The sequence below is a fragment of the Ylistrum balloti genome, unplaced genomic scaffold, assembly GCF_031769215.1.
Source record: "Ylistrum balloti isolate Yb309-2 unplaced genomic scaffold, AGI_CSIRO_Ybal_v1 Utg370050, whole genome shotgun sequence".
Lineage (NCBI taxonomy): Eukaryota > Metazoa > Mollusca > Bivalvia > Pectinida > Pectinidae > Ylistrum > Ylistrum balloti.
Window position 1 is genome coordinate 458357 of NW_026782103.1, and position 144179 is coordinate 602535.

Consider the following 144179-nt stretch of genomic DNA (forward strand, 5'->3'; position numbering starts at 1 on the left):
TCATGATCTGACAGATTTATCAATGTCTGACAGATTTATCATGATCTGACAGATTTATCATGATCTGACAGATTTATCATGATCTGACAGATTTACAGATTTATGACAGATTTATCAGATTTATCATGATCTGACAGATTTATCAATGTCTGACAGATTTATCATGATCTGACAGATTTATCATGATCTGACAGATTTATCATGATCTGACAGATTTATCAATGTCTGACAGATTTATCATGATCTGACAGATTTATCAATGTCTGACAGATTATCATGATCTGACAGATTTATCATGATCTGACAGATTTATCATGATCTGACAGATATTATCATCAATGTCTGACAGATTTATCATGATCTGACAGATTTATCAATGTCTGACAGATTTATCAATGTCTGACAGATTTATCATGATCTGACAGATTTATCAATGTCTGACAGATTTATCAATGTCTGACATATTTATCATGATCTGACAGATTTATCAATGTCTGACATGTCAATGTCTGACAGATTTATCATGATCTGACAGATTTATCAATGTCTGACAGATTTATCAATGTCTGACATATTTATCATGATCTGACAGATTTATCAATGTCTGACATATTTATCATAATCTGACAGATTTATCAATGTCGGACAGATTTATCATGATCTGACAGATTTATCATGAAATATAAGTCAAGGTCATTTCTTTTCCAAAGTTTTGTTGGGATTCCTCCTAGGAACATACCAGCCAAAAATCAAAACATTTGGTCCATTAGTTACTGAGAAGTTATTTAAAGTTGATGCCGGACAACTGAAAGGCCATTTGAGCTAGAAATTTAAAGACTTTACTTAATGATTTTAGTTTTTAAAAGATCATGACATAAAATTTAATCAATGTAGAATGCATGGTGATGTTGCAAACTGTAAGAAAATACAATAAAAAAAAGAGAGAGAAAATGATCACTAGATTCGCCATTTTCTCAAATTGATTGGTTGAAATTTTATTCAGTATGTGAAAAAAACTTCTGTCAAAAAGGAGAATTTGTCATATTTTATCATCAATGACCATATGTAGTAGTTTTAACTTACCGACATTTTCTGATACAGTTAGCAGGTCAATAAAAGGTAACAGGGAGATGTGTTTGAAATTCTGGTTGTAAGCATTGATTCATTGGCATGGGTAAGCCAAACTCATACAATACAGATCATTGTCCTGTAATAAGCCCATCCCCCTGACTTTGAGTCAGAGATAATGTTTCAGCCCCCTGGGATTGTTATCTTGTAATAAGCCCATCCCCCTGACTTTGAGTCAGAGATAATGTTTCGACCCCCTGGGATTGTTGTCTTGTAATAAGCCCACCCCCCTGACTTCGAGCCAGAGATAATATTTCTGCCCCCTGGGATTGTTGTCTTGTAATAAGCCCATCCCCATGACTTTGAGTCAGAGATAATGTTTCCGCCCCCTGGGATTGTTGTCTTGTAATAAGCCCATCCCCCTGACTTTGAGTCAGAGATAATGTTTCGGCCCCCTGGGATTGTTGTCTTGTAAAAAGCCCTCCCCCTGATTCTTGGTCACAGTCAATGTGTTGCCTCCTTTAGGCTTATTGCAGGAAATAAGAGATGAAGCAATTGTTACACAAAAAAATTTTGGACAATCAATGAAATACTCCTCAATAACATCTGTAACCTATCAACCAACATATATCAGGCACAATAACAGTCTCTTTTTAAAGTAATATGCCTGTACAATGTACATCTTCTTGTCAAGTATTTCATTTATAAAGTATTAAAAAATAAATTGGAAATTCAATCCTTACAAGGTGTTTCTTATCTGTAATATACAATTTATATCATGATACTGCTGACACAGCTCTGGTCTTATCCTGACACTTTCCTGTCCCTAACAAATGTAGTGAAGCATTTGGTCATATCCTGACACTTTTCTGTCCCTAACAAATGTAGTGAAGCATTTGGCCATATCCTGACACTTTCCTGTCCCTAACAAATGTAGTGAAGCATTTTGGCCATATCCTGACACTTTCCTGTCCCTAACAAATGTTGTGAAGCATTTGGCCATATCCTGACACTTTTCTGTCCCTAACAAATGTAGTGCAGCATTTGGCCATATCCTGACACTTTCCTGTCCCTAACAAATGTAATGAAGCATTTTGGCCATATCCTGACACTTTCCTGTCCCTAACAAATGTTGTGAAGCATTTGGCCATATCCTGACACTTTTCTGTCCCTAACAAATGTAGTGAAGCATTTGGCCATATCCTGACACTTTTCTGTCCCTAACAAATGTAGAAAAGCATTTGGCCATATCCTGACACTTTCCTGTCCCTAACAAATGTAGTGAAGCATTTGGCCATATCCTGACACTTTCCTGTCCCTAACAAATGTTGTGAAGCATTTGGCCATATCCTGACACTTTTCTGTCCCTAACAAATGTAGTGAAGCATTTGGCCATATCCTGACACTTTTCTGTCCCTAACAAATTTTGTGAAGCATTTTGGCCATATCCTGACACTTTTCTGTCCCTAACAAATGTTGTGAAGCATTTGGCCATATCCTGACACTTTTCTGTCCCTAACAAATGTTGTGAAGCATTTGGCCATATCCTGACACTTCCTTCACCTATGTAAAATATTTTATCACATTTTCAAAAAATTAAATGTATCCAGTTTATTTAAGAATTCTGCAAGTTGCATTTATCTATAGTCAGTTAATGAGTATCAGACTGCGATGGCTGGATGTGTGTTCGATGTTCCTTGAGTCAAGCATCAATCCAATTCATTTTTTGTTGTCTTTAATAGGTTCCATTGCAACTAATTAGGTGAAATCAGTTAGTTATGTCTTCCAACACATCAATAAAAACACTTTATTTCATCGGATGTATTTCTATTGGTAATGTTATATGTTAGAAATCCATTTATTTCTACATCTACTTCTGTACAAACCATGACTCTGACAACAGTATAATGGATGATAACATATAAAGCAGGCAGCATTTAGTTTGAAGAAAGCTTTATCTCATCAAATGTAATGTCACCATATCTCATCTCGTCCTCTTATCTTAAAATAATTCCATCTCCTGCCCCTTTAATATGTCACTTCACATCATCTCATGTCTCTTTAATATGTCACTTCACATCATCTCACATCCCTTTATATCTTTCTTCACATCATCTCATGTCTCTTTATATCTTTCTTCACATCATCTCATGTCCCTTTAATATGTCACGTCACATCATCTCATGTCCCTTTATATCTTTCTTCACATCATCTCACGTCCCTTTAATATCTTTCTTTAAATCATCTCATGTCCCTTTATATCTTTCTTCACATCATCTCATGTCCCTTTAATATGTCACTTCACATCATCTCATGTCCCTTTAATATCTTACTTCACATCATCTCACATCCCTTTAATATGTCACTTCACATCATCTCATGTCTCTTTAATATGTCACTTCACATCATCTCACGTCCCTTTATATCTTTCTTCACATCATCTCATGTCCCTTTAATATGTCGCTTCACATCATCTCACGTCTCTTTATATCTTTCTTCACATCATCTCATGTCCCTTTAATATGTCACTTCACATCATCTCACGTCCCTTTATATCTTTCTTCACATCATCTCATGTCCCTTTAATATGTCGCTTCACATCATCTCACGTCTCTTTATATCTTTCTTCACATCATCTCATGTTCCTTTAATATGTCGCTTCACATCATCTCATGTCCCTTTAATATGTCGCTTCACATCATCTCACGTCCCTTTATATCTTACTTCACATCTTCTCATGTCCCTTTAATATGTCACTTCACATCATCTCATGTCCCTTTAATATGTCGCTTCACATCATCTGTCACTTCACATCATCTCATGTCCCTTTAATATGTCACTTCACATCATGTCACTTCTCATCTCATGTCCTTTCTTTATATCATCTGTCCCTTTAATATGTCACTTCACATCATCTCATGTCTTTAATATGTCACTTCACATCATCTCCTTTAATATGTCACTTCACATCATCTCATGTCCCTTTCTATCTTTCTTCACATCATCTCATGTCCATTTATTATGTCTCTTCACATCATCTCATGTCCCTTTAATATGTCACTTCACATCTTCACATCATCTCATGTCTCTTTATATCTTTCTTCACATCATCTCACTTCCATCTGTATATCTTTCTTCACATCATCTCATGTCCCTTTCACATCATCTCATGTCTTTAATCTTCACATCATCTCATGTCCCTTTAATATGTCACTTCACATCATCTCATGTCCCTTTAATATGTCACTTCACATCATCTGATGTCTCTTTTATATGTCACTTCACATCATCTCAAGTCCCTTTATATTTCTTCACATCATCTCATGTCCCTTTAATATGTCACTTCACATCATCTCATGTCTTTATATCTTTCTTCACATCATCTCATGTCCCTTTAATATGTCACTTCACATCATCTCATGTCCCTTTATATCTTCACATCATCTCATGTCCCTCACTTCACATCATCTATGTATCTTTCTTCACATCATCTCATGTCCCTTTCACAATATGTCCCTTTATATCACTTCACACATCATCTTCACATCATCTCATGTCCTTTAATATGTCACTTCACATCATCTCATGTCTTTATATCTTTCTTCACATCATCTCATGTCCCTTTATATGTCACTTCACATCATCTCATGTCCCTTTATATCTTTCTTCACATCATCTCATGTCCCCTCTTCACATCATCTCATGTCATCTCATGTCTCTTTAATATGTCACTTCACATCATCTCATGTCCCTTTATATCATTATATCTTTCTTCACATCATCATCACATCATGTCCCTTTATATCTTTCTTCACATCATCTCATGTCCCTTTAATATGTCACTTCACATCATCTCACGTCACTGTATATCTTTCTTCACATCATCTCATGTCCCTTTATATCTTTCGTCACATCATCTGATGTCTCTGTAATATGTCACTTCACATCATCTCACTTCACATCATGTCCCTTTATATGTCTTTCTTCACATCATCTCATGTCCCTTTAATATGTCACTTCACATCATCTCATGTCACATCTTTATATGTCACGTCTTCACATCATCTCATGTCCCTTTATATATGTCTCTTCACATCATCTCATGTGTCTTTAATATGTCACTTCACATCATCTCATGTCCCTTTAATATGTCACTTCACATCATCTCATGTCCCTTTAATATGTCACTTCACATCATCTCATGTCTCTTTAATATGTCACTTCACATCATCTCATGTCCCTTTAATATGTCACTTCACATCATCTCATGTCTCTTTAATATGTCACTTCACATCATCTCATGTCCCTTTATATCTTTCTTCACATCATCTCATGTCCCTTTATATCTTTCTTCACATCATCTCTCATGTCACCATTTATATCTTTCTTCACATCATCTTTCTTCACATCATCTCATGTCCCTTTAATATGTCACTTCACATCATCTCATGTCTCTTTAATATGTCACTTCACATCATCTCATGTCCCTTTATATCTTTCTTCACATCATCTCATGTCCCTTTATATCTTTCTTCACATCATCTCATGTCCCTTTATATCTTTCTTCACATCATCTCATGTCTCTTCACATCATCTCATGTCCCTTTAATATGTCACTTCACATCATCTCATGTCCCTTTATATCTTTCTTCACATCATCTCATGTCCCTTTAATATGTCACTTCACATCATCTCATGTCCCTTTAATATGTCACTTCACATCATCTCATGTCCCTTTAATATGTCACTTCACATCATCTCATGTCCCTTTAATATGTCACTTCACATCATCTCATGTCCCTTTATATCTCTCTTCACATCATCTCATGTCCCTTTATATCTTTCTTCACATCATCTCATGTCCCTTTATATCTTTCTTCACATCATCTCATGTCTCTTCACATCATCTCATGTCCCTTTAATATGTCACTTCACATCATCTCATGTCCCTTTATATCTTTCTTCACATCATCTCATGTCCCTTTAATATGTCACTTCACATCATCTCATGTCCCTTTAATATGTCACTTCACATCATCTCATGTCCCTTTAATATGTCACTTCACATCATCTCATGTCTCTTTAATATATCACTTCACATCATCTCATGTCCCTTTATATCTTTCTTCACATCATCTCATGTCCCTTTAATATGTCACTTCACATCATCTCATGTCTCTTTAATATGTCACTTCACATCATCTCATGTCCCTTTATATCTCATGTCATCTCATGTCCCTTTATATCTTTCTTCACATCATCTCATGTCCCTTTATATCTTTCTTCACATCATCTCATGTCTCTTCACATCATCTCATGTCCCTTTAATATGTCACTTCACATCATCTCATGTCTCTTTAATATGTCACTTCACATTATCTCACGTCCATGTATATCTTTCTTCACATTATCTCATGTCCCTTTATATCTTTCTTCACATCATCTCATGTCCCTTTATATCTTTCTTCACATCATCTCATGTCCCTTTAATATGTCACTTCACATCATATGATGTCTCTTTAATGTGTCACTTCACATCATCTCACATCCCTGTATATCTTTCTTCACATCATCTCATGTCCCTTTATATCTTTCTTCACATCATCTCATGTCTCTTTAATATGTCACTTCACATCATCTCATGTCTCTTTCATATGTCACTTCACATCATCTCATGTCTCTTTAATATGTCACTTCACATCATCTCACGTCCCTTTAATATGTCACTTCACATCATCTCATGTCCCTTTATATCTTTCTTCACATCGTCTCACGTCCCTTTATATCTTTCTTCACATCATCTCATGTCCCTTTAATATGTCACTTCACATCATCTCATGTCCCTTTATATCTTACTTCACATCTTCTCATGTCCCTTTAGTATGTCACTTCACATCTTCTCACGTCCCTTTAATATGTCACTTCACATCATCTCATGTCCCTTGATATCTTTCTTCACATCATCTCATGTCCCTTTAATATGTCACTTCACATCATCTCACGTTCCTTTATATCTTTCTTCACATCATCTCATGTCCCTTAATATCTTTCTTCACATCATCTCACGTCCCTTTATATCTTTCTTCACATCATCTCATGTCCCTTTAATATGTCACTTCACATCATCTCACGTCCCTGTATATCTTTCTTCACATCATCTCATGTCCCTTTATATCTTTCTTCACATCATCTGATGTCTCTTTAATATGTCACTTCACATCATCTCACGTCCCTGTATATCTTTCTTCACATCATCTCATGTCCCTTTATATCTTTCTTCACATCATCTGATGTCTCTTTAATATGTCACTTCACATCATCTCACGTCCCTTTATATCTTTCTTCACATCATCTCATGTCCCTTTAATATGTCACTTCACATCATCTCACGTCCCTGTATATCTTTCTTCACATCATCTCATGTCCCTTTATATCTCTCTTCACATCATCTGATGTCTCTTTAATATGTCACTTCACATCATCTCATGTCCCTTTAATATGTCACTTCACATCATCTCACGTCCCTTTAATATTTCACTTCACATCATCTGATGTCTCTTTAATATGTCACTTCACATCATCTCATGTCTCTTTAATATGTCATTTCACATCATCTCATGTCTCTTTATATCTTCCTTCACATCATCTCATGTCCCTTTATATCTTTCTTCACATCATCTCTTGTCCCTTTAATATGTCACTTCACATCATATGATGTCTCTTTAATGTGTCACTTCACATTATCTCACGTCCATGTATATCTTTCTTCACATTATCTCATGTCCCTTTATATCTTTCTTCACATCATCTCATGTCCCTTTATATCTTTCTTCACATCATCTCATGTCCCTTTAATATGTCACTTCACATCATATGATGTCTCTTTAATGTGTCACTTCACATCATCTCACGTCCCTGTATATCTTTCTTCACATCATCTCATGTCCCTTTATATCTTTCTTCACATCATCTCATGTCTCTTTAATATGTCACTTCACATCATCTCATGTCTCTTTCATATGTCACTTCACATCATCTCATGTCTCTTTAATATGTCACTTCACATCATCTCACGTCCCTTTAATATGTCACTTCACATCATCTCATGTCCCTTTATATCTTTCTTCACATCGTCTCACGTCCCTTTATATCTTTCTTCACATCGTCTCATGTCCCTTTAATATCTTACTTGATGTCGTCTCATGTCCCTTTAATATCTTACTTGATGTCGTCTCATGTCCCTTTAATATCTTACTTGATGTCGTCTCATGTCCCTTTAATATCATACTTGATGTCGTCTCATGTCCCTTTAATATCTTACTTGATGTCGTCTCATGTCCCTTTAATATCATACTTAATGTCGTCTCATGTCCCTTTAATATCTTACTTGATCTCATCTCATGTCCCTTTAATATCTTACTTGATCTCATCTCATCTTATAGTCATCTCAACTCATATCTTAACTTATTTCACCTTACATTACTCTAACAGTATGATGAGGTTAAGTAATACTGTTTCTGCTGCTGTGATCTCCTAACAGCTCATATCATTGCTGAATAGTTTTTCCATACTTGTCCAGAAGTGACCTGTAAGAAAACATTATTTCATTAGAAAAATACAAGATTTTGTGGGTACCAAGCTACAAAAATTATTTATTTATTTACAGACAACATCAGCAAAAATTTGAATTTGTGAGCGATGCTGCTTTCTAATCAATGCGAAATATAATCCCTCATAAAAAGTAAGTGATTAAAAGTATATGTCATCATCACAGCTGAAACCAAGAATATGACAGACTAGTTTCTCAAGAGAAGCACTACTGTATTTTCCTAACTGTAATTTATAGCAAATTGTTGTGTTTTTTGTTTCTTTTTACAATGACCGAAGGGACATGAAACCACAGCAGGTCAATATTGTCATTGTGATTGTGGACATCTTTAAATGTAAACACATTTCCTATACAAAGCTAAAGATGGATGCTAAAGTAACTATCGTATTTATTCTAATAGACACCACGGGGGCGTGAAATTTTTCAAGGAGGGGGCGTTTAATAGGACACAAAGTTTCAGACTGAGTAGGTAGTCACATTTCATGGCTACCAATTTGAAACATTGTTTAACAAACTAACAAATTACTTGGTGTACTGTTTGAAATTGCAGTAACATGAACATTGTTTTAGCTTACATGTTGATAATTGGATTAGCTTGAACATTATTGTCATTTGCACTCACGATAACCTGTACTCTTGTATGAAATGACACGAGGTCGATTGTGCGAGTTTCTGTCAAGAAACGTACGTGACCCGTTTCTTATCGCTTGTATTTTATATCACAAAATAAAAAACAGCATTAGCCAATCTGATTCCTAACAAATCATCACATACCTGATAACCAGTATGTCAGGAAAAAAGCTAAGGGTAATTGGTTACGCAGAAGAGAACGGGAAACATGCTGTAACGAAAGTGTTTCATGTTGACAGAAAACGAGTGCGGGACTGGTGTCAAAACAAAGATAAAACTTTTACAAAAACATCTAAACGTTGTAAATGAGGATATTGATAAAAACCTGATGAAATGGCTGACTGACAGACGAGAAGCCAGTATCCGGGTGACTGGAAAAGCTTTGTGGTTTGAGGACCTACGCTAACATGGATGAAACCCCTGTGTGGTTTGACATGCCGCGTAAATCAACACTAGCATTAAAGGGAGAGAAGGAGGTCCGAGTCTATAGTACAGGGCATGAAAAACAATAAAATTACAGTGACACTAGCAGCCTACATTGTATGCTGACAGCACTAAAATCGCCCCACTTGTACACCTGCCTGGAGTTTGTCCCCCTACCCAAAGGTGATATCCCGAGTGGTATTGTAGTATACATGTGCTGGGCTGGACAGAAGTCGTGGTCTAACCAAGAAAACATTAAATTTTGGTTGAAGAAAATTTGGGGTGTTAATAATACTGTGAGGCGATTGCTAGTGTGGGACTCATTCCGAGGCCATTTAACAGAGGATATGAAAATCTAGTCAGAAATATAACACTGACATCTGTGTTATTCCCGGAGGTTACACATGTAAGCTACAGCCAGCTGATGTTTCCTGGAACAAACCCTTCAAATTAAAACTTGGAGAGTTGTATGATGAATGGTGTTTCAATGGCCCCATTGAGAAAACCAAAGCAGGAAAGCCCCATCTAAGGCTGTGATGTTGTCATGGTTTAAGGCAGCATGGGACAGTATTAGTCCAAGCTCTATCAGAAGATCTTTAAAAAAATGTGGCATTACAAATTCACTGGACGGTAGCGAGGATGACATTTTCCAACAAGATTCAGGTGATGAGGAATTACAATGATTTAGCAAAAAGGATGTCCAAGCTGCTGATGATGTTTTGCAAAATTTGAAGGGTGATGTGCATGTGTCTCGTCTTCCACCAATAGAAGTAAGAGAAAGTGATAATGGTGAAAGTGAAAGAGAAGATGGTAGCTCATACGGCAGTCCCGGATGTTAATGGAATGTAAACTGACATGTGTTCTTGATTTTTGGATCTTGTTCTATTTTGGATTTAACTGTTTTCTTGTTCAGAAATTCATATGAACATACATGGATATTTTGCATTTATAAAAGGTAAGTTTTGTTACCTGAGTTGTGGAAAATTACTCAGAAAATGGGATGGGATGGGTGGTGGGGGGGGCATCTATTAGAAACGGGGCGTCTATTAGAATAAATACAGTATATCAATTGTGCGATGATGCCCTGACGCCTAAAAAGTAATGGATAATTGAATTATACAGCAAAATATCAGCTGAATACGAATTTGACCATGGGTAAATTGTGAATAAGATATGATACCAGATTTAATATTTCACAGAAAAAAACAGTTAAAGGTATGGAAGATCACTGTGTGGGGAAAAATTATAAATTTTGGTCTTAAAACAATTTTTGTAAGAAAGAAGTCAGTTTAGTGCATCAGGAAGTTAACATCTGGGTTTGGACATTTGAAAAAATGTTTTAACTGTTAATGTCATGTTCCTCTTATCATCACATTTCCCCCTGACAAATGGATCATGATATTAAGCAGTTTGTACTGTACAATCTTTTATTTCAAATGTAAATATATTATTAGAGAAAGTTATTTGAAGTCAAAGACATCAAATTACATACAATACGCTTTAGACTGAAGTAAAACTGTTTCATATGATTGCTTTTGCAAAACAGTTCTACTTGACTTCGAAGTAACTTCATTATCAAGATATCTTATGGGTATACTCTGTTCAAATCAATTATGTGATCAAAGGGAAATAACTCATTCAAAACAATAACAGGTTGCAAGTACTTATCACAGAAGAAATTCTCAAGATTTACACTTACAAACACTGTTTGTGAATGGAAGAGAAAAATGATAACACTTACAAACACTGTTTGTGAATGGAAGAGAAAAATGATTACACTTACAAACACTGTTTGTGAATGGAAGAGAAAAATGATTACACTTACAAACACTGTTTGTGAATGGAAGAGAAAAATGATTACACTTACAAACACTGTTTGTGAATGGAAGAGAAGTCGGGTCGATCTTTATCATTCCATTCCCAACATTTCATCATCAGTTCAAAAACATCATCCGGGCAATTTTTTGTCTTTTCTTTCTTGAGGCGGAATCCTTTTCTCATATGTTCAAGTCCAATATCTATGAGATCCTTGATATTGCTGCCTCCAACCTCACAGATGTTTGGAGTTTCTCCCAATGTGAAGATTTCCCATGCTACAATACCATAGCTCCACACGTCACTCTTGTGAGTGAGCCGTTGATAATAAAGGACTTCAGGAGCACACCTGTGTTCAAATTATGTCATACTTCTTTACTTATTGACATATAAACTTTAAAATCTATTTATTTTACACTGATTATAAACATGTTATTTCAGCTGATATTAATCACTTTTGTTGAGGGGTGTGTGTGTGTGTGTGTGTGTGTGTAAATCCACCTGGCTGAACAGGTGAACCCATTATCTTTTAAAGTCCATTAAGGGAACAGAACCCCTGACACCTAGGTGAAATCTGAGTGCATTAACCACTGTGCCACCTGACCACTAACACATGTTTAAGTATTATCACCGAGTGATGTACCAGTCAATCCATTAAAAATCCAAATGGACACACAACTGATTTCCCCAAAAAATGAGGAAAGTAAAACTTCACACTAAATTTTGACATAATTCCTACATCCAAGTACAAAAAGGATGATTTTAAACTTTTATCTCTATTTCCCATATTGACTCTGCAAACATGTTTTTTTTTTTGACTGAGTCCCCTTCATACCAGGATATTTGAAGCAAAATTTGGTCAGAATACTGCCATTGTAAGAAAAGAAGATGAACTTCAAAGAATACATTTATCTGCCAAATTTAGTCATGTTCCTCAGAGGGTGAAACCCAAGGTTTACATAAAATTAAGTGTTCTTCATCTAAGGATGCTTTAGATCAAATTTGAACAAAACACTGTCATTCCTACAGAAGAAGGATTTTAGGGAAATTATTCTATTTCCTCTATTTGACCTCAAGATGGTCAGAATCACCATTCATACAAGATGGAGTCTAACTGACCCAAATATGCACCAGGCCAAACTGAACAAATCCAAAGTGTGGAAATGAAGCTGGATTTATAGTGCTAGCACACTGACCCTAACCCTATACAGATGAAAACCCCAAGCAGGGGACCTTAACAAGTCACATTTTATTGAAAATGGAAAAACATTTATATTATCACAATTATGGCAGGTAGTAGTTGAAGTGAGGAATAGTGTACACACCACCAACACGGCATCCTCTTGTTATTACTACGGCGATAGTAATCCTTTTCTAAAGCCTTGGACAGACCAAAATCAGAGATTTTCGCCATCATGTTGTTCATGAGAAGGATGTTCCGGGCGGCCAAATCACAGTGTATTATACTCTGCTCAACTAGATACTTCATTCCCTGTAACAAACAAGACAATCTGTCAACGACAACAAAGATAGATATAGTCTGAATGTAGTATAGTACATGTCTAATTCATCCTCTATCATACAAGTCTGAATGTAGTATACTACATGTCAAATTCATCCTCTATCATACAAGTCTGAATGTAGTATACAATATGTCAAATTCATCCTCTATCAGTTTCATTCATTGATTGATTGCCTGTATTTCAGTAGTAATTGACAAGATACTAATTATAAATGTTTATCTAAATTAGGATTAAGATTCCTTTGTACATAACCTCTTAGCATTCATGCACAGCTTTACTTTATATATGGTGCATGACTCACCATCTTGTCCTCCTTAATATATCTCATTTCATTTTCCATCCTCCCTTCATTTCATCAAATTTTATTGACATGATGTTAAGTCAAATGGATTGAATAACAGGTAATGTCTATACAAATTCTCTCCATACATGGCCGAATAATGAATCATAGATTGACAAGAAAAGGAAAATAAATAAACACAGAAAAGAGAAACAAATTAATACCATTAAAGGGGGGTAACTCTTACAAAAATCTCGCACACGCCATACACACCTACACACAGATAAACATGTACATGTACAAATTAGAATCAATTTAGCGTACGTATACAGTTTCTATAATCAGAAATTGGCAGACTCAGACCAAAAGTCCATGTGCAGTATATTGCACAGGTCCCTGCTGCCAACAACTGGTAAAGAGTGAAGAATAACAAATTATTTATAAAGTATTTAAAGAGTACATTTTATTTATACAGGTAATAGTTGGACTTGCCCAACTGGATTCCACAAAGAGTAATATCAATTCATTAATTTAATTGAACATCTTGGCTGTTTAAGTCATATAAAGATTAAAACGATGGTTTTTCCAATAAAAATATGTACATTATTACGTATTTGTCTATTTGTAGGCCCATCACAATCAGGACAGCCATGAAGAAGAATGTTTACATCAGTATGATTCTGGTTGCTATATCTATTAAATGAAGTGAAAAGAATGTTTCTTTGGTAGTTAAAATCCCTCCCTTGTGTAAAATCATAATTTTGTTGTTAAAATATCTTTCAAAATTTGATTTCGAGTCCAGAGTTACATGTAAATATTATATCAATGTTATAAACAAATATTATATACAAATGTTATATAAATATTGTATAAATACAGACATACCGAGGCAATGTCATACATAATCCCAAGACTCTGACGAAGGGAGATGGTCTTTCTGCCGGAACTACACAGAGTCAGATAATTGGATAGGGATCCCATTGGAACAAACTCCATTACAAGCATGTAGGCTTCAGAAGAAAATAAACACAGGTCAATCAAACATAAGTCCGATTAACTAGAAACAAAACATTAATTTTGGGGCTAATATGGAGGAACTCAACCTAAGAGATCAGTTTTTTTTTCAACTTAAAAATCTTTCCCTGCAGATTGAGATTCTTTATCTACTTGTCAAGAGAGTGCCTGCTTCTTTATCTCTTATTCTGAGACACTACTTACCCTGATATGCAGAACAATTGGTAACTAAGGAATGAAATTATCCAAAGGTTCAAAGGGAAAAGGAAATATGAAAAAGAAAAAGTGTATATACAAAGAAAATATTACACAGGTAAAAGTGTGGATACAGGGTTAGACAAAGGAAATATTACACCAGTAAAAGTGTGGATACAGGGTTAGACAAAGGAAATATTACACAGGTGAAAGCGTGGATACAGGGTTAGACAAAGGAAATATTACACCAGTAAAAGTGTGGATACAGGGTTAGACAAAGGAAATATTACACAGGTGAAAGTGTGGATACAGGGTTAGACAAAGGAAATATTACACAGGTGAAAGTGTGGATACAGGGTTAGACAAAGGAAATATTACACAGGTGAAAGTGTGGATACAGGGTTAGACAAAGGAAATATTACACCAGTAAAAGTGTGGATACAGGGTTAGACAAAGGAAATATTACACCAGTAAAAGTGTGGATACAGGGTTAGACAAAGGAAATATTACACAGGTAAAAGTGTGGATATAGGGTTAGACAAAGGAAATATTACACCAGTAAAAGTGCGGATACAGGGTTAGACAAAGGAAATATTACACCAGTAAAAGTGTGGATACAGGGTTAGACAAAGGAAATATTACACAGGTGAAAGTGAGGATACAGGGTTAGAGAAAGGAAATATTACACCAGTAAAAGTGTGGATACAGGGTTAGACAAAGGAAATATTACACCAGTAAAAGTGTGGATACAGGGTTAGACAAAGGAAATATTACACCAGTAAAAGTGTGGATACAGGGTTAGACAAAGGAAATATTACACAGGTGAAAGTGAGGAAATATTACACCAGTAAAAGTGTGGTACAGAGAAAGGAAATATTACACCAGTAAAAGTGTGGATACAGGGTTAGACAAAGGAAATATTTCACCAGTAAAAGTGTGGATACAGGGTAGGACAAAGTAAATATTACACCAGTAAAAGTGTGGATACAGGGTTAGACAAAGGAAATATTACACAGGTGAAAGTGAGGATACAGGGTTAGACAAAGGAAATATTTCACCAGTAAAAGTGTGGATACAGGGTTAGACAAAGGAAATATTTCTTTCCATAGGCTCATAAGGTGACCTCGTCAGGGAATCTAGCACCAAGGCTAAATTCCACTGCGGGGCCAGCTGCCGAACTCTGGGTCTATCCAAAGCGAAGCCTCTGATTAGGGCAGAAAGAGATGAGGAAGAACCTATCTCCTTCCTGCCGTAAAAGGCCAAGACACTGGCAATTGCTGTCCTATAGCCAGCAATAGTGCCAGGTGCCAGATTGCGGTCCCTAAACTGAGAGAGTAGGAAATCCGCAATCAGCTGAACAGAGGCTTCGAATGGATCAACCTCCCTGCCGACACACCAATCACAGAAGATCTTCCATCTGGACTGGTAGACGGCAGAAGAGGAAGCCCTGATAGATCACGTGATGCGATCTGACACCTCTCGAGAAAAGCCTGCCTTTGCGAGGCTTCCAGAGATAGCCTCCACGCGTGAAGGTGGAGGATCTCTGGTCGAGAGTGTGTCGTCCTGGACCGATGCTGACGCAGGAGATTCGGTCTGGTGGGGAGAGCCAGGGGCTCCTCCACCAGAAACGACAAGAGCTGCGGAAACCAAGGCTGCCTCGGCCACAGGGGGGCTATCAGAAGTAAGGAGCAGTGATGCTCCCTGAACTTCTGAAGCACCCTGCCCACCAGGTTGAAGGGAAGGAATGCATAGGAATGCGTCCCAGTCCAGAGAAAGGATGTCCACAGCCCAAGCCTTCGGATCTGGGACCGGAGAGACGAAGGTTGGCAGCTGATTGTTCAGAGAAGTGGCAAACAGATCTATCAAAGGCCTGTCCCACACCTGACAAATTCCCCGGAAGACTGAGGGACACAGCTGCCATTCCGTCAACACCGGTTGGCGGTGCCTGGAGAGGGTATCCGCCAACACATTCAACCTGCCCGGAAGATGCTGGACCGCAATGGACAATTGCATCTCCTGACAGAGGAGAAGGATGCGGATGGAGAGGGCACACAGGACGTGAGACCTGGTGCCCCCTTGTCTCTCCAGATACGTGACAACTGTAGAGTTGTCTGTAGCCACAGGACTGCAGGAACCCCCGAAAGGATTGCAGTGCCAAAAGAACTGCCCTCATCTCGAGCACGTTGATGTGCTCCGAGAGCTGATCCCCAGACCACTCCCCTGAGCGTCAATGGCCGTCGAGGTAAGCTCCCCATCCTGTCATGGAAGCATCCGTGAACAGGGTCATAGAGGGGACAGGCTTGGTCAGAGGAACCCTGCAGAGAACATTCTCCCGAATGGTCCACCAGCGAGCGAACTCCCTGACCGACTGAGTGAGAGTTATCCAGGCCTCCCACTTCCTGGATGACGGAACCCAGTTGGACAGGAGGAACATCTGGAGAGGTCTGATGTGAAGTCTCCCTAGGGGGACCACATCTGCCAGGGCATTGAGATACCCCAGAAAACTGATGAAGGACAGAGCTAGAGCCCTGGCCTTCTCGAACTTCTCCACCGGTGGTAGGGCTATGCCCAGAACCGTATCGAAACGATTCCCCAGGAAGACGAAGTCCTGAGATGGGGAAACCTCTGACTTCTCTCTGGAAGGAATGAAGCCGACTCTGAGCAAGACTTTCATGACCAGCCGTGTGGACATCTATTCCGCAAGAGTGAAGGAATCCCACGACTACCTGCAGCAGCTTGGTGAACACCAAAGGAGCTGTTGTCAGCCTGAAGGGCATGGCCCGGAATTGGAAGACCTTGCCGTTGCACATGAAACGGAGGAACTTCCGTGCCGACTTCTTGATGGGAATATGGAAATAGTCATCCTTCAGATCTACCGAAGTTGCCCACATCCCATCCCTCACGGAGGCCATGATGCCCCGTGGGATCTCCATCTTGAAGTGAGGAGAATCTACGTGCCTGTTGAAGGCACTGAGATCTATGATCGGACGCCACTCTCCGGACTTCTTCTGAACAATACATTCGGGAGTAGAAACCGGGAGTGATTTCCGACATAGGAATCTCCTCTACCGCGCCCTTTGCAAGCAAGGTCCTTACTTCCTCCTGGATCGCCCAAGCCTTCTCCAAATCCCCCGGAGGAGGAAAGAAGATCGGCTGGGCGGTAAGAGATGGATCCCGAAGAAGGGGAATACCTAGACCCTCCTTGACCACCGACAATGTCCTCCGTAATTTCCTGCCACTGGGACAGGAAAGCGGAGAGACGCCCGCCCACAAGAAGTTCCGGATGTGGCAGATCGAGTCCCTGACAAACCAGCGATTCGTCCGCCCATCCGGAGCCTGAGCCTGCGGGAGAAGGACAAGCGACCTGAACGGGAGGACCGCCGTCCACTCCGCCGTCCACCCCGCCAGACCCCTGTTCTGTCTCGGGCAAGGAGAAGAAAGAGTCAGGAGCCCTTCTTTTTGCCCCCAGGTTTCTTACCTTTCTTACCTTTCCCCTTATTGCCCTTGAAGTGTGGCTGCGATTTGGGTTGGGCAGACGCCTTGGGAGGTGCTGACCACTGCGAGGCGCTGGCCTTCTCGGAACGAAACCTCTTCCCCAAGAGTGCTGAGGTGACCGAGTCCTCCTTCATATCCTTCTGGACAGAAGGTAGAGCTCCCCCGAACAGGGTAGAGCCAGAGAAGGGGGCAGTCAATAGATGGGAAAGATAAGGTTCCTCGACTGGGCGATTTTTTAAGATTGAAAATCGCCTAGCCAACACGACATTGGCGAGCAGGGAGACCTGTAAGGCCGCTGATGCCCTCAACGCTGCGTTCAGGGCAGCTGTAAGCCTGTCCTGAATTTCGGCCTGTTCTGTCTCTGGTACCCGACCCTCAGGCAAGTCAGATACCTTGTATAGACTCACAGTCAGGAAGTCTATGTAAGACAGAACTTGGATGGAAAGGCACAACATCCTCTCCATCCTGTGGTGCTCTCTAGCCTCGAGCACCAAGTGGTCAACCGATTTGCCGGGCCTGGCAGCCAACTCCCTCGACTCCAGCTGTGCTGGTTGAGGGGCCAGTTGCCCGTCATGTGTAGCGTAGTCAGCGGTAGAAGCCTCTGACAAATCACCAACACCGAGCTGCAGACCTGCAAACCCTGGGGTGCGGGTAGATGAAGAATTCTTCTCCAAAACCCGTGCCCGGGCGGTGGCCAGAGCCGAAGACACAATGGTGCCTTCTGGCAGAGTCCGATCAGTTCGAACGGAAGCCTGAGGAGCCACCAAAGAACCTAGAAGGGTGGTGGATTCGGGCACCGACGATGCAGAAGGCGGTGGGCATACCTCCTACCCGAGAATCCGAGAAATGTCGGCCCGTAGGGCCTGCATCCCCGAAAGAACATGCTGAGCCTCGGTTTCAGCAATCTCGGAGCCCCCTACCTCCTGGGAACCCTCCTGGTCGGATGGGTCATCTGCAGATGACTCGGATGGATCAATCGCCGAGCACCCAGGAGACAGATGGATAACATCGTCATCCTCTGCCAAGCCCACGCCCTCAGCGTCCATCTCCTCCTCGCTATTGACCGAAGTCGCCAGAGGAGACCTCTCCGGAGAGGGGGACTCCTCTATACGGCGTTTAGACGTAGAACGTCTAACAGTCGAAGCTGTAGGCTTAGAAGCCAACCCCTGAGGACAGGAGACCGACGGGTCCGCGCGGGAGGCGGAAGTCCTAAAGGTACGGCGAACCTTTTTAGGACTGGCCGAAACGGCCCCCGAAGTAGCAGAGCATTGGGGGGATTCAGCACTGCTAAAACGTCTCCTAGAGGGAGAGACCATACCCCAAGGGTTCCATGAAGGAAGACCCATGGGGTTGAACCCAAACGCCTGAGGGAATGAGAACAGTCCCGCGGGCTGGGAGTGACCCCAGAACTGGCGAAATTGGCCTGCCTGAGCCTGGGGCTGGACACCCTGTCCAAAGGACCAGGATGAACCTCCACTCCCACCGGGTGGAAACCCACCCATGTACGGGCCGAGCCCGTAACCGCTGGGTAACTGTTGGTACCCATGACCATCCGCAGGTTGGCCTGGGCGGCCCGGGATTAAGTGCCCACAGGCACCCCTACACCCCGAGCCAGGGGGAAAAGGCGACCGGAAACCGGAAGCCTGACCTGGGGCCCCAAATCCCTGGGGGAAACCCCCTGGGAAACCCTGCACCGGAAAATTTGGACTAGAGCGAAAAAGCCCCAGATCCAGAGACCTGTGAGGGTAGGAACCCAGGCCCCGCACTGACACTAGGATTAGTGAACTCAGTGACACTAATCCCCGTAGCCACTGACAACCCTGACAAAAAGTCAGTGACCCCTGACCCCATACCCGAGGGTACCGGTCCGGCGTCAGGGCGGCCCCCAACAACGACGCCACCTGGCGAAGATGAGGACGAATCCCTCTCCCGGCGAGAAGTTGCCGACTGGGCAGAGGAACCTTTACAGCGGACCCGGCGTGCAAACAAAGTTCGCACGGTGAGGCCTCGCTGCAAGGCCGGCATAAGGGACAGGCATCATGAGGGTCCTGCTCTCCCGAACCATGACGCAGCCCTGAACTATCCATAATTGTTACGAAATAAATAAGCAAATAACAACAGTTATTAATACAAATAAATGTAACAAAAATAAACGGAGTGAAAAAACACAACTCCAACAAACAAATACGAATGAAAGCAAAAGCTAACGAAACGTAAAAAAGCTAAGCAAAATATACGGTCGAATAAATAATACCGATAAAAAGCGAAAAAACTTCACGAAAAACCGAACAGCGCAAAACACGTGGATACGCGCTCAGTGCGTGGAGTATAGCAATGGCCGAACAAAGCCGGCCGAATAAAGGCCTAAAAGCAGGATATATTAACAAAATAAACGTCTGCAAAAAACTGTTAAAGTTAACGATGGGTTAAAGCAATAAGCCGATATATAAATACTTGGCTATAAGCTAGACTTAAGCGAAAAAGAAAAGGAAGGCACTCAGCTGAATATAGCACGTCCGCCCTCTCCGGTAGCCATAAAGATAAGAGGAAGGGAAATAACTCTATGTTCATGACGTGAAGGCTCATGGTCGTAGGGAGGGCGGGATTTTTGAATCTTTTGTTTTTGGGATACAAAGATGGGTGTAGGTACCATATTTGCATACTAAAGTTATGGTAATTATTACTGAAATGAAAAGTGTGGATACAGAGTTAGACAAAGGAAATATTACAGAGGTTAAAGTGTGGATACAGGGTTAGACAAAGGAAATATTTCACCAGTAAAAGTGTGGATACAGGGTTGGACAAAGTAAATATTACACCAGTAAAAGTGTGGATACAGGGTTAGACAAAGGAAATATTACACCAGTAAAAGTGTGGATACAGGGTTAGACAAAGGAAATATTACACCAGTAAAAGTGTGGATACAGGGTTAGACAAAGGAAATATTACACCAGTAAAAGTGTGGATACAGGGTTAGACAAAGGAAATATTACACCAGTAAAAGTGCGGATATAGGGTAAGACAAAGGAAATATTACTAGTAAAAGTGTAGATACAGAGTTAGACAAAGGAAATATTTCACCAGTAAAAGTGTGGATACAGGGTTGGACAAAGTAAATATTACACCAGTACAAGTGTGGATACAGGGTAGGACAAAGTAAATATTACACCAGTAAAAGTGTGGATACAGGGTTAGACAAAGGAAATATTACACAGGTGAAAGTGTGGATACAGGGTTAGACAAAGGAAATATTACACCAGTAAAAGTGTGGATACAGGGTTAGACAAAGGAAATATTACACCAGTAAAAGTGTGGATACAGGGTTAGACAAAGGAAATATTACACAGGTGAAAGTGAGGATACAGGGTTAGACAAAGGAAATATTACACCAGTAAAAGTGTGGATACAGGGTTAGACAAAGGAAATATTACACCAGTAAAAGTGTGGATACAGGGTTAGACAAAGGAAATATTACACCAGTAAAAGTGCGGATATAGGGTTAGACAAAGGAAATATTACACAGGTGAAAGCGTGGATACAGGGTTAGACAAAGGAAATATTACACAGGTGAAAATGAGGATACAGGGTTAGACAAAGGAAATATTACACCAGTAAAAGTGTGGATATAGTGTTAGACAAAGGAAATATTACACCAGTAAATGTGAGGATACAGGGTTAGACAAAGGAAATATTACACCAGTAAAAGTGTGGATACAGGGTTAGAGAAAGGAAATATTACACCAGTAAAAGTGTGGATATAGTGTTAGACAAAGGAAATATTACACCAGTAAATGTGTGGATACAGGGTTAGACAAAGGAAATATTACACCAGTGAAAGTGTGGATATAGGGTTAGAAAAGGAAATATTATGCCAGGACTATACACTGCTGACAAATAGGACATTGCAGCTGTTGGAAGTGACTGAAAATTATGCAAATTATCTTCAAACTGAATAAAATGTTGAGTGTTAAACAAAAAATATGAATCCTGTTTGATAAATAGAATCTATGAGTCCTGTGTGATAAACAGAAACAATGACTCCAGTGTGATAAACAGAAACAATGACTCCTGTGTGATAAATAGAAACAATGACTCCTGTGTGATAAACAGAAACTATGACTTCTGTGTGATAAACAGAAACTATGACTCCTGTGTGATAAACAGAAACAATGACTCCTGTGTGATAAACAGAAACTATGACTTCTGTGTGATAAACAGAAACTATGACTCCTGTGTGATAAACAGAAACAATGACTCCTGTGTGATAAACAGAAACTATGACTTCTGTGTGATAAACAGAAACAATGACTCCTGTGTGATAAACAGAAACAATGACTCCTGTGTGATAAACAGAAACTATGACTCCTGAGTGATAAACAGAAACTATGACTTCTGTGTGATAAACAGAAACTATGACTCCTGTGTGATAAACAGAAACAATCAGGTAAAACTTTACCATCTCTAACAAATCCATGAAATGTGACAATGTTTGGATGACAGGCTCTTCCAAAAACATCAATCTCCTCCCAAAACTGCTCTTCGTTGTAATTGAGGTGGCTTTCTTCTATGACCTTGATAGCGACCTCTTTCTGTTTATATGATCCCTTGTACACAAAGCCGAACTCACCCTGTGGGTATAAAATTATTTCAGTGTTAATGCACAATTTCTTGCCATGGGATTGGAAAGATTTACAAAGCAAACATAGTTAAAATCAATAAATCTTAAACTCGCCAGCTGTTTTAATTTCCATTGTACAGATACCAAACAATTCAAAAATCTAAAATAACAGGGTTAGAACAGCTGCTATTTCTGTTGATTTTTTAAATGTGAGAACAGCTGCTATTTCTGTTGATTTTTTAAATGTGAGAACAGCTGCTATTTCTGTTGATTTTTTAAATGTGAGAACAGCTGCTATTTCTGTTGATTTTTTAAATGTGAGAACAGCTGCTATTTCTGCTGATTTTTTAAATGTGAGAACAGCTGCTATTTCTGTTGATATTTTAAATGCGAGAACAGCTGCTATTTCTGTTGATTTTTTAAATGTGAGAACAGCTGCTATTTCTGTTGATTTTTTAAATGTGAGAACAGCTGCTATTTCTGTTGATTTTTTAAATGCGACAACAGCTGCTATTTCTGTTGATTTTTTAAATGCGAGAACAGCTGCTATTTCTGTTGATTTTTTAAATGCGAGAACGCTATTTCTATTGATTTTTTAAATGCGAGAACAGCTGCTATTTCTGTTGATTTTTTAAATGTGAGAACAGCTGCTATTTCTGTTGATTTTTTAAATGCGAGAACAGCTGCTATTTCTGTTGATTTTTTAAATGTGAGAACAGCTGCTATTTCTGTTGATTTTTTAAATGTGAGAACAGCTGCTATTTCTGTTGATTTTTTAAATGCGAGAACAGCTGCTATTTCTGTTGATTTTTTAAATGCGAGAACAGCTGCTATTTCTGTTGATTTTTTAAATGCGAGAACAGCTGCTATTTCTGTTGATTTTTTAAATGCGAGAACAGCTGCTATTTCTGTTGATTTTTTAAATGCGAGAACAGCTGCTATTTCTGTTGATTTTTTAAATGCGAGAACAGCTGCTATTTCTGTTGATTTTTTAAATGCGACAACAGCTGCTATTTCTGTTGATTTTTTAAATGCGAGAACAGCTGCTATTTCTGTTGATTTTTTAAATGCGAGAACAGCTGCTATTTCTGTTGATTTTTTAAATGTGAGAACAGCTGCTATTTCTGTTGATTTTTTAAATGTGAGAACAGCTGCTATTTCTGTTGATTTTTTAAATGCGAGAACAGCTGCTATTTCTGTTGATTTTTTAAATGTGAGAACAGCTGCTATTTCTGTTGATTTTTTAAATGCGAGAACAGCTGCTATTTCTGTTGATTTTTTAAATATGAGAACGCTATTTCTATTGATTTTTTAAATGCGAGAACAGCTGCTATTTCTGTTGATTTTTTAAATGCGAGAACAGCTGCTATTTCTGTTGATTTTTTAAATGTGAGAACGCTATTTCTATTGATTTTTTAAATGTGAGAACGCTATTTCTATTGATTTTTTAAATGCGAGAACAGCTGCTATTTCTGTTGATTTTTTAAATGTGAGAACAGCTGCTATTTCTGTTGATTTTTTAAATGCGAGAACAGCTGCTATTTCTGTTGATTTTTTAAATGTGAGAACAGCTGCTATTTCTGTTGATTTTTTAAATGTGAGAACAGCTGCTATTTCTGTTGATTTTTTAAATGCGACAACAGCTGCTATTTCTGTTGATTTTTTAAATGCGAGAACAGCTGCTATTTCTGTTGATTTTTTAAATGCGAGAACAGCTGCTATTTCTGTTGATTTTTTAAATGCGAGAACAGCTGCTATTTCTGTTGATTTTTTAAATGTGAGAACAGCTGCTATTTCTGTTGATTTTTTAAATGTGAGAACAGCTGCTATTTCTGTTGATTTTTTAAATGCGACAACAGCTGCTATTTCTGTTGATTTTTTAAATGCGAGAACAGCTGCTATTTCTGTTGATTTTTTAAATGCGAGAACAGCTGCTATTTCTGTTGATTTTTTAAATGCGAGAACAGCTGCTATTTCTGTTGATTTTTTAAATGTGAGAACAGCTGCTATTTCTGTTGATTTTTTAAATGCGAGAACAGCTGCTATTTCTGTTGATTTTTTAAATGTGAGAACAGCTGCTATTTCTGTTGATTTTTTAAATGCGAGAACAGCTGCTATTTCTGTTGATTTTTTAAATATGAGAACGCTATTTCTATTGATTTTTTAAATGCGAGAACAGCTGCTATTTCTGTTGATTTTTTAAATGCGAGAACAGCTGCTATTTCTGTTGATTTTTTAAATGCGAGAACGCTATTTCTATTGATTTTTTAAATGCGAGAACAGCTGCTATTTCTGTTGATTTTTTAAATGTGAGAACAGCTGCTATTTCTGTTGATTTTTTAAATGTGAGAACAGCTGCTATTTCTGTTGATTTTTTAAATGCGAGAACAGCTGCTATTTCTGTTGATTTTTTAAATGTGAGAACGCTATTTCTATTGATTTTTTAAATGCGACAACAGCTGCTATTTCTGTTGATTTTTTAAAATGCGAGAACAGCTGCTATTTCTGTTGATTTTTTTAATAAGCTTGATGAGTTATTGAGAATTGATGCCCAAAATCGGGGCTAAAAGGTTTTGTCTTTATCTTAGATAAATAAATAAAGGTTGACAAAAATGCTTACATCACAGTCCAGATTAATACCGTATGAAGTTCATTATTTAATATCTCAGATGCTTAATCATATTTGGTCAGTTTATCATGAACGGGAACAGTACATTGTTGCTATATGCTCAAAAAGAAATCAAACTTGATGTGGTGTGTTACTGTGAAGCATGGCAAAATAGCCCAGAATAAGAATACCATTATCATTGTGATTCTCTCTCATGGTGAAATACACCTCCCTGATGGACTTTACCTTAAACTATATTAATGTATGTAATAAAACACAGCTCTACCAACTGAGCTAAAGATGAGACTAGGCGAGCCACTGATTCTTGATGTGAGTTTTTGTATCTATAATCGTTTGTCTGATGAAGGTGACCTTAAAGTCATCAAAACGTCACACTCTAATCATCTACCGGTTGTGTTATAAGATGAAGGTGACCGTGTAGTCATCAAAACGTCACACTCTAATCTTCTACTGATTGTGTTATGAGAACTTTAATACTATATGTAGCACACTGTCCCTTTCAATTAACAAACTTTTATATATTTTACAGTAAAAGAAGCTATAATAGGAGGGGACCTCAGTATTTGGTAAAATCCTGTTGGGCTGGTGACTCCTATCTTGTCTCATCCAATCAGGGAATCAAATCCTGGACACCTAAGTGTATTAATACTGTGCCATCCAACGACCCATAAATACAATATTACAACTCACTCGTCCCAGCATCTCCTCTTTGTTGAACACTAGGTCCTTCTTGGAGATTAAAAAGTTTAAATCATCTCTGGGTTTCCTCGGTGTGTCACTGGCAGACTTTGGTGAAGTTATTAGTTTGACAGCACTGGCACAGATAGCAGTAGTTTTGTTTTCTTCGGTATTTTTTGATGACAAACTTGTTTGGATCTCATTGACGACAGGATCTGTTGTGACTGCTGGTATTGTGACTACAGGGGTAGTTCCGTTTACAGGAGTTGGTGGTGAGAATGAGGATTTCAAAATCCCAGTTTCTTCTGGAAACCCGGTGTCTGGTTTTGTCACACTAGCTTTAACTTGTGGTCTTAAATCGTACAAAATTTCACTGAAAATATACCAGAAATAGAATATAATCTCAAGTTAGAAATATAGCAGAGACAGAATGTAACATCAAGTTAGAAATATAGCAGAGACAGAATGTAACATCAAGTTACAAATATAGCAGAGACAGAACAGAACATCAAGTTAGAAATATAGCAGAGATAGAACAGAACATCAAGTTAGAAATATAGCAGAGACAGAATGTAACATCAAGTTAGAAATACAGCTGAGACAGAATGTAACATCAAGTTAGAAATATAGCAGAGACAGAACAGAACATCAAGTTAGAAATATAGCAGAGACAGAACAGAACATCAAGTTAGAAATATAGCAGAGACAGAATGTAACATCAAATTAGAAATATAGCAGAGACAGAACAGAACATCAAGTTAGAAATATAGCAGAGACAGAATGTAACATCAAGTTAGAAATATAGCTGAGACAGAATGTAACATCAAGTTAGAAATATAGCAGAGACAGAACAGAACATCAAGTTACAAATATAGCAGAGATAGAACAGAACATCAAGTTAGAAATATAGCAGAGACAGAATGTAACATCAAGTTAGAAATATAGCAGAGACAGAATGTAACATCAAATTAGAAATATAGCAGAGACAAAATGTAACATCAAGTTAGAAATATAGCTGAGACAGAATGTAACATCAAATTAGAAATATAGCTGAGACAGAATGTAACATCAAGTTAGAAATATAGCAGAGACAGAATGTAATATCAAGTTAGAAATATAGCAGAGACAGAATGTAACATCAAGTTAGAAATAGAGCAGAGACAGAATGTAACACCAAGTTAGAAATATAGCAGAGACAGAATAGAACATCAAGTTAGAAATATAGCAGAGACAGAATGTAACACCAAGTTAGAAATACAGCAGAGACAGAATAGAACATTGAGTTAGAAATATGGCAGAGACAGAATAGAACATTGAATTAGAAATATAGCAGAGACAGAATAGAACATCAAGTTAGAAATATAGCAGAGACAGAATGTAACATCAAGTTAGAAATATAGCAGAGACAGAATGTAACACCAAGTTAGAAATATAGCAAAGACAAAATGTAACATCAAGTTAGAAATATAGCTGAGACAGAATGTAACATCAAGTTAGAAATATAGCAGAGACAGAATAGAACATTGAGTTAGAAATATAGCTGAGACAGAATAGAACATTGAGTTAGAAATATGGCAGAGACAGAATAGAACATTGAATTAGAAATATAGCAGAGGCAGAATAGAACATCAAGTTAGAAATATAGCAGAGACAGAATGTAACACCAAGTTAGAAATATAGCAGAGACAGAATAGAACATCAAGTTAGAAATATAGCAGAGACAGAATGTAACACCAAGTTAGAAATACAGCAGAGACAGAATAGAACATTGAGTTAGAAATATGGCAGAGACAGAATAGAACATTGAATTAGAAATATAGCAGAGACAGAATAGAACATCAATTTAGAAATATAGCAGAGACAGAATGTAACATCAAGTTAGAAATATAGCAGAGACAGAATGTAACACCAAGTTAGAAATATAGCAGAGACAAAATGTAACATCAAGTTAGAAATATAGCTGAGACAGAATGTAACATCAAGTTAGAAATATAGCAGAGACAGAATAGAACATTGAGTTAGAAATATAGCTGAGACAGAATAGAACATTGAGTTAGAAATATGGCAGAGACAGAATAGAACATTGAATTAGAAATATAGCAGAGGCAGAATAGAACATCAAGTTAGAAATATAGCAGAGACAGAATAGAACATTGAGGTAGAAATATAGCAGAGACAGAATAGAACATTGAGTTAGAAATACAGCAGAGACAGAATAGAACATCAAGTTAGAAATATAGCAGAGACAGAATAGAACATTGAGGTAGAAATATAGCAGAGACAGAATAGAACATTGAGTTAGAAATATGGCAGAGACAGAATAGAACATTGAGGTAGAAATATAGCAGAGACAGAATAGAACATTGAGTTAGAAATATGGCAGAGACAGAATAGAACATTGAGGTAGAAATATAGCAGAGACAGAATATTACATCAATTTTGAAATTGTTAAGGAACAGTTTGATGATCCCTAATTTTTGTTTGAAATTGGAGGATAAAAAGATTTTTCATGAGAACTAATCATTTTCAAATATCTTTGTATTCCTATGACCTGTAATTAAGAGAGAATTACAGTGTAGTTCATTTTTGTACGATGGGAGGTTTATAAGTGAAGTACCCAGTAAATGGATAGAGAGAACAAGAGGCCCATGGGCCTTAACGGTCATCTGACATTAGATACAAGATATTTGACCCCTGTGACCTTTAAAGTGGGTCAAGGTCATTCATTTGAACAAACTTGGTAGAGCTCCATGCCAGTATGCTCTGTTCCAAGTACTAGCCCCCTAGACCTTCTAGTATTTGAGAAGAAGTTGTTTGAATGAAAAGTTTACGCACGGCGGACGGCGCACGGCGGACGACGACAGACGAAGCACGATGGCTATAGGTCATCTTGACCCTTTGGGTCAGATGACCTAAAAAGAGATAAAATGGTTGTTGTTCTAATTATTGTAAAAGTCAGTAAGTTGTCAATTTTATTTTGAATTTACATGGATACTCTCTGATTAGAAAGAGAAAAAGAGATAAAATGTTTGATATTTTTTATTATTATCATTATTTAAAGTTAGTAAGTTCTCGATTTTTGTAACATTGTATACATGAACATGAAGATTGTATACATGAACATGAATATTGTATACATGAACATTATATACATGAACATTGTATATATGAACAATGTATATATGAACATGAACATTGTATATGTGAACATTGTATATATGAACATTGTATACATGAACATTGTATAAATGAACAATGTATATATGAACATGAACATTGTATATGTGAACATTGTATATATGAACATGAACATTGCATACATGAACATTGTATTCATGAATATTGTTTACATGAACAATGTATATATGAACAATGTATACATGAACATTGTATACATGAACATGAACATCGTGTACATGAACATTAATTACCTAAAAGCCTCATTTTTGTTTGTTTTCAAAGTCAGTATATTACACAATATCTTAAAGTAAACATTGAAACTTGTTTAACTTGAACACTAGGATAACTCAAAATTGTTCATGACCCGTCAAACTTCATTAACTCAAAATTGTTCACGACCCGTCAAACTTCATTAACTCAGAATTGTTCACGACCCGTCAAACTTCATTAACTCAAAATTGTTCACGACCCGTCAAACTTCATTGACTCAAATTTGTCAGGTCGTGAACAAATTTGAGTAAATGAAGTTTGACTATACAGGATTATATCCAAGACAACAAAAAACCTTCCATCAAAAGACTTAGTGAAAATTTTTTTCAAAAGAAGAATTGATAAGATGGAAGAGAAAAGTCTTTTGAGACAACAACATATTAAAACATCTCCCTTATTTTCAATGTGTAACCATTACATACATGTTTTTAAACATGTCTGATCTGTACCTTACTAATTGATAATCAGTGTTTTATCACTTTCCTATAGGTCTATATTATGGTAGCTCACCTGCATTCATCCACAATCTCCTTAAATGATGGACGCTCAGCTGGGGTGTGCTTCCAGCACCACTTCATAAGATCCCAGACTCTATCTGAACATCTCTCTCCACAGTTCGGTCTCTCAAGTCGCTCACCATCGTTAAGTCGCTGACCAAGAGTTGTCAAGTCTTCTCCGTACTGTGGTTGCTTTCCATGTGTAAACGCTTCCCACAAAACAACACCATAACTCCATACATCACCAAGTGTCGTGAATTTTAAAGTTGTCAGACCCTCTGGGGAACACCTGTAATGATGAATACCAAGATTGATCTCCAAGGAACTCTGTACTCTATACTGTATATGAAGTGTGGACAGAAAACAAAAGTCAAACCTTAGATCAAGTACTAGTTACTATACTGCACCTAAAGGAAATATTACCATGGTAACAAAGTCTTAAAGCAACATCATGGTAAAACAATATATATTTATATCAAGTGAATCTCCTTATAAAGAATTTCAGTTGGGTCTTGCTGAAGTATACTGAAAGGATAAAGAAACGCAGGGTAATATTTTTCCGATATTTTGAAAACGCGTCTCCAAATAAAGTGAAACTTTGTGGATTGAGTAATTAGGTCATATTACACCTTGTCATGTATCGAAAATTTAGTCACAGTACAGTGCGCAGCTCTGGTAAATGGATGAAGGAAAAAACAAGAATCTCATGCACCGTGTTGTTCTGGTCTCATGCAGCGTTGGTCAAGTCACTCTTCGTTAGTCTTTATACAGACCAATTGCTTCCCTAAAATTAATTGAAAATTTGATTCGTTTCAAGAATGGCACGACTCACAGAAGTTCAGAGGGGTCAGGCCATTCAGATGCTGATGCAAGGACAGCTGCAAAATCGGGTTGCTAGGCACTTTGGTGTTAATGTTTCAACCATAGAACGTCTTGTAAGACGTCTTCGGGAAACTGGGCGATTGGCCGATCGACCTAGGTCAGGACGTCTGCGCGTAACGTCATGACGTCAGGATCGCTATATCGTCGTCTCTCATGTGCATAATCAGCGCCTTACTGCCGTTGAGAGTGCACTAAATGTTCGTGGAAATCATGGGCGTCCTTTAAGTTCAAAAACTGTAAGGAATCGATTACGAGAAGTTGGTGTAAGAGTACGTCGCCCCTACGTAGATCCACACCTTACCCCTGCTCGACGACAAGTTTTCTTCACGGACGAGTCTCGATTCTGTCTTTAATGATCTGACGGCAGTCAACGTGTCTACCGATGTTGTGGCGAATGAGAGGGATAGGTTTGGGGGCGGTTCAGTAATGGTTTGGGGAGGAATCTCACACGGGTTAAAATCACAATTGGTTGTTATTGATGCCAATTTAGCAGCAGCTAAATATAGAGATGAGATCTTCCGACCCCATGTTATCCCTTTCTTACAGCAGCATAATCTAACCCTCCAGCAGGATTATGCTAGGCTCCACATAGCAAGGATTTGCCAAGTCTTTCTGGCCAACAACAACATTCAACCACTAGATTGGCCGCCATATAGCCCTGATTTGTCCCCGATCGAGCATCTTTGGGACCATTTGGATAGACAGGTTCGAAAGCGCCAGCCACCCCCTGCTACTTGAGAGCAGTTGACCAGAGCTCTCATTGAAGAGTGGGACAACATCCCCATAAGACGGATTAACGCTCTCATGAACTCTATAACCAGAAGAATAAGGGCCGTGACCAAAGCAAACGGCGGACACACAAGATATTGATGACTCAGTTCAATTTCAATTTCAAAATCCTATGGGTCTTTTCAATTTAATCGGTAGTACCTCTAAACCAATTGTCAGATGCAAAATGCAGACTTTGGAAATTTTTAAGCTTTAATTTATCTGTAAGTATACAAAATTTTGTTTTAAATGAAGCCCGATATCATACTTAATTTCTGGTTTAAAGTTCACCCTGCGTTTCTTTATCCTTTCAGTATATATACATAAAAGATTTTAATTGATAATAAAAAAAAAGATATATTTCACACTGTTGATCAACAGTCTGGACATGTCAATTTTGTTGCCACACACATGATAATGAATGTGGAGAAAACAAATCCACTGTAAATATTGGGACTGTAAGTGTAGTAAACATGTACCATCAATAACACTGGAAATCCACTGTAAATATTGGGACTGTAAGTGTTGTAAACATGTACCATCAATAACATTGGAAATCCATTGTAAATATTGGGACTGTAAGTGTAGTAAACATGTACCATCAATAACACTGGAAATCCACTGTAAATATTGGGACTGTAAGTGTTGTAAACATGTACCATCAATAACATTGGAAATCCATTGTAAATATTGGGACTGTAAGTGTAGTAAACATGTACCATCAATAACACTGGAAATCCACTGTAAATATTGGGACTGTAAGTGTAGTAAACATGTACCATCAATAACACTGGAAATCCACTGTAAATATTGGGACTGTAAGTGTTGTAAACATGTACCATCAATAACATTGGAAATCCATTGTAAATATTGGGACTGTAAGTGTAGTAAACATGTACCATCAATAACATTGGAAATCCACTGTAAATATCGGGATAGACTGTAAGTGTACATGTACTATCAATAACATTTTTTTTCACTATGATGTCACTTAAGTTCGCAAATGAAACTAGACCAATGTCGAGGAAGGGCCCCGCATAATACCTACCCCTTATGATTGAGTTTCTTAATATTAAGAAATATATGGACAGGTGTCAAGTATTGAAAGCAACTTTCATCAAAATCCAATGAAAATGGACAGATGGACAGATATATGGATCGACGGACAGGGAAACGGACGGACAGACAGACGGACAGGGTGAACATTGAACTCGAATGAGGGGCTTATGTACCAAGTATCACAAAGCAAGTTTTAAAGAAATCCCAAATCATTCCTTCAGAAGATATTCTCTGTAAAACATTCAGCCAATCAGATTGCAGCAGCCTCATTAAATATGCGCGGAATTCGGCAAACATCGAACTTGAGCGAGGGACTTATGTACCAAGTATCATAAGCAAGTTTCATCGAAATCCCATCATTCCTTCTCAAGATATCGCGTGGAAAGCGAAACCGACAGACATGTAAAACATTCAGCCAATCAGATTGCAGCAGCCTCATTAAATATGCGCGGAATTTGGCGAACATCGAACTTGAGCAAGGGATTTATGTACCAAGAATCATAAGCATGTTTCATCGAAATCCCATCATTCCTTCTCAAGATATCGCGCGGAAAGCGAAACCGACAGACATGTAAAACATTCAGCCAATCAGATTGCAGCAGCCTCATTAAATATGCGCGGAATTTGGCGAACATCGAACTTGAGCGAGGGACTTATGTACCAAGTATCATAAGCAAGTTTCATCGAAATCTCATCATTCCTTCTCAAGATATCATACGGAAAGCGAAACGGACAGACAGACAGACAGACGGACAGACAGACGGACAGACGGACAAGGTGATTACTATAGGGCACCCGCATCGCGATGCGGGGCCCTAATGAGATCAAAATTTGAACAAAACAAAGATTGACATGACCACATGATGATGTACAGAGAGAATAAGACCAGGTGTTCCTAATGGATAAATATCTTTAGTTTTCCAATCAACTGTTGTCATGTAAATCTTGATCAATCCAAGCAAACAATGTCACTTTATCAAATAAAAGCAAGGTTAACGACAAACCAATCACCGAGCACATTAACGGGCACCAAACCAATCACCGAGCACATTAACAGGGATCAAACAAATCACCGAGCTCATTAACGAGCATCAAACAAATCGCCGAGCACATTAACGAGCATCAAACCAATCACCGAGCACATTAACGAGCATAAAACAAATCACCGAGCACATTAACGAGCATCAAACAAATCACCGGGCACATTAACGAGCGTCTAACAAATCATCGAGCACATTAACAAGCATCAAACAAATCTCTGAGCACATTAACGAGCATCAAACAAATCACCGAGCACAGTAATGAGCATCAAACAAATAACCGAGCACATTAACGAGCATCAAACAAATCACCGAGCACATTAATGAACATCAAACAAATCTCTGAGCACATTAACGAGCATCAAACAAATCATCGAGCACATTAACGAGGATCAAACAAATCACCGAGCACATTAACGAGGATCAAACAAATCTCTGAGCACATTAACAAGCATCAAACAAATCAACGAGCACATTAACGAGCATCAAACAAATCACCAAGCACAATAACCAGCATCAAACAAATATCTGAGCACATTAAGGAGCATCAAACAAATCACCGAGCACATTAACGAGCATCAAACAAATCTCTGAGCACATTAATGAACATCAAACAAATCTCTGAGCACATTAAGGAGCATCAAACAAATCACCGAGCACATTAACGAGCATCAAACAAATCACCGAGCACATTAATGAGCATCAAACAAATCTCTGAGCATATTAACGAGCATCAAACAAATCCAAAGCGTTATTGCATTAAAGTCCTCAGAAGGAAAACAAGTAGGGTTATAGTTATACTGACAAAAATTCCCCGTATCTTATGGGACACAAGTACAGTTATAGTTATACTGACAAAAATCCCCAGTTATACTGACAAAAATCCCCGTATCTTATGGGACACAAGTACAGTTATAGTTATACTGACAAAAATCCCTAGTTATACTGACAAAAATCCCCCGTATCTTAAGGGAAACAAGTGGTTATAGTAATACTGACAAAAATCCCCCGTATCTTATGGGACACAAGTACAGTTATAGTTATACTGACAAAAATCCCCAGTTATACTGACAAAAATCCCCGTATCTTATGGGACACAAGTACAGTTATAGTTATACTGACAAAAATCCCCAGTTATACTGACAAAAATCCCCCGTATCTTAAGGGAAACAAGTGGTTATAGTAATACTGACAAAAATTCCCCGTATCTGAAGGGACACAAGAACAGTTATAGTTATACTGACAAAAATCCCCAGTTATACTGACAAAAATCCCCCGTATCTTCAGGGAAACAAGTACAGTTATATTTATACTGAAACAAATTCCCTGTATCTTAAGGGAAACAAGTGGTTATAGTTATACTGACAAAAATCCCCCGTATCTTAAGGGACAAAAGTACAGTTATAGCTATACTGACAAAAATAACCCTGATCTTAAGGGAAACAAATGGTTATAGTTATACTGACAAAAATCCACAGTTATACTGACAAAAATCCCCCGTATCTTAAAGGAAATAAGTAGGGTTATAGTTATACTGACAAAAATCCTCCGTATCTTAAGGGACACTAGTAGGGTTATAGTTATACTGACAAAAATTCCCAGTATCTTAAGGGATACAAGTACAGTTATAGTTATACTGACAAAAATTCCCCGTATCTTAAGGGAACCAAGTAGTTACAGTCAAACTGACAAAAATTCCCCCCATCTTAAGGGAAACAAGTAGGGTTATAGTTATACTGACAAAAATCCCCCGTATCTTAAGGGACACTAGTAGGGTTATAGGTATACTGACAAAAATAACCCTGATCTTAAGGGAAACAAATGGTTATAGTTATACTGACAAAAATCCCCAGTATCTTAAGGGAAACAAGTGGTTATAGTTATACTGACAAAAATCCCCAGTATCTGACAAAAAAGGGAAACAAGTAGGGTTATAGTTATATACTAGGGTTAAGGGAAACAAGTAGTTATATAATGACAAAAATCCCCAGTATCTTAAGGGACAACAAGTAGGGTTATAGTTATACTGACAAAAATCCCCAGTATCTTTAGGGAAACTAGTAGGGTTATAGTTATAATGACAAAAATCCCCAGTATCTTAAGGGAAACAAGTGGTTATAGTTATACTGACAAAAATGACAAAAATCCCAGTATCTTAAGGGAAACAAGTAGGGTTATAGTTATACTGACAAAAATCCACAGTATCTTAAGGACAACAAGTAGGGTTATAGTTATACTGACAAAAATCCCCAGTATCTTAAGGGAAACTAGTGGTTATAGTTATACTGACAAAAATCCCCTGTATCTTAAGGTTATGACAAAAATCCACAGTATCTTAAGGGAAAAAAGTGGTTATAGTTATACTGACAAAAATCCCCGTATCTTAAGGAAAACAAGTAGGGTTATAGTCATACTGACAAAAATCCACAGTATCTTAAGGACAACAAGTAGGGTTATAGTTATACTGACAAAAATCCCCAGTGTCTTTAGGGAAACTAGTAGGGTTATAGTTATACTGACAAAAATCCCCCGTATCTTAAGGGAAACAAGTAGGGTTATAGTTATAATGACAAAAATCCCCCGTATCTTAAGGGACACTAGTAGGATTATAGGTATACTGACAAAAATCCACAGCATCTTAAGGGAAACAAGTAGGGTTATAGTTATACTGACAAAAATCCCCAGTATCTTAAGGACAACAAGTAGGGTTACAGTTATACTGACAAAAATCCCCGTATCTTAAGGGAAACAAGTGGTTATAGTTATACTGACAAAAATCCCCAGCATCTTAAGGGAAACAAGTACAGGGTTATAGTATACTGACAAAAATCCACAGCATCTTAAGGGAAACAAGTAGGGTTATAGTCATACTGACAAAAATTCCCCGTATCTTAAGGAAAACAAGTAGGGTTATAGTTATACTGACAAAAATCTCCCGTATCTTAAGGGACACAAGTAGGGTATATAGTTATACTGACAAAAATCCCCCGTATCTTAAGGGAAAAAAGTGGTTATAGTTATACTGACAAAAATCCCCAGTTATACTGACAAAAATCCACAGCATCTTAAGGGAAACAAGTAGGGTTATAGTCATACTGACTGACAAAGTTATACTGACAAAAATCCCCATATCTTAAGGAAAACAAGTAGGGTTATAGTCATACTGACAAAAATCCACAGTATCTTAAGGGAAAAAAGTGGTTATAGTTATACTGACAAAAATCCCCGTATCTTAAGGGAAACAAGTAGGGTTATAGTCATACTGACAAAAATCCCCAGTATCTTATGGGAAACAAGTAGTGTTATAGTTATACGGATAAAAATCCCCCGTATCTTAAGGGACACAAGTACAGTTATAGGTTACAAAAATAGTGACAAAAATAGGGTTATAGTCATACAAAAATCCCCAGTATCTTATGGGAAACAAGTAGTGTTATAGTTATACGGATAAAAATCCCCTGTATCTTAAGGGAAACAAGTAGGGTTAAAGTTATACTGATAAAAATCCCCAGTATCTTAAGTGAAACAAGTAGGGTTATAGTTATACTGACAAAAATTCCCCGTATCTTTAGGGAAACTAGTAGGGTTATAGTTATACTGACAAAAATCCCCCGTATCTTAAGGGAAACAAGTAGGGTTATAGTTATACTGACAAAAATCCCCAGTGTCTTAAGGGAAACAAGTAGGGTTATAGTTATAATGACAAAAATCCCCCGTATCTTAAGGGACACTAGTAGGGTTATAGGTATACTGACAAAAATCCACAGCATCTTAAGGGAAACAAGTAGGGTTATAGTTATACTGACAAAAATCCCCAGTATCTTTAGGGAAACTAGTAGGGTTATAGTTATACTGACAAAAATTCCCAGTATCTTAAGGGAAACAAGTAAGGTTATAGTTATACTGACAAAAATTCCCAGTATCTTAAGGGAAACAAGTGGTTATAGTTATACTGACAAAAATCCCCCGTATCTTAAGGGACACAAGTACAGTTATAGTTATACTTACAAAAATCCCCAGGTATACTGACAAAAATCCACAGCATCTTAAGGGAAACAAGTAGGGTTATAGTTATACTGACAAAAATCCCCAGTATCTTTAGGGAAACTAGTACGGTTATAGTTATACTGACAAAAATTCCCCGTATCTTAAGGAAAACAAGTAGGGTTATAGTTATACTGACAAAAATCTCCCGTATCTTAAGGGACACAAGTAGGGTATATAGTTATACTGACAAAAATCCCCCGTATCTTATGGGAAACAAGTAGTGTTATAGTTATACGGATAAAAATCCCCTGTATCTTAAGGGAAACAAGTAGGGTTAAAGTTATACTGATAAAAATCCCCAGTATCTTAAGTGAAACAAGTAGGGTTATAGTTATACTGACAAAAATTCCCCGTATCTTAAGGGAAACAAATAGGGTTATAGGTATACTGACAAAAATCCTCCGTATCTTAAGGAAAACAAGTAGGGTTATAGTTATACTGACAAAAATCCCCAGTATCTTAAGGGAAACAAGTAGGGTTACAGTTATACTGACAAAAATCCTCCGTATCTTAAGGAAAACAAGTAGGGTTATAGTTATACTGACAAAAATCCCCAGTATCTTAAGGGAAACAAGTGGTTATAGTTTTACTGACAAAAATCCCCAGTATCTTAAGGGAAACTAGACCATTGTCGAGGAAGGGCCCCGCATAATACCTACCCCTTATGATTGAGTTTCTTAATATTAAGAAATATATGGACAGTTGTCAAGTATTGAAAGCAACTTTCATCAAAATCCAATGAAAATGGACAGATGGACAGATATATGGATCGACGGACAGGGAAACGGACGGACAGACAGGGTGAACATTGAACTCGAATGAGGGGCTTATGTACCAAGTATCACAAAGCAAGTTTTAAAGAAATCCCAAATCATTCCTTCAGAAGATATTCTCTGTAAAACATTCAGCCAATCAGATTGCAGCAGCCTCATTAAATATGCGCGGAATTCGGCAAACATCGAACTTGAGCGAGGGACTTATGTACCAAGTATCATAAGCAAGTTTCATCGAAATCCCATCATTCCTTCTCAAGATATCGCGTGGAAAGCGAAACCGACAGACATGTAAAACATTCAGCCAATCAGATTGCAGCAGCCTCATTAAATATGCGCGGAATTTGGCGAACATCGAACATGAGCAAGGGACTTATGTACCAAGTATCATAAGCATGTTTCATCGAAATCCCATCATTCCTTCTCAAGATATCGCGCGGAAAGCGAAACCGACAGACATGTAAAACATTCAGCCAATCAGATTGCAGCAGCCTCATTAAATATGCGCGGAATTTGGCGAACATCGAACTTGAGCGAGGGACTTATGTACCAAGTATCATAAGCAAGTTTCATCGAAATCTCATCATTCCTTCTCAAGATATCGTGCGGAAAGCAAAACGGACAGACAGACGGACAGACAGACGGACAGACAGACAGACGGACAAGGTGATTACTATAGGGCACCCGCATCGCGATGCGGGGCCCTAACAAGTAGGGTTATAGTTATACTGACAAAAATCCCCCGTATCTTAAGGGAAACAAGTATGGTTATAGTTATTCTGACAAAAATCCCCAGTGTCTTAAGGGAAACAAGTAGGGTTATAGTTATACGGACAAAAATTCCTCATATCTTAAGGGAAACAAGTGGTTATAGTTATACTGACAAAAATCCCCTGTATCTTAAGGGAAACAAGTAGGGTTACATTTATACTGACAAAAATCCCCGGTATCTTAAGGGAAACAAGTGGTTATAGTTATACTGACAAAAATCCCCTGTATCTTAAGGGAAACAAGTAGGGTTACAGTTATACTGACAAAAATCCCCGGTATCTTAAGGGAAACAAGTGGTTATAGTTATACTGACGAAAATCCCCAGTTATACTGACAAAAATCCCCGGTATCTTAAGGCAAACAAGTGGTTACAGTCATACTGACAAAAATTCATCATATCTTAAGGGAAACAAGTGGTTTTAGTTATACTGACAAAAATCCCAAGTATCTTAAGGGAAACAAGTACGGTTATAGTTATAATGACAAAAATCCCCAGTATCTTAAGGGAAATAAGTAGGGTTATAGTTATACTGACAAAAATCCCCCGTATCTTAAGGGAAACAAGTATGGTTATAGTTATACTGACAAAAATCCCCAGTGTCTTAAGGGAAACAAGTAGGGTTATAGTTATACGGACAAAAATTCCTCATATCTTAAGGGAAACAAGTGGTTATAGTTATACTGACAAAAATCCCCGTATCTTTAGGGAAACTAGTAGGGTTATAGTTATACTGACAAAAACTCCCAGTATCTTAAGGGAAACAAGTAGGGTTACAGTTATACTGACAAAAATCCCTAGTATCTTAAGGGAAACAAGTAGGGTTATAGTTATACTGACAAAAATTCCTCATATCTTAAGGGAAACAAGTGGTTATAGTTTTACTGACAAAAATCCCCAGTATCTTAAGGGAAACTAGACCATTGTCGAGGAAGGGCCCCGCATAATACCTACCCCTTATGATTGAGTTTCTTAATATTAAGAAATTTATGGACAGTTGTCAAGTATTGAAAGCAACTTTCATCAAAATCCAATGAAAATGGACAGATGGACAGATATATGGATCGACGGACAGGGAAACGGACGGACAGACAGGGTGAACATTGAACTCGAATGAGGGGCTTATGTACCAAGTATCACGAAGCAAGTTTTAAAGAAATCCCAAATCATTCCTTCAGAAGATATTCTCTGTAAAACATTCAGCCAATCAGATTGCAGCAGCCTCATTAAATATGCGCGGAATTCGGCAAACATCGAACTTGAGCGAGGGACTTATGTACCAAGTATCATAAGCAAGTTTCATCGAAATCCCATCATTCCTTCTCAAGATATCGCGTGGAAAGCGAAACCGACAGACATGTAAAACATTCAGCCAATCAGATTGCAGCAGCCTCATTAAATATGCGCGGAATTTGGCGAACATCGAACATGAGCAAGGGACTTATGTACCAAGTATCATAAGCATGTTTCATCGAAATCCCATCATTCCTTCTCAAGATATCGTGCGGAAAGCAAAACGGACAGACAGACGGACAGACAGACGGACAGACAGACAGACGGACAAGGTGATTACTATAGATTGCAGCACCCGCATGGCGAACATCGAATGCGGGGCCCATAACAAGTAGGGTTATAGTTATACTGACAAAAATCCCCCGCATATCTTAAGGGAAACAAGTATGGTTATAGTTATTCTGACAAAAATCCCCAGTGTCTTAAGGGAAACAAGTAGGGTTATAGTTATACGGACAAAAATTCCTCATATCTTAAGGGAAACAAGTGGTTATAGTTATACTGACAAAAATCCCCTGTATCTTAAGGGAAACAAGTAGGGTTACAGTTATACTGACAAAAATCCCCGGTATCTTAAGGGAAACAAGTGGTTATAGTTATACTGACAAAAATCCCCTGTATCTTAAGGGAAACAAGTAGGGTTACAGTTATACTGACAAAAATCCCCGGTATCTTAAGGGAAACAAGTGGTTATAGTTATACTGACGAAAATCCCCAGTTATACTGACAAAAATCCCCGGTATCTTAAGGCAAACAAGTGGTTACAGTCATACTGACAAAAATTCATCATATCTTAAGGGAAACAAGTGGTTTTAGTTATACTGACAAAAATCCCAAGTATCTTAAGGGAAACAAGTACGGTTATAGTTATAATGACAAAAATCCCCAGTATCTTAAGGGAAATAAGTAGGGTTATAGTTATACTGACAAAAATCCCCCGTATCTTAAGGGAAACAAGTATGGTTATAGTTATACTGACAAAAATCCCCAGTGTCTTAAGGGAAACAAGTAGGGTTATAGTTATACGGACAAAAATTCCTCATATCTTAAGGGAAACAAGTGGTTATAGTTATACTGACAAAAATTCCCCGTATCTTTAGGGAAACTAGTAGGGTTATAGTTATACTGACAAAAACTCCCAGTATGTTAAGGGAAACAAGTAGGGTTATAGTTATACTGGCAAAAATTCCCAGTATCTTAAGGGAAACAAGTAGGGTTATAGTTATACTGGCAAAAATTCCCAGTATCTTAAGGAACACAAGTACAGTTATAGTTATACTGACAAAAATCCCCCGTATCTGAAGGGAAACAAGTAGGGTTACAGTTATACTGACAAAAATTCCCAGTATCTTAAGGGCAAAAAGTGGTTATAGTTATATTGACAAAAATCCCCTGTATCTTAAGGGAAACAAGTGCTTATAGTTATATTGACAAAAATCCCCTGTATCTTAAGGGAAACAAGTAGGGTTACAGTTATATTGACAAAAATCCCCGGTATCTTAAGGGAAACAAGTGGTTATAGTTATACTGACAAAAATCCCCAGTTATACTGACAAAAATCCCCCGTATCTTAAGGGAAATAAGTAGGGTTATATTTATAATAATAAAATCCCCCGTATCTTAAGGGAAACAAGTGGTTACAGTCATACTGACAAAAATTCCTCATATCTTAAAGGAAACAAGTGGTTTTAGTTATACTGACAAAAATTCCCCGTATCTTAAGGGAAACAAGTGGTTACAGTCATACTGACAAAAATTCCTCATATCTTAAAGGAAACAAGTGGTTTTAGTTATACTGACAAAAAATCACAGTATCTTAAGGGAAACAAGTAGGGTTATAGTTATACTGACAACAATCCCCAGTGTCTTAAGGGAAACAAGTAGGGTTATATACTGACAAAAATCCCCGGTATCTTAAGGGAAACAAGTGCTTATAGTTATATTGGCAAAAATCTCCAGTATCTTAAGGGAAACAAGTGGTTATAGTTATACTGACAAAAATCCCCCGTATCTTAAGGGACACAAGTACAGTTATAGTTATACTGACAAAAATCCCCAGTGTCTTAAGGAAACAAGTGATTATAGTTATACTGACAAAAATCTCCAGTTATACTGACAAAAATCCCCCGTATCTTAAGGGAAACAAGTAGGGTTATAGTGATACTGACAAAAATCCCCTGTATCTTAAGGGAAACAAGTAGGGTTACAGTTATATTGACAAAAATCCCCGGTATCTTAAGGGAAACAAGTGGTTATAGTTATACTGACAAAAATCCCCTGTATCTTAAGGGAAACAAGTAAGGTTATAGTTATACTGACAAAAATCCCCCGTATCTTAAAGGAAACAAGTAGGGTTATAGTTATACTGACAAAAAATCCCCCATATCTTAAGGGAAACAAGTGGTTATAGTTATACTGACAAAAATCCCCTGTATCTTAAGGGAAACAAGTGGTTATAGTTACACTGACAAAAATCCCCAGGTATACGGACAAAATCCCCCGTATCTTAAGGGAAAGAAGTGGTTATAGTTATACTGACAAAAATCCCCCGTATCTTAAAGGAAACAAGTAGGGTTATAGTTATACTGACAAAAAATCCCCCATATCTTAAGGGAAACAAGTGGTTATAGTTATAATGACATAAATCCCCAGTTATACTGATAAAAATCCCCCGTATCTTAAAGGAAACAAGTAGGGTTATAGTTATACTGACAAAAATCCCCCATATCTTAAGGGAAACAAGTGGTTATAGTTATACTGACAAAAATCCCCAGTATCTTAAGGGAAACAAGTACGGTTATAGTTATAATGACAAAAATCCCCAGTATCTTATGGGAAATAAGTAGGGTTATAGTTATAATGACAAAATTCCCCGTATCTTAAGGGAAACAAGTAGGGTTATAGTTATACTGACAAAAATCCCCAGTGTCTTAAGGGAAACAAGTAGGGTTATAGTTATACTGACAAAAATCCCCAGTATCTTAAGGGACACAAGTACAGTTATAGTTATAATGACAAAAATCCCCAGTATCTTAAGGGAAATAAGTAGGGTTATAGTTATAATAACAAAATCCCCCGTATCTTAAGGGAAACAAGTACAGTTATAGTTATACTGACAAAAATTCCCCGTATCTTAAGGGAAACAAGTGGTTAGAGTCATACTGACAAAAATTCCTGATATCTTAAGGGAAACAAGTGGTTTTAGTTATACTGACAAAAATCCCCAGTATCTTAAGGGAAACAAGTAGTGTTATAGTTATAATGACAAAAATCCCCCGTATCTTAAGGAAAACAAGTAGGGTTATAGTTATACTGACAAAAATCCCCAGTGTCTTAAGGGAAACAAGTAGGGTTATAGTTATACTGATAAAAATCCCCGGTATCTTAAGGGAAACAAGTGGTTATAGTTATATTGGCAAAAATCCCAAGTGTCCTAAAGGAAGCAAGTAGGGTTAGGGTTATACTGACAAAAATCCCCGGTATCTTAAGGGAAACAAGTGGTTATAGTTATACTGACAAAAATCCCCGGTATCTTAAGGGAAACAAGTGGTTATAGTTATATTGACAAAAATCCCCTGTATCTTAAGGGAAACAAGTAGGTTTACAGTTATATTGACAAAAATCCCCAGTATCTTAAGTGAAACAAGTAGGGTTATAGTTATACTGACAAAAATTCTCAGTATCTTAAGTGAAACAAGTAGGGTTATAGTTATACTGACAAAAATCCCCAGTATATTATACATATATTAAGTTTAATCACACTGTGTATTATAATTTGATTGAATAGTTTTTTTTCTGAAAATGTTATAAAAGCTCTATCTTCATTACAGATACCAGTCTAGGTACTGACAGAAAATATTATCAAGAGATGTTAACATCAGTGACAGCCATTTTGTTTACTGTTGTCAACACTATGGATATCATGTTATCATCCACTGTGAGATGGTATTCATGAATTAATGAATGTTCATGAATCATTCATGAACTTTTAAGAATACAGACAGTTTTTGATTCATGAAAAAATGTTCATGAATATTCATCAAATACCCCTCATGAACTCTTCATGAACTTTTATGAATTATTTACAAATTGATCAACATTCATGATTGTTCATCTATAAATGTCCATGAACTTTCATGCATAGCTTAAATTCATTAGCATTCATGATTTTCATTATAATATGTGATGATGAACTATTCATGAATTTTTATGCATTGCTGATATTCATCAAAATTCTTCAAAATGATCACAAATTATTTTAAAATTCCACAATGTCAGAGCCAATTTAATTTACTAAGTACATGTAAATATTATTCTTTTTTAAAAAAAAATCTTGTCATTCTGTTTTAATTTTACTTTAAATTTTGTGTTCCCTGCCTGATCTGTCAATCTGGGTCTTCGCTGCGATTGCTACAACGCTCTAAACCATAAGCGCATGCGCGAAGACGGTGTACGGTAAAAAAAACGGCCCCGTGCAAAACAGACTTGGTCAAAACGGCCCGCTTTGATTAATAGTTTAATTCAGCATGATATCTATGTAATTATAAGTAATACAGTTGCATGGCAATGGATAAAATATATAGTTCAAGAAATATTCTATGGGTTAAAATAAAAACTGCTTGTAAATTAATTACCCATTATGTTGATTGCACTTGAATTATTAGATGTTGTCTGCTGGTTTAAAATATGTTTTAGCGGAAACATTCTAATAAAAATTAAACAATTAATGGTTTTTATGATTCAATTTATTATTGGTATCAAATCAAATGATGTGTTCATATTATTCAATGACATTGAGTTCATAACATTACATTTCCTACTGGGGGCGTTTTGACTAGGGGCGTTTTGACTAGGGCCGTTTTAAATTCCGCAAAGACACAGGTAAATTCTTTCCCGCCATTGTCTGCAGATAAAATTTTGTTGACCGCCTTATATTTGAAAGACGTCAAATTATGCCACGCTTTGGTTTACTTCATTGGGAGGACAACTTTCTCAGTGTGCAGATTTAGTCAACATTGTGCAACCAAGGAAAGACGTAGCAGCATATGAAAAAGGGGACTATGTAAAACTGAAATACAGAAAGGGGGCAACACTCTATGACGCTGTGATATGTGAAATAAACGGTAGGCCTAGTCAATCCATTTATGATTTCTTGCATATCAGAATTGCATTTTGAAAAAAAACCCACATTCATAACGCCTTGAGGTGTTAATAACTGCAGACCTTGCTGTAGAATATTAAAATCTATGAATTAATTGATAATTTTTCACTGCCTCCATCTGGGAAAACATTTTCCATAGATCTACCTTCTAGCCAAGTGATGTATGATGTCTCTGCTAGATCTACCTAGTAGGGAAATCTTTCTTTTAAAATGGTGATTGAAATTATAGAGGTTTTTATTTCTCACTTCTGTAGTCATTTTTTTGGCTCGCTTGAAATCCAAATTTAAAATAAAAGTCTACAGATGAAGATTTTGTTAATATCTGACTCTGTATTTTCGCATTGTAATTACAAACATGGATGCTTTACCAATTATAATCCCCCACAACTGCTACAGTTGCAGGATATACATGAACATGACTTAAAGAGCTTCATTTGAAGGGATAGATAATGTTATTTCAATTCTAAAATTTTATAATGTGTGTACACAAACCAGGAAAGAGTTGAAGTTAGTATACATTTATTGTATTGTTGTTGTTGCTTTGAAAGTTAGTTGTTAAAAGTTTTGTATGATTCTTTCAGCGACAGTGAAAGAATAAGCTGACTCGAGGAAGAAATGGAAAGCCTCACAGCTCAAATAGGAGCCATGAAGAAAATTTTGAAAGGCCTAAAAAAAGACAATACGACATCCATTGTAGATGCAGAAATGCTAGAACTTGAAGCCTTTGTCAACCAGACGGCCAGCCCTTCAACTGCCACAGGACTGCTTGCCCGTAAACTCTATAGTACTGACGAACTCATAAGAAATTCGATAACAGGAATGAGAACTTCAAAATGTTCGGAAGCAGGTCCAAGACCAGCTCTCGACCAACTCAAATTATACAGAATTGAAGGATTGGTGAGAAAGAAATGGCAGAGCTTTAAACGAAAGGAAATGGTTGAAAAAAATTCAAAATATTCAAAAAGTGCTGAGAAGCAGGCCAGTCAGAAATTGAGCATTTGATAATATGTCAGTCATTGATATGTAACAAGCACTGTTTTTTGGCAACAGTAAAAAGAGACAAAAATTAGAAATATCTCACTCATTTTTTCGTTTCCTACCAACAAAGATGCCCCCTGATCTATTCATAATATAATGTTAAACATGTGTGGTACTAGCAGAGTGTACTCGTGTTTAAAAATCAAGTGATTAGGTTGACAGATTGAAAGTTTCAATTTTGTAAATTATCTGGTTCAGTTCATGAAATTTCATGAATATCTATGAACTGAATGAATCTTTTTTTTGGGGGGGGGGGGGGGGGGGGGGGGGTATGGGAATTTATGAATGTTCATGGAATATTTTATTCATGAATATTCATCATGGTTTTAAGTTCATGAATATTCTTAATAACATTCATGAACTATCATGAATGGGGAAATTCATGAACATTCATGAACAAAGATGATTTCATGAATGAAAACTTCTTTAACCTAATTCATGAATGTTCATGAACATAATTTGAAGAAATAGTTCATGAAGTTTTAAGTTAATGAATTTCATGATAATGTTCATGAAGAAATTAAGGATATTCATAAATTTTGTTCATGAATAATTCATGAAATATTCATAATCGTTTCGAAGGGGACATTATTCACACATTGAGGAATTGTGTTGTATTTTTATAACACTCTTGTTTTCTTCCAATGCTTGAGGTCTTAGTAAAATTATGACAGCACAAACTAGAAATGTCTGTAAGACATGCCTGCTGCACCTCCTTTGTCAAAAAGTGTCATGGTTTGACAAATCTGAAGTAACAGTGACCTTGATTTGTAACTCTGAAACACAAACTCATCCAAGATATTCTTGATTTTTGCATTAAGCTTGCCAAATCTAGCAAAGAAATGAAGTTACTAGAGTCAGACCAATGATTTATGGGCAAGCAGACATGGATAATAATATAGCACACCACTTGCATTGGTTTAGAGAGTTTTGGATTATAAAGAGACCAGTTTTGAGAGGATTTAAAGAAATATGAATGAGGAGAAATCTCCTTTAAGAAGCTATCATCTTTGTTTTCTCACCATGATGCTGGCAGTTCCTTTTCCTTAGATCGACGATAGTAATCCTTGTCACTTCTTAAGTTTCTAGCAAGACCAAAGTCAGAAATCTTTGCATGTAGGTCTTCTGTCATTAAAATGTTTCTCCCAGCAAGATCTGAGTGAATGATTCTTTTGTCGGACATGTATCGCATTCCCTGCAAAGAGACATTTTTGTTCCCTCTTTGTGTACGATGACATAATTTATTTCAATAATATCTAAAATCTAATACATTTTAAAAACATTTTCAGTTTATTCCTATCATGAAATATTATCAAAAGTTTTAAACAAATTTATCTATGACAAAGAAGGAGCCATCTATTTAAAATGTTTTAGAGTGTAGTTACATACCCGGTACTTAAAAAAAATACAGTATAATTATATAACTAGCATAGAAATAATGGGTTTTATAATGGAGGATCTCAGACTAAAAATCCTGTAAAATGCTTGCATTATTAACAAGTACTAATTGCAATTGATGTACATGTCCAATCAAGATTGATACGAAACGTGATAAAATTGGAGCAATATTTCAATTTACCATATTAGTTATCTTCCAAGGACAATGATGTTGTCTACTTAGAAAATAAACACCAGTGTTGTGTTTGTCGTATTAGAAAACACCTATGCACAGATTTTCATAAGAATCAGACAATATGGAAATTTCCATGCAAATCAGACGATATCCAAATTTCAATCAATCAGAGGCCACTAAGTGGCAGCCATCTTTTTCAATCCAAAAATGAATGCCACCATTGTATTTCTATGTGAAACCACACCTAAACACCAATTTCCATGGAAATCAGACGATATCTAAATTTCAACCAATCAAAAACCGCTATGTGTTGGCCATCTTGTCCAATCAAATAACGAATATCATTATAGTTTTTCTGGTGTGACATTAGATTTACATTCTAGATACCAGTTTTCATGTAAATCAGATCATATGTAGTTATTGTTGAAGGGTGAGTGTTATTGTTGAACACTGAGTGTTATTGTTGAAGAGTTGGGTGTTTTTGTTGAGGGGTTGAGTGTTATTGTTGAAGGGTTGAGTGTTATTGTTGAAGGGTTGGGTGTTATTGTTGAGGGGTTGAGTGTTATTGTTGAGGGGTGAAGTGTTATTGTTGAAGGGTTGGGTGTTATTGTTGAAGAGTTTAGTGTTATTGTTGAAGGGTTGAGTGTTATTGTTGAGGAGTTGAGTGTTATTGTTGAGGGGCTGAGTGTTATTGTTGAAGAGTTGAGTGTTATTGTTGAAGGGTTGAGTGTTATTGTTGAAGGGTTGAGTGTTATTGTTCAAGAGTTGAGTGTTATTGTTGAGGGGTTGGTGTTATTGTTGAAGGTGTGTTATTGTTGAAGAGTTGAGTGTTATTGTTGAGGGGTTGGGTGTTATTGCTGAGGGTTGGAGTGTTATTGTTGAAGGGTTGAGTGTTATTGTTGAAGAGTTGAGTGTTATTGTTGAGGGGTTGAGTGTTATTGTTGAAGGGTTGGGTGTTATTGTTGAAGGGTTGGGTGTTATTGTTGAAGGGTTGAGTGTTATTGTTGAAGGGTTGGGTGTTATTGTTGAAGAGTTGGGTGTTTTTGTTGAGGGGTTGAGTGTTATTGTTGAAGGGTTGAGTGTTATTGTTGAAGGGTTGAGTGTTATTGTTGAAGGGTTGGGTGTTATTGTTGAGGGGTTGAGTGTTATTGTTGAAGAGTTGAGTGTTATTGTTGAGGGGTTGAGTGTTATTGTTGAAGAGTTGAGTGTTATTGTTGAAGGGTTGAGTGTTGAGGGGTTGAGTGTTATTGTTGAAGGGTTGAGTGTTATTGTTGAAGGGTTGGGTGTTATTGTTGAAGGGTTGAGTGTTATTGTTGAGGGGTTGAGTGTTATTGTTGAAGGGTTGGGTGTTATTGTTGAGGGGTTGAGTGTTATTGTTGAAGAGTTGGGTGTTTTTGTTGAGGGGTTGAGTGTTATTGTTGAAGGGTTGAGTGTTATTGTTGAAGAGTTGAGTGTTATTGTTGAGGGGTTGAGTGTTATTGTTGAAGGGTTGAGTGTTATTGTTGAAGGGTTGAGTGTTATTGTTGAAGGGTTGAGTGTTATTGTTCAAGGGTTGAGTGTTATTGTTGAAGGGTTGGGTGTTATTGTTGTTGAGTGTTATTGTTGAAGGGTTGAGTGTTATTGTTGAGGGGTTGAGTGTTATTGTTGAAGGGTTGAGTGTTATTGTTGAAGGGTTGAGTGTTATTGTTGAGGGGTGGAGTGTTATTGTTGAGGGGTTGAGTGTTATTGTTGAAGAGTTGAGTGTTATTGTTGAGGGGTTGAGTGTTATTGTTAAAGGGTTGAGTGTTATTGTTGAAGGGTTGTTGAGGGTTGAGTGTTATTGTTGAAGGGTTGAGTGTTATTGTTCAAGGGGGTGTTATTGTTGAAGGGTTGAGTGTTATTGTTGAGGGTTGAGTGTTATTGTTGAAGGGTTGAGTGTTATTGTTGAAGGGGTTGAGGTGTTATTGTTGAAGGGTGAGTGTTATTGTTGAAGGGTTGAGTGTTATTGTTGAAGGGTTGGGTGTTATTGTTGAAGGGTTGAGTGTTATTGTTGAAGAGTTGGGTGTTTTTGTTGAGGGGTTGAGTGTTATTGTTGAAGGGTTGAGTGTTATTGTTGAAGGGTTGGGTGTTATTGTTGAGGGGTTAGGTGTTATTGTTGAAGAGTTGGGTGTTTTTGTTGAGGGGTTGAGTGTTATTGTTGAAGGGTTGAGTGTTATTGTTGAAGGGTTGGGTGTTATTGTTGAAGGGTTGAGTGTTATTGTTGAAGGGTTGAGTGTTATTGTTGAAGGGTTGGGTGTTATTGTTGAGGGGTTGAGTGTTATTGTTGAAGGGTTGAGTGTTATTGTTGAAGAGTTGAGTGTTATTGTTGAGGGGTGGAGTGTTATTGTTGAAGGGTTGGGTGTTATTGTTGAAGAGTGGAGTGTTATTGTTGAGGGGTTGAGTGTTATTGTTGAAGGGTTGAGTGTTATTGTTGAAGGGTTGAGTGTTATTGTTGAGGGGTGGAGTGTTATTGTTGAGGGGTTGGGTGTTATTGTTGAAGGGTTGAGTGTTATTGTTGAAGGGTTGAGTGTTATTGTTGAGGGGTTGAGTGTTATTGTTGAAGGGTTGAGTGTTATTGTTGAAGAGTTGAGTGTTATTGTTGAGGGGTTGAGTGTTATTGTTGAAGGGTTGAGTGTTATTGTTGAAGAGTTGAGTGTTATTGTTGAGGGGTTAGGTGTTATTGTTGAAGGGTTGGGTGTTATTGTTGAGGGGTTGAGTGTTATTGTTGAAGGGTTGAGTGTTATTGTTGAAGGGTTGAGTGTTATTGTTGAGGGGTTGAGTGTTATTGTTGAGGGGTTGAGTGTTATTGTTGAAGGGTTGGGTGTTATTGTTGAGGGGTTGAGTGTTATTGTTGAAGGGTTGAGTGTTATTGTTGAAGGGTTGAGTGTTATTGTTGAAGGGTTGAGTGTTATTGTTGAAGGGTTGGGTGTTATTGTTGAAGAGTTGGGTGTTTTTGTTGAGGGGTTGAGTGTTATTGTTGAAGGGTTGAGTGTTATTGTTGAAGGGTTGGGTGTTATTGTTGAAGAGTTGGGTGTTTTTGTTGAGGGGTTGAGTGTTATTGTTGAAGGGTTGAGTGTTATTGTTGAAGAGTTGAGTGTTATTGTTGAGGGGTTGAGTGTTATTGTTGAAGGGTTGAGTGCATTGTTGAGGGGTTGAGTGTTATTGTTGAAGAGTTGGGTGTTATTGTTGAGGGGTTGAGTGTTATTGTTGAATAGTTGAGTGTTATTGTTGAGGGGTTAGGTGTTATTGTTGAGGGGTTGAGTGTTATTGTTGAAGGGTTGAGTGTTATTGTTGAGGGGTTGAGTGTTATTGTTGAAGGGTTGAGTGTTATTGTTGAGGGGTTAGGTGTTATTGTTGAGGGGTTGAGTGTTATTGTTGAGAGGTGAAATGTTATTGCTGAAGGGTTGAGTGTTATTGTTGAGGGGTTGGGTGTTATTGTTGAAGAGTTGAGTGTTATTGTTGAAGGGTTGAGTGTTATTGTTGAAGGGTTGAGTGTTATTGTTGAAGGGTTGAGTGTTATTGTTGAGGGGTTGGGTGTTATTGTTGAGGGGTGGAGTGTTATTGTTGAAGGGTTGAGTGTTATTGCTGAAAAGGTGAGTGTTATTGTTGAGGGGTTGAGTGTTATTGTTGAAGGGTTGAGTGTTATTGTTGAGGGGTTGAGTGTTATTGTTGAAGGGTTGAGTGTTATTGTTGAAGGGTTGAGTGTTATTGTTGAAGGGTTGAGTGTTATTGTTGAAGGGTTGAGTGTTAATGTTGAAGAGTTGAGTGTTATTGTTGAGGGGTTGAGTGTTATTGTTGAAGAGTTGGGAGTTATTGTTGAGGGGTTGAGTGTTATTGTTGAAGAGTTGAGTGTTATTGTTGAGGGGTTAGGTGTTATTGCTGAAGTGTTATTGTTGAAGAGTTGAGTGTTATTGTTGAAGGGTTGAGTGTTATTGTTGAGGGGTTGAGTGTTATTGTTGAAGGGTTGAGTGTTATTGTTGAAGGGTTGGGTGTTATTGTTGAGGGGTTAGGTGTTATTGTTGAGGGGTTGAGTGTTATTGTTGAAGGGTTGAGTGTTATTGTTGAAGGGTTGAGTGTTATTGTTGAAGAGTTGAGTGTTATTGTTGAGGGGTTGAGTGTTATTGTTGAAGGGTTGAGTGTTATTGTTGAAGGGTTGGTTGTTATTGTTGAAGGGTTGAGTGTTATTGTTGAAGAGTTGAGTGTTATTGTTGAAGGGTTGAGTGTTATTGTTGAAGGGTTGGGTGTTATTGTTGAGGGGTTAGGTGTTATTGTTGAAGAGTGTTATTGTTGAAGGGTTGAGTGTTATTGTTGAAGGGTTGAGTGTTATTGTTGAAGGGTTGAGTGTTATTGTTGAGGGGTTGGAGTGTTATTGTTGAAGGGTTGAGTGTTATTGTTGAGGTTTTGGGTGTTATTGCTAAGGGTGGAGTGTTATTGTTGAAGGGTTGAGTGTTATTGTGGGGTTGAGTGTTATTGGAAGGGTTGAGTGTTGTTGTTGTTGAGTGTTATTGTTGAAGGGTTGAGTGTTATTGTTGAAGGGTTGAGTGTTATTGTTGAAGGGTTGGGTGTTATTGTTGGGTGTTATTGTTGAGGGGTTGAGTGTTATTGTTGAAGGGTTGAGTGTTATTGTTGAAGGGTTGGGTGTTATTGTTGAAGAGTTTAGTGTTATTGTTGAAGGGTTGAGTGTTATTGTTGAGGGGTTGAGTGTTATTGTTGAAGGGTTGGGTGTTATTGTTGAGGGGTGGAGTGTTATTGTTGAAGGGTTGAGTGTTATTGTTGAGGGGTTGAGTGTTATTGTTGAAGGGTTGAGTGTTATTGTTGAAGGGTTTGGTGTTATTGTTGAGGGGTTGAGTGTTATTGTTGAGGGGTGAAATGTTATTGTTGAAGGGTTGAGTGTTATTGTTGAGGGGTTGAGTGTTATTGTTGAAGAGTTGAGTGTTATTGTTGAAGGGTTGAGTGTTATTGTTGAAGGGTTGAGTGTTATTGTTGAAGGGTTGAGTGTTATTGTTGAAGGGTTGAGTGTTATTGTTGAAGAGTTGAGTGTTATTGTTGAAGGGTTGAGTGTTATTGTTGTTGGGTGTTATTGTTGAAGGGTTGAGTGTTATTGTTGATGGGTTGAGTGTTATTGTTGAAGGGTTGAGTGTTATTGTTGAAGAGTTGAGTGTTATTGTTGAAGGGTTGAGTGTTATTGTTGAAGGGTTGGGTGTTATTGTTGAGGGGTTGAGTGTTATTGTTGAAGGGTTGGGTGTTATTGTTGAGGGGTTGAGTGTTATTGTTGAGGGGTTGAGTGTTATTGTTGAAGAGTTGAGTGTTATTGTTGAGGAGTTGAGTGTTATTGTTCAAGGGTTGGGTGTTATTGTTGAGGGGTTGAGTGTTATTGTTGAAGAGTTGGGTGTTTTTGTTGAGGGGTTGAGTGTTATTGTTGAAGGGTTGAGTGTTATTGTTGAAGGGTTGGGTGTTATTGTTGAGGGGTTGAGTGTTATTGTTGAAGAGTTGAGTGTTATTGTTGAAGGGTTGAGTGTTATTGTTGAAGGGTTGAGTGTTATTGTTGAAAAGGTGAGTGTTATTGTTGAGGGGTTGAGTGTTATTGTTGAAGGGTTGAGTGTTATTGTTGAAGGGTTGAGTGTTATTGTTGAGGGGTTGAGTGTTATTGTTGAAGGGTTGAGTGTTATTGTTGAAGGGTTGAGTGTTATTGTTGAAGAGTTGAGTGTTATTGTTGAGGGGTTGAGTGTTATTGTTGAAGAGTTGAGTGTTATTGTTGAGGGGTTGAGTGTTATTGTTGAAGGGTGGAGTGTTATTGTTGAAGGGTTGAGTGTTATTGTTGAAGGGTTGGGTGTTATTGTTGAGAGGTTGGGTGTTATTGTTGAGGGGTTGGGTGTTATTGTTGAAGGTTTGAGTGTTATTGCTAAGGGTGGAGTGTTATTGTTGAAGGGTTGAGTGTTATTGTTGAAGAGTTGAGTGTTATTGTTGAGGGGTTGAGTGTTATTGTTGATGGGTTGGGTGTTATTGTTGAGGGGTTGAGTGTTATTGTTGAAGGGTTGAGTGTTATTGTTGAGGGGTTGAGTGTTATTGTTGAAGGGTTGAGTGTTATTGTTGAGGGGTTGAGTGTTATTGTTGAGGGGTTGGGTGTTATTGTTGAAGTGTGTTATTGTTGAAGGGTTGAGTGTTATTGTTGAGTGTTATTGTTCGAAGTTGAGTGTTATTGAGTGTTATTGTTGAAGAGTAAAGTGTTATTGTTCAGGGGTTGAGTGTTATTGTTGAAGGGTTGGGTGTTATTGTTGAAGGGTTGGGTGTTATTATTCAGGGGTCGGGCGTTATTGTTGATGAGTTGGGTGTTATTGTTGAAGGGTTGAGTGTTATTGTTGAAGAGTTGAGTGTTATTGTTGAGGGGTTAGGTGTTATTGCTGAGGGTTGGAGTGTTATTGTTGAAGGGTTGAGTGTTATTGTTGAGGTTTTGGGTGTTATTGCTAAGGGTGGAGTGTTATTGTTGAAGGGTTGAGTGTTATTGTTGAGGGGTTAGGTGTTATTGTTGAGGGGTTGAGTGTTATTGTTGAGTGTTGAAGAGTTGAGTGTTATTGTTGAAGGGTTGAGTGTTATTGTTGAGGAGTTGAGTGTTATTGTTGAGGGGTTGAGTGTTATTGTTGAAGAGTTGAGTGTTATTGTTGAGGGGTTGAGTGTTATTGTTGAAGAGTTGAGTGTTATTGTTGAGGGGTTGAGTGTTATTGTTGAAGGGTTGAGTGTTATTGTTGAAGAGTTGAGTGTTATTGTTGAGGGGTTGAGTGTTATTGTTGAAGAGTTGAGTGTTATTGTTGAGAGGTGTTATTGTTGTTGTTATTGTTGAAGGGTTGAGTGTTATTGTTGAAGGGTTGAGTGTTATGTTGAGTGTTATTGTTGAAGGGTTGGGTGTTATTGTTGAAGAGTTGAGTGTTATTGTTGAGGGGTGGAGTGTTATTGTTGAAGGGTTGGGTGTTATTGTTGAAGAGTTTAGTGTTATTGTTGAAGGGTTGAGTGTTATTGTTGAGTGTTATTGTTGAGGGGTTGAGTGTTATTGTTGAAGGGTTGAGTGTTATTGTTGAAGGGTTTGGTGTTATTGTTGAGGGGTTGAGTGTTATTGTTGAGGGGTGGAGTGTTATTGTTGAAGGGTTGAGTGTTATTGTTGAAGAGTTGAGTGTTATTGTTGAAGGGTTGAGTGTTATTGTTGAGGGGTTGAGTGTTATTGTTGAAGAGTTGAGTGTTATTGTTGAGGGGTTGAGTGTTATTGTTGAAGGGTTGAGTGTTATTGTTGAAGGGTTGAGTGTTATTGTTGAGGGTTGAGTGTTATTGTTGAGGGTGTTATTGGTTGAGTGTTATTGTTGAAGGGTTGAGTGTTATTGTTGAGGGTTGAGGTTATTGTTGAGTGTTATTGTTGAGGGTTGAGTGTTATTGTTGAGTGTTTTAGTGTTATTGTTGAGGGGTTGAGTGTTATTGTTGAAGGGTTGAGTGTTATTGTTGAAGGGTTGAGTGTTATTGTTGATGGGTTGAGTGTTATTGTTGATGGGTTGAGTGTGTTATTGTTGAAGGGTTGAGTGTTATTGTTAGGGTTGAGTGTTATTGTTGAAGGGTTGAGTGTTATTGTTGAAGGGTTGAGTGTTATTGTTGAAGGGTTGAGTGTTATTGTTGAGGGTGAGTGAGTGTTATTGTTGAAGGGTTGGGTGTTATTATTCAGGGGTCGGGCGTTATTGTTGATGAGTTGGGTGTTATTGTTGAAGGGTTGAGTGTTATTGTTGAAGAGTTGAGTGTTATTGTTGAGGGGTTGAGTGTTATTGTTGAAGGGTTGAGTGTTATTGTTGAAGGTGTTAGTGTTATTGTTGAAGGTTGAGTGTTATTGTTGAGAGTGTTATTGTTGAAGAGTTGAGTGTTATTGTTGAGGGGTTAGGTGTTATTGCTGAAGTGTTATTGTTGAAGAGTTGAGTGTTATTGTTGAGGGGTTGAGTGTTATTGTTGAAGAGTTGAGTGTTATTGTTGAGGGGTTGAGTGTTATTGTTGAAGAGTTGAGTGTTATTGTTGAGGGGTTAGGTGTTATTGTTGAGGTTTTGGGTGTTATTGCTAAGGGTGGAGTGTTATTGTTGAAGGGTTGAGTGTTATTGTTGAAGAGTTGAGTGTTATTGTTGAGGGGTTGAGTGTTATTGTTGAGGGGTTGAGTGTTATTGTTGAGGGGTTGAGTGTTATTGTTGAAGAGTTGAGTGTTATTGTTGAAGGGTTGAGTGTTATTGTTGAAGGGTTGAGTGTTATTGTTGAGGGGTTGAGTGTTATTGTTGAAGGGTTGAGTGTTATTGTTGAAGTGTTGGGTGTTATTGTTGAGAGGGTTGAGTGTTATTGTTGAAGGGTTGAGTGTTATTGTTGATGGGTTGTGTGTTATTGTTGAGGGTTGAGTGTTATTGTTGAAGGGTTGAGTGTTATTGTTGAGGGGTTGAGTGTTATTGTTGAAGGGTTGAGTGTTATTGTTGAGGAGTTGAGTGTTATTGTTGAGGGGCTGAGTGTTATTGATGAAGAGTTGGGTGTTTTTGTTGAGGAGTTGAGTGTTATTGTTCAAGGGTTGGGTGTTATTGTTGAAGGGTTGGGTGTTATTGTTGAAGAGTTGGGTGTTTTTGTTGAGGGGTTGAGTGTTGTTGCTGAAGGGTTGAGTGTTATTGTTGAAGGGTTGGGTGTTTTTGTTGAGGGGTTGAGTGTTATTGTTGAGGGGTTGAGTGTTATTGTTGAAGGGTTGAGTGTTATTGTTGAAGAGTTGAGTGTTATTGTTGAAGAGTTGAGTGTTATTGTTCAGGGGTTGAGTGTTATTTTTGAAGGGTGGAGTGTTATTGTTGAAGGGTTGAGTGCATTGTTGAGGGGTTGAGTGTTATTGTTGAAGAGTTGGGTGTTATTGTTGAAGGGTTGAGTGTTATTGTTGAAGGGTTGAGTGTTATTGTTGAGGGGTTGAGTGTTATTGTTGAGGGGTGGAGTGTTATTGTTGAAGGGTTGAGTGTTATTGTTGAGGGGTTGAGTGTTATTGTTGAAGGGTTGAGTGTTATTGTTGAGGGGTTGAGTGTTATTGTTGAAGAGTTGAGTGTTATTGTTGAAGGGTTGAGTGTTATTGTTGAGGAGTTGAGTGTTATTGTTGAGGGGCTGAGTGTTATTGTTGAAGAGTTGAGTGTTATTGTTGAGGGGTTAGGTGTTATTGTTGAGGGGTTGAGTGTTATTGTTGAAGGGTTGAAAGTTTTTGTTGGAGAGTTGAGTGTTATTGTTGAGGGGTTGAGTGTTATTGTTGAAGAGTTGAGTGTTATTGTTGAAGGGTTGAGTGTTATTGTTGAAGGGTTGAGTGTTATTGTTGAAGAGTTGAGTGTTATTATTTAGGGGTTGAAGGTAATTGTTGAAGAGTTGAGTGTTATTGTTGAGGGGTTGAGTGTTATTGTTGAAGAGTTGAGTGTTATTGTTGAGTGGTTGAGTGTTATTGTTGAGGGGTGAAATGTTATTGTTGAAGGGTTGAGTGTTATTGTTGAGGGGTTGAGTGTTATTGTTGAGGGGTTGAGTGTTATTGTTGAGGAGTTGAGTGTTATTGTTGAGGGGCTGAGTGTTATTGTTGAAGAGTTGAGTGTTATTGTTGAGGAGTTGAGTGTTATTGTTCAAGGTTGGGTGTTATTGTTGAGGGGTTGAGTGTTATTGTTGAAGGGCTTAGTGTTATTGTTGAGAGGTTGGGAGTTATTGTTGAGGGGATGAGTGTTATTGTTGAAGAGTAAAGTGTTATTGTTCAGGGGTTGAGTGTTATTGTTGAAGGGTTGGGTGTTATTGTTGAGGGGTCGGGCGTTATTGTTGAAGGGTTGAGTGTTATTGTTGAAGGGTTGAGTGTTATTGTTGAAGGAAGGGTTGAGTGTTAATATTGAAGGGTCACAGTGTTCTTAATGAAGTGTTGAGTGTTATTGTTGATGGGTTGAGTGTTATTGTTGAAGGGTTGAGTGTTATTGTTGAGGGGTTGAGTGTTATTGTTGAAGGGTTGAGTGTTATTGTTGAAGTGTTGAGTGTTATTGTTGACGTGTTGTGTGTTTTTGTTGAGGGGTTGAGTGTTATTGTTGAAGGGTTGTGTGTTATTGTTGATGGGTTGAGTGTTATTGTTGAGGGGTTGTGTGTTATTGTTGAGGGTTGTGTGTTATTGTTGAAGGGTTGAGTGTTATTGTTGAAGAGTTGAGTGTTATTGTTGAGGGGTTGAGTGTTATTGTTGAAGGGTTGAGTGTTATTGTTGAAGGGTTGGGTGTTATTGTTGAGGGGTTGAGTGTTATTGTTGAAGGGTTGAGTGTTATTGTTGAAGGGTTGAGTGTTATTGTTGAAGGGTTGAGTGTTATTGTTCAAGGGTTGAGTGTTATTGTTGAAGGGTTGGGTGTTATTGTTGAAGGGTTGGGTGTTATTGTTGAGAGGTTGGGTGTTATTGTTGAGGGGTTGAGTGTTATTGTTGAAGAGTAAAGTGTTATTGTTCAGGGGTTGAGTGTTATTGTTGAAGGGTTGGGTGTTATTGTTGAAGGGTTGGGTGTTATTGTTGAGGGGTTGGGTGTTATTGTTGAGGGGTTGGGTGTTATTGTTGAAGGTTTGAGTGTTATTGTTGAGGGGTTGGGTGTTATTGTTGAGAGGTTGGGTGTTATTGTTGAGGGGTTGGGTGTTATTGTTGAAGGTTTGAGTGTTATTGTTGAGGGGTTGGGTGTTATTGTTGAGGGGTTGAAGTTTACTACAATCACAGATTTTCACAGGATCTCACAAAGTACACAATTCATATACAATGTAAAAAGCATGATTTCACTTCTTGGAGATACAACCACAATGTCTGACTATAGGCTTGCCATATTTTTTAACTTTCAAAAGCAGAAACTTAAGCTAGGTAATGTAACTCTGTTCTCTAATCACTGCTGATTGTATACCTTTCTTTACTTTTTAGTACCTGTAAAAAGATATCACTTTTTGTAAATTTTTGTAACTTTTTAGTAGGAGATTGGAACCCTGGTCTTAACTGGTTTCTATCTAGCATTAGTAGTTATAACTTTTTGTAACTATTTAGTACTAGCCTGGAACCCTGGTCTTAACTGGTTTCTACCTAGCATTAATAGTTATAACTTTTTGTAACTATTTAGTACTAGCCTGGAACCCTGGTCTTAACTGGTTTCTATCTAGCATTAATAGTTATAACTTTTTGTAACTATTTAGTACTAGCCTGGAACCCTGGTCTTAACTGGTTTCTATCTAGCATTAATAGTTATAACTTTTTGTAACTTTTCAGTACTAGATTGGAACCCTGGTCTTAACTGGTTTCTATGTAATATTTAAAGTTATAACTTTTTGCAACTTTTCAGAACTAGATTGGTTCTTATGGTCTAAACTGGTTCTTATGAAATGTAAAAGTGATTTTATAGATACATCACAAAGAAGCATAATTGTTACAAAGATGTAGGTCACAAAACTTTGAGAAAAGTTAGAAACCTCTATGATGGAAATGACAAGTGCTTTCATTTTAGATACTGAAGAACCTATGATCAGTGGACTCTTTAATTTGCTTGATTCCAAGCAATTTTACTTCCTACTGTCATTCTGAAATGATCATCAGTGAAAAGATATCAAATTTGACATTGACCTCTGATCTTTAGAGCCTAGGTCATTGACCTCTGATCTTGTTTTTCACCTAAATATTAATTTTTATAAATATGATATATTCACCAAATTTTATGCAAATCAGTAAATAAATGTTAAATGTCTTCAGAAAGTGAATTTCTGGACAGAAGGAAGGACAAATGGATGGATGAGGTAATTACTGTAGGGCACCTGTCAGAGTATACCTACTATCATTGGAAATACCATAGAAGCGCACAATGTTAGGATGCTGAAGTTCTTTCATCATCTCAGCTTCACGTCTGAATTCTGGACTCTGTAGAACAGATGTGTATTCTTTGCTCTTCAAACACTTGGCTGCTATGACAATTTTTTCACCAAACCACGTCAAAGTGCCTTTTTTAACCTTTCCATAGTGTCCCTGTCATCAGAGATACATAATACTGAGAACAAAGTGATGTCAACTGGAAATCATCTGCTGAATAATGATATGCAGTGTTCCAGTGTTACTGTGTAATAATTCTACTGCTCAATAATTCTACTGCTCAATAATTCTACAGATCAATAATTCTACCGATCAATAATTCTACCGATCTAAAATTCTACTGTGTAATAATTCTACTGATCAATAATTCTACTGATCAATCATTTTACTGAATAATAATTCTACTGAATAATAATTCTACTGATCTAAAATTCTACTGATCTAAAATTCTACCGATCTAAAATTCTACTGTGTAATAATTCTACTGTGTAATAATTCTACTGATCAATAATTCTACCGATCAATAATTCTACTGATGTAAAATTCTACTGTGTAATAATTCTACTGATCAATCATTTTACTGAATAATAATTCTACTGATCAATCATTTTACTGAATAATAATTCTACTGAATAATAATTCTACTGATCAATAATTCTACTGATCAAAATTTACTGATCAATAATTCTACTGATCAATAATTCTACTGATCAATAATTCTACTGATCAATAATTCTACTGATCTAAAATTCTACTGATCAATAATTCTACTGATCAATAATTCTACTGATCTAAAATTCTACTGATCAATAATTCTACTGATCTAAAATTCTACTGATCAATAATTGTACTGATCAATAATTCTACTGATCAAAATTCTACTGATCAATAATTCTACTGATCAATAATTCTACTGATCTAAAATTCTACTGATCAATAATTCTACTGATCTAAAATTCTACTGATCTAAAATTCTACTGATCAATAATTCTACTGATCTAAAATTCTACTGATCAATAATTCTACTGATCAATAATTCTACTGATCTAAAATTCTACTGATCAATAATTCTACTGATCTAAAATTCTACTGATCAATAATTCTACTGATCAATAATTCTACTGATCTAAAATTCTACTGATCTAAAATTCTACTGATCAATAATTCTACTGATCAAAATTCTACTGATCTAAAATTCTACTGATCAATAATTCTACTGATCTAAAATTCTACTGATCAATAATTCTACTGATCAATAATTCTACTGATCTGAAATTCTACTGATCAATAATTCTACTGATCTAAAATTCTACTGATCAATAATTCTACTGATCTGAAATTCTACTGATCAATAATTCTACTGATCAATAATTCTACTGATCTGAAATTCTACCGATCAATAATTCTACTGATCAATAATTCTACTGATCAATAATTCTACTGATCAATAATTCTACTGATCTTAAATTCTACTGATCAATAATTCTACTGATCAATAATTCTACTGATCTGAAATTCTACTGATCAATAATTCTACTGATCAATAATTCTACTGATCTGAAATTCTACTGATCAATAATTCTACTGATCTAAAATTCTACCGATCAATAATTCTACCGATCTGAAATTCTACTGATCAATAATTCTACTGATCAATAATTCTACTGATCAATAATTCTACTGATCAATAATTCTACCGATCTAAAATTCTACTGTGTAATAATTCTACTGATCTAAAATTCTACCGATCAATAATTCTACCGATCTAAAATTCTACTGTGTAATAATTCTACTGATCTAAAATTCTACCGATCAATAATTCTACCGATCTAAAATTCTACTGATCAATAATTCTACTGATCTAAAATTCTACTGATCAATAATTCTACTGATCTAAAATTCTACTGATCAATAATTCTACCGATCTAAAATTCTATTGTGTAATAATTCTACTGATCTGAAATTCTACTGATCAATAATTCTACCGATCTGAAATTCTACTGTGTAATAATTCTACTGATCTAAAATTCTACCGATCAATAATTCTACCGATCTAAAATTCTACTGTGTAATAATTCTACTGATCTGAAATTCTACTGATCAATAATTCTACCGATCTGAAATTCTACCGATCAATAATTCTACTGATCAATAATTCTACTGATCTAAAATTCTACTGATCTAAAATTCTACTGATCTAAAATTCTACTGATCAATAATTCTACCGATCTGAAATTCTACCGATCAATAATTCTACTGATCAATAATTCTACTGATCTGAAATTCTACTGATCAATAATTCTACCGATCTGAAATTCTACCGATCAATAATTCTACTGATCAATAATTCTACTGATCTAAAATTCTACTGATCAATAATTCTACTGATCAATAATTCTACTGATCAATAATTCTACTGATCTAAAATTCTACTGATCAATAATTCTACTGATCTGAAATTCTACTGATCAATAATTCTACTAATCTGAAATTCTACTGATCAATAATTCTACCGATCTGAAATTCTACTGATCAATAATCTAATAATTCTACTGATCAATAATTCTACTGATCTAAAATTCTACTGATCAATAATTCTACTGATCAATAATTCTACTGATCAATAATTCTACTGATCTAAAATTCTACTGATCTGAAATTCTTTGCTTTAACCAAGAGATTTCCAGTTAAGAGATAATTATACTGGAGAAATACACCTACCTCTCCAATACTTTCAGGGTAGATTTGTAATTGATGGCTTCGGATCATGGATTGACATTCAGGTTGTGGTAGAGGTCTTTTTGGAGGAGGGCCAAGCTGACGACCTGCTCTGTTTGGTAGGGGGCCATGCTGATGACTTGCTCTGTTTGGTAGGGGGCCATGCTGATGACCTGCCTCAGGAGAAGCAACTGATGGCTGTGGCAAGTCTGGCAGGGGAATCACAGATCTCTCTAAAAATGTTCAACAGTTTCCTCATCACATATTATTTCTTCTCAAAAAACGAATTTCTTCAATTAAAGCTACTAAGTAAAAGAAGATTTAAAGATTTTATTATGAATCTTATTTAAGATTCCTTTTTATTAAACTTTTCCCCTTCAATTCTTTTGTTCAACTCCTTTAACCTTCGTTAGCTCTTGCTCAACCTTCCTTTAATTCTTGTTCAATTCTTCTTCCAATCTTCTTTAACCTTCCTTAGCTTTAGCCCAACCTTCCTTCAACTCTATTTCAACTCGTTTCCCAATCTCCTTTAACCTTTCTTCATATCTTATTCAACTCTTGTTCACACCCCCTTCTATAAAATTGAAGCAGAGTTGAACAAGTAACTCTTTGAAATTATCAATGTGTGTCAGATTTTAAAAAATGCCTGGAATGTATTCATTCTTTTTTCTTATTGATGTATCATTCAGTCCAAAATAAACAAATCATGGTTTATATAATTTTCCACTTGAGAATGACAAATATTTTTTGTTCATATTTAGTATATGGTGGTTAAACCTTGCTAAATCATTTACCATTTAAGGATTCAAACTGTTGACCAGGGGTGCTGGATGCGACTTCATCCAATTCGGGTATAGGGAAACTTGTCAAAATATCCGGAACATCTTCATCGTTATCAGCATGGTGTGACATCTGAGAACTTTCTGCTTCGGACCATATTGGGTAATCATCCAGAATTTTATCATAGTCGTGGTATTGACTAGCTGTTAAAAATAACAGAGAAAAGTGCTAAAATTTGTTATACCCTCTCATCAAATTGAGAATACATAGTAAAATTACCTATTTATTAGCTATGGTTCCAAATTTTGCAGGTCAAACAAATGTTCTTTCCAAAGGTTATGGAATAGAACAAAATGTATTTCATTTTAAGGCTACCTCCATGGTCACCAACTCACATGATTTTGTCAGGTCAACCTGACATTGCCCATATCATGACCTATTCAAATCATCAAATTACACTGGATTCATCTGAAATTCTATAGATAGTAATTTGAAGTTTTGGATCTAATACAGTCAAAACAAGAAAATTTGGTGAATAATGTCCCCAATCAACACATCCACTCACCAAGGTGAACCCATATCCTAAGCATTGAGTTCAGTTTTGTAAAAGATGAGGTGCAATATAGGTCAAAGGTTAAAATGTAGGCCATAGTGACCTACTTTTGATATACAAGACACCTTCACATCAAGGTCAACCTACATCCCAAGTTTTAAGTTCCAGTAGTGTAGAGGGACCAGAAAGCAGAAGAAGTGATAAGTATATAATATTTATATGATAGAATTGATTCTAAGATCATTTTACCTGATGACCCTTTAAAACACTCTGTCACCCTTGATTCTGAAGGCCATGACCAGGTATTATTTTACAAGAGATTGGCAACACGTTACAGTAAGAATTGTTTTGTTTCTCCTTTTTTTTTCTTTTAATGATAAAATCTTATGAAAATAGTAAAAAAATACAAGCTTAAAAAATTGGATTCTGAAAAATATATATGCACAATGTTTTAAATACAAAATAAACAAGTAGGAACATTTTTCTTAATTCAGAAAAAAAGTTGTCATGAGATGTTGAAAATTAGTTCTGGATTTTTTCTGTTATAAATCCAGGGAACGTACACATAAACTTCAACTCTAAGAAGGAGGTGGGCTTTTTACAGGACAATGATATAACAGATGTTGGTATTTCCATTACAACTGACATGAATGGGGTTACTACCACGCAAGGGCTCATTACTAGATAGATGTTGTGTACAGTGTACAGACTGAATCTGATGTGTGATCAATCAAAGTATTGTGTTTTGACATTAGTGGTGAAATAATATCACAATATTGTCACCAACTGAGTTTTACAGGTGACAGAAAAAAAATTAAATTAACACAAGCAAAAATGTTTATTTTATTACCACAGACTAGGCACAGATTTGTTACTGACATAATGAATATTAACAATCCATATCCTGCTAGATATCTTAATGAGAAATTTGCAGATAGCATTGCTGATGATATTGTCACCACTTATTTTTCACTGACCAATCAAATGTTGTTTAAGTTTTCAAATTATTTTCATTGACCAATCAAATGTTGTTTTAGTTTCCAAATTATTTTCATTGACCAATCAAATGTTGTTTTAGTTTCCAAATTATTTTCATTGACCAATCAAATGTTGTTATATGTTTCATATGGCTTAAAATATATGAAATTAGGAATTGTCAAAATTCTAAATAAAATTTTGTCAGCTAGATCATCAAGGTGTTATTAGTGTTCAAAGTTGTACACCTGTGTAATTTATCACGACACTAATTAGCCTATTGCTGGAGGACCTGATGTCACCCTTATCTAGGTAAGTTACACAACTCGTGTGAGTGATAAAACAAAGATCAAAGACATACCTGTAATATCATTGTGAACATTGATCTCAAATTATTGTTGATCACTTTAATCAGCATTTAATTAGGTTATTAGTGTAAGGATAGTAATGTCTGATTTATCTTCTTGCTGACCTTTAATCGCAATGTTGATAATGAGAAGTTCTTGAATGGTGATGTCACATTTAGGAGAGAAATTCTTAGTCGATTTCAACAAGAAGAGGCGTTGTATGACCAAGCATTACAATATTTGTTTTCATTCACTTTTAGATCAAATTCATGAAGTTCTGGGCCTGATACATGAAGCATAATCCATCATTCTACCAGATGTGGATTTAGCATTTTGTAAATACGTGAATAGTGAAACAACAGTGATATGATTATTTTATAGATAAATGCATTTAGACAATGATTATTTTTTCCAAGTTTTGAAATATTTGAGTATATGTTTGTGTCTTTACATATTACCTTTTCCCTTGACATATTCATATGCTATTTTCACATTTTTACCGAATTCACGGGCCTAGAAATTTATCTCCTACAGCTAACATTTTCAGTGTAACTATTTATGTGTTATGTTGATCATATTGAGAACATCCAGTCACTGTAAGTACCCTCCTGTCCTGTATTGTTAAAATGTAACAGCAGGCCTAGCATGTAATGACTGCCCATGCACAGTGAACGCATCATATCATATGGAGTTGACATGAAAACAAATATTTGAATATTTAATCACAAATATTCAAAAAGTAATTTCTATTGAATTGACATCCCTATTAAAAATCAAGGATGACTTACCATAGGAGGAAGTCAAAGTGTTGAGATCACGTACAAGTTCCTTAGCAGTGGGGCGGTCTTCAGAGGAGAAAACTCGACATCTCTCTATCATATCAAGCATGGCAGACTTGCATTTTGAAATATGCGGGAAGTCTGTGCCCAGTACCCTCAGCCCCTCAGTAACAGGTAACTCCTTCGAAGCCTCTGATTGGTAAAAGTCCTTTTGCTAAAATACAAGGAACAGTCTGGTCTTACATATACAAAACGTTACTCCTTGGGAGGGTCTGATTGGTAAAAGTCCTTTTACTAAAATACAAGGAACAGTGTGGTGTTACATATACAAAAGGTAGTTGTTAGTAGATATAATAATATGTAGTATTGTTCGTGGTAAGTTTGGAAGAGTTTTAAATCAGATACTTTACAAGGAAACTAATGGAATGGATCTGATATAAAGAACATTTCATGTTGATGTCGTGTATACCAGTTCATGAACTCATTCTAATGCAAATTGTGGAAACAATATTTCTGTTTCAAAAAAAAATAGATGACAGAAATAACAAATAAAATTATCACATGATTGACAAAAAAAACCCCAACAATTTGATGACTCAAGTTTTAACTTAACACATTTCATAAGAAAGCAATTGAGATGAAAATCAATTTGAAAATAGAATATTTGATACTATGTTCTGTACTATGGTCCTAAAAGTGTATCTCTATTTTTCTACTTTGGGAAGAATGATGAGTATTCTATAGTGAAAATACTGCATTACAATTAACAAAGTATTTTAACTCCTAACACAAAGAAATGTGGCTGTAATTTACATAGCTTTTTCTAATTTAAAATGCTTTTCATTCTATCAAAGTTAGGTTTTTTCCTTAAACTTTAAAAACAAATTATATGTATCTTTAGTTACAGTGATTTTTCAAAGGACTTTTATGAAAAATATAGTCATGAATTTCTTTCCTATTTATTTCATTAGCAGCTTTAACTATAACAAAATATGAAACAGCTAAATCGACAAAAGAATTTCTTAACCTGATACTCCAGAACCAAACATTGGTTCCTATTGACAATATGGTCAATACAGGTGTTTTTAGGCCTTATTCTCTGAAATCATGTAAAAAAATACTTACCCGTTCAAAGGACATTGATGATGATGGTGGCTTATCAACCGGGTTCTCTCCAAGAGCAAACATTTCCCAAATTGTTGTTCCAAAGGCGAAAATGTCTGATTTCATGTTAGCACGGTTTTGTTTTCTGTTGAATAGTTCAGGTGCAATCCATGGAAGCCTGGATAATTGAAAGTAATAGACCAATTTAGAATTCATTCAACAAGTGATCCTAAGAGCATGTACTGATTAAGTTAGAATCTAACAAGATCCTGAGGCTCTGTATTGGTTTTATTGGTGTCACTTAGTGTGGGAAATCCTAATATTCCCAAGTGGTTAAATATTCTATTTGTCCCACTTAGTGTGGGAAATCCTACTATCAACAAAATAGGAAAGATTCTATTGGTCTCACTTAGTGTGGGAAATCCTAATATCAACAAGATAGGAAATATTCTATTTGTCTCACTTAGTGTGAGAAATCCTACTATCCCCAAGTGGTGAAATATTCTTTTCATTTCAGTAATAATTACCATAACTTTAGTATGCAAATACAGTACCTACATCCATCTTTGTATCCCAACAACAAAAGATTCAAAAGAAAAACAATCCCGCCCTCCCTACGATCCATGAGCCATCATGGCAGGAACACAGAGTGATCTCCCTTCCTCTTACCTTTATGGCTGCCGACGAGTGCGGAGGTGTCTGAGCTAAGTGCTTTTCTTACTCCTTCTCTTCGTACTGCCATTGTCGTTTGAGTATATTGTTACTCTATTAGTAGTCTATAAACCCATCTCCCAACTTATATTGTGAAATTAAGTATTGTCATTTGTTTATTTTGACCGTATTTGCGGCCGTTTTTTCCTCCACATATTTGAGTGCTTGACTACTTGTCTCGTTGCTCGGATTTGCGTGAAGTTGGAATTTGTTTTCTTGCTGCTTTGTCGGCCGTGTTGTACGACCGTTTTATTTATGCAGTGCAATCTTGCTGCGTACGGTAGGCTTTGTGCTCTCGTTCGTAGTTTTTTGATTGTTCGAGAACTTCGTTTCCGGCCGTGTTTTCCTCCGCATGTTCGAGTGTGTGACTACTTGTCTCGTCACTCGGATTTTCGTGAAGTTGAAATTGTTTTCTTGCTGCTTTGTCGGCCGTTTTGTACGACCGTTTTCTTTTTTTTGCAGTACAATCTTGCTGCGTACGGTAGGCTTTATGCAGCCCGACCCTGACTCGGCGCAGTCAAGGGTCGAATTGGCCGGTAGCTCTCGATAGCCGCCGGTGTTACCGTCGGAAAGGGACTTCCGGTCGAGGTCTCTGATTCCTTCAGGGACCTCGGCGTGCCAGGTTGCGTCGTTGGTGGGGGCCGCTTTGACTCCGGAACTGTGCCTTCGGGTATAGGGTCAGGGGCCACAGACTTTTTGTCAGGATTGTCTGCGGCTACGGGGATTAGTGACACTTGAGTTCACTAATCCTGTTGTCAGCGTGGGGTCTGTTTTCCCACCCTCACAGACTTCTGGCTCTGGGACTTTCCGTCCCAGTCCAGATTTCCCAGTGCAGGGTTTCCCAGGGGGTTTTCCCCCAAGGGTTTGGGGCTTCAGGCCAGGAGTCTGGTTTCCGGTCTCCCTTTCCCCTAGGCTCAGGGAGCAGGGGTGCCTGCGGGCTGTTCCTCCCAAGGGGACTTCGGTCTCTATTGAGGAAGAGATGGACATCGAGGGTGCAGGCTCAGCAGAGGAAGACGATGTCATTCATCTTTCTCATGGGCCAAGAGGGTTCACAAGGGGAAGATGGCCCTGAGACTGCTGAAGCCGAGGCTCAGCATGTGCTTTCGGGGATGCGGGTCCTCCGGGCCAACATCTCCCGGATTCTCAGGGCGGAGGTTTGCCCACCGCCTCAGCATCGTCGGCGCCTGAATCCACCATCCTTCTGGGTTCCCTGGTGGCTCCTCGGGATTCCGTTCGCTCAGATCGGTCTCTGCCAGGACATGCAGTTGACCATAGCGGTCAAGCATCTTTCTGGCAGGGTGAGTGTGTTAGTGGACACTCTCCAGGCGCCACCAGACGGTGTTGACGGAATGGCAGCTGTGTCCCTTGATTTTCAAGGGGAATTGTCAGGCGTGGGACAGACCTATTATAGACCTGTTTGCCACTTCCCTGAACAACCAGCTGCTAACCTTCGTCTCCCCGGTCCCAGACCGTAAGGCATGGGCTGTGGACGCCCTTTCTCTGGAATAGAAAGGGACGTATGCATATGCATTCCCTCCCTTCAACCTGGTGGGCAGGGTGCTACAGAAGTTCTGGGAGCATCACTGCTCCTTACTTCTGAGAGCCCCTCTGTGGCCGAGGCAAGCTTGGTTTCAGGAGCTTTTGTCGTTTCTGGTGGAGGAGCCCTTGGCTCTCCCCACCAGACCGAATCTCCTTCGCCAGCCTTGGCCCAGAACGACACACTCTTAACCAGAGATCCTCCACCTTCACGCGTTGAGGCTATCTCTGGAAGCCACGCCAAGGCAGGCTTTTCTCAAGAGGTGTCAGATTGCATTGAGCAATCAATCAGGGCTTCCTCTTCTGCCGTCTACCAGTCACGTTGGATGACCTTCTGTGATCTCCCTCCCTACTACTTTGGTTGTGCTGAAGGGGCTGCCTGGCTTCTAGTCACCACTACGGTAAGACGAATTCGCATACTAAAGTTATGGTAATTATTACTGAAATGAAATTGAGGTTTTTTAATGTAAAATCAATTTTCATGATGTAATACTTACCATAACTTTATGGAGTCCCACCCGATCCTCCCCTCTTCCTTATCTGCCTGGCTGCCCCTCTGTAGGGTACGCCATATAGGTTATTTGAGGAAGGGAGATCACTCTGCGTTTCTGTCGTGATGGCTCATGGATCGTAGGGAGGGCGGGATTGTTTTTCTTTTGAATCTTTTGTTGTTGGGATACAAAGATGGGTGTAGGTACTGTATTTGCATACTAAAGTTATGGTAAGTATTACATCATGAAAATAAGTTTTACATTAAAATTTGTCCATCTTAGTGTAGGAAATTCTACTATCAACAAGTGGTGAAATATTCTATTTGTCTCACTTAGTGTGGGAAATCCTAATATCAACAAGATAGGAAAGATTCTATTAGTCTCACTTAGTGTGGGAAATCCTAATATCCCCAAGTGGTGAAAGATTCTATTTGTCCCACTTAGTGTGGGAAATCCTAATATCCCCAAGTGGTGAAAGATTCTATTTGTCCCACTTAGTGTGGGAAATCCTACTATCCCCAAGTGGTGAAATATTCTATTTGTCCCACTTAGTGTGGGAAATCCTTCTATCCCCAAGTGGTGAAAGATTCTATTGGTCTCACTTAATGTGGGAAATCCTACTATCCCCAAGTGGGGAAAGATTCCATTAATCTCAATTAGTGTGGGAAATCCTAATATCCCCAAGTGGTGAAAGATTCTATTTGTTCAACTTTATGTGGGAAATCCTAATATCCCCAAGTGGTGAAAGATTCTATTTGTCTCAGTGTGGGAAATCCTACTATCAACAAGTGGTGAAAGATTCTTTTTGTCCCACTAAGTGTGGGAAATCCTACTATCAACAAGTGGTGAAATATTCTATTTGTCCCACTTAGTGTGGGAAATCCTTCTATCCCCAAGTGGTGAAAGATTCTATTGGTCTCACTTAATGTGGGAAATCCTACTATCCCCAAGTGGGGAAAGATTCCATTAATCTCAATTAGTGTGGGAAATCCTAATATCCCCAAGTGGTGAAAGATTCTATTTGTTCAACTTTATGTGGGAAATCCTAATATCCCCAAGTGGTGAAAGATTCTATTTGTCTCAGTGTGGGAAATCCTACTATCAACAAGTGGTGAAAGATTCTTTTTGTCCCACTAAGTGTGGGAAATCCTACTATCAACAAGTGAGGAAAGATTTTATTTGTTCAACTTCGTAAGGGAAATCCTAATATCTCGAGTGGTGAAGAATTTTATTTGTCCCACTTAGAGATCAGAAAGTGTTTTAGTTCTGTGAACCCACCTTCTTTTGTTGACCTTTTCGTTGTTCACCATTGAGGGATCTTCATACACCTGTATCATACCAGGATCTCCAATCTTCACAACGATTTCACTCATGTCGTAACGGAACACCAGGATGTTCTGGCAGTTTATGTTACCATGGTGAAGACCTATTTCCTCCTGAAAATTGTTCATTAAACTGTTTTTAGCAGTTATACACATTCCCTCTTTAGTTGGCAATAAGACCATACCAGGTAACAAGATTGGGATCCTGGCGCCCACCGTTTGAGGATCTGTTTTCAGTTCTTGAAGATTAGTTTTTTTTTTGTTTTTTTGTTACAGGTGTTGTAAATGTTCATGAACTGGTCTTCATTGAATGTACTCAATGATGGCACAAGATATTTTTATTTAGCACCTATTAGTAAACATCATTTGAAAAAGATCCCAAAGTATTAGTAGATAGCAGTCAGTTACAGGTGGATAATGGACATGGTCTTGAATCAATATGATAGAATATTGAAGAAAATATGCTTGTGCTGTATTACTGTCGACATCCAAGATGGCTGCCTGTGGGCCACCTTGATTTCAAATCAGTCGAAAAAAAGTACAATGCACAACTAGGGACCAAGGGAAACCAATACCTATGAAATATCAGAAGGATCCATCCAGTACTTCCTCAGAAATAGCGGTTACAAGATTTTACTCTCAAAATCCAAGATGGCTGCCTGTCAGCCATCATGATTTCGGATCAGTCCATAAAAGGTACAATGCACAACTAGGGACCAAGAGGAAACTGCATATGAAATTTGAGAAAGATCCATCCAGTACTTTCCAAGAAATAGCGGTAACAAACTTTTACTTCCAAAATCCAAGATGGCCGTCTGTCAGCCATCTTGAATTCGAATCAGTCCAAAAATGGTACAATGCACAACTCGGGACCAAGGGGAACCTGCATATGAAATTTGAGAAAGATCCATCCCGTACTTTTCCAGAAATAGCGGTAACAAGAATTGTTTACGGACGGACGTACCACAGACGCAGGACGATTTGAATAACCCACCATCATCAGATGGTGGGCTAAAAAGCCCATCTAACCATTTTATTTTCAGGTTTTCACCTTTTTTCTGTCATACACCTATATCCTACTTTAAGTCAGAAATCATGTGTTGGTTCTCTGGCATGGTTTCAAGATATGTAGACTTAAATATATTGAAGTAACAATGAGAGATACAATTTTTCAGTGTACTTTTTTCCTAATTTCCTAATTCTGACTTTGTCATTTTTCACTTTGTCTGTACCTAATTCTGAATTTGTCAATTTTTATTGTCCTTTTTTGTACCTAATTCTGACATTGTCATTTTTCATCATACTTGGTTTGTACCTAAGTCTGACATCGTCATTTTTCATCGTACTATGTTTCTCAATTACCATGAAGAAAGATTGTAAATAAGAACATACTATTAACTGGAAGTCATAGTAAAATATACCACTAGGTGGCGCTACTCACCAGGTGAAAGAGTCCTTGCGCAACTTGCGTGGCAGCATAAACCAAATGGCGGAGATAGATTGGTTGATCTGTGCGGCGACATGAAAAGAAATGGGACAAGGATCCCTCCCTGGCGTAGTCCATGACAATTTTAATGGGCATAGACATACAGACTCCTAAAATTCCAGCAAAATATCCAGGCTCCTGTACTTCACGAAATTTCATGTGCTGTCGCAAGGCATAGAGGAATGGCTGAAAAAAAAAATTTTGCTTGGTTGTATTCATGAAGTTAAAAATAACATTGATAATTTAAGAACAAACAAGAGGCACAGAGGTCCTGTATCGCTCACCTGGATCTTTATGACCAACATTACTATATCTGTGCATATGTTCCATGTTTAACACATTTGACCCCTGTGACCTTGACTATGGGTCAAGGTCATTGCTTTTACTTTTTTGGACTTCATAAAAGGAACATACTGGCCAAACATAATGATTCTAGGCTTTTCGATCTTTCAGAAGAAATTGTTTAAACGTTTTAACATATTTGACTCCTGTGACTTGAAGATTGATCAAGGTCATTTCTTTTAGCAAACTTTGTAGGACACCATAAAAGGAACATAGTAGCCTAATATCATGATTCTAGGCCTTCTGGTATTTTGAAAGAAGTCGCTTAAAATTTTTAACACATTTGCCCTCTGTGACCTTGAATATGGGCCAAGGTTATTTCTCTATGCAAACTTTGTTGGGCTTCATAAAAGTCACTATCCAACAAAATAAAATGATTCTAGACCTTTCGGTATTTTGGAAAAAGTTGTTGAAATGGTTTTAACACATTTGACCTCAGTGACCTTGCATATGGGTCAAGGTCATTTCTTTTTGCACACTTTGTTGGGCTATATCAAAGGAACTTCCAGCCATATATAATGATTCTAGGCCTCCCAGTATTTTGGAAGAAGTCGTTTAAATGTTTTAACACATTGGACCTCAGTGACCTTGAATATGGGTCAAGGTTATTTTCTTTTTGCAAACTTTGTTGGGCTTCATCAAAGGAACCTTCCAGCCATATATAATAATTCTAGGCCTTCTGGTATTTTGAAGTCGTTTAAAGGTTTTAACACATTTGAACTATGTGACCTTGAATATGGGTCAAGGTCATTTCTTTTTGCAAACTTTATTTGGCTTATCAAAGGAAGCTTCCAGCCAAATACACCTTTCAGTATTTCAGAAGAAGATGTTTAAATGAAAAGTTGACGGACGCCGGATGGACGGACGATGGACGACAGATGACAGACAACGGACTATGGACGGATGGATGGAAAATGGACGATGGACGCTGGACGACAGATAACGGACGAACAATTGGAAGACGGATGACAGACTGATGGACAAATGGACGATGGATGCCGCGCTATGGCATAAACTCACTTGGCCCTTTGGGTAAGGTGAGTTAATAATTTTTCAATTTTTAACTTCCTAGAAATTCTGAAACTAAATGTTTTCATTTGAAGTTGTATTTAATAATATGTTCAATCTAAAAATATGTATTCTGTAATGAGGTTTTATAAAATCTATAAGTAAAGAAAGAATGTAAAACAGTCTCAACAATAGACAGTTATATACAGTCCTAATGTTACCTTATTGTCAGAACTTATACTGTATTTCCAGACAATTATCACTACATAATACATTGTAGTTACAGCCTCCTACAGTACCTTCCACAAATAACATAGCAGCAACACCGAGATATTGTCAGAACTGATACTGTACCTCCAGGCAGGAATACAACTGGTTAGGTGACACAGAGATATTGTCAGAACTGATACTGTACCTCCAGGCAGGAATACAACTGGTTAGGTGACACCGAGATATTGTCAGAACTGATACTGTACCTCCAGGCAGGAATACAACTGCTTAGGTGACACAGAGATATTGTCAGAACTGATACTGTACCTCCAGGCAGGAATACAACTGGTTAGGTGACACAGAGATATTGTCAGAACTGATACTGTACCTCCAGGCAGGAATACAACTGGTTAGGTGACACCGAGATATTGTCAGAACTGATACTGTACCTCCAGGCAGGAATACAACTGGTTAGGTGACACCGAGATATTGTCAGAACTGATACTGTACCTCCAGGCAGGAATACAACTGGTTAGGTGACACCGAGATATTGTCAGAACTGATACTGTACCTCCAGGCAGGAATACAACTGGTTAGGTGACACAGAGATATTGTCAGAACTGATACTGTACCTCCAGGCAGGAATACAACTGGTTAGGTGACACAGAGATATTGTCAGAACTGATACTGTACCTCCAGGCAGGAATACAACTGGTTAGGTGACACAGAGATATTGTCAGAACTGATACTGTACCTCCAGGCAGGAATACAACTGGTTAGGTGACACAGAGTTTTTGTCCTCCAGGCAGGAATTGACTGGCTAGGTGACACAGAGATATTGTCAGAACTGATACTGTACCTCCAGGCAGGAATACAACTGGTTAGGTGACACAGAGATATTGTCAGAACTGATACTGTACCTCCAGGCAGGAATACAACTGGTTAGGTGAAGTTTTTGTCCTGAGAAACTTGATTGCTACAGTCTGGTTGTCTTTGTAAGTACCTTCATACACCTGTGTGAATTTACTGATGCCTGCAAAATACAAAAAAAGTGAGATTAAGAATGATTGAGATTGCCAGTGTAAAGCTTTTATAAGAAAGAATTTCTGTATGTGCTAGCCTCACTAGAAAGACGTTCTGAAGATGAGGTTCCCTATGGGCTGGCCTCACTAGAAAGACGTTCTGAAGATGAGGTTCCCTATGGGCTAGCCTCACTAGAATGACGTTCTGACAAAGAGGTTTCCTCTATGTGCTAGCCTCACTAGAAAGACGTTCTGAAGATGAGGTTCCCTATGGGCTAGCCTCACTAGAATGACGTTCTGACAAAGAGGTTTCCTCTATGTGCCGGCCTCACTAGAAAGACTTTCTGAAGATGAGGTTCCCTATGGGCTGGCCTCACTAGAAAGACTTTCTGACAATGAGGTTCCCTATGGGCTGGCCTCACTAGAAAGACTTTCTGAAGATGATGTTCCCTATGGGCTGGCCTCACTAGAAAGACTTTCGGAAGACGATGTTCCCTATGGGCTGGCCTCACTAGAAAGACTTTCTGAAGATGATGTTCCCTATGGGCTGGCCTCACTAGAAAGACTTTCTGAAGATGAGGTTCCCTCTATAGGCTGGCCTTACTAGAAAGACTTTCTGACAATGAGGTTCCCTTTTCCGGTGGCCAGAGTGGACAGTCAGACAATGGTAACATACAAGAATATAATGTAAAGTTTTCTGATTTCGCTATAGTCTATCTGGTGCTGTTAATACTTTATTCCAACTCCTGGACTGACCTCTCCGCAATATGCATTCATACAATGACGAGAATTCTTCATCATTCCATAAAACTATGTGAAGCGGTCATCCTTTCCCAGTGAGTAGTTGCCATGTTTCGTTAACCTGTATACATGTACGCTTTGATCAATCACTTCATATAAACATTCAATATTTGTCTGCATGTAAACTGTGACTGTTAAAATGGATCCTGCCATTCAAGAAAGTATAAATACTATTAGCTCTATAAAAGACCCCAGTGTAATTAGCGAAGTGGTTACTCAGCTTTTAAACAACAACCTTCTCAAGGACATTTTCATGTCAAAACTAGGTATTGACGACCTCAGGAATAAAATTATTTTGTTGAAGAATAGACTAGATGACTGTGAGCAATACTCAAGATGTAACTGTCTGAAATTTAGCGGAATTCCCGAAAAAATTGGTGAAAACACTGATTCCAAGATTATTGAAGCGGTCGATACACAACTTGGCGGTATCATAACTAGAGAATCTGACATTAGCTGTTCTCATAGGGTTGGGCCCAAGTCTGATAAGTACCATAGATTCCTATCTTACAGGGTACGCGCTTCTAATTATGAAGCCAGATTTTCACTATTCTTGCAATCTGAAGACACTAGTGGCAGTACTAGTAAGAACCCTAGCCAAACCACCCAAGATCGTCGGCCCTATAAGCTGTTTTTTAATGAGGCACTCACCAAACAACAAGCTGAAGTATATGCTAAGGCATGTTTTCTTAAAAAAGCTGGTCATATATCAGGGACATGGACCAATGACGGTGGGATTGTCATACATAATAATAATGGTAGTAAGGCCCAAGTGACCAGGCCGAGTGAAACATCATCCTTCCCTGATCCTCCTCCGCTGAGCAAACAGACCAAGATTCGTACTCTAGCCGACACCCCATACCGAGGACAACATACCAGCACCACTAAATCTCAAAATAGCTTCGCTTCTCTCTCCATCGAAGGCTAATAGGACGCACAAAAATAGGTCCATACATGTATAAGATTGACTAATTTGTGAACCCCAAGTATATATATATAGTACAATGTGTACGTCTGTGTATTACCAATTTGAAAAGTCATATCATTATATGAACTTGGTTATATGTGTACAACTGTGTATTTCCAATTTAAAAAAAGGTCATATTATCAGTTGAAGTTGGTATTTCCAATTTCAAAAAGTCATATTATTATATGAAATTAGTCTTTCGATTTAAAAAGTTGAATTATTATATGAACTTGGTACAAACCATGTGTCTCCAATTCAATAAGTCACATTATATGAACTTTTTATACATTGTATGTGTACATCTGTGTATTTATGAACCTAGTAATGTGTAACAAGAAAAGCTGTCAAAATATGAACATCACACAGAGTCAAATGCAAAACTGCTACATAGGTCCCCATCATTTTTTTTTTTAAATTGTGGTTACTGCCCCAAGCCCCCTTCTTTATTTTTCTTCCCCAGACTAACCAGAATAACTGTAAAATCCTTAATATGTATTAAGCATTCTGAACTTAATAGAACTGATCCTATCTTAAATAGCATAAAAAAGTAATCAATGGAATGCCGGGAATCTACGTAGCAGATTCCACCACCTTGCTTCTATTACGTTACTGCGGACATGACTCTTCGATACATTATCCTTATCATATCTTCCAAAAATCACAGAATTCTCATCACATAAATCTCAGTTTTTTTTCCTACACTTGAACGTCTGCTGAGAAAACGTGCTGTTTCTTTTTATCACAGGGACGTTCAAAATTATTAAATCATTGTTGATTTTGATAAATTTTAGAACCAAAACATTGAACAAAGAAAGAGATAAGAAGGCTACAGATTCTTCATATAAGTTTAATTATTACATTATTCCATAATGATAACAATAATAATTGTCCAATTCCTGACATTATTTCCTTTTATTTATATACATATACCTTTTAACTTATTGTTTCTCATGCCCCTGTGCTTAGTATCTAGGTCAATTCAAGCATCTAATGCACCCTGATGACCAGCAAGTCAGGGTCAATTTCCATTTGTAAACAATGTGTGTTTTCGAATGTAGTGTATGTCGACAGCAACTGGTATCTATACATGTATGTCGAGAGTAAACAGCAACTGGTATCTATACATGTATGTCGAGAGTAAACAGCAACTGGTATCTATACATGTATGTCGAGAGTAAACAGCAACTGGTAGCTATACATGTATGTCGAGAGTAAACAGCAACTGGTAGCTATACATGTATGTCGAGAGTAAACAGCAACTGGTATCTATACATGTATGTCGAGAGTAAACAGCAACTGGTATCTATACATGTATGTCGAGAGTAAACAGCAACTGGTATCTATACATGTATGTCGAGTGTAAACAGCAACTGGTATGTATACATGTATGTCGAGAGTAAACAGCAACTGGTATGTATACATGTATGTCGAGAGTAAACAGCAACTGGTATCTATACATGAGTAAACAGCAACTGGTATCTATACATGTATGCCGAGAGTAAACAGCAACTGGTATCTATACATGTATGTCGAGAGTAAACAGCAACTGGTATCTATACATGTATGTCGAGAGTAAACAGCAACTGGTAGCTATACATGTATGTCGAGAGTAAACAGCAACTGGTATCTATACATGTATGTCGAGAGTAAACAGCAACTAGTATCTAAACATGTATATCGAGAGTAAACAGCAACTGGTATCTATACATGTATGTCGAGAGTAAACAGCAACTGGTAGCTATACATGTATGTCGAGAGTAAACAGCAACTGGTATCTATACATGTATGTCGAGAGTAAACAGCAACTGGTAGCTATACATGTATGTCGAGAGTAAACAGCAACTGGTAGCTATACATGTATGTCGAGAGTAAACAGCAACTGGTATCTATACATGTATGTCGAGAGTAAACAGCAACTGGAAGTCGTCAAGAGTCTTTACAACCTAGGATCTTCATTTTACCAGTGGGTAAGACCTGTGTTTTTACTCAACAGTTTCGTATGGGCTGGCCTCACTAGAAAGACATTCTGAAGATGAGGTTCCCTATAGGCTGGCCTCACTAAAAGGAATTTCTGACAATGAGGTTCCCTATGGGCTGGTCTTACTAGAAAGACTTTCTGAAGATGATGTTCCCTATGGGCTGGCCTCACTAGAAAGACTTTCTGACAATGAGGTTCCCTTTGGGCTGGCCTCATTAGAAAGACTTTCTGAGAATGATGTTTTGTATGGGCTGGCCTCACTGGAAAGACTTTCTGAAGATGAGGTTCCCTATAGGCTGTCCTCACTAAAAGGAATTTCTAACAATGAGGTTCCCTATGGGCTGGTCTTACTAGAAAGACTTTCTGAAGATGATGTTCCCTATGGGCTGGCCTCACTAGAAAGACTTTCTGAAGATGAGGTTCCCTATGGGCTGGCCTCACTAGAAAGACTTTCTGACAATGAGGTTCCCTATGGGCTGGCCTTCTAGAAAGACTTTCTGAAGATGAGGTTCCCTATAGGCTGTCCTCACTAAAAGGTTCCCTATGGGCTGGCCTCACTAGAAAGTTCTGACAATGAGGTTCCCTATGGGCTGGCCTCACTAGAAAGACTTTCTGACAATGAGGTTCCCTTATGGGCTGGCCTCATTAGAAAGACTTTCTGACTATGAGGTTCCCTATGGGCTGGTCTCACTAGAAAGACTTTCTGACAATGAGGTTTCCTATGGGCTGGTCTCACTAGAAAGACTTTCTAGAAAGACTTTGAGGTTCCCTATGGGCTGGTCTCACTAGAAAGACTTTCTGACAATGAGGTTCCCTATGGGCTGGTCTTAGTAGAAAGACTTTCTGACAATGAGGTTCCCTATGGGCTGGTCTCACTAGAAAGACTTTCTGACAATGAGGTTCCCTATGGGCTGGTCTTACTAGAAAGATTTTCTGACAATGAGGTTCCATATGGGCTGGTCTTACTAGAAAGACTTTCTGACAATGAGGTTCCCTATGTGCTGGTCTTACTAGAAAGACATTCTGACAATGAGGTTCCCTATGGGCTGGCCTATAGAAAGACTTTCTGACAATGAGGGCTGGTCTTACTAGAAAGACTTTCTGACAATGAGGTTCCCCCTATAGAAAGGACAATGAGGTGGGCCGGCCTCACTAGAAAAAGACTTTCTGACAATGAGGTTCCCTATGGGCTGGTCTTACTAGAAAGACTTTCTGACAAGGAGGTTCCCTATCGGCTGGTCTTACTAGAAAAACTTTCTGACAATGAGGTTTCCTATAGGCTGGTCTTACTAGAAAGACTTTCTGAAGATGATGTTCCCTATGGGCTGGCCTCACTAGAAAGACTTTCTAACAAAGAGGTTCCCTATGGGCTGGCCTCATTAGAAAGATTTTCTGACTATGAGGTTCCCTATGGGCTGGTCTCACTAGAAAGACTTTCTGACAATGAGGTTTCCTATGGGCTGGTCTTACCAGAAAGACTTTCTGACAACGAGGTTCCCTATGGGCTGGTCTTACTAGAAAGACTTTCTGACAATGATGTTCCCTATGGGCTGGCCTCACTAGGAAGATTTCTGACAATGAGGTTCCCTATGGGCTGGCCTCATTAGAAAGACTTTCTGACTATGAGGTTCCCTATGGGCTGGTCTCACTAGAAAGACTTTCTGACAATGAGGTTCCCTATGGGCCGGCCTCAGTAAAAAGACTTTCTGACAATGAGGTTCCCTCTATAGGCTGGTCTTACTAGAAAGACTTTCTGACAATGAGGTTCCCTATGTGCAGGTCTTACTAGAAAGACTTTCTGACAATGAGGTTCCCTATGTGCTGGTCTTACTAGAAAGACATTCTGACAATGAGGTTCCCTATGGGCTGGTCTTACTAGAAAGACTTTCTGACAATGAGGTTACCTATGGACTGGTCTTACTAGAAAGACTTTCTGACAATGAGGTTCCCTATGGGCTGGCCTCAGTAGAAAGACTTTCTGACAATGAGGTTCCCTATGGGCCAGCCTCAGTAGAAAGACTTTCTGACAATGAGGTTCCCTCTATAGGCTGGTCTTACTAGAAAGACTCTCTGACAATGAGGTTCCCTATGGGCTGGTCTTACTAGAAAGACTTTCTGACAATGAGGTTCCCTATGTGCTGGTCTTACTAGAAAGACATTCTGACAATGAGGTTCCCTATGGGCTGGTCTTACTAGAAAGACTTTCTGACAATGAGGTTACCTATGGGCTGGTCTTACTAGAAAGACTTTCTGACAATGAGGTTCCCTATGGGCTGGCCTCAGTAGAAAGACTTTCTGACAATGAGGTTCCCTATGGGCCAGCCTCAGTAGAAAGACTTTCTGACAATGAGGTTCCCTCTATAGGCTGGTCTTACTAGAAAGACTCTCTGACAATGAGGTTCCCTATGGGCTGGTCTTACTAGAAAGACTTTCTGAAGATGATGTTCCCTATGGGCTGGCCTCACTAGAAAGACTTTCTGACAATGAGGTTCCCTATGGGCTGGCCTCACTAGAAAGACTTTCTGAAGATGAGGTTCCCTATAGGCTGTCCTCACTAAAAGGAATTTCTGACAATGAGGTTCCCTATGGGCTGGCCTCACTAGAAAGACTTTCTGACAATGAGGTTCCCTATGGGCTGGCCTCATTAGAAAGACTTTCTGACTATGAGGTTCCCTATGGGCTGGTCTCACTAGAAAGACTTTCTGACAATGAGGTTTCCTATGGGCTGGTCTTACTAGAAAGACTTTCTGACCTTGAGGTTCCCTATGTGCTGGTCTTACTAGAAAGACTTTCTGACAATGAGGTTCCCTATGGGCTGGTCTTACTAGAAAGACTTTCTGACAATGAGGTTCCCTATACTTTCTGACAATGAGGTTCCCTATGGGCTGGTCTTACTAGAAAGACTTTCTGACAATGAGGTTCCCTATTGGCTGGTCTTACTAGAAAGACTTTCTGACAATGAGGTTCCCTATGGGCTGGCCTCAGTAGAAAGACTTTCTGACAATGAGGTTCCCTATGGGCCGGCCTCAGTAGAAAGACTTTCTGACAATGACAATGAGGTTAGAAAGACTTTCTGACAATGAGGTTCCCTATGGGCTGGCCTCAGTAGAAAGACTTTCTGACAATGAGGTTCCCTATGGGCCGGCCTCAGTAGAAAGACTTTCTGACAATGAGGTTCCCTCTATAGGCTGGTCTTACTAGAAAGACTTTCTGACAATGAGGTTCCCTATGGGCTGGTCTTACTAGAAAGACTTTCTGACAAGGAGGTTCCCTATCGGCTGGTCTTACTAGAAAAACTTTCTGACAATGAGGTTTCCTATAGGCGGTCTCCTTACTAGAAAGACTTTCTGAAATGAGGTTCCCTATGGGCTGGTCTTACTAGAAAGACTTTCTGACTGAAGATGAGGTTCCCTATGGGCTGGTCTTACTAGAAAGATTTTCTGACTATGAGGTTCCCTATGGGCTGGTCTCACTAGAAAGACTTTCTGACAATGAGGTTCCCTATGGGCTGGTCTTACTAGAAAGACTTTCTGACAATGAGGTTCCCTATGGGCTGGTCTTACTAGAAACACTTTCTGACAATGAGGTTCCCTATGGGCTGGCCTCACTACTAGAAAGACTTTCTGACAATGATTTTCCCTATGGGCTGGCCTCACTAGTAGAAAGGACTATTTCATTGACTTTCTGACAATGAGGTTCCCTATGGGCTGGTCTTACTAGAAAGACTTTCTGACAATGAGGTTCCCTATGGGCTGGTCTTACTAGAAAGACTTTCTGACAATGAGGTTCTATGGGCCTATAGAAAGACTTTCTGACAATGAGGTTCCCTATGGGCTGGTCTTACTAGAAAGACTTTCTGACAATGAGGTTCCCTATGGGCTGGACTAACTAGAAAGACTTTCTGACAATGAGGTTCCCTATGGGCCGGCCTCAGTAGAAAGACTTTCTGACAATGAGGTTCCCTCTATAGGCTGGTCTTACTAGAAAGACTTTCTGACGATGAGGTTCCCTATGGGCTGGTCTTACTAGAAAGACTTTCTGACAATGAGGTTCCCTATGGGCTGGTCTTACTAGAAAGACTTTCTGACTATGAGGTTCCCTATGGGCTGGTCTTACTAGAAAAACTTTCTGACAATGAGGTTCCCTATGTGCTGGTCTCACTAGAAAGACTTTCTGACAATGAGGTTCCCTATGGGCTGGTCTTACTAGAAAGACTTTCTGACAATGAGGTTCCCTATGGGCTGGTCTTACTAGAAAGACTTTCTGACAATGAGGTTCCCTATGGGCTGGTCTTGCTAGAAAGACTTTCTGACAATGAGGTTCCCTATGGGCCTGCCTCAGTAGAAAGACTTTCTGACAATGACAGTCCTCACTTTGACTGGATTTCAGTAGTTTAGAAAGACTTTCTGACAATGAGGTTCCCTATGGGCTGGTCTTACTAGAAAGACTTTCTGACAATGAGGTTCCCTATGGGCTGGCCTCAGTAGAAAGACTTTCTGACAATGAGGTTCCCTATGGGCCGGCCTCAGTAGAAAGACTTTCTGACAATGAGGTTCCCTCTGGGCTGGTCTCACTAGAAAGAATTTCTGACAATGAGGTTCCCTATGGGCTGGTCTTACTAGAAAGACTTTCTGACAATGAGGTTCCCTATGGGCTGGTCTTACTAGAAAGACTTTCTGACAATGAGGTTCCCTATGGGCTGGTCTTACTAGAAAGACTTTCTGACAATGAGGTTCCCTATGGGCTGGCCTCAGTAGAAAGACTTTCTGACAATGAGGTTCCCTATGGGCTGGCCTCACTAGAAAGACTTTCTGAAGATGAGGTTCCCTATAGGCTGTCCTCACTACAAGGAATTTCTGACAATGAGGTTCCCTATGGGCTGGCCTCACTAGAAAGACTTTCTGACAATGAGGTTCCCTATGGGCTGGCCTCACTAGAAAGACTTTCTAGAAAGACTTTCTGACAATGAGGTTCCCTATGGGCTGGTCTCACTAGATAGACTTTCTGACTATGAGGTTCCCTATGTGCTGGTCTCACTAGAAAGACTTTCTGACAATGAGGTTCCCTATGGGCTGGTCTTACTAGAAAGACTTTCTGACAATGAGGTTCCCTATGTGCTGGTCTTACTAGAAAGACTTTCTGACAATGAGGTTCCCTATGGGCTGGTCTTACTAGAAAGACTTTCTGACAATGAGGTTCCCTATGGGCTGGTCTTACTAGAAAGACTTTCTGACAATGAGGTTCCCTATGGGCTGGTCTTACTAGAAAGACTTTCTGACAATGAGGTTCCCTATGGGCCGGCCTCAGTAGAAAGACTTTCTGACAATGAGGTTCCCTCTATAGGCTGGTCTTACTAGAAAGACTTTCTGACAATGAGGTTCCCTATGGGCTGGCCTCAGTAGAAAGACTTTCTGACAATGAGGTTCCCTATGGGCCGGCCTCAGTAGAAAGACTTTCTGACAATGAGGTTCCCTATGGGCGGGACTCAGTAGAAAGACTATCTGACAATGAAGTTCAAAAATAGGGCTGCTCTGACTAGAAAGACTTTCTGACAATGAGGTTCCCTATGGGCTGGTCTTACTAGAAAGACTTTCTGACAATGAGGTTCCCTATGGGCTGGTCTCACTAGAAAGACTTTCTGACAATGAGGTTCCCTATGGGCTGGTCTTACTAGAAAGACTTTCTGACAATGAGGTTCCCTATGGGCGGGACTAACTAGAAAGACTTTCTGACAATGAGGTTCCTATGGGCTGGTCTACTAGAAAGACTTTCTGGTTCCCTATGGGCTGGTCTCACTAGAAAGACTTTCTGACAATGAGGTTCCCTATGGGCGGGTCTCACTAGAAAGACTTTCTGACAATGAGGTTCCCTATGTGCTGTTCTCACTAGAAAGACTTTCTGACAATGAGGTTCCCTATGGGCTGGTCTTACTAGAAAGACTTTCTGACAATGAGGTTCCCTATGGGCTGGTCTTACTAGAAAGACTTTCTGACAATGAGGTTCCCTATGGGCTGGTCTTACTAGAAAGACTTTCTGACAATGAGGTTCCCTATGGGCTGGTCTTACTAGAAAGACTTTCTGACAATGAGGTTCCCTCTGTGCTGGTCTTACTAGAAAGACTTTCTGACAATGAGGTTCCCTATGGGCTGGTCTTACTAGAAAGACTTTCTGACAATGAGGTTCCCTATGGGCTGGTCTTACTAGAAAGACTTTCTGACAATGAGGTTCCCTATGGGCTGGTCTTACTAGAAAGACTTTCTGACAATGAGGTTCCCTATTGGCTGGTCTTACTAGAAAGACTTTCTGACAATGAGGTTCCCTATGGGCTGGTCTTACTAGAAAGACTTTCTGACAATGAGGTTCCCTATGGGCTGGTCTTACAAGAAAGACTTTCTGACAATGAGGTTCCCTATGGGCTAGTCTTACTAGAAAGACTTTCTGACAATGAGGTTCCCTATTGGCTGGTCTTACTAGAAAGACTTTCTGACAATCAGGTTTCCTATGGGCTGGTCTCAGTAGAAAGACTTTCTGACAATGAGGTTCCCTATGGGCTGGTCTTACTAGAAAGACTTTCTGACAATGAGGTTCCCTATGGGCTGGTCTTAGTAGAAAGACTTTCTGACAATGAGGTTCCCTATGGGCTGGTCTTACTAGAAAGACTTTCTGACAATGAGGTTCCCTATTGGCTGGTCTTACTAGAAAGACTTTCTGACAATGAGGTTCCCTATGGGCTGGTCTTACTAGAAAGACTTTCTGACAATGAGGTTCCCTATGGGCTGGTCTTACTAGAAAGACTTTCTGACAATGAGGTTCCCTATGGGCTGGTCTTACTAGAAAGACTTTCTGACAATGAGGTTCCCTATGGGCCGGCCTCAGTAGAAAGACTTTCTGACTATGAGGTTCCCTATGGGCTGGTCTCACTAGAAAGAATTGCTGACTATGAGTTTCCCTGTGGACTGGCCTCACTAGAACGAATTCCTGACAATGAGGTTCCCTGTGGACTGGCCTCACTAGAAAGACTTTCTGAGAATGATGTTTCCTATGGGCTGGCCTCACTAGAAAGACTTTCTGAGAATGATGTTTCGTATGGGCTGGCCTCACTAGAAAGACTTTCTGAAGATGAGGTTCCCTATAGGCTGGCCTCACTAAAAGGAATTTCTGACAATGAGGTTCCCTATGGGCTGGTCTTACTAGAAAGACTTTCTGAAGATGATGTTCCCTATGGGCTGGCCTCACTAAAAGGAATTTCTGACAATGAGGTTCCCTATGGGCTGGTCTTACTAGAAAGACTTTCTGACAATGAGGTTTCCTATGGGCTGGTCTTACTAGAAAGACTTTCTGACAATGAGGTTCCCTATGGGCTGGTCTTACTAGAAAGACTTTCTGACAATGAGATTTCCCTATGGGCTGGTCTTACTAGAAAGATTTTCTGACAATGAGGTTCCCTATGGGCTGGTCTTACTAGAAAGACTTTCTGACAATGAGGTTCCATATGGGCTGGTCTTACTAGAAAGACTTTCTGACAATGAGATTTCCCTATGGGCTGGTCTTACTAGAAAGACTTTCTGACAATGAGGTTCCCTATGGGCCGGCCTCAGTAAAAAGATTTTCTGACAATGAGGTTCCCTATGGGCTGGTCTTACTAGAAAGACTTTCTGACAATGAGGTTCCCTATGGGCTGGTCTTACTAGAAAGACTTTCTGACAATGAGGTTCCCTATTGGCTGGTCTTACTAGAAAGACTTTCTGACAATGAGGTTCCCTATGGGCTGGCCTCAGTAGAAAGACTTTCTGACAATGAGGTTCCCTATGGGCTGGCCTCACTAGAAAGACTTTCTGACAATGAGGTTCCCTATGGGCTGGCCTCACTAGAAAGACTTTCTGACAATGAGGTTCCCTATGGGCTGGTCTTACTAGAAAGACTTTCTGACAATGAGGTTCCCTATGGGCTGGTCTCACTAGACAAGAAGACTTTCTGACAATGAGGTTCCCTATGGGCTGGAATGAAAGACTTTCTGACAATGAGGTATTACTAGAAAGACTTTCTGACAATGAGGTTCCCTATGGGCTGGTCTTACTAGAAAGACTTTCTGACAATGAGGTTCCCTATGTGCTGGTCTTACTAGAAAGACTTTCTGACAATGAGGTTCCCTATGGGCTGGTCTTACTAGAAAGACTTTCTGACAATGAGGTTCCCTATGGGCTGGTCTTACTAGAAAGACTTTCTGACAATGAGGTTCCCTATGGGCTGGTCTTACTAGAAAGACTTTCTGACAATGAGGTTCCCTATGGGCTGGTCTTACTAGAAAGACTTTCTGACAATGAGGTTCCCTATGGGCTGGTCTTACTAGAAAGACTTTCTGACAATGAGGTTCCCTATGGGCTGGTCTTACTAGAAAGACTTTCTGACAATGAGGTTCCCTATGGGCTGGTCTTACTAGAAAGACTTTCTGACAATGAGGTTCCCTATGGACTTTCTGACAATGAGGTTCCCTATGGGCTGGTCTTACTAGAAAGACTTTCTGACAATGAGGTTCCCTATGGGCTGGTCTTACTAGAAAGACTTTCTGACAATGAGGTTCCCTATGGGCTGGCCTCAGTAGAAAGGCTTTCTGACAATGATGTTCCCTCTATAGGGTGGTCTTACTAGAAAGGCTTTCTGACAATGAGGTTCCCTATGGGCTGGTCTTAGTAGAAAGACTTTCTGACAATGAGGTTCCCTATGGGCTGGTCTTACTAGAAAGACTTTCTGACAATGAGGGTTCCCTATTGGCTGGTCTTATTAGAAAGACTTTCTGACAATGAGGTTCCCTATGTGCTGGTCTTACTAGAAAGACTTTCTGACAATGAGGTTCCCTATGGGCTGGTCTTACTAGAAAGACTTTCTGACAATGAGGTTCCCTATGGGCTGGTCTTACTAGAAAGACTTTCTGACAATGAGGTTCCCTATGGGCCGGCCTCAGTAGAAAGACTTTCTGACTATGAGGTTCCCTATGGGCTGGTCTCACTAGAAAGAATTGCTGACTATGAGTTTCCCTGTGGACTGGCCTCACTAGAACGAATTCGTGACAATGAGGTTCCCTGTGGACTGGCCTCACTAGAAAGACTTTCTGAGAATGATGTTTCCTATGGGCTGGCCTCACTAGAAAGACTTTCTGAGAATGATGTTTCGTATGGGCTGGCCTCACTAGAAAGACTTTCTGAAGATGAGGTTCCCTATAGGCTGGCCTCACTAAAAGGAATTTCTGACAATGAGGTTCCCTATGGGCTGGTCTTACTAGAAAGACTTTCTGAAGATGATGTTCCCTATGGGCTGGCCTCACTAAAAGGAATTTCTGACAATGAGGTTCCCTATGGGCTGGTCTTACTAGAAAGACTTTCTGACAATGAGGTTTCCTATGGGCTGGTCTTACTAGAAAGACTTTCTGACAATGAGGTTCCGTATGGGCTGGTCTTACTAGAAAGACTTTCTGACAATGAGATTTCTCTATGAGCTGGTCTTACTAGAAAGACTTTCTGACAATGAGGTTCCGTATGGGCTGGTCTTACTAGAAAGAATTTCTGACAATGAGATTTCTCTATGAGCTGGTCTTACTAGAAAGACTTTCTGACAATGAGATTTCCCTATGGGCTGGTCTTACTAGAAAGATTTTCTGACAATGAGGTTCCCTATGGGCCGGCCTCAGTAAAAAGACTTTCTGAAGATGAGGTTCCGTATAGGCTGGCCTCACTAAAAGGAATTTCTGACAATGAGGTTCCCTATGGGCTGGTCTTACTAGAAAGACTTTCTGAAGATGATGTTCCCTATGGGCTGGCCTCACTAGAAAGACTTTCTGACAATGAGGTTCCCTATGGGCTGGCCTCATTAGAAAGACTTTCTGACTATGAGGTTCCCTATGGGCTGGTCTTACTAGAAAGTCTTTCTGACAATGAGGTTCCCTATGGGCTGGTCTCACTAGAAAGAATTGCTGACTATGAGGTTCCCTGTGGACTGGCCTCACTAATAAGAATTCCTAACAATGAGGTTCCCTATGGGCTGGTCTTACTAGAAAGACTTTCTGACTATGAGGTTCCCTATGTGCTGGTCTTACTAGAAAGACTTTCTGACAATGAGGTTCCCTATGGGCTGGTCTTACTAGAAAGACTTTCTGACAATGAGGTTCCCTATGGGCTGGTCTTACTAGAAAGACTTTCTGACAATGAGGTTCCCTATGGGCTGGTCTTACTAGAAAGACTTTCTGACAATGAGGTTCCCTATGGGCTGGTCATACTAGAAAAACTTTCTGACAATGAGGTTCCCTATGGGCTAGTCTTACTAGAAAGACTTTCTGACAATGAGGTTCCCTATTGGCTGGTCTTACTAGAAAGACTTTCTGACAATGAGGTTTCCTATGGGCTGGTCTTAGTAGAAAGACTTTCTGACAATGAGGTTCCCTATGGGCTGGTCTTACTAGAAAGACTTTCTGACAATGAGGTTTCCTATGGGCTGGTCTTACTAGAAAGACTTTCTGACAATGAGGTTTCCTATGGGCTGGTCTTACTAGAAAGACTTTCTGACAATGAGGTTTCCTATGGGCTGGTCTTACTAGAAAGACTTTCTGACAATGAGGTTTCCTATGGGGTTTCATTGACCTGTACTTACCGACAAGTTTACTAATTTTTAGATGTGATTCTGGGATGATGACTGGTTGTCTTGACAACACACTTTGATCTTTCTGTTGCTTGTCCTCCTCTGGAATGATTTCATTCTCTTCAATAAATAATCTTTTTAAGACACCACAGGCTTCAACTGAAATAAAAATAGTGGTAACGATGTAATGACCTCAGTGACATACATTGTTGATATCATAGTGTTAACGATGTAATGACCTCAGTGACATACATTGTTGATATCATAGTGTTAACGATGTAATGAACTCAGTGACATACATTGCTGATATCATAATGTTAATGATGTAATGACCTCAGTGACATACATTGTTGATATCATAGTGTTAACAATGTAATGACCTCTGAATGGATCTTCACATCTAGGTGAGCCTATTAATCAACAATAATAAAAATGCTAAATAAATTTGGTATTATTAATTCAGCAGTTACCATTGGGCTTCAGTCGCATAATATTGTTTGACAAGATGTCGTTGTGCTCCGTCTTCAGAAGGTAGGGTACTAATTGGCCAGGATCTTGGCATGATTTCTCTTTGTCTCGCACCAGGCAGAAGACACCATTCTGTTGTTGTACAAGCTCAGTCAAAATCTGACCGTTTGATGGGTAAACAAGGACAAACTGGTCAGAGTTATTGATATCCTGTTTACAGAGATAGTAAGATTCCGAGTCACCCATCCTGGAATCCAACTTGGCAATTGCACAGGATGTCCTGAAAAGTTTTCAAATGACTAAAAAGGCTTCCAAGAAATAAAGGTATCATTAAATCTGATTAGCTTCCCAATAAGACTTTCTCTGATTGGTTCCCTCTAATGAGTCACACTCTCTGATTGGCATTCCCTAATAAGACTTCCTCTGATTGACTCCTTCTAATGATTCACACTCATTGATTGGCCTTTTCAAATAAGAATCTCTCTGATTGGTTCCCTCTAATGAGTCACACTCTCTGATTGGCTTCCCTTAATGAGTCATGCCCTGACTTGATCTCCGTAATAAGACTCTCTGATAAGCTCCCATTTAAAGGACTTTCTTTAATTGGCTCCCTCTAATGAAAATTGTTAGGTATTAATCTTGTATCTGATTACAATCTGATCATTTTTTTTTTATTTCTCTCTCTGGATTGCTGCCCTATTAGTCTCGAAGACACAAGTGATTTGATTTCTCTATCCGGATTGCTGCCTTATTAGTCTCTCAGATACAAGTCATTTGATTTCTCTATCTGGATTGCTGCCCTATTAGTCTCTAAGACACAAGTGATTTGATTTCTCTATCTTGATTGCTGCCCTGTTAGTCTCTCAGACAAAAGTGATTTACTTACTCAATTGGTCCATGTGATTTGATTTTTCTGAGTGACAGTATAGACAGTGGTTCCATTTTACAGCACAAACTTAAGTAAAAGTCATGAATAAGGCGGTAGTATCCATCCAAGCATGACACAAAGGACTCCGCTAACTCGGAACTCTCAAACTCTAGTACCTGATAGAGAGGACAGAAAGGAAGATCAGTCAGTATATAACAGACAAGGGAGATCAGTCAGTATATAACAGACAAGGGAGATCAGTCAGTATATCAAAGACAGGGGAGATCAGTCAGTATATCACAGACAGGGGAGATCAGTCAGTATATAACAGACAAGGGAGATCAGTCAGTATATAACAGACAAGGGAGATCAGTCAGTATATCACAGACAGGGGAGATCAGTCAGTATATAACAGACAAGGGACATCAGTCAGTATATAACAGACAAGGGAGATCAGTCAGTATATCACAATGAAGGGAGATCAGTCAGTATATAACAGACAGGGGAGATCAGTCAGTATATAACAGACAGGGGAGATCAGTCAGTATATAACAGGCAGGGGAGATCAGTCAGTATATTACAGACAGGGGAAATCAGTCAGTATATCACAGACAAGGGAGATCAGTCTGTACATCACAGACAGGGGAGATCAGTCAGTATATAACAGACAAGGGAGATCAGTCAGTATATCATAGACGAGGGAGATCAGTCTGTACATCACAGACAGGAGAGATCAGCCAGTACATAACAGACAGGGGAGATCAGTCAGTGGTAGCAGTACACAGTTTCTCGGTGTGGCCATTGGTGATTTTTTTGCTCATTAGATTACCCCATTATAAAGGTTTTAATTAAAAATGAAAAAAAAATCCTTGCTAAAATTGGTCCTGTTATGTTAAAGTGGACAATGTGGGGTTTCATTTTTTTCAGGATAATATTTTAGCTTTGTGTTGGAGATTACTATTTGGGCAGTCTCGAATATGTGTCTACCCACAAAAACTAGCTTTACAGGAAGTGAAATTTTCATAGTGTTTACATGTGGTCATGTTATGAAGAATTTACGAGTTGGAATTTGCTGAAATGTAAGTACTTTGTTACCATGACAGTGTTGTTGATTGTAAGATAGGTGATTAGAATTAAATTTCTCCTAGAAAGTTGTAGTGTTGGATTGGAATTAGCAGTATTTTTGCATTTTTAGCATTTTTTCAGTAGGTAACCATGACAATCAAATGTCAGAAATCAGAGGAATTTTTTTTTTACACAAATTTCATCTCTCTACTGTTAATGTAATTGTTATACAGTTTATAAATATATATACATGTAATGATGTATTTTTCATAACCAATCTGCTATACCTGTATATCTCAAACATGACAAATAATTTCAGGAAAAATGCAAATTAACTGTTTACTGCTACCTTATAGCACATTAAAAAAATTGTTCTATTTAAAATGTGCTTTACTATGTTTAATTAAGTTTAATCCTTTCCATAATTGCTATAAATACATAAAAAACACACTGAAACTTGTTCATAATGATTTTATTTTAATTTCATCAGGGGTGCATAAAGGGAGGTAATTTGGGTGCTCTTGTGGGTGAGAATTTCAGCTGTTTTCAAAAGGCTTGGTATCAGTTTGAAAACTGTTCTACAGTAGGTAACAGGTATAAAATAAGTCAGTAACAACCTTAGAATGTATTTAGACTGGATTATTGGGCAATTCCAATAGTTTAAGGTGTGGTATCCATGGTAACTAAGAAGGAAAGTATGAGTTTTTGAATTTTGGATAAATTCTCTGTTTTGATGATTTTTATTCAATAATGTGTGTGTATTTCTCATAGATTGGGCATACAATCATGTTAATATTGTCATAAAATTACATTTCCATAGTTACTGCTGTAAAAAAGACTATTTTTCGAACAATATTGCAATGTAATAGGGTTTCTAATATTACACTTGAAGAAGGGTGGGGGGCAGTAAGCATAGGTGTTTGTGATGTCATACACATGACATTTAAGAATATCTTATGTCATATCACTGTTAATTACTTTCGAGAAATGTGTCAGAAGCTAATTTGAAGTTTTTGTTGGATTTCTAGCCTTCACTATGACATCACAGTGCATGGTGAAGCCATCATTAGCAATTGATGACGTCATAGTACTGATGACATCAGCTGTTACCATGACGTCATAACATCAGACTTTATCTTTGTAGTATCAATCTGCTTTTCAGTTATCTAAATTCACAGAAGCACCAACTACTTGATTCAGTTTCAATTGCAACTTTATTCAAGTAAATTTAAGACGTATTGAGGTTTTAATTTTTCAAATTACCTCCCTTTCTTCCTAATTTGAGAGCAGAATTGGTCAAAACACACCATGCGGGAAAATCCATATTACTCGATAGCTATTCGAGATACACAGTAAAGCGATATATCGTTTTGTTCGTGTGATCATTTTCTAGACACTCAGAGGGATTTTAATGAAATTAAAAAAACTAATTGTGATGTATAAGGTAGCAGTACACAGTTTCTCGGTGTGGCCATGGGTGATTTTTTTTGCTCATTAGATTACCCCATTATAAAGGTTTTAATTAAAAATGAAAAAAAAATCCTTGCTAAAATTGGTCCTGTCATGTTAAAGTGGACAATGTGGGGTTTCATTTTTTTCAGGATAATATTTTAGCTTTGTGTTGGAGATTACTATTTGGGCAGTCTCGAATCTGTGTCTACCCACCAAAAACTAGCTTTACAGGAAGTGAAATTTTCATAGTGTTCACATGTGGTCATGTTATGAAGAATTTCCAAGTTGGAATTTGCTGAAATGTAAGTACTTTGTTACCATGACAGTGTTGTTGATTGTAAGATAGGTGATTAGAATTAAATTTCTCCTAGAAAGTTGTAGTGTTGGATTGGAATTAGCAGTATTTTTGCATTTTTAGCATTTTTTCAGTAGGTAACCATGACAATCAAATGTCAGAAATCAGAGGAATTTTTTTTTTTACACAAATTTCATCTCTCTACTGTTAATGTAATTGTTATACAGTTTATAGATATATATACATGTAATGATATATTTTTCATAACCAATCTGCTATACCTGTATATCTCAAACATGACAAATAATTTCAGGAAAAATGCAAATTAACTGTTTACTGCTACCAGTATATAACAGACAAGGGAGATCAGTCAGTATATAACAGACAGGGGAGATCAGTCAGTATATCACAGACAGGGGAGATCAGTCAGTATATAACAGACAGGGGAGATCAGTCAGTATATAACAGACAGGGGAGATCAGTCAGTATATCACAGACAGGGGAGATCAGTCAGTATATAACAGACAGGGGAGATCAGTCAGTATATCATAAGACAGGGGAGATCAGTCAGTATAAAACAGAAAAGGGAGATCAGTCAGTATATCACAGACAGGGGAGATCAGTCAGTATATAACAGACAGGGGAGATCAATCAGTATATAACAGACAAGGGAGATCAGTCAGTATATTACATACAGGAGAGAGGACAACAGGTTGTAGAATATATATTACATACTGGAGACAGGACAACAGGTTGTAGAATATATGTCACATACTGGAGACAGGACAACAGGTTGTAGAGTATATATTACATACAGGAGAGAGGACAACAGGTTGTAGAATATATATTACATACAGGAGACAGGACAACAGGTTGTAGAATATATATTACATACAGGAGAGAGGACAACAGGTTGTAGAATATATATTACATACAGGAGACAGGACAACAGGTTGTAGAGTAGGAGACAGGACAACAGGTTGTAGAATATATATCACATACAGGAGAGAGGACAACAGGTTGTAGAATATATATTACATACAGGAGACAGGACAACAGGTTGTAGAGTATATGTCACATACAGGAGACAGGACAACAGGTTGTAGAATATATATTACATACAGGAGACAGGACAACAGGTTGTAGAGTATATCACATACAGTAGACAGGAGGACAACAGGTTGTAGAATATATATTACATACATGAGAGAGGACAACAGGTTGTAGAGTAGAAGACAGGACAACAGGTTGTAGAGTATATGTTTCATACAGGAGAGAGGACAACAGGTTGTAGAATATATATTACATACAGGAGACAGGACAACAGGTTGTAGAATATATATTACATACAGGAGACAGGACAACGGGTTGTAGAGTATATCACATACAGGAGAGAGGGCAACAGGTTATAGAATATATCACATACTTGAGACAGAACAACAGGTTGTAGAATATATCACATACAGGAGAGAGGACAACAGGTTGTAGAGGACAACATATATATCACATACAGGAGAGAGGACAACAGGTTGTAGATATATATCACATACAGGAGACAGGACAACAGGTTGTAGATATATATACATACAGGAGAGAGGACAACAGGTTGTAGATATATATCACATACAGGAGAGAGGACAACAGGTTGTAGAATATATACATACAGGAGACAGGACAACAGATTGTAGAGTAGGAGACAGGACAACAGGTTGTAGAATATATCACAGGTTGTAGAGTATGTATTACATACAGGAGACAGGACAACAGGTTGTAGAGTAGGAGACAGGACAACAGGTTGTAGAATATATGTCACATACTGGAGACAGGACAACAGGTTGTAGAGTATATGTTTCATACAGGAGACAGGACAACAGGTTGTAGAATATATATTACATACTGGAGACAGGACAACAGGTTGTAGAATATATGTCACATACAGGAAACAGGACAACAGGTTGAAGAGTATATATTACATACAGGAGACAGGACAACAGGTTGTAGAGTATATGTCACATACAGGAGAGAGGACAACAGGTTGTAGAATATATGTCACATACTGGAGACAGGACAACAGGTTGTAGAGTAGGAGACAGGACAACAGGTTGTAGAGTATTATTACATACAGCAGACAGGACAACAGGTTGTAGAATATATGTCATATACTGGAGACAGGACAACAGGTTGTACAAAATATATATCACATACAGGATAGAGGACAACAGGTTGTAGAATATATCACATATAGGAGACAGGACAACAGGTTGTAGAGTATATAATATATACAGGAGACAGGACAACAGGTTTTAGAATATATATTACATACTGGAGAGAGGACAACAGGCTGTAAAATATACCACATACAGGAGACAGGACAACAGGTTGTAGAGTATATATTACATACAGGAGACAGGACAACAGGTTGTAGAGTAGGAGACAGGACAACAGGTTGTAGAAGTAGGAGACAGGACAACAGGTTGTAGAATATATATTACATACAGGAGAGAGGACAACAGGTTGTAGAATATATATTTTATACAGGAGACAGGACAACAGGTTGTAGAAGATATATTACATACAGGAGACAGGACAACAGGTTGTAGAATATATATTACATACAGGAGACAGGAAAACATGTTGTAGAGTATATAATATATACAGGAGACAGGCCAACAGGTTGTAGATATATATCACATACAGGATAGAGGACAACAGGTTGTAGAATATATCACATATAGGAGACAGGACAACAGGTTGTAGAGTATATAATATATACAGGAGACAGGGCAACAGGTTGTAGAATATATATTACATACTGGAGAGAGGACAACAGGCTGTAAAATATATAGGAGACAGGACAACAGGTTGTAGAATATATATTACATACAGGAGACAGGACAACGGGTTGTAGAGTATATCACATACAGGAGAGAGGACAACAGGTTGTAGAATATATCATGTACAGGAGAAAGGGCAACAGGTTATAGAATATATCACATACTTGAGACAGGACAACAGGTTGTAGAATATATCACATACAGGAGAGAGGACAACAGGTTGTAGAATATATATTACATACAGGAGACAGGACAACAGGTTGTAGAGAGGACAACAGGTTGTAGATTATATATTACATACAGGAGAGAGGACAACAGGTTGTAGAATATATATTACATACAGGAGAGAGGACAACAGGTTGTAGAATATATATATTACATACTGGAGACAGGACAACAGGTTGTAGAATATATATTACATACTGGAGACAGGACAACAGGTTGTAGAGTATATGTTACATACAGGAGACAGGACAACAGGTTGTAGAGTATGTATTACATACAGGAGACAGGACAACAGGTTGTAGAGTAGGAGACAGGACAACAGGTTGTAGAGTATATATTACATACAGGAGAGAGGACAACAGGTTGTAGAATATATATTACATACAGGAGACAGGACAACGGGTTGTAGAGTATATCACATACAGGAGAGAGGACAACAGGTTGTAGAATATATCACGTACAGGAGAGAGGACAACAGGTTGTAGAATATATATTACATACAGGAGACAGGACAACGGGTTGTACAAAATATATATCACATACAGGAGAGAGGACTTGTAGAATATATATTACATACAAGAGGCAGGACAACAGGTTGTAGAGTATATCACATACAGTACACAGGAGGACAACAGGTTGTAGAATATATATCACATACAGGAGAGAGGACAACAGGTTATAGAATATATATTACATACAGGAGACAGGACAACAGGTTGTAGAATATATATTACATACAGGAGACAGGACAACGGGTTGTAGAGTATATTACATACAGGAGAGAGGACAACAGGTTGTAGAATATATCACATACTTGGGACAGGACAACAGAATGTAGAATATATATCACATACAGGAGAGAGGACAACAGGTTGTAGAATATACCACATACAGGAGACAGGACAACAGGTTGTAGAGTATATATTACATACAGTAGAGAGGACAACAGGTTGTAGAGTATATGTCACATACTGGAGACAGGACAACAGGTTGTAGAGTATATGTCACATACTGGAGACAGGACAACAGGTTGTAGAGTATATGTCACATACAGGAGACAGGACAACAGTTGTAGAATACAGGAGAGAGGACAACAGGTTGTAGAATATATCACATACAGGAGAGAGGACAACAGGTTGTAGAATATATATTACATACAGGAGACAGGACAACAGGTTGTAGAGTATTATTACATACAGCAGACAGGACAACAGGTTGTAGAATATATATCACATACAGGAGAGAGGACAACAGGTTGTAGAATATATATTACATACAGGAGAGAGGACAACAGGTTGTAGAATATATATTACATACTGGAGACAGGACAACAGGTTGTAGAGTATATATTACATACAGGAGAGAGGACAACAGGTTGTAGAGTATATGTTAAATACAGGAGACAGGACAACAGGTTGTAGAATATATGTCACATACAGGAGACAGGACAACAGGTTGTAGAGTATATGTTACATACAGGAGACAGGACAACAGGTTGTAGAATATATATTACATACAGGAGAGAGGACAACAGGTTGTAGAATATATATTACATACAGGAGACAGGACAACGGGTTGTAGAGTATATTACATACAGGAGAGAGGACAACAGGTTGTAGAATATATCACGTACAGGAGAGAGGACAACAGGTAGAATATATGTACATACAGGAGAGGATTTGTAGAGTATATTACATACAGGAGAGAGGACAACAGGTTGTAGAATATATCACGTACAGGAGAGAGGACAACAGGTTGTAGAATATATATTACATACAGGAGACAGGACAACGGGTTGTAGAGTATATTACATACAGGAGAGAGGACAACAGGTTGTAGAATATATATTACATACAGGAGACAGGACAACAGGTTGTAGAGTATGACACAGGACAACAGGTTGTAGACAATATGTTTCATACAGGAGAGAGGACAACAGGAATATATGTACAGGATATACAGGTTGTAGAATATATATTAAAACATACAGGAGAGAGGACAACAGGTTGTAGATATATATCACATACAGGAGACAGGACAACAGGTTGTATATATATTACATACAGGAGAGAGACAACAACAGGTGAATATATACATATATATCACGTACAGGAGAGAGGACAACAGGTTGTAGAATATATATTACATACAGGAGACAGGACAACGGGTTGTAGAGTATATCACATACAGGAGAGAGGACAACAGGTTGTAGAATATATCACGTACAGGAGAAAGGGCAACAGGTTGTAGAATATATCACATACTTGAGACAGGACAACAGGTTGTAGAATATATATCACATACAGGAGAGAGGACAACAGGTTGTAGAATATATCACATACAGGAGAGAGGACAACAGGTTGTAGAATATATATTACATACAGGAGAGAGGACAACAGGTTGTAGAATATATATTACATACAGGAGAGAGGACAACAGGTTGTAGAATATATATTACATACAGGAGAGAGGACAACAGGTTGTAGAATATATATTACATACAGGAGAGAGGACAACAGGTTGTAGAATATATCACATACAGGAGAGAGGACAACAGGTTGTAGAATATATCACATACAGGAGAGAGGACAACAGGTTGTAGAATATATATTACATACAGGAGACAGGACAACAGGTTGTACAGTATTATTACATACAGCAGACAGGACAACAGGTTGTAGAATATATGTCATATACTGGAGACAGGACAACAGGTTGTACAGTATTATTACATACAGCAGACAGGACAACAGGTTGTAGAATATATCACATACTTGGGACAGGACAACAGGTTGTAGAATATATATCACATATTGGAGACAGGACAACAGGTTGTAGACAGGAGGACAACAGGTTGTAGAATATATATTACATACAGGAGAGAGGACAACAGGTTGTAGAATATATCACAGACAGGAGAGAGGACAACAGGTTGTAGAATATATATTACATACTGGAGACAGGACAACAGGTTGTAGAGTATATATTACATACAGGAGAGAGGACAACAGGTTGTAGAATATATCACAGACAGGAGAGAGGACAACAGGTTTTATAATATATATTACATACTGGAGAGAGGACAAAAGGTTGTAGAATATACCACATACAGGAGACAGGACAACAGGTTGTAGAGTATATATTACATACAGGAGACAGGACAACAGGTTGTAGAATATATCATGTACAGAAGAGAGGACAACAGGTTGTAGAATATATATTACATACTGGAGAGAGGACAACAGGTTGTAGAATATATATTACATACATGAGAGAGGACAACAGGTTGTAGAATATATCACATACAGGAGACAGGACAACAGGGACAACAGGTTGTAGATATATATCACATACAGGACAACAGGTTGTAGATATATATCACATACAGGAGAGAGGACAACAGGTTATATATACATACAGGAGACAGGACAACAGGTTGTAGAGTATATATTACATACAGGAGACAGGACAACAGGTTGTAGAATATATGTCACATACTGGAGACAGGACAACAGGTTGTAGAGTATATATTACATACAGGAGACAGGACAACAGGTTGTAGAGTAGGAGACAGGACAACAGGTTGTAGAATATATGTCACATACTGGAGACAGGACAACAGGTTGTAGAGTATATGTCACATACTGGAGACAGGACAACAGGTTGTAGAGTATATATTACATACAGGAGACAGGACAACAGGTTGTAGAATATAGGAGACAGGACAACACGATGTAGAAAAAATCACGCACAGGAGAGAGGACAACAGGTTGTAGAATATACCACATACAGGAGACAGGACAACAGGTTGTAGAGTATATATTGCATACAGGAAATAGGACAACAGGTTGTAGAGTATATATTACATACAGTAGAGAGGACAACAGGTTGTAGAGTATATGTCACATACTGGAGACAGGACAACAGGTTGTAGAGTATGTATTACATACAGGAGACAGGACAACAGGTTGTAGAGATATATGTCACATACAGGAGACAGGACAACAGGAGAGAGGACAACAGGTTGTAGAATATATATTACATACAGGAGAGAGGACAACAGGTTGTAGAATATATATTACATACAGGAGACAGGACAACAGGTTGTAGATATATATTACATACAGGAGAGATATATATCACATACAGGAGAGAGGACAACAGGTTGTAGAATATATATTACATACAGGAGACAGGACAACAGGTTGTAGAATATATATTACATACAGGAGACAGGACAACATGTTGTATAATATATATTACATACAGGAGACAGGACAACAGGTTGTAGAATATATCATGTACAGAAGAGAGGACAACAGGTTGTAGAATATATATTACATACAGGAGACAGGACAACAGGTTGTAGAGTATATCACATACAGTAGACAGGAGGACAACAGGTTGTAGAATATATATTACATACAGGAGAGAGGACAACAGGTTGTAGAATATATATTACATACTGGAGACAGGACAACAGGTTGTAGAATATATCACATACAGGAGAGAGGACAACAGGTTGTAGAATATATCACATACAGGAGAGAGGACAACAGGTTGTAGAATATATATTACATACAGGAGACAGGACAACAGGTTGTAGAGTATATCACATACAGGAGAGAGGACAACAGGTTGTAGATATATATACATACAGGAGACAACAGGAGAATATATCACATACAGGACAACAGGTTGTAGAATATATCACATACAGTACACAGGAGGACAACAGGTTGTAGAATATATATCACATACAGCAGACAGGACAACAGGTTGTAGAATATATATTACATACAGGAGAGAGGACAACAGGTTGTAGAATATATATAACATACTGGAGACAGGACAACAGGTTGTAGAGTATATTTTACATACAGGAGAGAGGACAACAGGTTGTAGAATATATATTACATACAGGAGCAGGACAACGGGTTGTAGAATATATCACATACAGGAGAGAGGACAACAGGTTGTAGAATATATATCACATACTTGAGACAGGACAACAGGTTGTAGAATATATCACATACAGGAGACAGGACAACAGGTTGTAGAATATATATCACATACAGGAGAGAGGACAACAGGTTGTAGAATATATCACATACAGGAGAGAGGACAACAGGTTGTAGAATATATCACATACTTGGGACAGGACAACAGGTTGTAGAATATATATCACATACAGGAGAGAGGAGGACAACAGGTTGTAGAATAAATCACATACAGGAGAGAGGACAACAGGTTGTAGAATATATCACATACAGGAGAGAGGACAACAGGTTGTAGAATATATCACATATAGGAGACAGGACAACAGGTTGTAGAGTATATAATATATACAGGAGACAGGACAACAGGTTGTAGAATATATGTCACATACTGGAGACAGGATAACAGGTTGTAGAGTATATCATATACAGTAGACAGGAGGACAACAGGTTGTAGAATATATATTACATACAGGAGACAGGACAACAGGTTGTAGAGTATTATTACATACAGCAGACAGGACAACAGGTTGTAGAATATATGTCATATACTTGAGACAAGACAACAGGTTGCACAAAATATATATCACATACAGGAGAGAGGACAACAGGTTGTAGAATATATCACATATAGGAGACAGGACAACAGGTTGTAGAGTATATATTACATACAGGAGACAGGACAACAGGTTGTAGAGTAGGAGACAGGACAACAGGTTGTAGAATATATGTTTCATACAGGAGAGAGGACAACAGGTTGTAGAATATATATTACATACAGGAGAGAGGACAACAGGTTGTAGATATATATTACATACAGGAGACAGGACAACAGGTTGTAGATATATATTACATAGAGACATATATATATATACATAGAGGAGAGAGGACAACAGGTTGTAGAATATATATTACATACAGGAGAGAGGACAACAGGTCACATACAGAGACAGGACAACAGGTTATATATCACATACAGGAGAGAGGACAACAGGTTGTACAATATATATTACATACAGGAGACAGGACAACAAGTTGTAGAATATATATTACATACAGGAGACAGGCCAACAGGTTGTAGAATATATCACATACAGGAGAGAGGACAACAGGCTTTAGAGCATATATTACATACTGAAGAGAGGACAACAGGTTGTAGAATATACCACATACAGGAGACAGGACAACAGGTTGTAGAATATATATCACATACTTGAGACAGGACAACACGTTGTAGAGTATTATTACATACAGGAGAGAGGACAAACAGGTTGTAGAATATATCACATATAGGAGACAGGACAACAGGTTGTAGAGTATATAATATATACAGGAGAGAGGACAACAGGTTGTAGAATATATCACATACAGGAGAGAGGACAACAGGTTGTAGAATATATATTACATACAGGAGAGAGGACAACAGGTTGTAGAATATATATTACATACAGGAGACAGGACAACAGGTTGTAGAGTATATGTCACATACTGGAGACAGGACAACAGGTTGTAGAATATATATTACATACAGGAGAGAGGACAACAGGTTGTAGAATATATATTACATACTGGAGACAGGACAACAGGTTGTAGAATATATGTCACATACTGGAGACAGGATAACAGGTTGTAGAGTATATCATATACAGTAGACAGGAGGACAACAGGTTGTAGAATATATATTACATACAGGAGAGAGGACAACAGGTTGTAGAATATATGTCATATACTGGAGACAGGATAACAGGTTGTACAAAATATATATCACATACAGGATAGAGGACAACAGGTTGTAGAATATATATTACATACAGGAGAGAGGACAACAGGTTGTAGAATATATATTACATATATATTACATACAGGAGACAGGACAACAGGTTGTAGAGTATATGTTACATACAGGAGAGAGGACAACAGGTTGTAGAATATATATTACATACAGGAGACAGGACAACAGGTTGTAGAGTATATCACATACAGTAGACAGGAGGACAACAGGTTGTAGAATATATATTACATACAGGAGAGAGGACAACAGGTTGTAGAATATATATTACATACAGGAGAGAGGACAACAGGTTGTAGAATATATATTACATACAGGAGACAGGACAACAGGTTGTAGAGTATATACATCATATACAGGAGAGAGGACAACAGGTATGTACATACAGGATATATATGTAGAATATACAGGATACAGGGAGAGAGGACAACAGGTTGTAGAATATATATTACATACTGGAGAGAGGACAACAGGTTGTAGAATATATATTACATACATGAGAGAGGACAACAGGTTGTAGAATATATCACATACAGGAGAGAGGACAACAGGTTGTAGAATATATATTACATACAGTACACAGGACAACAGGTTGTAGAATATATATCACATACAGGAGAGAGGACAACAGGTTGTAGAATATATATTACATACAGGAGACAGGACAACAGGTTGTAGAGTATATCACATACAGTAGATAGGAGGACAACAGGTTGTAGAATATATATTACATACAGGAGAGAGGACAACAGGTTGTAGAATATATCACATACAGGAGAGAGGACAACAGGTTGTAGAATATATCACGTACAGGAGAGAGGACAACAGGTTGTAGAATATATATTACATACAGGAGACAGGACAACGGGTTGTAGAGTATATCACATACAGGAGAGAGGACAACAGGTTGTAGAATATATATTACATACAGGAGACAGGACAACAGGTTGTAGAGTATATGTCACATACAGGAGACAGGACAACAGGTTGTAGAATATACATTACATACAGGAGACAGGACAACAGGTTGTAGAGTAGATGTCACATACAGGATAGAGGACAACAGGTTGTAGAATATATCACATATAGGAGACAGGACAACAGGTTGTAGAGTATATAATATATACAGGAGACAGGACAACAGGTTGTAGAATATATCACATACAGGAGACAGGACAACGGGTTGTAGAGTATATTACATACAGGAGAGAGGACAACAGGTTGTAGAATATATGTCACATACTGGAGACAGGACAACAGGTTGTAGAGTATATGTTTCATACAGGAGAGAGGACAACAGGTTGTAGAATATATATTACATACAGGAGAGAGGACAACAGGTTGTAGAATATATATTACATACAGGAGAGAGGACAACAGGTTGTAGAATATATATTACATACAGGAGAGAGGACAACAGGTTGTAGAATATATCACATACAGGAGACAGGACAACAGGTTGTAGAATATATATTACATACTGGAGACAGGACAACAGGTTGTAGAGTATATATTACATACATTACTGCTACCTTATAGCACATTAAAAAAATTGTTCTATTTAAAATGTGCTTTACTATGTTTAATTAAGTTTAATCCTTTCCATAATTGCTATAAATACATAAAAAACACACTGAAACTTGTTCATAATGATTTTATTTTAATTTCATCAGGGGTGCATAAAGGGAGGTAATTTGGGTGCTCTTGTGGGTGAGAATTTCAGCTGTTTTCAAAAGGCTTGGTATCAGTTTGAAAACTGTTCTACAGTAGGTAACAGGTATAAAATAAGTCAGTAACAACCTTAGAATGTATTTAGACTGGATTATTGGGCAATTCCAATAGTTTAAGGTGTGGTATCCATGGTAACTAAGAAGGAAAGTATGAGTTTTTGAATTTTGGATAAATTCTCTGTTTTGATGATTTTTATTCAATAATGTGTGTGTATTTCTCATAGATTGGGCATACAATCATGTTAATATTGTCATAAAATTACATTTCCATAGTTACTGCTGTAAAAAAGACTATTTTTCGAACAATATTGCAATGTAATAGGGTTTCTAATATTACACTTGAAGAAGGGTGGGGGGCAGTAAGCATAGGTGTTTGTGATGTCATACACATGACATTTAAGAATATCTTATGTCATATCACTGTTAATTACTTTCGAGAAATGTGTCAGAAGCTAATTTGAAGTTTTTGTTGGATTTCTAGCCTTCACTATGACATCACAGTGCATGGTGAAGCCATCATTAGCAATTGATGACGTCATAGTACTGATGACATCAGCTGTTACCATGACGTCATAACATCAGACTTTATCTTTGTAGTATCAATCTGCTTTTCAGTTATCTAAATTCACAGAAGCACCAACTACTTGATTCAGTTTCAATTGCAACTTTATTCAAGTAAATTTAAGACGTATTGAGGTTTTAATTTTTCAAATTACCTCCCTTTCTTCCTAATTTGAGAGCAGAATTGGTCAAAACACACCATGCGGGAAAATCCATATTACTCGATAGCTATTCGAGATACACAGTAAAGCGATATATCGTTTTGTTCGTGTGATCATTTTCTAGACACTCAGAGGGATTTTAATGAAATTAAAAAAACTAATTGTGATGTATAAGGTAGCAGTACACAGTTTCTCGGTGTGGCCATGGGTGATTTTTTTGCTCATTAGATTACCCCATTATAAAGGTTTTAATTAAAAATGAAAAAAAAATCCTTGCTAAAATTGGTCCTGTCATGTTAAAGTGGACAATGTGGGGTTTCATTTTTTTCAGGATAATATTTTAGCTTTGTGTTGGAGATTACTATTTGGGCAGTCTCGAATCTGTGTCTACCCACCAAAAACTAGCTTTACAGGAAGTGAAATTTTCATAGTGTTCACATGTGGTCATGTTATGAAGAATTTCCGAGTTGGAATTTGCTGAAATGTAAGTACTTTGTTACCATGACAGTGTTGTTGATTGTAAGATAGGTGATTAGAATTAAATTTCTCCTAGAAAGTTGTAGTGTTGGATTGGAATTAGCAGTATTTTTGCATTTTTAGCATTTTTTCAGTAGGTAACCATGACAATCAAATGTCAGAAATCAGAGGAATTTTTTTTTTCACACAAATTTCATCTCTCTACTGTTAATGTAATTGTTATACAGTTTATAGATATATATACATGTAATGATATATTTTTCATAACCAATCTGCTATACCTGTATATCTCAAACATGACAAATAATTTCAGGAAAAATGCAAATTAACTGTTTACTGCTACCAGTATATAACAGACAAGGGAGATCAGTCAGTATATCACAGACAGGGGAGATCAGTCAGTATATCACAGACAAGGGAGATCAGTCAGTATATAACAGACAGGGGAGATCAGTCAGTATATCACAGACAGGGGAGATCAGTCAGTATATCACAGACAAGGGAGATCAGTCAGTACATCACAGACAGGGGAGATCAGTCAGTATATCACAGACAAGGGAGATCAGTCAGTATATAACAGACAAGGGAGATCAGTCAGTATATAACAGACAAGGGAGATCAGTCAGTATATCACAGACAGGGGAGATCAGTCAGTATATCACAGATAGGGGAGATCAGTTTGTACATCACAGACAGGGGAGATCAGTCAGTATATCACAGACAGGGGATATCACTCTGTATATCACAAAGCAGGGCAATAAGTCTGTTTATAACAAACTGGGGAAAACTCATTATATAATAGTTAAGGGAAACACCAATGTCTACCAGAATTGTTGTTCCATAACAGGCACAATACACCTCTGTAAATGGCTTACAGACTATCAATAGTTGACCTTACGTTAAGCATCAAAGTTTGATCTGATGCAAAACTATGGCTGCATCCCTGACAACACTCAAGTTGAAGACAGGTTTTTATCCTATTGATCAGAGTAAAGACAGTTTTTTTTTAAATGTTATGTGTCAATATTATTGTAGCCAAATTAAAATTACTTATCACTGATGTCACAGTACATCATTATGTATCTCAAGAACACATCGGTAGTTCAAAAGTGAAAGTACAAAATTCAAACCTCCAATTTAATCCTCAGCAATATAATCCTTAAGGTTTCTCACCTAATAAACTAATGTAGTCTTTTTTTCCAGATGAACAAAAATATATTTTAGAAAATAATAATACAAATAACAATGCAGAAAAGTGATGAAATACCTTATTATTGAACAAAAAACCGTTTTTGCACTCTGGGAAAGATTGGCGAGACACATTAGTACATGTATATAACAGACAAGGGAAATAAGTGCAAGAAAAGGGAGATAATTAAGTATATCACAGAAAAGGGAGATAATTAAGTATGTAACAGACAAAGGAAATCAGTCAGAATAACGCACACGACAGTGTTAAATCATTATGTAACAAACAAGGGAAATAAGTTAGTATATCACAGAAAAGTGAGTTGATTAAGTATATCACAGACAAAGGGAATAAGTCAGTGTAAAACAGACAGGAAAGATAAGGGGAGTTTAGCTGACATGTGATTTTACCAGTAATTTTGTCAATGATATACAAGTTGTGGTGATCTGTGATCTAGCTGTTTGTCAATGATAGACAGTTTATTTGTCTTGTGTTGATGAGTCAAGGTCACTTTTATGTGATCTAGCTGTCAGTTTGTCTTGTGTGGATGAGTCAAGGTCACCTTTATCTGATATATCTGTCAGTTTGTCTTGTGTGGATAAGTCAAGTTCACCTTTATCTGATCTATCTATCAGTTTGTCTTGTGTGGATGAGTCAAGGTCACCTTTATCTGATCTATCTATCAGTTTGTCTTGTGTGGATGAGTCAAGGTCACCTTTATGTGATTGTTTGATGCTTTGTTTGATAGAAGTTAATATAATTTCTAAGCAACAAATCAAATCACAAAAATATGAAAGTGAGATGTTGATGATGAGGCATTTGCTTCCAGAAAAGTCTCACTCAATCCCACCATCATGAAAAATATGTTTAATACTACCAGCTCTTCGCCTTCTTACTTTTCTTCTGTTTGCAATAAAAATGACAACATAAGATCTTAAGTCAGTAAATGTAACTGGCCAGATTCATCTAAAAAGAAAAAAAAATTGTCAGCCATTGCTCAAAATTGTCAGTTGCTTTTAAAAGAAAAGAATATATATTAACAATTGAACAATTTACAAGTCAAGTAACTAGCTCCCTATAGCTTCTCTCTGTTTAAACCTATTTACAGTACTACTGACCTCCGGTCTGCCATTGGTGCGATCCAGATGGACGTTCCAAGTGTTAGCATTATTCAGATAATTTGGGGTGACACTGGCAGAACAAAGCTCTTTGATTTCTGAAAATGGCACCTGAAAATGAAAATGTGTAAAGATAATCATTGCTGATCTACTATTGTATAGATTATACATACATTACTTAATTCTGACATGTACTATGGTGAAGATGGCAAACTACAATGTACATGTAGTCACTGATACAAAATGTATACGGTGACCATGGACCGTGTTATCAAAACATCTTTGAAATGTCAGTTACTGATACAAAATGTATACGGTGACCATGGACCGTGTTATCAAAACATCTTTGAAATGTCAGTTACTGATACAAAATGTATACGGTGACCATGGACCGTGTTATCAAAACATCTTTGAAATGTCAGTCATTGATACAAAATGTATATAGTGACTGTGGACCATGTTATCAAAACATCTTTGAAATGTCAGTCATCGATACAAAATGTATACGGTGACCATGGACCGTGTTATCAAAACATCTTTGAAATGTCAGTCACTGATACAAAATGTATACGTTGACCGTGGACCATGTTATCAAAACATCTTTGAAATGTCAGTCATTGATACAAAATGTATATAGTGACTGTGGACCATGTTATCAAAACATCTTTGAAATGTCAGTCATCGATACAAAATGTATACGGTGACTGTGGACCATGTTATCAAAACATCTTTGAAATGTCAGTCACTGATACAAAATGTATACGATGACCATGGACCATGTTATCAAAACATCTTTGAAATTGTCAGTCACTGTTACTAAATCTATACGGTGACTGTGGACCATGTTATCAAAACATCTTTGAAATTGTCAGTCACTGTTACTAAATCTATATGGTGACCGTGAACCATGTTATCAAAACATCTTTGAAATGTCAGTCACTGATACAAAATGTATACGGTGACCGTGGACCATGTTATCAAAACATCTTTGAAATGTCGCACTTTTCATCAATAAATTCTTCTGAATGACTCTTCCTTAAATCAATAACTTTTCTTTTTGATTTTTTTTTCTGTTTGTTTATTAATGGATAGTTCAGTGGGATTTAATATTAAATGGTTATAAAGAGATAATTTGATAGAATTTCATATTAATTTGTTATAAAGCGATGATTTAAAAGGATTCAAAATCATTTGGTTAGTATGGAATAATTCAATGCAATTCAATGACAATTGGTTAATAAGGGATAACTTAATGGGATTTAATATCAATTGGTTATTAAGGTACAATTAAAATGGATTGAATATTATTCTGTTATAACGAAATGATTTTAATGGGATATAATATTAAATAGTTATCAAGGGATAACTTAACGAAATTTAACATTAATTGGTTATCAACAGATAATTTAATTGGATTCAATATCAATTGGTTATTAAAGAGTAACTTAATGAGATATAATGACTTACACCATCAATGAAAACTCCAGATGGACTGTGGTGAATATCTACAAGAATTTTTCCAGGAAATTGTTTTCTTGTTTTCATGTCCAGGACATTAGCATCATACTGTTCGACACTGTAATCAAGAATTTCCTTGAGTATGTCACGTACATACCCTGTCATCAATTCCTCAATGTCAGTGCTACTCTCAGGATGACTTATATCAAACCTTTTCACATGGTCTTTCATGTTTTTTTCAAGCTTAATTTTTTTCAAAAATGCAACACATTCACTAGGAGGAAGGAAATCTTTCAGTTTGTGTTGTTCCAGAACAAAATCGACAGATTTTTTCTGAAGCCGACTGTCGATCAGTAAATTCAAGACAGCAAGTCCACGACATTTTGCGGATGATAGTTTGGTCCGTGATCCATATACGTGTCTCAGTCGCTCAGTGAGAAGGTCCTCCCGTAGCTGATGGTACAAATATTTTATCACATCACTTCCAAAAATTTTTAATTTGAACAATCTATCTCTAGCAGGTACAAACCTTATCCGAACAAATAATTTCAAGTTTGCATCATTTTTAATCTGTTCTTGCAGTTCTTTTACCAAACATCGTGGACTTTTCCAGATAAAGCGGTCATTCTTTTTGGTGTCAAGCAATGCTAGTCCAAACAGGTGAATGGCTGCTGGTCCCACTGTAGGATAATATATGCTGAGCAATTTTTTTATAATTTCCTCAACAGATCTGGTGGTGTCTCTAACTAGGTGACACTCCAGGATCCCATGCAGATTGACTTTGACAATACTTGACTCCTGAGACACCGCAGGGACTTCATATGAAGAATTTGTGGACTGCTGACAGCCCATCACTACACTGTTGTCTCTCCCTAGAGTCGTACCACTGTCAGTACTTTCCAGCAAGCAGGTATGACCAGACATTTATATAAGCTTGGATACAGGAAGTAATTAGATTGAACTCTTTTTATAAGGTACCTGTATACTGGAAAAATCATAACTTGACAGACCTCACTTTAAAATCTGCTCCTCCCGGACATTTTTAGATTCACTTCACTTTATACCTGCAATAAGAAAAAATAGATTATAGTGTATAATTCATACACTGCACACCTCAAAAACTTCACATGTAAAATGAATAGGACTTTTCTGATCAATTTCACAAATAAATAGTAATGTACAAGTATACTTTATAAACGCTGTCACCAGATGATGGTCCAGCCTTCCCAAAATGATTCGTCTTAACATGGTAACAATGAAACCAAGTCGAGGGCTGCAATTAACCTAACCTAACCCTTACCCTCCTTTCAAAGGTTGTAAATGATAGATTGATTGTATATTACTGAATAATCAATGTGAATTATGACAAAGCCATGTGGAGCAAACTAGTGTAGTATTTTCTGATGGGCCTGCTTACAATGCATTTTATGGGTGAAAAAATATTAAACTAATCCCGGTGTGGTGTTCTGATTGACGTTTCATTCCAGGTATTCTTGGGGTTTATTGCTATGTTACAATCCACTAATGCACTTTTCTTTAGGGTTTGTGTCCCCTGTGGGGCCCCTCAAGATACACTGGCTGTACACTATCATTAACAAACTATCAAAAACTATGAATAAGTGATGGAACATTCAACAATAGTTATCAAGTTTTTATTCGTAATTAATGCATCTATATTGGAACCTTATATTCTAAGGCGATCTCTCAGGACATAAATATATTGTTAAATCTATTTATAGCTATATTTGTCAATCTCTACATTCACTTATCCATTGGAGGTGGCTTTGAAATAAAGTTTTCTTTTCATGTTTTTTTTTTTTTTTTTTCATTTCTATGAAACAGAGTCTGGTTAAAAGACTATAGACAATACTGGCAGATCTGTCTTGTAATTTTTTAAAGATTTTCTTTGGCACACTCATCCTCTTTCCCTGAAAAACTGAAAAAGGTGCACTTAATGGGGTATGTGCACTAAGGTCAAAAATGGTAAATTGAGTGTCATACAAGCATGTAGTTTGTTGAGTTGATTGTGTATATGTAAATATTGTTTTTATCATCATAACTGCGTAAGTAACCTCAAAAGTTAGGCATCGATGTTGGCTGGAAATGTGTCATGGGCAGAAATGCGCCATGGGTAGACATAAACGAGGTAAGCTGTTTAGGATAACAGACATGGCATATTTTCCTCATGTATCCGATATGGATTTATCGCTCTATAATGTGATTCATGCTCAGAAGACAGACTGTGGTAAGTAAACTTTCTCTCTTTCTCTATTCTATTTTAGTTTGAATTATTGTATTGTATTGTGTTATTATCTTTTCAAACAATCTGTGCGCTCCAGACAGCCGTGACCATTGTTTATTATTTTGGCGAAATAAGTCATATTTATGTTGTTTTTATGTTAACTTCATAAAGTGTGTATGTACTACTATTGTATATATAAATATATACCGGATTGTTGAATATGTAATTATGTAGTTTGTATCATGTGTTAATGTATTTAAAAATGTATGGAAGCCCTGTTCTATTGTCACAGTGTTGAATGTTGTTGGTACACTTACCGGTGGAAAATATTTAGAGGCCATCAAGTGTCAGTTTGTGTATCGTGCGATTTTATGTAAGTTCAAGAATAAATTGGAGCTGCACATTATTATTATGTATTCAAAACATATTTGGTTGTTCATATCCTATAGTTTTGTATCAGTTAACTTATTGTAGCTTCACTTGGCGGGCTAGCAGCTTCAGCTAGTGAGTCAGGACCAGGCAGGTGTTCCCACCCAGTAGTGTCCAGGCATCAGGACCGGCCAGGATAATCATCTTTCGCCAGGGTCAAGGTCAGCCATCCATCTATGCGGGAATCATCATGCAGACTCAGGTCAGCAATTTGATTAGCCACTGCATGAACTTAGGAGAATTCATCGACTGCTGAGGTTTGTTGTCGTGTCATGGACAAGCATTTGCCAAGTTAGGTGTGTTCAAGCATGATACTGGTAGTAATTATACTCATGACCTTGGATTGAGCTGGGTCGTGGGTTAGCGACTGTTGCTTCAACTCTATTGTCACCATATTATTCTTTGGACCATCATCACCATGATTGTGAAGCTACCTGGACATTTGTATTTCTTGATTTAGGAGTGAGTGAGTGGGTGGGTGGGTGGGTGAGTGAGTGAGTGAGTGAGTGAATGAGTGAGTGTGTTTGAAAAATAACAAACAAATGAGAAAGAAGACATTATTCCTGACAATGGATAACTTTATAATAGGTGGAAAGGTCAAGGTCACGCGGACCTGGGTGGTCACTAAAAATTTGCTCTGAGCGAGTAGAGTTATTTATGTAATTTTCTGGCGTTCAGAATATTGTGATTTTTGGACTATGGATTGTTAATACATTCCGAATCTGAACGGTTGAAGAATTTCTTGAAATCTTAACCTGGAAAGTGTTTTTTTGGACTTTTGCTAAAAGGACAATGGATTAGACCTTAGCGTGACAACTACTTACGACGCGCCCACTATACAGCTTACATGTAGTTCGTGCCTTATACGCTTTACATATGTGTATATAGATGTTTGTGAACTTTTGAAACATGGGGAAACCTGGAACAACAAGAAGTCAGAGTACTACAGGTACCAAGACAACAGAAGAAAGATTGGAAGAAATTACTGCAATGCTTCATAACCTTGTGACGAAAACGGAGATGGACAAAAAGATCCTTCGAATTACTGACAAGATGGAGGAAAAGTTCACAAAGTTGAGGGATGACATCAAAGAAGAGAATCGTGAGTTGGTAGAGTCATTGGAAGGACGTATTTACGAACTGGAGAAGGAAAATGAAATGCTTAGAGAGCATGTTGAGAACCTGGAATCTAAGTGTTCAGAACTCCAAGTCTCAAAGACCACTATGGGTGAAAAGTTTAATGACTTAGAACAACATGGACGAAAAAATTCAATTAGAATTTTCGGACTAGAGGATCCGTCGGAAAAAGAGACTGTCGACGAATGTAAGGAAAGTGTTGTGAGATTCGTCAACTCTAGGCTGAATGTTCCACTCAGGGAAGAAGATATTGACATTACCCACAGACTCGGGAAGTTCGTTCGTGGAAAAAACAGAAATGTGATTGTGAAGTTCACGCATAGGACGAAAAAGCATGAGATCATGAAGGCCAGGCAAGTGTTAAAGGGTTCCGGTGTGACTGTTTTTGAGGACTTGACTAAGTATAACCAGGATCGACTTAAGGAGGCATACAGACTTAATTGTGTGAAAAATACTTATAGTATAGACGGCAAGCTGTATGCTATTCTAATGGACGGTAGAAAGCGTAGGCTTTCTTTTGATATTCCTCTCACTGACGATTTCCTTATGAAGGACGAGAATTTCAGACGATCCAGAAGGGACGATTTTTCGTAAGTGGCAATGTGTTTGATCGCGTCGCGCTAAATCGGTAATGGACCTTTCCGGGAATTACCCGGTTACCGATTAGTCGTGATCTAGGTGCATGTGTTGTGATATAATATTTGTGTGTTGTGATATAATTTATGTGTGTGAGTTCCCTTGGAAATTATACCTTGGAATTAAGGAATTCGATATTTAAGGTATGTCATATTTTTCTGTTTATCGTTACACAATAAGTGTAACAAGATGATCCATACACAGTAATCGTTACTAGCTAGGCTAACACGTCCTCTTTTTTCCCTCTACCTTTCTCTCTTCACTAACTATCGGTCCGCTATACATTTTCATAATTTTTGTATCAGTGGATTCAATTATTTTATTTTATTTCTATTGTTACTTTGTTGATTTACTCAAAATCTGAACCCGTTTTTTTTTTTTTTTTTTTTTCTCCACTAGTTTCAGGAGAATACGGATGATAACCTTAGTTTTTTCCATCTTTACTATAGTACTTCCGGTAGAAATGGTTACTTCCTGTTTGTACCTCGTTCCCGTTCCTGTGCACGAGTCTTGCCTGGTAAACTTTTCTTAACTGTTTTGCTTCAGGGCGCGGAGTCGTAAAGTTGTCTTGACTCAGACCTTTGTGATACTTTTTATTCTTCTTTTCTCCTCTCTTTCTGTCTCTTTTCTGTTCTGTTTTCTTCTGACGAAAATGGGCAAAGTTTCGCTTCGGGAAAATGATTGGGGTTACACCTTATATTTACTTTTTGTCTATTACTACATACTGCTGATAACATAACGATTTTGAGTTCAAACTGTCAGGGTCTTGGGGATCGGGTAAAACGAAAAGACGTTTTTTCTTACTTGAGAAGTAAATCATGTAATATATTTTGTCTACAGGATACTCATTTCACTCAAGATAAAGAAAACATCTATAGAAGTGAATGGGGGTATGAGTGTTATTTTAATTTCTATAAGTCCAATGCTAGGGGTGTAGCTATACTCATAAATAATAATTTTGAATATAAGGTTAATAAGGAAAAGAAAGATGATACTGGTAATTTTCTGGCCCTAGATATGAATATTGAAGGTTCAAGAATTACTCTCATAACTATATATGGTCCAAATCAGGATAATCCAGGCTTTTATAGTAATATTGTTGATGTTGTTGAGGAACTAGGAAACTCTGATGTTATTATTTGTGGTGATTTTAATTTAGTTTTAAAACCAGAAATAGATTATGATAATACCTACAAAAATGTAAATAACCCTAAGGCAAGAGAAAAGGTAGGTGAACTCATGGAAAACTATGGTTTAGTAGACATTTTTAGAGAACATCATGAATTTTCTAGAAGATACACATGGAGAAGGACTAATCCGGTTAAACAGGCTAGACTTGATTTTTTTCTTGTGTCTGAGTGTTTGTTATCCAGTTGCGTAAATTCTTCTATAGAGCCAGGATATAAATCAGATCATTCAATTCCTAAAATCAGCTTAAAGTTTAATAAATTCAAAAAAGGAAAGGGGTTATGGAAATTCAATAACTCACTCTTAAATGATTTGGAATACCTGAAACTGGTTAAGACCTGTATTGAAGATATGAAAGTCAGATACTGTTTACCTGTTTATAATTTAGATTCTATCTTAACAATGTCAGATTCAGATTTACACTTTAGTATTGATGATCAGTTGTTTTTAGAAGTCTTATTGATGGAAATTAGGGGAAAAACAATTTCTTACTCAAGTTATTTGAAAAAAACGCAGAATATTAAAGAAGAAAGTCTAAAGAAGTCTATAGAGGAATTAGAAAATAGTGAAAACATGGACATAGTTGAACTGATGAATAAGAAAAAAGAACTAGAGATAATTAGGCTACATAAAATACAAGGAAATATTATCAGATCAAGGGCGAAATGGGTAGAGGAAGGGGAGAAATCCACATCATATTTTTTTGGCCTAGAAAACAGAAATTATACTTCAAAAATAATTCCCAAAGTTCAGAAAGATGAGGTGTTAATTACAGATCAGTGTGCAATTCTAACTGAAGTTCATGATTTTTATGAGAAATTATATGGTGTCTCAGATAATATATCTGATGTTAATCTGGAAGATTTTATGAATGATTTTAATGTTCCAAAATTAGACAATATAGAATCAGAATCACTAGAAGGTAATATTACACTTGAAGAAGCAGGTAAAACACTTAGTAAAATGAAGAATAACAAGAGTCCTGGTTCTGATGGCTTCACTACAGAATTTTTTAAATGCTTCTGGAAACAACTAGGTACTTTTATTGTTAGGTCACTAAATTTTGGATACTCAGTTAATGAACTTTCTATCACACAAAGACAAGGAATTATCACTTGTATACCTAAGGGAGACAAACCGAGACACTTTTTAAAAAACTGGCGCCCCATTTCACTTTTGAATATTGTTTATAAAATTGCATCGGGGGTTATAGCAAATAGAATAAAATCTGTTCTAGGTAAACTTATTGAAAATGACCAAACAGGATTTCTATCTGGGCGCTATATCGGTGAAAACACTAGACTTATCTACGATATAATGAACTTTACTGAGGAAAATAATATACCTGGAATGTTCCTAATAGTTGACTTTGAAAAAGCCTTTGATTCAGTGGCATGGGAATTTATAGATAAAACGCTTAACTTTTTTGGCTTCGGGGAGGGTATTAGGAAGTGGGTGAAATCTTTTCATAGAAATGTTAGTTCAGCAGTGAATCAAGGGGGGAACTTGTCAAATTTCTTCACTATCAAGCGTGGTTGCCGACAGGGCGATCCAATCGCACCCTATATCTTTATATTATGCACTGAAATCTTAGCTATTAGAATAAGAAATAACAAAAACATAAGAGGTATAAATGTATGCAACTTCCCCATTCTTCTCTCACAGTATGCCGATGATACATCCCTAATACTTGACGGGTCTGAAAAATCTTTGGGTGAATCTATTGTTGAGCTGAATTTATTTGCAAGTGTCTCTGGATTAAGAATTAATACAAGCAAAACACAGGTAATATGGATAGGCAATAAAAAATTTAGTACAGATATTTTTTTTCCGGAATTAAATCTACAGTGGGGGAGAGAGAAATTTACTTTATTAGGTATTGATTTTAGTGTAAATCTGCACGAAATGCCTAAAATGAATTTTGACAAAAAACTAATTAAACTAAAATCTTTGATCAAGGCTTGGAGTAGAAGAATATTGACACCTATAGGAAAGATACAAATCATAAAGTTACTTTTAATTTCTCAATTTAATCATTTATTTATTGCTCTTCCTAATCCAAATACTACTTTCATTAATTCACTAAATACAACCCTTTTCAATTTCTTGTGGGGTGGGAAAACTGATAAGGTGAAAAGAAATATCATCACCAAGAATTTTTCTGAAGGTGGTTTAAAGATGATTAACATTCAAGCCTTTATTAGCGCACTGAAATTAGGTTGGCTCCGGAGATTTTTAAGTCCATCTACGAGCAAGTGGAAAATTTTATTTTCTAGACTGTTAAATAATGACATAGCTATGAATTGTGGAAGTGATTATTTTAAGATTTGTAAAGAAAAATGTAAAAATAAGTTTTGGTGTGATGTTTTTAAGGCATGGGAGCAATTATTGATATTGAAGTCTAAAGAGAAAGGTAGACAGCAGTCTCCTCTTAAAACTCCTCTATGGTATAATCCACAGCTGACTATTGGTGGGAAATCTGTTTTTTATAAAGATTGGTTCACTAAGGGAATAAGGGTGGTAAATGATATGATTAAAGATAAAAGTACAATTACTTTTTATTCTTTTAATGAATTTATTGAGAAATATGGGTTAAAAACAAACTTTCTTAGATTTCAAGGGCTGTTGAACTCTATTCGGAATAATATTGACTTGCAGAGAATTTTAGACTCTGATTTCTGTTTGCCATTTATCCCTTGTAGCATAGAACCTTTCTTCTCTAAATTAAAAGGCACTAAAGATTTGTATCAATGTTTTGTGGAAAACAATGAAATTCCCACTGGAAGGAAAAAGTGGGCCAAACAATTCGATTTTGAAGATCATATCTGGGCTAATATCTTTACCTTACCTTTTAAAATAACAAATAATTCTAACTTCCAGTGGTTTCAGTACAGAATTTTGCATTATATTTTAACAACAAACTCTATTCTCTATAAAGCAGGCATAGTTGACAGTCCATTCTGTACCTTCTGTAAATCTGAAACAGAAACTATCAATCATATCTTCTGGGAATGTGAAATGGTTCAAAACTTTCTGCAAAGCTTTGAAATTCTTCTAGAGGCACTACTTATCCCCTTTACTCTCAACAAAGAGTCCATTTTGTTTGGCTTCTTTTCTGCGAGAAATGTGTATAGTAAAATCGACAATGAGATTAATATAATCATTAAGCAATATATCTATAAAATTAGATGCTTGAACAGTAAGTTGAACATAAATGCCCTTGTAAATCTAATAAAGGATCATCATAATATTAAAAAGTATATTGCTACTGGTAAGGGAGACCACTCTCTTGAACTTTTTAAGAATGAATGGAAGAAATGGGAAAAAATTCTTACTCTATAAATAATTCTTCTGTGTTTTTGATGATAGTTTTTTATTTTTCTAAAACCTTTCCCTAATACCCTTGACAGTTTCATTATGAACGTTTCTTTAAGAAATATTGAATCTGCATCTTTCCTTGAGATTTTGAAAATTACCCCAAGATAAATTATCTTGTTCCCCGTTTTTTACTCGTCAGTTTCTACTTTTTATTTCGCTTTCTATATCTTTATCTTTGTCTTTCCTTTTATTGACTTTTATCCTGTCTGTCTCTCTCTTTCCCTCTCTCTTTATTTATTTATTTATTTATTTGTTTACCCTCTCTTTTTCTTTTCAAAGAAAAAAAAAATAGGACACACACAATGAAAATGAAGAATATGCTGATGGTGTAAGGCTTGGATGAATGACAATATTAGGTGTGTATGATGATGATGGATTATGAATGATGATAGTGATGAGGTGTAAAGTATGTATGTATGATGATGGTGGTGTTGAGTGGAAATGATGATGATGATGATGATGATGATGATGATGATGATGATGATGATGATGATGATGATGATGATGATCACATGATGATGATGATGATGATGATGGACGATCACATGATGATGATGATGATGATGATGATGATGATGATGATGATGATGATGATGATGATGATGAATAATCACATGATGATGATCATGATGATGATGATGATGATGATGATGATGATGATGATGATGATGATGATGATGATGATGATGATGATGATGATGATGATGATGATGATGATGATGATGATGATGGATGATCACATGATGATGATGATGATGATGATGGACGATCACATGATGATGATGATGATGGATGATCACATGATGATGATGATGATGATGATGATGATGATGATGATGATGATGATGATGATGATGATGATGATTATATGAGCTTAAGTGTGATCGAGAGTGATGAGAATGCTGATGATGACGTGTGTTTTTCTCAAATAGGTGATGATGAGTGATAATCAAATCCATCTGATATATTGTTATGTTTGTTCTTTGATTGTGTTGTGCTCTTGAAAAATAAAACAATTACAAAAAAAAAACTTTATAATAGGATTCATTGATCCATTTCTTCAACAGAAAGTACCCGGTTCATTATATATTTAAATGCCTGTGCTTAGATTTGAACCTACATGTAAGTTCTCACTATACTCTAGCAGTATGTTGTGGCTTATATATTACTATACATATATACACATGTAAATATAAAAAATAAGGAAATTTGTGGAAGTTATTCGTATTATTGTAAACTATAAAAAGCCATCTTTTTTTTTCATGATATAGATCTTTACTAACATTTGTCTTGTATATGTTCCAGTATTAAATTTCACTTGTAACACAGTAGACGACCACAAAGACAGGTTCTCACTTTTAGCTAAAAATTCCCTAGTTAATGAATAGAATCCGACTCGAAATTTGTATTATAATATTTGTATGGTGCTGTTATGGTCATAAATAATTGTGAGCCCTTCCTAAATTTGAGCCAATTGTTGAATTTGGGATCTAGGTGGGATTTGCGGTGGGGTTTTGAAATATCGAAATATTTAACCCGTCTAATGTTTACTTTTGTTGTCATGAAGACACTCTGATAACATCTGCTTTTAAGTGATATATTATTGATGTCAATCACCCTATAATATTCACAAAAAGGAAGGAAAACAATATTGGTTATTTTACAGATTAGTCCTCAAAAATATACAGCAACTTGGACAGATAAGTTACGGTTACAAATTGTGGTTATGGATTGGCCCAATTAATCACTGCCATGGGATTTAAAATGAAATGGAAATATCTTGATACAAAAAATATGGATCTTCCAAAAACATCATAAAAATCATCTGTGAAGACCTCACAATATAAAAAATAAAACTGTCGTAAAAATATCAAATAAACCTCATGAAATTGTTAAATGAAACCATTTGCTTGAAATTGTAAGTAACCGTTGCCATGAATAGCTATACCATTGAAAAAGTCTATTTATAAATAATCTCATAACGTACTTTGTGACTTGCCTGTAGAATACATTCATTTCTTCAGTTATTCTGTCTGTGAAATGTCTTTTCAAACCGTAGCCACATGTCTTAACATCGATGCATTCGAAGATGACTGCACACACTCACGGTTTCTCGACAGATATAAAAGTCAAGCGCGAATACAGTAAACCTATCCAGAAGATTTACATTTGTTTAGTTGATGAACATCGTGTAATGGATGGTGGAATAATTCTAGGAATTGCTCTCCTTCGTTTCTCGGAAATACAATGTATATTCTTCTGTTATTGGTTTCTGAAAATAGATGTCCTGGCTTACGTTACTTTCGGTTTTCCGTATAAAATCATGATCACCCGTGCGTTTGTATCGAATGCTCACCAAAGTCAAACCTTTTTTAGAACATGTTCCATGGTCTGCTACAATGTATATGGACTAAGACCACAATTAATTTCACTATATGTTTCATTGTAACATTAAAATTCATAACTAAGTCCCAAAGTTTCATCTGCAAATTTCCATTTCACCTGGCCAAGATCAACATCTGAGAAGCAAAATGTAAAAGTTTCAACCCATCATGTTGGGCATTTTCTGGAGATATACCTCCATATGTGTCACCAACGTCAATTATATACATCCGGGTAGGGGTAAAGGTGAAAACAGGACTTTTTACACCGGATCCTGCAGCACAAAATACATGTTCAATATGAATGATTTACACACTGACAGTTAGATTATCATCTCTATAACACATCTACATCAAATTTATAGGCAAAAATCTAATTCAAAGAGGCATATTATTTTTTTCCCTAACATACATACATTTTTTAGGGACTTCATTCGTGGGTACTGAACCCGGAAGTATTTAATTGTGGTCTTAGTCCTATTATAGGACACTTTTTTTTTTAAATTTAAAAAAAAATATTTTCATCAACTGTGAGCTATTTCAAACATTTCGGCGTAAACAGAATCAGCGTAGGTCAAATAAAACAGGAGTTATGAAGAATTGAAAAACCCCTCTCAGACTGAGATTTTAACTCAGCTTTACATACACTTTGCTGTACATATCACAGACACCAAGCGTCAGGAAAAATGAAACAGATTTTGCAATTATTAAGATATTTCAGTTCTGTAAATTGGTATATAAACTTGAATAATTCCTACATATACCTATACAAAAAAATTTTTCAATTTCAAATTACAACTTCATTTTTTTTCGTAGAATTTTAATTTTTTTTTAAATTACCAAATTTTAATATTAACTGAACATTTAATCTGCTTTAAAGCATTTTTCAGCTTTGATTTGGACATGAAATAATCAATAGATAACAGTGAAGACTTGCAGTAAACAATCACAGTGAATGACACCCACTGGACTAACTAACAGCCACATGTATACATACAAAGACTATCCATGCCAAAGGCAGGGGAGGGGGGGGTGTTCTCTTTGGGCCTTTATGTTTACTTTTGGGGCTCTCCCTGTCTCTGAAACACCTTTGATGTTATATTATCAAACAGGCAATGATGTGTATATCACAATGACCAATCAAGTGGTCAGCTTCAGTTTGAATTTTGTATTCTTAATACATCTGACTACTTCTGACTGACCACTGCTGACCACTACTGACCATTACTGACCATTACCAATATGAAGGGAGACAGAAAGAGAAGGAACAATTATTTCAAGCCTGGAAATGTTCCAAAGAATAAGGGCCAGGTATTTAAAGTTGAAGATCCTGAGGTACCTGTCACCAGAGAAGAGAGACCAGCTCTGACCAGAAGACTGACCACCCAGGAATTTCAGCTGATCACCAAGCCCAGTCCTGACGGCCTTTCCCTGGTAACAACAGATACTGGAGACAGACCTTGTCCAACACGGATACTACGGCCGGCAACTGTTACAGCTGAAGAATGCAACTCTGAGCCTGTAATAGAAGGAAACCGGATCATCGACATAGTGTTGATGGTGAAAATGTGGAACGACATCATCAGACTTCACGCCGGACAACCAAACACTACATCATGCATGGTACCGGAGTTTGAACTGGACACCGAGCGGAAAAGGGCTCTGGGATGGAGTTGTGCTGTCCGATGTAATAAATGCCAGTACAGATCTCCACTGTACAAACTACATAGAGAGGCAGACACGGATAAGCCCGGACCAAAGCCAGCCCTTGTCAACAAGTACCTGCCTTCAGCTTTGTGTGGCCAGGCTGTCAGCACCAAAGGAGCCACGTTACTTCTCGGACACCTGAATATACGTGCAGGAGCCAAGAGTGGAGTGCAGCGACAGGCAAATCAAGTGTCCAAGGACATTACTGCCCTCAACAAAAAGGACATGTCCGAGAAGACCAGACTGGTGGTGGAGGCCAACACCCTGAGAGGAGATGATTCCCCGAGCACCATCGGACTAGCTGTGGATGGGCGGTACAACAGCACATCATTTGGAAGTGCTAAGAAGCCAGGGATGAATGCCTCACAGGGGTTAAGTCTGGGTATCGAGACATCTACCCCTAAGAAGTGGATACTTGGACGTGCCCTCCACAACAAACTTTGCTGGACAGGAGCTTGGCTGAGAGGGAAAGGATATGATGTCACCTGATCACTGTGTCATTAGGTTTGAATACAACTGCTTCTTCAATCAAGTAGGGAGGTCAAACATAAACTTAATCAACTCAGCTCAGAGGAAATATATCAACGCCACCACCAATACAAACCTGCTGTCAAGAAAAGAAGTATGTTGTTGTTAGCAGAACAGCACAAGCAGCATGCGAAAAGGTCCAGGTCCGCTCGGAAGTCTGACTACAGGAGAGGTCAGCTAGATCCCAACATCCATCCATGTAGGGGAGACAACCGACCTCAGGACCACCTGTATTGAGAAGAAGAGGTGACAACAAATTTATTAGAGACATGTCAACAATCAGAAAAAAAAACACAAAATAATGTAACAACAACAGCAACAACAACAACAAAATATATGACTACCTAATGAGGGAACCTCCACGTGGTGGTAGTCGGACAATGTTGTATACATCAGTGTACAATAGCTAATACCCTCAAATCAATAAAAACTCAATTACATTTTCAAATTCAACATGCAGTCACTGAACCCTAAATGACCATAACACACATTTGAATTTAAACAGTACTGCCTGTTATTATTTACAAAATGAGGTTCTGAACTTATGTGCTCTACATTTAAACATAAACTATTATGACAGAGATGGGAACAGTCCAGATCACTTGACAATTCTAAATTTTCAGAAAAACAAATAAAAGCAAGTCTGTGTGCATGTTTCTTTTTCCATTTTAAATCACTGGGGTCCTTAAATGACAGAATTCCATATTTCCCTGTCCTTGTTACAGGTCCAATCCAAATCCTACACAAGCCATTATCTGGGCTAACCACAGAATTTTCTAAGATCTTGTACTTGTATAATTTGAAAAAAATCCTCCATCTTAACTTTTAAAAATCTGGCGTAGAAATACACAAGAACACAAATATGCTAATTTGATGTTATTTATAGATGTCCTGATCACTCCAGAAAATAAAGTTTAAAAATTTTCTAAAAAATTAATTTAATTAAAATTTTAATTATAATCGAAGTGATGAATTAAAAATTATTTCACTACCTAATCAGTCATGAAATATAGAACAACCATGCCAATTTGTATGAGAATCGGTCAAAAAATGTGGGTATGAGAAATAAAAACATGGATTTTTAGGCATGTCATTAAGGACTAAGACCACAATTAATTTCACTATATGTTTCATTGTAACATTAAAATTCATAACTAAGTCCCAAAGTTTCATCTGCAAATTTCCATTTCACCTGGCCAAGATCAACATCTGAGAAGCAAAATGTAAAAGTTTCAACCCATCATGTTGGGCATTTTCTGGAGATATACCTCCATATGTGTCACCAACGTCAATTATATACATCCGGGTAGGGGTAAAGGTGAAAACAGGACTTTTTACACCGGATCCTGCAGCACAAAATACATGTTCAATATGAATGATTTACACACTGACAGTTAGATTATCATCTCTATAACACATCTACATCAAATTTATAGGCAAAAATCTAATTCAAAGAGGCATATTATTTTTTTCCCTAACATACATACATTTTTTAGGGACTTCATTCGTGGGTACTGAACCCGGAAGTATTTAATTGTGGTCTTAGTCCTATTATATCTGCGCACGATTTAAAGTCGGAAAGAATATTGGGTAAGTAGTATAAAAAGTTGAGGAACTATTCAACAAAATCCAATCACTTATTCTTATGGTAAACCGTCAAGAACGGAAACGATAGTGATAATGACTGACAATGCAAAATCAGGACGGAGTGTTAAAAAGTGTGATGACATCTAGCAAGACAGAAAACTACCAATCGAAAAAGACTGTGGCTGGGACATCAACAGTATGTGGGTTACGCAATTATTAACGTTGAAACACTTATATCGTGAACTGCACTCAAGGAGAGATTGATGTAATATGTGTATTCTGAACTGTTCTCTATGACAGATTGATGTAATATGTGTATTCTGAACTGTTCTCTATGACAGATTGATGTAATATGTGTATTCTGAACTGTTCTCTATGACAGATAGATGTAATATGTGTATTCTGAACTGTTCTCTATGACAGATTGATGTAATATGTGTATTCTGAACTGTTCTCTATGACAGATTGATGTAATATGTGTATTCTGAACTGTTCTCTATGACAGATTGATGTAATATGTGTATTCTGAACTGTTCTATATGACAGATTGATGTAATATGTGTATTCTGAACTGTTCTCTATGTGAGATTGATGTAATATGTGTATTCTGAACTGTTCTCTATGTGAGATTGATGTAATATGTGTATTCTGAACTGTTCTCTATGACAGATTGATGTAATATGTGTATTCTGAACTGTTCTCTATGTGAGATTGATGTAATATGTGTATTCTGAACTGTTCTCTATAACAGATTGATGTAATATGTGTATTCTGAACTGTTCTCTATGTGAGATTGATGTAATATGTGTATTCTGAACTGTTCTCTATGTGAGATTGATGTAATATGTGTATTCTGAACTGTTCTCTATGTGAGATTGATGTAATATGTGTATTCTGAACTGTTCTCTATGACAGATTGATGTAATATGTGTATTCTGAACTGTTCTCTATGTGAGATTGATGTAATATGTGTATTCTGAACTGTTCTCTATGTGAGATTGATGTAATATGTGTATTCTGAACTGTTCTCTATGTGAGATTGATGTAATATATGTATTCTGAACTGTTCTCTATGACAGATTGATGTAATATGTGTATTCTGAACTGTTCTCTATGTGAGATTGATGTAATATGTGTATTCTGAACTATTCTCTATGTGAGATTGATGTAATATGTGTATTCTGAACTATTCTCTATGTGAGATTGATGTAATATGTGTATTCTGAACTGTTCTCTATGTGATATTGATGTAATATATGTATTCTGAACTGTTCTCTATGACAGATTGATGTAATATGTGTATTCTGAACTGTTCTCTATGTGAGATTGATGTAATATGTGTATTCTGAACTGTTCTCTATGTGAGATTGATGTAATATATGTATTCTGAACTGTTCTATATGACAGATTGATGTAATATGTGTATTCTGAACTGTTCTATATGACAGATTGATGTAATATGTGTATTCTGAACTGTTCTATATGACAGATTGATGTAATATGTGTATTCTGAACTGTTCTCTATGTGAGATTGATGTAATATATGTATTCTGAACTGTTCTATATGACAGAGATGTAATATGTGTATTCTGAACTGTTCTATATGACAGATTGATGTAATATGTGTATTCTGAACTGTTCTATATGACAGATTGATGTAATATGTGTATTCTGAACTGTTCTATATGACAGATTGATGTAATATGTGTATTCTGAACTGTTCTCTATGTGAGATTGATGTAATATGTGTATTCTGAACTGTTCTCTATGTGAGATTGATGTAATATGTGTATTCTGAACTGTTCTCTATGACAGATTGATGTAATATGTGTATTCTGAACTGTTCTCTATGTGAGATTGATGTAATATGTGTATTCTGAACTGTTCTCTATGACAGATTGATGTAATATATGTATTCTGAACTGTTCTCTATGACAGATTGATGTAATATGTGTATTCTGAACTGTCCTCTATGTGAGATTGATGTAATATGTGTATTCTGAACTGTTCTCTATGTGAGATTGATGTAATATATGTATTCTGAACTGTTCTATATGACAGATTGATGTAATATGTGTATTCTGAACTGTTCTCTATGACAGATTGATGTAATATGTGTATTCTGAACTGTTCTCTATGTGAGATTGATGTAATATGTGTATTCTGAACTGTTCTCTATGACAGATTGATGTAATATGTGTATTCTGAACTGTTCTCTATGTGAGATTGATGTAATATGTGTATTCTGAACTGTTCTCTATGTGAGATTGATGTAATATATGTATTCTGAACTGTTCTCTATATGACAGATTGATGTAATATGTGTATTCTGAACTGTTCTCTATGACAGATAGATGTAATATGTGTATTCTGAACTGTTCTATATGACAGATTGATGTAATATGTGTATTCTGAACTGTTCTCTATGTGAGATTGATGTAATATGTGTATTCTGAACTGTTCTCTATGTGAGATTGATGTAATATGTGTATTCTGAACTGTTCTATATGACAGATTGATGTAATATGTGTATTCTGAACTGTTCTCTATGTGAGATTGATGTAATATGTGTATTCTGAACTGTTCTCTATGTGAGATTGATGTAATATGTGTATTCTGAACTGTTCTCTATGTGAGATTGATGTAATATGTGTATTCTGAACTGTTCTCTATGACAGATTGATGTAATATGTGTATTCTGAACTGTTCTCTATGTGAGATTGATGTAATATGTGTATTCTGAACTGTTCTCTATGTGAGATTGATGTAATATGTGTATTCTGAACTGTTCTATATGTGAGATGATGTAATATGTGTATTCTGAATGTGACAGATTGATTTAATATGTGTATTCTGAACTGTTCTCTATGTGAGATTGATGTAATATGTGTATTCTGAACTGTTCTCTATGTGAGATTGATGTAATATGTGTATTCTGAACTGTTCTCTATGTGAGATTGATGTAATATGTGTATTCTGAACTGTTCTCTATGTGAGATTGATGTAATATGTGTATTCTGAACTGTTCTATATGACAGATTGATGTAATATGTGTATTCTGAACTGTTCTATATGACAGATTGATGTAATATGTGTATTCTGAACTGTTCTACAGGTGATATCACCTCAATAATAAATAATTGACAAGTGTATTTGGTCCCTCATTTATCTAGTAAAGGTTCATTTGAAGTCCTGATATTTGAAGATGATACAAAGAAAATTAATGGCTTTCAAGGGCCATACTGTACTTTTCAATCAAAACACAGGTACACATATCAATTTTGAGGTTGTTGTGATATCCCAGATTAAAGAAATACTCAGTTATATATATGTTAAATTTTGAACCTGATGACAAGACCAAGACAGCTGTCTTTGCCATCTTTGATAATGACATTTACAAATTTTCCTCGCAGTTTCACAAAAAATAAGGAAGATATCTTCTTTTGTTGTTTGCTTATTTGCCAGATTTTAAACTTATCTTTATCAGAATTGATTTTTGATTGACAATATTAACAACATACAAAAAAAAAAATGTAGACTTTATACAACATATGGTCCTGAAGGGTTATCAACAGGTACTGTGACAGGGTCCTGTAATAAGCCCACCTCCCTACTTTGAGAGGTTATCAGGGTTTTCCATAAGAGCCGGTCGCCGACCGATTTGACCGGCTACTTTGACTATTTGGCCGCCTACACCAATCCAGTTCCGTAATAATGTTCCGTACACGACTACACGTACAAGGCAGGCCAGCCTCCTACTTTCACTACACAGCCTACTACTAACAAAATTATGGAAAACCTTGGGTTTTGACAACAGATACTGTATCATAATCCTGTAATAAACTGACCTTCCTACTTTGAGAGGTTATGACAACAGATACTGTATCATGATCCTGTAATAAACCGACCTCCCTGCTTTGAGAGGTTATGACAACAGATACTGTATCATGATCCTGTAATAAACCGACCTCCCTGCTTTGAGACGTTATGACAACAGATACTGTATCATGATCCTGTAATAAACCGACCTCCCTACTTTGAGAGGTTATGACAACAGATACTGTATCATGATCCTGTAATAAGCCCACCTCCCTACTTTGAGAGGTTATCAGGGTTTTCCATAAGAGCCGGTCGCCGACCGATTTGACCGGCTACTTTGACCATTTGGCCGCCTACACCAATCCAGTTCCGTAATAATGTTCCGTACACGACTACACGTACAAGGCAGGCCAGCCTCCTACTTTCACTACACAGCCTACTACTAACAAAATTATGGAAAACCTTGGGTTTTGACAACAGATACTGTATCATAATCCTGTAATAAACTGACCTTCCTACTTTGAGAGGTTATGACAACAGATACTGTATCATGACCCTGTAATAAACCGACCTCCCTGCTTTGAGAGGTTATGACAACAGATACTGTATCATGATCCTGTAATAAACCGACCTCCCTGCTTTGAGACGTTATGACAACAGATACTGTATCATGATCCTGTAATAAACCGACCTCCCTACTTTGAGAGGTTATGACAACAGATACTGTATCATGATCCTGTAATAAACCGACCTCCCTGCTTTGAGAGGTTATGACAACAGATACTGTATCATGATCCTGTAATAAGCCCACCTCCCTACTTTGAGAGATTATGACAACAGATACTGTATCATGATCCTTGTAACAAAATGAGTAAAAAAATGGGTTTAATGGTAACTTTGGAATGGTGTGTATCGTAGAGAGCAGCATCTTAGTTTAAAGTACATCAGGTCAAAAGTCAGTCAATGCTGGACCAAGGTAAAAACCCGTGAGTGATAGGTAGTGATGCACGCCTGATAACGGGCGAGTTGTGTACCCCAGTGGTGAAGCACTGTTGCAGAATATCGCCAGTATGATTGATCAGGACAGATAGATGCTCTTTTTTGTATGCCTCGCGCTGGCAAACATATTTGTAAGTAAACAAGATAAGAAACAATGTATAAGGTAGATCAAAGATGGGAAGTTGATAACGAGTACTCCTAGTCGCACGTGTCTTCATGATTAGATGCTCCGGGGGCTGGGTTATTATTGTCCAGTTGGGACTAGGCTTAAATTAAGTGATAAGCCCACCTCCCTGCTTTGAGAGTTTATGATAACAGATACTGTATCATGGTTCTGTAATAAGCCTGCCTTCTGATTTTGACTTTGAGGTGATATGTGTTGGCCTGTTGTTCTTATCGCATGGTAAATACTATAAATAAATGATAAATACAGGATTTTTATTGTTTATTGTAGATAGTTAAGTGAACTATGGCTTTAGAATATCAGGAAAACTATTACCTGTGGCAACATTTTTTGTCCAGTTTACAAAAGTCAAGAAGATGGAATCCTACACCAGAGAAAAAGAAGGATGTATTTCTAGGCAACATTGACTGTTTCTCAACTAATTTCAGCCGACGACTTTTAGTAGCAAGAAATTGAAAAAATTGATACCGAACTTACTTATTCATCTATGAAGAAATTAAAAAGTCATAATTCTGCAGATAAGACTTGAAAGGAAAAGACTTCTTCGTCAGCTCTTCTTGACACAACATATGTTGAGTCCCAAGAAGCTTTGCAGCAATTCACATGGGAACACAAAGCGAGCTTTGAACACAGGTGCTACTCTTAGCAATGCACATGGGAACACAGTGCAAGCTTTGAGCACAGGTGCTCTTCTCAGCAATGCACATGGGAACACAGACCAAGCTTCGAGCACAGGTGCTCCTCACAGCAATGCACATGAGAACACAGAGCAAGCTTCGAGCACAGGTGCTCCTCTCAGCAATGTGCATGGGAACACAAGGCAAGCTTTGAGCACAGGTGCTCCTCTCAGCATTGCACATGGGAACACAAAGTAAGCTTCGAGCACAGGTGCTCCTCTCAGCAATGCACATGGGAACACAAAGCAAGCTTCGAGCACAGGTGCTCCTCTCAGCAATGCACATGGGAACACAAAGCAAGCTTCGAGCACAGGTGCTCCTCTCAGCAATGGACATGGGAACACAGAGCAAGCTTCGAGCACAGGTGCTCCTATCAGCAATGCACATGGGAACACAGAGCAAGCTTCGAGCACAGGTGCTCCTCTCAGCAATGTGCATGGGAACACAAGGCAAGCTTTGAGCACAGGTGCTCCTCTCAGCATTGCACATGGGAACACAGAGCAAGCTTTGAGCACAGGTGCTCCTCTCAGCAATGTGCATGGGAACACAAGGCAAGCTTTGAGCACAGGTGCTCCTCTCAGCAATGCACATGGGAACACAGAGCAAGCTTCGAGCACAGGTGCTCCTCTCAGCAATGCACATGGGAACACAGAGCAAGCTTCGAGCACAGGTGCTCCTCTCAGCAATGCACATGGGAACACAGAGTAAGCTTCGAGCACAGGTGCTCCTCTCAGCAATGGACATGGGAACACAGAGCAAGCTTCGAGCACAGGTGCTCCTATCAGCTATGCACATGGGAACACAGAGCAAGCTTCAAGCACAGGTGCTCCTCTCAGCAATGCACATGGGAACACAGCAAGCTTTGAGCATAGGTGCTCCTCTCAGCAATGCACATGGGAACACAGAGCAAGCTTTGAGCATAGGTGCTCCTCTCAGCAATGCACATGGGAACACAGAGCAAGCTTCGAGCACAGGTGCTCCTATCAGCAATGCACATGGGAACACAGAGCAAGCTTCAAGCACAGGTGCTCCTCTCAGCAATGCACATGGGAACACAGCAAGCTTTGAGCACAGGTGCATAGGTGCTCCTCTCAGCAATGCACATGGGAACACAGCAAGCTTTGAGCACAGGTGCTCCTCTCAGCAATGCACATGGGAACACAGAGCAAGCTTTGAGCACAGGTGCTCCTCTCAGCAATGCACATGGGAACACAGAGCAAGCTTTGAGCACAGATGCTCCTCTCAGCAATGCACATGGGAACACAAAGCAAGCTTCGAGCACAGGTGCTCCTCTCAGCAATGCACCTGGGAACACAGAGCAAGCTTCGAGCACAGATGCTCCTCTCAGCAATGCACATGGGAACACAGAGCAAGCTTTGAGCACAGGTGCTCCTCTCAGCAATGCACATGGGAACACAGAGCAAGCTTCGAGCACAGATGCTCCTCTCAGCAATGCACATGGGAACACAGAGCAAGCTTCGAGCACAGATGCTCCTCTCAGCAATGCACATGGGAACACAAAGCAAGCTTCGAGCACAGGTGCTCCTCTCAGCAATGCACATGGGAACACAGAGCAAGCTTCGAGCACAGGTGCTCCTCTCAGCAATGCACATGGGAACACAGAGCAAGCTTTGAGCACAGGTGCTCCTCTCAGCAATGCACATGGGAACACAGAGCAAGCTTTGAGCACAGGTGCTCCTCTCAGCAATGCACATGGGAACACAGAGCAAGCTTTGAGCACAGATGCTCCTCTCAGCAATGCACATGGGAACACAAAGCAAGCTTCGAGCACAGGTGCTCCTCTCAGCAATGCACATGGGAACACAGAGCAAGCTTTGAGCACAGATGCTCCTCTCAGCAATGCACATGGGAACACAGAGCAAGCTTCGAGCACAGATGCTCCTCTCAGCAATGCACATGGGAACACAAAGCAAGCTTCGAGCACAGATGCTCCTCTCAGCAATGCACATGGGAACACAAAGCAAGCTTCGAGCACAGGTGCTCCTCTCAGCAATGCACATGGGAACACAAAGCAAGCTTCGAGCACAGGTGCTCCTCTCAGCAATGCACATGGGAACACAAAGCAAGCTTCGAGCACAGAAGAAATTCAAATTTCAGGAAACATTGCTGAAGAGGATAGGACCAAGTTTAAATGTTTGGTTTCATTTGATGCAGCATCTCAAAACATCAGCAGCAATGAAAATTCATCAAATGACATCCCAGTTGTATCAAATTCTGCTTCTCCTGATAAAACTAGGGAGCAAGCAACCAAGATGACAGAACCTGATATAAAAGTTCAGTTGTTTCACAGAGAACAGGCAAGGTTAAACTCTAACAGAGCTTACAAAATCACTGCAAGAAACAATAAGAGAGCTTAATGAATTTGCAAATATTTCTGGATTAAAAACGGATATTGATAAAACTCAAATGATATAGATTGGTAGTAAAAAATATAGCGAAGATAAACTTTTACCTGAACTTAGCCTACAGTGGGGCAAAGAAAGATTTACATTATTAGGAGTTGATTTTAGTGTGAATCTACATGAAATACTGAAACTAAACTTTGATAAAAAAACTGATCAAACTTAAATCGATAATAAAGATATGGAATAGAAGACCATTAACTCCAATAGGGAAAATAAACATTATAAAGACATTGCTTATATCTCAATTTAATCATCTCTTTATTTCATTACCTAATCCAGATGATAAATTTCTTTACAAACTCAACTCCCTTCTTCTTGACTTTTCATGGGATGGAAGGCCGGATAAAATCAAACGGGATACAATTATGCAAAACTATGGTAATGGTGGTCTTAAAATGCTCAATCTTATAGCTTTCATAAACTCCCTAAACTTACTTGGATAAGGAGACTATCGCAGTACTGAGAAATGGCAGATAATTCTAAAAACCTATATTGACACTGACCTTCTTTCAAACTGTGGTAATATATTATATTCATCTATGCATAAAAAAGTGCAAAAATAATTTTTGGTGTGATGTTTTCAAAGCTTGGTGTACATTTAACACAAAATATGAGGATAAGACATTTCAGAGTAATATATTATCTGTTCCAATCTGGTATAACAATAGAATAAAGATAGGAGGCAAAGGTTTAGGAAGAATATATTGATTATAGATAATTTAATTAAAGATACCAACAGATGTATTTTCTATGGAATGGATGAATTTACCCAAAAGTATCAAATAGACACAATTTTTTACAATATCAGGGTCTTGTCTCTGCCGTCAAAAAATTATTGCATTAGATACTATCTCTAACCCCTCTATAATATTTCCATGCATACCCATCAATCTACGAATGTTTCTTAGAGACAAAAAAGGGTAAAAAAGGTTTTATAATACTTTAATTAAATGTGACGTGTTACCATCAGGCACCAAAGAGTGGAATACTATATTTGATGATATAGATAAACAAACTTGGGATAAGTACTATCTATGTAACAGCAAATACAAAACTTCAATGGTTCCAGTATAGGGTAATATACCAGGCATTAGCAACAAACTCCCATCTTATTCCCCCTCTTTGTGTGTTGTGTAACTCCAAGCAAGAAACAATCCTTAATATGCTTTGGGAATGTCAGGAAGTACAAAAACTATTACATAGTCTTGATATTTTATTAGAAGCTCTACTTATCCCTTTCTCACTTAATAAACAAACTTATTTTTGGCCTCCTTCATCAAAACTCCCTTCCTGATAACCGAGTACAAAATGAAATAATAATTATTATTAAGCAGTATATTTACAAGATGAGATGCTTACACCATTCATAAACTTACAGGCCCTAATTAATACCATCAAAGATAATTACATGATACAAAAATATATAGCAAATGGTAAGAGTGATGAAGTAAAACGTAAATCTGAGAATGAGTGAAAAAATGGGACAAATTAATACAGTTTTGATTAACATACTTCTTTCTATTATCCATTTTATAAAATTAATGTATATAAACATATACATAACAGTCCTTGACAATACCGAGTAATGTATAAATTATAGTTTAACAGTAAAAGTTTGAATTACTCTCGCTTATTTTTACCATCTCAACCAATAATCCTCGCCACTTTTCCTTTCTTTTCTTCAATTTCTTTTTTCATTAAATTTCTTATCCCCTAAGTTCTATTTCTTTCTCCATTTCTGTTTGTAAATGTAGATCTATATCCGTGTATGGGTATATCCGTGTGTACATGGGTGTGTGTTACTAGAAATGTTTGCGATTATAAACATGATTAAATGTGTACATATTTATGCAGTCTGAGTGTACATAATAATTATGAAAGCATCAATTCTGAGTGGATGATGATGATGATGATGATGATGATGATGATGATGATGATGTTGACTATGATAATGTTGGCTTTGGTATGTTTGATGTGGATGATGAGGATATTCATCATGGATGATGATGATGATGATGATGATGATGATGATGATGATGATGATGACTATGATAATGTTGGCTTTGGTATGTTTGATGTGGATGATGAGGATATTCATCATGATGATGATGATGATGATGATGATGATGATGATGATGATGATGATGATGATGATGATGTTGACTATGATAATGTTGGCTTTGGTATGTTTGATGTGGATGATGAGGATATTCATCATATATGATGATGATGATGATGATGATGATGATGATGACGATGATGATGATGTTGACTATGATAATGTTGGCTTTGGTATGTTTGATGTGGATGATGAGGATATTCATCATGTATGATGATGATGATGATGATGATGATGATGATGATGTTGACTATGATAATGTTGGCTTTGGTATGTTTGATGTGGATGATGAGGATATTCATCATATATGATGATGATGATGATGATGATGATGATGATGATGATGATGATGATGATGATGATGATGATGACGACGATGATTACGAAGACGATGATGATAATAATGATGATGATGATGATGATGATGATGATGATGATGATAATGTTGGCTTTGGTATGTTTGATGTGGATGATGAGGATATTCATCATACATGATGATGATGATGCTGATGATGATGATGATGATGATGCTGATGATGATGATGATGATGATGATGATGATGATGATGATGATGATTACGAAGACGATGATGATAATGATGATGATGATGATGATGATGATGATGATGATGATGATGATGATGTTGGCTTTGGTATGTTATGATGTGGATGATGAGGATATTCATCATGTATGATGATGATGTTCAGGATGATAAGGATGCATTGTTGTGTATAACATGTCAGACATAACAAGGTTTCATTGTCTAGACGTCTAACATGTCACAACAAACGAGGTTCCATTGTCTTGAAGTCTAACATGTCAGACAGAATGAGGTTCCATTGTCTAGAAGTCTAACATGTCAGACGTAACGAGGTTTCATTGTCTAGAAGTCTAACATGTCACAACAAACTAAGTCTAGAAGTCTAACATGTCACAACAAACAAGGTTCCATTGTCAACAGTCTAACATACAACACAACGAGGTTCCATTGTCTAGAACACATAACACACACAAATATACACAGGTTTCATTGTCTAGAAGTCCAACATATCAGACATAACGAGGTTCCATTGTCTAGAATCTAACATGTCAGACATAACAAGGTTTCATTGTCTAGACGTCTAACATGTCAGACAGAACGAAGTTCCATTGTCTAGAAGTCTAACATGTCAGACATAACGAGGTTCCATTGTCTTGAAGTCTAACATGTCAGACATAACGAGTTTCCATTGTCTAGAAGTCTAACATGCCAGACATAACGAGGTTCCATTGTCTAGAAGTCTAACATGCCAGACATAACGAGGTTCCATTGTCTAGAAGTCTAACATGTCAGACATAACGAAGTTCCATTGTCTAGAAGTCTAACATGTCACAACAAACGAGGTTCCATTGTTTAGACGTCTAACACATCAGACATAATGAGGTTCCATTGTCTAGAAGTCTAACATGTCAGACATAACGAGGTTCCATTGTCTAGAAGTCTAACATATCAGACATAACGAGGTTCCATTGTCTAGAAGTCTAACATATTAGACATAACGTGGTTCCATTGTCTAGAAGTCTAATCTGTCAGACATAACGAACATTGTCTAGGTCTAACATGTCAGACATAACACACAGTCTAACTAGACGTCTAACACATCAGACATATCGAGGTTCCATTGTCTAGAAATCTAACATGTCAGACATAACGAAGTTCCATTGTCTAGAAGTCTAACATGTGAGAATTAGCGAGGTTCCATTGTCTAGAAATCTAACATGTCAGACATAACGAAGTTCCATTGTCTAGAAGTCTAACACATGTGAGACGTCTAACATGTCACAACAAACGAGGTTCCATTGTCTAGAAGTCTAACATGTCAGACAGAACGAAGTTCCATTGTCTAGAAGTCTAACATGTCAGACATAACGAGGTTCCATTGTCTAGAAGTCTAACATGTCAGACATAACGAGGTTGTATTGTCTAGAAGTCTAACATGTCAGACATAAAGAAGTTCCATTGTCTAGAAGTCTAACATGGCAGACATAACGAGGTTCCCTTGTCTAGAATCTAACACATCACAACAAACGAGGCTCCATTGTCTAGAAGTCTAACATGTCAGACATAACGAGGTTCCATTGTCTAGAAATCTAATATGTCAGACATAACGAGGTTCCATTGTCTAGAAGTCTAATATGTCAGACTTAACGAGGTTCCATTGTCTAGAAAGTCTAATCTGTCAGACATAACGAGGTTCCATAGACTAGAAGTCAAATATGTCAGAACTAACGAGGTTCCATTGTCTAGAAGTCTAACATGTCAGATATAACGAGTTTCCATTTTCTAGAAGTCTAACATGTCAAACATAACAAGGTTCCATTGCCTAGAAGTCTAACATACCAGAAATAACGAGGTTTCATTGTCTAGAAGTCTAACATACCAGAAATAACGAGGTTCCAGTCTAACATCAGACATAACAAGGTTCCATTGTCTAGAAGTCTAACATGTCAGACATAACGAGGTTCCATTGTCTAGAAGTCTAACATGTCAGACATAACGAGATTACATTGTCTAGAAGTCTAACATATCAGACATAACGAGGTTCCATTGTCTAGAAGTCTAACATGTCAGACATAACGAGGTTCCATTGTCTAGAAGTCTAACATGTCAGACATAACGAGGTTCCATTGTCTAGAAGTCTAACATGTCAGACATAACGAGGTTCCATTGTCTAGAAGTCTAACATGTCAGACATAACATTGAGGTTCCATTGTCAGACATAAGAGGTTCCATTGTCTAACATGTCAGACATAACGAGGTTCCATTGTCTAGAAGTCTAGTCTAGAAGTCTAACATGTCAGACAGAACGAGGTTCCATTGTCTAGAAGTCTAACATGTCAGACATAACGAGGTTCCATTGTCTAGAATCTAACATGTCAGACAGAACGAAGTTCCATTGTCTAGAAGTCTAACATGTCAGACATAACGAGGTTCCATTGTCTATGAGTCTAACATGTGAGAATTAGCGAGGTTCCATTGTCTAGAAGTCTAACATGTCAGACATAACGAGGTTCGATTGTCTAGAAGTCTAACATGTCAGACATAACGAGGTTCCATTGTCTAGAAGTCTAACATGTCAGACATAACGAGGTTCCATTGTCTAGAAGTCTAACATGTCACAGACATAACGAGGTTCCATTGTCTAGAAGTCTAACATGTCACAACATGTCAGACATGTCTAGAACATGTCAGTCTAACATGTCAGACATAAACGACATAACGAGGTTCCATTGTCTAGAAGTCTAACATGTCAGACATAACGAGGTTCCATTGTCTAGAAGTCTAACATGCCAGACATAACGAGGTTCCATTGTCTAGAAGTCTAACATGCCAGACATAACGAGGTTCCATTGTCTAGAAGTCTAACATGTCAGACATAACGAGGTTCCATTGTCTAGAAGTCTAACATGTCAGACATAACAGGTTCCAGACATAACATGTCAGACATAACGAGGTTCCATTGTCTAGAAGTCTAACATGTCACACCATAACGACGTTCTACTGTCTAGAGATTATAACATGTCACAACAAACGACCTTCCATTGTCTAGAAGTCTAATATGTCAGACATAACGAGGTTCCATTGTCTAGAAGTCTAACATGTCAGACATAACGAGGTTCCATTGTCTAGAAGTCTAACATGTCAGACATAACGAGTTTCCATTGTCTAGAAGTCTAACATGCCAGACATAACGAGGTTCCATTGTCTAGAAGTCTAACATGCCAGACATAACGAGGTTCCATTGTCTAGAAGTCTAACATCAGACATAACGAGGTTCCATTGTCAGACACATAACGAGGTTCCATTGTCTAACATGAGGTTCCATTGTCTAGAAGTCTAACATGTCAGACATAACGATGTTCCATTGTCTAGAAGTCTAACATGTCAGACATAACGAGTTTCCATTGTCTAGAAGTCTAACATGCCAGACATAACGAGGTTCCATTGTCTAGAAGTCTAACATGCCAGACATAACGAGGTTCCATTGTCTAGAAGTCTAACATGTCAGACATAACGAGGTTCCATTGTCTAGAAGTCTAACATGTCAGACATAACGAGGTTCCATTGTCTAGAAGTCTAACATGTCAGACATAACGAGGTTCCATTGTCTAGAAGTCTAACATGTCAGACATAACGAGGTTCCATTGTCTAGAAAGTCTAATATGTCAGACATAACGAGGTTCCATTGACTAGAAGTCAAATATGTCAGAACTAACGAGGTTCCATTGTCTAGAAGTCTAACATGTCAGACATAACGAGGTTCCATTGTCTAGAAGTCTAATCTGTCAGACATAACGAGGTTCCATTGTCTAGAAAGTCTAATATGTCAGACATAACGAGGTTCCATTGTCTAGAAGTCTAACATGTCAGACAGAACGAAGTTCCATTGTCTAGAAGTCTAACATGTCAGACATAACGAGGTTCCATTGTCTAGAAGTCTAACATGTCAGACATAGCGAGGTTCCATTGTCTAGAAGTCTAACATGTCAGACATAACGAGGTTCCATTGTCTAGAAGTCTAACATGTCAGACATAACGAGGTTCCATTGTCTAACAGTCTAACATTCAGACATCACAACAAACGAGGTTCCATTGTCTAGAAGTCTAACATGTCAGACATAACGAGGTTCCATTGTTTAGACGTCTAACATATCAGACATAACGAGGTTCCATTGTCTAGAAGTCTAACATATCAGACATAACGAGGTTCCATTTTCTAGAAGTCTAACATGTCGGACATAACGAGGTTCCATTGTTTAGACGTCTAACACATCAGACATATCGAGGTTCCATTGTCTAGAAGTCTAACATGTCACAACACACGAGGTTTCATTGTCTAGATGTCTAACATGTCAGACATAACGAAGTTCCATTGTCTAGAAGTCTAACATGGCAGACATAACGAGGTTCCATTGTCTAGAAGCGAGGTTCCATTGTCTAGAAGTCTAACATGTCAGACATAACGATGTTCCATTGTCTAGAAGTCTAACATGTCAGACATAACGAGGTTCCATTGTCTAGAAGTCTAACATGTCAGACATAACGAGGTTCCATTGTCTAGAAGTCTAACATGTCAGACATAACGAGGTTCCATTGTCTAGAAGTCTAACATGTCACAACAAACGAGGTTCCATTGTCTAGAAGTCTAACATGTCAGACATAACGAGGTTCCATTGTCTAGAAGTCTAACATGTCAGACATAACGAGGTTCCATTGTCTAGAAGTCTAATATATCAGACATAACGAGGTTCCAGTGTCTAGAAGTCTAACATATCAGACATAACGAGGTTCCATTGTCTAGAAGTCTAACATGTCAGACATAACGAGGTTCCATTGTCTAGAAGTCTAACATATCAGACATAACCAGGTTCCATTGTCTAGAAGTCTTACATATCAGACATAACGAGGTTCCATTGTTTCGACGTCTAACATATCAGACATAACGAGGTTCCATTGTCTAGAAGTCTAACATGTCAGACATAACGAGGTTCCCTTGTTTAGACGTCTAACACATCAGACATAACGAGGTTCCATTGTCTAGAAGTCTAACATGTCACAACAAACGAGGTTCCATTGTCTTGAAGTCTAACATGTCAGACAGAATGAGGTTCCATTGTCTAGAAGTCTAACATGTCAGACATAACGAAGTTCCCTTGTCTAGAAGTCTAACATGTCAGATATAACGAGTTTCCATTTTCTAGAAGTCTAACATACCAGAAATAACGAGGTTTCATTGTCTAGAAGTCTAACATACCAGAAATAACGAGGTTCCATTGTCTAGCAGACATAACGAGGTTCCATTGTCTAGAAGTCTAACATGTCAGACATAACGAGGTTCCATTGTCTAGAAGTCTAACATGTCAGACATAACGAGGATTGCATTGTCTAGAAGAGTCTAACATGTCAGACATAACGAGTTTCCATTGTCTAGAAGTCTAACATGCCAGACATAACGAGGTTCCATTGTCTAGAAGTCTAACATGCCAGACATAACGAGGTTCCATTGTCTAGAAGTCTAACATGTCAGACATAACGAGGTTCCATTGTCTAGAAGTCTAACATGTCAGATATAGCGATGTTCTATTGTCTAGAAGTCTAACATGTCAGATATAACGAGTTTCCATTTTCTAGAAGTCTAACATACCAGAAATAACGAGGTTTCATTGTCTAGAAGTCTAACATACCAGAAATAACGAGGTTCCATTGTCTAGAAGTCTAACATGTGAGACATAACGAGGTTCCATTGTCTAGAAGTCTAACATGTCAGATATAACGAGTTTCCATTTTCTAGAAGTCTAACATGTCAAACATAACAAGGTTCCATTGTCTAGAAGTCTAACATACCAGAAATAACGAGGTTCCATTGTCTAGACGTGTAACATGACAGACATAACCAGGTTCCATTGTCTAGAAGTCTTACACATCACAACAAACGAGGTTCCATTGTCTAGAAGTCTAACAGGTCACAACAAACGAGGTTCCATTGTCTAGAAGTCTAACATATCAGACATAACGAGTTTCCATTGTCTAGAAGTTTAACATGTCAGACATAACGAGGTTCCATTGTTTAGACGTCTAACACATCAGACATAACGAGATTCCATTTTCTATCAGTCTAACATGTCAGACATAACGAGATTCAATTGTTTAGACGTCTAACACATCAGACATAACGAGGTTCCATTGTCTAGAAGTCTAACATGTCACACCAAACGAAGTTCTACTGTCTAGAGATATAACATGTCACAACAAACGAACTTCCATTGTCTAGAAGTCTAACATGTCAGACATAACGAGGTTCCATTGTTTAGAAGTCTAACATATCAGACATAACAAGGTTCCATTGTCTAAAAGTCTAACATGTCAGACATGACGAGGTTCCATTGTCTAGAAGTATAACATGTCAGACATAACGAGACTCCATTGTCCAGAAATAAAGTATTGTCCAGAAACAAACGAGGTTCCATTGTCTAAAGTAACATAACACAGACATCAACGAGGTTCCATTGTCTAGAAGTCTAACATGTCAGACATAACGAGGTTTCATTGTCTAGAAGTCTAACATGTCAGACATAACGAGATTTCATTGTCTAGAAGTCTAACATATCAGACATAACGAGGTTCCATTGTCTAGAAGTCTAACATGTCAGACATAACGAGATTCCTTTGTCTAGAAGTCTAAGATATCAGACATAACGAGGTTCCATTGTCTTGAAGTCTAACATGTCAGACAGAATGAGGTTCCATTGTCTAGAAGTCTAACATGTCAGACGTAACGAGGTTTCATTGTCTAGAAGTCTAACATGTCACAACAAACTAAGTTCCATTATCTAGAAGTCTAACATGTCACAACAAACGAGGTTCCATTGTCTAGAAGTCTAACAGGTCACAACAAACGAGGTTCCATTGTCTAGAAGTCTAACATATCAGACATAACGAGTTTCCATTGTCTAGAAGTCTAATATATCAGACATAACGAGGTTCCATTGTCTAGAATCTAACATGTCAGACATAACAAGGTTTCATTGTCTAGACGTCTAACATGTCACAACAAACGAGGTTCCATTGTCTTGAAGTCTAACATGTCAGACATAACGAGGTTTCATTGTCTAGAAGTCTAACATGTCAGACATAACGAGATTTCATTGTCTAGAAGTCTAACATATCAGACATAACGAGGTTCCATTGTCTAGAAGTCTAACATGTCAGACATAACGAGGTTCCATTGTCTAGAATCTAACATGTCAGACATAACAAGGTTTCATTGTCTAGACGTCTAACATGTCACAACAAACGAGGTTCCATTGTCTAGACGTCTATCATGTCACAACAAACGAGGTTGTATTGTCTAGAAGTCTAACATGTCAGACATAAAGAAGTTCCATTGTCTAGAAGTCTAACATGGCAGACATAACGAGGTCATTGTCAACATGTAACATAACGAGGTTCCAGTGTCTAGAATCTAACATGTCAGACATAACAAGATTTCATTGTCTAGACGTCTAACATGTCACAACAAACGAGGTTCCATTGTCTTGAAGTCTAA

The 144179-nt window shown here is 37.7% G+C and overlaps 1 protein-coding gene across 1 annotated transcript; it reads right to left on the reverse strand.

Annotated features, from left to right (window-relative positions):
- Positions 1 to 8614: 8614 nt before the first annotated feature.
- Positions 8615 to 111578, reverse strand: LOC132549219 (uncharacterized). Its single transcript, XM_060213135.1, has 21 exons — positions 110664 to 111578; positions 109197 to 109307; positions 91322 to 91479; positions 90438 to 90715; positions 89980 to 90126; positions 75491 to 75603; positions 72966 to 73196; positions 71481 to 71638; positions 67486 to 67642; positions 66366 to 66574; positions 63721 to 63905; positions 62930 to 63159; positions 60171 to 60364; positions 47777 to 47974; positions 29938 to 30213; positions 25990 to 26350; positions 22509 to 22680; positions 14234 to 14358; positions 12871 to 13037; positions 11598 to 11894; positions 8615 to 8654 (listed from the first exon to the last, which is right to left on the reverse strand). The coding sequence occupies exons 1-21, from the start codon at positions 111576 to 111578 to the stop codon at positions 8615 to 8617; spliced, it is 4722 nt and encodes a 1573-aa protein (XP_060069118.1).
- Between the last annotated feature and the right edge of the window lie 32601 nt (positions 111579 to 144179).

Coding starts and splice junctions, on each gene's coding strand:
- LOC132549219 (XM_060213135.1), bottom strand. CDS start 111,578: ATGTCTGGTCATACCTGCTTGCTGGAAAGTACTGACAGTGGTACGACT. Junction 90,716..91,321: donor AAATCACATGGACCAATTGA/GTAAGTAAATCA, acceptor AAAACTTTTCAG/GACATCCTGTGCAATTGCCA. Junction 71,639..72,965: donor CGCAAGGACTCTTTCACCTG/GTGAGTAGCGCC, acceptor AACAATTTTCAG/GAGGAAATAGGTCTTCACCA.